The sequence below is a fragment of the Sturnira hondurensis genome, unplaced genomic scaffold, assembly GCF_014824575.4.
Source record: "Sturnira hondurensis isolate 20B ecotype Veracruz unplaced genomic scaffold, ASM1482457v3 Scaffold0017284, whole genome shotgun sequence".
In the NCBI taxonomy this organism is placed as follows: domain Eukaryota; kingdom Metazoa; phylum Chordata; class Mammalia; order Chiroptera; family Phyllostomidae; genus Sturnira; species Sturnira hondurensis.
Window position 1 is genome coordinate 119078 of NW_028089915.1, and position 144179 is coordinate 263256.

At 45.4% G+C, this 144179-nt stretch overlaps 1 protein-coding gene across 1 annotated transcript; it reads left to right on the plus strand.

Annotated features, from left to right (window-relative positions):
* The first annotated feature begins 33127 nt into the window (after positions 1-33127).
* On the plus strand, positions 33128-102709 carry NECTIN1 (nectin cell adhesion molecule 1). Its single transcript, XM_037067508.1, has 6 exons — positions 33128-34061; positions 86437-86787; positions 87278-87580; positions 87987-88104; positions 89570-89721; positions 98529-102709. The coding sequence occupies exons 1-6, from the start codon at positions 33992-33994 to the stop codon at positions 99074-99076; spliced, it is 1542 nt and encodes a 513-aa protein (XP_036923403.1). The 5' UTR covers positions 33128-33991; the 3' UTR covers positions 99077-102709.
* The last annotated feature ends 41470 nt before the right edge of the window (positions 102710-144179 follow it).

Sequence of the window (144179 nt, forward strand, 5' to 3'; positions counted from 1 at the left end):
AGTTTTTTTATGAAACATCAAATCACCCAGGTGACTTAGCCTCTCTAGAGCCCAGATTTGCTGCCTTGTGGCTTCTGGCTTTTCCCAAAACTAAAATCACCTTTCAAAGGGAAGAAATTTCAGACCGTTGATGAGATTAAGAAAAATAAGACGGGGCTGCTGATGGCAATTTGTAGAACTGTGTGAGGTCCCAAGGTGCCTACTTTGAAGGAGATTGAGATGTCATTGTCCTATGTACAATGTTTCTTGTATCTTGTGCCTTCTTCAATACCTATCTCTATTTTTCATATAACATGGATGGATACCTTCTGGACAGACTTCATGTGTATATAATATGTATATTATATATAATGGAATATTAATCAGTCATTAAAAAAGAATGAGACTCTTCTGCACTACTCGAAGGTACCTCCCTGCTCCCCAGCAACCTCACCAGATCTCTCTGTATCAGTACTAGCCATGTAAGAGAACTCAGTCTTAAATAAACAACTTGCCCTTGGTCACAAGCTCACAAAGGGTGGTGAGGTAGGTTAGAGCAAAACCGACTTCCCCCTGTGACTGGTGGAACATCCAGCTGATCTACTAAGAAGAAAGTGGAATAGACAATGGAATCCCAGCATATATGAAGGTTGGAGGCCTAAATTGTAGAGGACATTGAAAAACAGGTGGTGGGAGCTGTGGACACCAATATACATGCTGGAAGAGAGAATACACTAACAAAGAAATAAACAACAGATAATAAAGGCAGATGGTAGAGTAGTGAGTAGAAGCCACACTAACCTTTACCCAGGACCAATCTGGAATACAACTAAACCAAGGAGAAATTACCCAGAATAACTCAACAATAGCAAGACAGAAGCCTTTCAACCTCGGACAAAGAGAAGAACCATCTTCAACACAAGTTATCCAACCTGCACAACAGCAAGGTTGGATGCACGAAGTGGTGGGTGGAGTGACCTTCACTCAACCACCAAGAGGGAAGGAAATAACCAATATCAGAGCAGAATTAAATGATACAAAGAATGAAAGCACATCAAAAGAGACCTTACAGGCAAGACAGGGCTGGAAAGAAGTATTCCAAGTCATGAAATCCAAAGACCTACATCCAAGATTGCTCTACCCAGCAAAGCTTTCATTTAGAATGGAAGGGCAGATAAAGTACTTCTCAGATACAGTCAAATTCAAGGAGTTCATCATCACCAAGTCCTTATTATATGAAAAGTTAAAGGAACTTATCTAAGAAAAAGAAGATAAAATATGAACAGTGAAAGGACAGCGAACTCACAGTTATTAACAACCACACCTAAAACAAAAGTAAACTAAGTAAACAGCTAGATCAGGAGAGGAACCATAGAAATGGAGATCACATGGAGGGTTAGCAACAGGGAAGTGGGAGGAGGAGAAGGGGGGAGAAGGTACAGAAAGAAGTAGCATAGATGGTAGGTAGAAAATAGACAGGGGCAAAGCAAGAATACTATGGGAAATGTAGGAGCTAAAGAACTTATGAAACATGGGCATGAACTAAAGGGGGGAATGTGGGTGGGAGAGGGTGTGCAGGGTAGAGGGGAACGAAGGGGGGTAAATGGGACAACTGTAATGGCATAATCAATAAAATATATTTTTTTAAAAAGAAGAATGAAAGCACAATTCTAAGGATCAATGAATCCAGGAGCTGGTTCTTTGAAAAGATAAAAAAAATCGGTAAGCCTTTAAGCAGGCTCATCAAGAAAAGAAGAGAGAGGGCCCAAATAAACACAATCAGAAGCGAAAGAGGAGAGATTACAACTGACACCACAGAAATACAAAGGTTGTAAGAAATTACTATAAGAACTGTATGCCAAAAAAATTGAAAACCTAGGTAAAATGGACAAATTTCTAAAAAAATATAATCTTCCAAAACTCAAGGAAGAAGAAACAGAAAACCAGAACAGACCAATATCAGCTGAAGAAATTGAAGCAGTAATCAAAAAACTCCTGTCACACAAAAGCCCTGGACCAAGAGGCTTCACAGGAAAATTTCACAAAACATTCAAGGAACAGCTAACCCCTATCCTCTGCAGACTTTTTCAAAAAATTCAAGATGATGGAATACTCCAAAACTATTTTTATGAAGCCAGCATCATCCTAATCCCAAAACCAGGTAAAGATACAACAAAGAAAGAAAACTTCAGGCCAATATCACTAATGAACATAGACACTAAAATCAACAAAATATTGGCAAACCACAGCCAGCAATACATTAATAAGATCATACAACATGATCATGTGGGATTCATCACAGTGATGCAAGGATGGTACAATATTCACAAATCAATAAATGTAATACCTCACATAAACAAAAGGAAAGACAAAAATTACATGGTCACATCAATAATGCAGAAAAAACATTTGATAAGGTACAGCACCCATTTATGAAAAAAACACTCAGCAAAGTGGGTACCAAGGGAGCATTCCTTAACATAATAAAGGACATATATGAGAGACCTACAACCAGCATCATACTCAACAGGCAAAAACTGAAGTTTTCCCACTAAGATCAGGAACAAGACAAGGATGTCCGCTCTTACCACTCCTATTCACATAGTATTGGAAGTCCTAGACACAGCAACCAGAAAAGAAAAAAAAAAGAGGCATGCAAATTGGAAAGGAGGAAGCAAAACTGTCATTGTTTGCAGATGACATGACAGCGTACATAGAAAACTCTATATACTCCACCAAAAAACTATTCAACCTAATAAGTTAATTTAGCAAAGCACCAGGATACAAAGTCAATATTCAGAAATTGAAGGCACTTTTGTACACCAACAATAAAATATCAGAAACAGAAATCAGGAAAAAATTCCATTTGATACAGCAACAAGAAAAATAAAATACCTGGGAATAAACCTAACCAAAGAGGTTAAAGACCTGTATGCAGAAAACTACACAATACTGAAGAAAGAAATTAAGGAAGACACAAATAAATGGAAACATACACCATACTCCTGAACTGGAAGAATTAACATCATCAAAATGTCTATACTATTCAAAGCGATTTATAGTTTCAATGGAACCCCTATTAAAGTACCAATGACATATTTCACAGATATAGAACAAACACTTCAAAAATGATATGGAACCATAAATGACCTCAAAAAGCTGCAATAATTTTGAGAAAAAAGAACAAAGTAGGTGGGATTACCATACCTGATATCAAACTATATTACAAGGCCATGGTAATCAAAACAGTCTGGTACTGGCATAATACAGACACATAGATTAATGGAACAGAATAGAGAGCCCAAAAATCAACCCAAGTCTTTATGGTCAATTAATATTGGTCAAATAAGGCAGAAACATAAAATGGAATCAAAACAGTCTCTACAACAAATGGTATTGGGTGTTCTGGATAGTTATATGCAAAAAAAATGACTCTACTAGCAACTTACACCATACACAAAAATAAACTCAAGATGGATAAAAGGCTTAAACATAACTCATGATACCATAAAAGTCCTAGAGGAAAAGATAAACAGGAAAATATTAGATATTCCATGCAGCAATATTTTCACCAATATGTCCTCTAGATCTAGGGATATAAAAGAAAGAATAAACAAATGGGACCTCATCAAAATAAAAAGCTTCTGCACTTCTAAAATACAGTATTAAAATGGAGAAAGAACCAACTGTATGGGAAAATGTGTTTGCCAATGATACCTCAAAAGAGGATTTGATTTCCAAAATATATAAAGAACTCATATGACTCCACTACAGGGAGACAAAGAATCCAATTAAAAAATGAGATTCTTCTGAATCTGAACAGATTCTTCTCCAAGGAGGACACAAATACAGAGGCCACAGAGACATATGAAAAGATGTTCAGCATCACTAGCCATCAGAGAGAGGCAAATTAAATTAAAACCACAATGAGATACCCCTTCATAACAGTGAGAATGACCATCATAAACAAATTAACTAACCATAAGTGCTGGTGGGATTGTGGAGAAAAGGGAACCCTAGTACACTGTTGGTGGGAATGCAAACTGGTGAAGTCACTGTGTAAAACAGTATGGAATTTCTTCAAGAAACTAAAAATGGAATTACCTTTTTACCCAGCCATTTCACTGCTAGGTTTATACCCTAAGAATCCTGAAACACCAATTCAAAAGAACCTATGCACCTTTATGTTCATAGCAGGACTATTTACAATAGCCAAGTCCTGGAAGCACTCTAAGTGCCCTTCATAAATAAGTGGATCAATAAACTATGGTATATTTACACAATAAAATACTATGCAGCATAAAGAAATAGGAAGCTTCTACCCTTCCCAACAACATGGATGGAACTGGAAAGTATTATACTAAATGAAGTAATTCAGGCAGTGAAAGACTAATACCATATGATCTCACCTGAAAGTGGAACCTACTTAATAAAACAAACCAGCAAGCAAAATATAGCCAGAGACATTGATATCAACAATAAACTTACAGTAACCAGAAAGAAGGGGAGGAGGAAAATAATGTGGGAAAGAAGGGAAAGGAATGTAAATCAACATGAATGAGGGACCCATGGATGGAGCCACAGGGGGCTGAGATCGAGGGTGGGAGGTGGGCATGGGTAGGGCGGGGTAAAGTGTTGGTGAAAAAATGGAGACAACTGTATTCAAACATCAATAAAAAAAAGTTTAAAAAAACAGCCTGGTACTGGCATAAGAACAGGAACATAGAGCAATGGAATAGAGCAGAGAGATCAGAAATAAATCCAAGTCACTATGGTCAGTTAATATCTGACAAAGGGGACAAAAGCATAAATGCAGTCAAAATAGCCTCTTGAAGAAATGGTGTTGAAGGATCTGGACAACTACACGCAAAAAAAATGATATTGATCACCAACTTACACCATACACAAAAACAAACTCAAGGTGGATGAAAGACTCAAATATAAGTTGTGATACCATAAAAATCCTAGAGGAGAATATGAGCAGGAAAATCTCAGACATTCCACACAGCAATATCTTCACCGATATGTCCCCTAAAGCAAGGGGCATAAAGGAAAGTAAAAACAAATGGGATCTCATGAAAATAAAAAGCTTCTGCATGGCTAAAGAAAACAGCATTAAAATGAAAAGAAAACCAACTATATGAGGAAACATATTTGTCAATGATACCTCAGACAAGGGTTTGATATCCAAAATATATAAAGAACTCACACAACTCCACTCCAGGAAGGCAAACGACCCAATTCAAAAGTGGGCAAAAGAGTTGAACAGACACTTCTCCAAGGAGGACATAAATACAGAGGACATGGAGACATAAGAAAAAATGTTCAGTATCACTAGCTATCAGAGAGATGAAAATTAAAACCACAATGAGATATGACTTCACACCAGTCAGAATGGCCATCCTAAACAAATCAACAAACAACATGTGTTGGAGAGGATGTGGAGATAAGGGAACCCTAGTACACTGTTGTTGGGAAGACAGACTGGTACAACCACTATGGAAAACAGTATGGAATATCCTCAGAACACTAAAAATGGAACTTCTTTTGACCTGGAAATTCCACTGCTGGGATATAATATCCTAAGAACCCTGAAGTACCAATCCAAAAGAACCTATGCACTCCAATTTTCATAGTAGCACAATTTACTGTAGCCAAGTGCTGGAAGCAACCTAAGTACCTATCAGTAAATGAGTGGATCAAAAAACAATGGTACATTCACACAATGGAATACTATACAGCAGAGAGAAAGCAGGAGTTCATACCCTTTGCAACAGCATGAATGGAACTGGAGAGCATTATGCTAAGTGAAATAAGCCAGGCAGTGAGGGACAAATACCATATGATCTCACCTTGAAGTAGAACCTAATCAACAAAAGAAACAACAAGCAAAATATAACCAGAGACATTGAAATTAAGAACAAACTGACAGTAATGAGAAGGGAGGTGGAAGGGTATAATGGGGGAAAACTGGGGAAGGGCTTTCAGAAACAACTAGAAAGGACACATGGATAAAACCAAGGGGTTTTACACAATGGAATACTATACAGCAGAGAGAAAGAGGGAGTTCATACCCTTTGCAACAGCATGAATGGAACTGGAGAGTCCGCATGAGTCCCATGCAGTCAGGAGAGGGAGCTGGGGATGGCTGAGGTGGGGAGAGTGTGGGAGGGGAAATGCAGTCAACTGTACTTGAACAACATTAAAAGTAAATAAATACATAAATAAAAATTTAAAAAAGAATGAAATCTTGTCATTTGCAACAATATGGATGGACTCAGAGTGTATTGTTCTTAGTGAAATAATTCAGAGAGAAGAACAAACACCATATAATTTCACTTACATGTGAAATTTAAAAAACAACTGAACAAAGAAAACAGAAACAAACTCATTGATACAGAGAAAAAATTGATGATTGCCAGATAGAAGGGGTGCTGGGGTTATGGGTAAAACAGGTGAAGGAATTGTGAAGTACAAATTGGCAATTACAAAAACAGTTACAGGGATATAAAGCACACCATAGAGAATATAGTCAATAATATTATAATTGCTATGTATGGTGTCAAGAGTATTGGTAGACATCAAGATGATCATTTGATAAGTTACATAAGTGTCTCATACTATGGTGTATACCTGAAACTAGTGTAATATTGAATGTCAAATGTAATTTTAAAATTAAGGTTTTTAAATAAAAACTAAACTAAATTAAAATATTAGAAAAATAGGAAGATGGCGGCAGAGTAGGACAAAAAGGATTCCGCTTCCCCCCACGCATGGGAGAAAAACCTGGCCAATCTGTGGAGGAACACAGCAAATAGCCAATAGTGCCCCAGCATATTGGAAAATAGGAGTCCAGAAATTGTAGCGGACACTGAAAGACCAGAGAGTGAGGAGATGGCTGCAGGTCAATAAGGCCAGAGGAGCCAGCGCAGACTGTAGGCCACGGCTGCCGCCTCTGCAGGGCAGGGCGCCAGGGGCCAGGGCCCGGACTGCTGCGGTCTGCTGCATACTCTTTGGGAGCCAAGGGCTGACAGCAAGGTTCTCGGGAGAGAGCAGGGTTGTCAGCTCCCTCCCTACCCAGCCAAGAGCAGTTTGAAAAATACCAGGAGAGACCTGTTTGCTTGAAGTGTCAAAGAGAGGAATGGGCACAAGGAAACAAACAAGGGGGCCTCGATCATCCGTGCAGTCTGTGGTCGCGGGCTTGGGAGAATTGAGAGTCCCCCTTGCATTGCCCTTAGCATTGGGAAAGGTTCAAGCCCAAGCCTTTGGGACCAGGGATGCCTGGCCAGGAGCTCACGCCCGCACCCCAGCCCCCGGAGGTGACTGCCAGGGGAGGGAGGGGTGCTCTAAAGAAAGACCTGGATTCCCTCTGTGGGGCACTGGGCAGAGGCACTGGTCGGGATCTTGGGAAAGTGCTCATAAGACAGGCTGAGTACACCCAGAAGAGAGAAAGGCTACACAAATGGCTCCTCAGCCTGCTGCAGCCAGTGAGACCAGAAAAACCAGTTTGGCCAGCTGGAAACCAACTAGAGGTTTTTGGTTTTTTTACGTAATCTTTTATTTTTTTAACTTTATTCTTGTTGTATCTTTCAATACTTTTCTCTTTCCTTCTTTCTGTTTTATTCCTTCTTCATTTCTTGGCAAACTTAACCACTTATTCCACCCTTCTGCTACCTTTTTCTTTGTTTGTTTGTTTTTGTTTTTTTCATCCCCCCACAAGTGAGACAAAAAAACTTGGAACTGCGAAAAGACCAGAGTTGGACCCAAAGAAGTGGCATCCCAACAGTAGGGACAGAGAAACAAATTTCACTTTGCTATAGCAGAGAAACTACAAATTACTGCACATTTGTATTATTATTTCTTTCATTATTTTTCATTATTCTTATATCTTTTATTTTAATAGTATCTTTGTATTCCTCCTCTTTCTGTATAGACTTCTTTGCCTTGGCTGGTTATATTTTATCACTTTACAGGTTTCCCCTGTCCTCTCATTTATAGTGTATTGCCAATTTCCTGTCCTTTACTTCACCTGTGCTCCATCAACACACTGTTGAAGGTCCAATACTCCCTATTCTTGGTATCTCATAGATTGTCATATGATTGTTGCTCTAATATTATTGTAAATAATAGCTGTTCCATACTATTGTAAATATTGCACAACACCCCTCCCAGATCTTAGCCCACTTCATTGTTTCCTGAACTATAATACTGTAGTGGTTAACTCTATTCTTTCTCACACTATACCTATTTACCATCCTTTATTCTCACCTTACTTGAGAATCTGACCTTCCACAACCTCACTGCTTTCTAGATCCAACTCACAAACCTTCCCTCCCCAGCAAGAATCCTATCTTATTTCTATCCTTTCTAAAAAGTGGCTAGTTGGGTTGAAGATTATGGTTATCACTATATATACCCAAAGGATCTCCTATCTCTTCTCTACTGGATGCTACTGTAAATATCACAGAATACTCTCCAGCTGTCATAAATGATTTTGCCTTCCCCTCAAACTGATCATACACACACAAAAAAGAGTATGGGGAAGCAGTGAACACCAGGATACCCAAGGGAAGAGGAAACCCAACAACAAAGGAACCACCAACAGATAACAACAGAGGAAGGTGAAGGAGAGAGTAGAATCCACACAAACCTCAATCCAAGAACTATCTGGAAATACAACTAAACAGTGGAGAAACTACCCAGTGCAAACAACTGAACAAGAGCAAAAGAGAATCCTCAAAACCCTGTACAAACAGAAGAACTACCTTCAACACAACCTGCACTCACCAGCAAAACAAATCAAAATTGGTGGTGGACAGAGAGACCATCAGTTAACCAGCTGGTGAGAAGGACCCACAAAAGAAAGACCCCAAAACAACCAAAACCCAAAGACAAACTCAGAGCCAACGTAAAGAACAGCCTAAGACCAGTTCGCTGGGGAGACCAAGGAGACTACACCACTGAATCTCACAGGTATTATACTGTAGAAGTTCACACGATAAACCCAGGAAGCCAGAACAAATCAATATAGAAGCTGAAGCTAACAAGAAGAGTCTCACAAACAATGGGAAGACAAACAAACAATCCCCAAATGAAAGGAAAGGAGCAAGCCTCAGAAAGAATGCTAGATGAAACAGAGGCAAGTCAGCTATCAAATATTAAATTCAAAGCACTGGTTATCAGGAAGTTCAAAGAGCTCACAATGACCTACCAGAAACTACAAGGGAACTACAATGAACTCGCTACAAACTATATCAGCATAAAAAAGGAAATAGAAACTATCAGCAAGGGCCAAAAGAAAATGAAAAATACAATTTCTGAACTGAAGAACATAGTAGAAGAAATCAAAAGCAGGATCAATGAAGCAGGAGATCGCATAAGAGACTTGATGGACAAAGAAGAAAAAGACACCCAGAAAGAGCAAGGAAATGAAAAGAGGTTCAGAAAGAATGAAGATAAATTAAGAGAAATGCAAGAAATATGAAACATAATAATATCTGAATACTAAGGATACCAGAATAAGAAGAGGAAGACCAAGAAATTAAAAAATCTATTTGAAAATGTAATGATGAAAAACTTCCCTAATTTGATGAGAGAAAAAGTCACAAAAATTCAGGAAACACAGAGAGCCCCAATCAAGAGGAACCCAAAGAGGCCCACTTTAAGACACATCATCATTAAAATGGCAAAATTCCAAGACAAACAGAGAATCTTAAAGGCAGCAAGGAAGAAAAAAGGAAGTAACATACAAGGGAGCCCCAATAAGGTTAGCTGCTGACTTCTCAATGGAAATGCTCCAAGCAAGAAGAGAATGGCAAGAAATATTCCAAGAAATTAGAACTGGAGGCCTGCAACCAAGGCTACTTTACCCAGCAAGGCTCTCAATCAAGATAGAAGGCCAAATAAAGAGCTTCCAAGACAAAAGAAATCTAAAACAATACACCTCCACTAAACCAGCTCTGCAAAAAATACTAACAGGTCTGCTTTAAGGAAAGGAAGAAAAAGAGAAAGACAATGAGAAACACAGGTACAAAAATGGCAATGAAAAAATACCTATCAAGGTATTTTTTCCTTAAACATAAATAAATTAAATGCTCCATAAACATAACCTTAAACATAAATAAATTAAATGCTCCAATCAAAACACAGAGAATAGCCCTGGCTGGTGTAGCTCAGTGGATTGAGCGCGGGCCTGTGAACCACAAGATCACAGTTCAATTCCCAGTCAGGGCACATGCCTGGGTTGCGGGCCAGTTCCCAGCAGGGGACTCACGAAAGGCAACCATACATTGATGTTTCTCTCCTTCTCTCCTTCCCTTCCTCTCTAGAGATAAATAAATAAAATCTTTAAAAAAAAAAACACAGAGAATAGCTGAATGGATAAGAAAGCATGACCCATACATACGCTGCCTACACGAGACACACCTTAGAACAAAAGACTTACACAGTATTAAAAGTGAAGGGCTGGAAACAAATTTCCCAAGCAAATGGACGGGGGGAAAAAGGCTGGGGTAGCAATACTCATATTGAACAAAATAGACTTCAAAAAAAGGGCCACAAAATGAGACCCAGAAGGTCACTTCAGAATACTCAAGAGAAGAATCCACCAAGAAGACATAAACATTGTAAATATATATGCACCCAATATAGGAGCACGCAAATATATAAAGAAAATCTTAGAGGACTTCAAGAAAGATATTGACAGCAACACAATTATACTTAGGGATTATAACACCCCACTATTTCAAACAAAATATCAACAAAGATATTGGGGCATTGAACAAGGCACTAGATGGAATGGACTTAACTGATATATATATAGAGCCCTTCATCCCAAAGAAGATAAATACACATTCTTTTCAAATGCACATGGAACATTTTCAAAGATAGACCACATGATAGGACACAAAACAAGCCTCAACAAACTTAAGACAATTAAAATCATCCCAATCATTTTCTCCGGCCACAAGGGACTGAAACTAGAAACCAGTTCCAAGGGAAAAGACCCAAAACACTCAAAATCATGGAGATTGAATAGCATGCTATTAAATAACAAATGGGTCAAGAATGAAATTAGGGAAGAAATCAAAAAGAAAATTTGTTTCTGGAAACAAATGAAAATGAACTCATGACAACCCCAAATTATGGGGCACAGCAAAAGCAGTCCTGAGAGGGAAGTTCATAGCAATACAGGCTTACTGAAAGAAGATAGAAACATTTCAAACAAACAACCTAACCCAACACCTACAAGACTCGAGGAACAACAACAAAGACAGCCCAGAGCAAGTAGAAGGAAGGAAATAACCAAGATAAGAGCAGAATTAAATGACATAGAGATTAAAAGCACAATTCTAAAGATCAATGACCTGGCTGGTGTAGCTCAGTGGATTGAGCGCGGGCCTGCGCACCAGATGATCGCGGTTCGATTCCCAGTCAGGGCACATGCCTGGGTTGCAGTCTGGTTCCCTGCAGGCCAACTCCCAGCAGGGGACGCACGAAATGCAACCATACATTGATGTTTCTCTCCCTCTCTCCTTCCCCTCTAAAGATAAATAAATAAATAAATACAATATTTTAAAAAAAAAAAAAAGATCAATGAATCCAGGAGTTGGTTTCTTGAAAAAATAAACAAAATACACAAGGCTTTAGGTAGGCTCATCAAGAAAAGAAGAGAGAGGGCCCAAACAAACACAATCAGAAATGAAAGAGGAGAGATTACAACTGATACCACAAAAATAGAAGGGATTGTAAGAAGTTACTATGAAGAACTGTATGCCAAGAAATTTGAAAACTTAGGTGAGATGGACAAATTTCTAGAAAAATATAATCTCCCAAAACTCAGTGAAGAAGAAGTAGAAAGCCTGAATAGCCCAGTAACAGCAAATGGAATTGAAGCAGTAATCAAAAATCTCCTGTCACACAAAAGCCCTAAACAAGATGGTTTCACAGGAGAATTCTACAAGCATTTAAAGAAGAGCTAACCCCTATTCTTCAGAGACTATTCCAAAAAATCCAAAATGATGGAAGTCTCACAAACTCTTTTTATGAAGCCAGCATCATCCTAATCCCAAAACCAGATAAAGATACAACAAAGAAAAAAACTTCAGGCCAATATCGCTGATGAACATAGGCACTAAAATCATTAAAAAAAATTGGAAAATACACATCCAACAATACATTAAAAAGATCATACACCATGAGCAAGCGGGTTTCATCTCAGGGATGCAAGGATGGTTCAATATTCGCAAATCAGTAAATGTAATACATCAGATAAACAAAAGCAAAGACAAAAATCACATGATCATATCAATAGATGCAGAAAAAGCTTTTGATAAGGTACAACATCCATTCATGATAAAAAACACTCAGCAAAGTGGGAATAGAGGGAGAATTCCTCAACATAATAAAGGCCATATATGAGACACCTATAGCCAACATGATACTCAATGGGCAAAAACTAAAATCTTTTCCACTATAATCAGGAACAAGACAAGGTTGTCCATTTTCACCACTTCTATTCAATATAGTATTGGAACTTTTAGCCACAGCAATCAGGCAAGAAAAGGAAATAAAAGGCATCCAAATTGGAAAGGAGGAAACAAAACTGGCACTGTTTGCAGATGACATGATAGTGTACATGGAAAATCCTATAGACTCTCCAAAAAACTGCTCAACCTAATAAATTAATTTGGCAAAACAGCGGGATACAAAGTCAGTATCCAGAAATCAAAGGCATTTTTGTATACCAACAATGAAACAGCAGAAGCAGAAATCAAGAAAAAGATCCTATTTGATATAGCAAAAATAAAAATAAAATACCTAGGAATAAACCTAACCAAGGAGGTAAAAGACCTTTATGCAGAAAACTACACAACACTGAAGAAAGAAATCAAAGAAGACACAAAAATTGGAAACATATACCGTGTTCATGGATTGGAAGAACTAACATCATCAAAATGTCCATACTACCCAAAGCAATTTACAAATTCAATTCAATACCTATTAAAGTCCCAATGACATAATTCTCAGACATAGAACAAACACTTCAAAAATTTATATGGAACCATAAACGACCCCAAATACCACCTGCAATCTTGAGAAGAAAGAACAAAGTAGGAGGGATCACAATACCCAATACCAAATTGTATTACAAGGCCACTGTAATCAAAACAGCCTGGTACTGGCATAAAAACAGGCATATAGACCAATGGAACAGAACAGAGAGCCCAGAAATAAACCCAAGTCTCTCCAGTCAATTAATATTCGACAAAGGGGATAGTAACACAAAATGGAGTAAAGATGGCCTCTTCATCAAATGGTGTTGGGAGAACTGGACAGCTAGGTGCAAAAAAGATGAAACTTGAGCACCAACTTACACCATACACCAAAATAAATTCAAGGTGAATAAAAGACTTAAATATGAGCCATGACACCATTAAAGCCCTACAGGAGAACATTGGCAGGAAAATCTCAGATATTTCATGCAGCAACATTTTTACTGATATGTCCCCTAGAGCAAGGAATATAAAGGAAAGAATAAACAAATGGGATCTCATCAAAATTAAAAGCTTCTGCATGGCTGAAAAAAAAACAGTATTAAAATAGAAAGAGAACCAACTGTATGGGAAAATGTATTTGCCAATGATACCTCAGACAAGGGTCCAACCTCCAAAATATACAGAGAACTTACACAACTCCATTCTAAGAAGACAAGCAACCCAATTAAAAAGTGGGCAAAGGACTTGAACAGACACTTCTCCAAGGGGGACATGCAGAGGATCCAGAGACACATGAAAAGATGCTTAATATTGCTAGCTATCAGAGAGATGCAAATTAAAGCCACCATGAGATACCACCTTATCCCGGTTAGAATGGCCATCATAAAGAAAGCAACAAACAAAAAGTGTTGGAGAGCTTGTGGAAAAAAGGGGACCCTAATTCATTGTTGGTGGGATTGCAGACATGTACAACCACCATGGAAAACAGTATGGAATTTTCTCAGAAAACTAAAAATGGACCTGCCTTTTGACCCAGCAATTCCACTGCTAGGATTATATCCTAAGAATCCTAAAACACCAATCCAAAAGAACCTATGCACCCCAATGTTCATAGTAGCACAATTTACAATAGCCAAGAGTTGGAAGCAACCTACATGCCAATCAGTAAATGAATGGATCAAAAAACTATGGTACATTTATGCAATGAAATTCTCTGCAGCAGAAAGAAAGGAGCTCCTACCCTTTGCAACAGCATGGATGGAACTGGAAAGCATTATGCTGAGTGAAATAAGCCAGGCAGTGAAAGACCAATACCATATGATCTGACCTTTAACAGGAAGCTAAACAACAAAACAAAGCAAGCAAAATATAACCAAAAACACTGACATAGAGAACAGGCACACAATGACCAGAGGGGAGAGGGGAGAGAATTTCAGGGGAAAAGGGGAAGGATTTACAGGAACTAGTATAAAGGACACATGGACAACAAATAAAGGAAGTGGGAGCACGTGGGGGAGGGGCAGGCTGGGATGGGAGTAAAAGACAGAAAGTGTACTTGAACGACAATTAAATTTTTAAAAAATTTTAAATAAATGAATAATAAAGAAAAACGTAGAAAAAGTACATGCATATGTAATTTTATGTTCAAAATGAAAATTTATTGCTTTAAATATATATACAATATATTTTAATATATTGTATTAAATATCAAGTTTTTAAAATTATTTTATTGTTATTCAATTACAACCATCTACATTTACCCCCTACTACTCTCCCCTGACACCCCAGCCAAACCCAGTTACATCCCTTGCTTTCACCCCCAGCCTTGGTTTTGTCCATGTGTCCTTTATAGCTGTTTCTGAAAACCCTTGCCTCCATTGTCCCTTCCCACCACTTCTCTGATTACTGTCAGATTGTTCTTAATTTCAGTGTCTCTGGTTATATTTTGCTTGTTTGTTTGTTGTTGATTAGGTTCCTGTTAAAGGTGAGATCATATGGTATTTTTCCCTCACTGCCTGGCTTATTTCACTTAGCATAATGCTCTCCAGTTCCATTCATGCTGTTGCAAAGGGTAGGAACTCCTTTCTCTCTGCAGCATAGTATTCTATTGTGCAAATGTACCATCGTTTTTTGATCCACTCATTTACTGATGGGCACTTAGGTTGCTTCCAGCATTTGGCTATTTTTAATAGTGCTGCTACAAACATTGGGGTGCATAAGTCCTTTTGGATTAGTGTTTCAACATTCTTAGGATATTATATCCAAGCAATGACATTTCCAGGTCAGAAGGCAGTTACATTTTTAGTTTTCAAAGGAAATTCCATACTATTTTCCACAGTGGCTGCACCAGTCTGTCTTCCCACCAACAGTGTACTAGGGTTCCCTTTTTTCCAACATCCTCTCCAACACACGTTGTTTGTTGACTTGTCTATGATGGCCATTCTAACCGGGACAAGGTGGTATCTCATTGTGGTTTTAATTTGCATCTCTTTGATGGATAGTGATACTGAATATCCTTTCATATGTCTCCGTGCCCTCTGTATTTATGTCCTCCTTGTGTTCACTTCAGCAGCACATATACTAAAATTGTATGTCCTCCTTGGAGAAGTGCCTGTTCAACTCTTTTGCCCATTTTTGAATTGGGTTGTTTGCCTTCCTGGAGTGGAGTTGTGTAAGTTATTTATATATTTTGGAGATCAAACCCTTGTCTGAGGTATCATTGGCAAATATGTTTCCCCATATAGTTGGTTTTCTTTTCATCTTCATGCTGTTTTCTTTAGCTATGCAGAAGCTTTTTAATTTGAGAGGGTCTCATTTGTTTATTTTTTCCTTTATGCCCCTTGCTTTAGGGGACATATCAGTGAAGATACTGCTGCATGGAATGTCTAAGATATCCTACTGATGTTTTCCTGTAAGACTTTCATGGTATCACAACTTATATCTAAGTCTTACATCCACCTTGAGTTTGTTTTTGTGTATGGTGTAAGTTGGTGATCGAGTTTCATTTTTTGGCATGTAGCTGTCCAGATCTCCCAACACCATTTGTTGAAGAGGCTATTTTTAGTCCATTTTATGCTTCTTCCCACTTTGTCAAATACCAATTGACCATAGAGACTTGGGTTTATTTTGGGGCTCTCTGTTCTGTTCCATTGGTCTACGTATCTGTTGTTATGCCAGTACCAGGCTGTTTTGATTACCATGGCCTTGTAATACATCTTGATATCAGGTATTGTGATCCATCCTACTTTGTTCTTCTTTCTCAAAATTGCTGCAGCTATTTGGGGTCATTTATGGTTCCATATAAATTTCTGAAATGTTTGTTGTATATCTGTAAAATATGTTATTGGTACTTTAATATGGATTGCATTGAATCTATCAATTGCTTTGGGTCTTATGGACATTTTGATGATCAAGTTTTTTAAAACATTCAAATATGTTGTGATAGTAGAATAATGAATCTAAAAACATCCATGACTTAATCCCAGGACCTCTGAGTGTATTATGACATGGCAAAGTACTTTGTAGATGTGTCTAAAGTATGGCCCTTGAGATGGAGATATTATCCTGGATTATCTAGGTGGGCACAACCTAATCACATTAGTCCTTAAAAGCAGAGAACCTCTCTTGGCTGGGTTAGAGAGAGATGTGACCATAGAAGAAGATTCATAGATGCAATATTGCTGGCTTTGAAGATGGAAGAAGGGGCCACAGGCCAACAAACATAGGCCTCGGGAAGTTGTAAAATGACAGTAAATGGAATCATCTGTAGGATCACCAGAAAAGACTACAGCCCCTCCTACACCTTGATTTTTAACCAGTGAGACTTGTGTCAGAATTCTAACCTATGGAACTGTAAGATAATAAATTTATGTCGCTTTACACCACTAAGTTTTCAGTCATTTGTTACAGCACCAATAGGAAACTAATACATATGTGTAAACACTTAGAACACTAACTGGCACATAGTAAGAGCTCAATAAATGTTAGCTCTTTAATATAAATACTACCATTATCATTATCATCATTAGCAGTGTTATAATACTAGACAGAAGAGACAGAGACACTGTTGCTTCCATCCCAGGGCAGCTGCTCAGAGCCTATCTCTCTCTTTACTGGGTGTTGGATTCTTAGTGCAAGGAAGCTGGGAGTAGAGAATATGCTCAAAACAAAATGTCACTTGGCACAGGTACCCTGAAGGTGAGAGACATATGACCACCCTCCCTGCAGTCCTTTTGTTTTAAAGAACAAGAGTGGAAGCACCCTGGGCGGGCAAGATAGTCCTGCCTAGCCCAGGCAGGAGAGTATACCTATAGCTGTCATTGCAGAAATGACAGTTTCAAAGCTTAACTGTGCTCCGAACAAACTCTACATAACTGGGACTACTACAAAGACAGTGTCCAGGAAAAGCTAGGCTATTCCAAGAGTTTGGCATCCAAAACCTGTACCTGCTGTGCTCTATGCCATGGAGTCCATGGGAGTGAACAGAACCTGCAGGAGGAAGGACTTCGAGTTAGACAGAAGGGGAACTTTCTTTTGTGAGAAAGCACAGAATTCCAGGTAATGCGAGATTTACTGGTAAGATCCAAAAGAATGAAAAGGGGCACTTCTTCTGAACATTTCTGTGTTGGGGCAAGATGGGAGAGGGAGGTAAAATGCTCTCCAGAGGCCCAGTGTGTGATGAGCAATGCATCGCCTTCACTGAATAAGGCCCTCCCTCACACCCTCTCTTTCTCAGTTTCTCTCCTGACCAAGTGAAAGTTTAGCTTTGCCCCACAGAAACCTCCCAGCCCACCCACCTCTCCTTCCTCCCTTCCGGAAGCCCTTGTCCCATTTTCCTCTTTGGTGACTATCCATCTTCTCTGAATAGTAGGGGCACTAAGAAATCTGTTTCAATCTAGATGTTCTACTTCTCAAGAGCCAACAAGCCTGGGCCCAAATTAGCAGCCTTTCATAGTCCTCAGTTCTAAGGTAAACTCAGACTGAGCCCAGCATAGACACTAGACCTCCCCCATCTCAGGAGACAGGGGCCATATCCCTTCAGGCCTATGACAAAAGAGCTATTAGACTGTAAGAACAGGGTTCATGCCTGTTCACCATAGGGCCTGACATAGAGTAGGCCTCCAGAATCATTTGTTGAATAATGGAACACCCTCTAAAAGAGCCTGCAGCCTTCTCAGAGGGCCCAGGAAAAAAATGTAAGGCCTTCCCATCACCCTCTAAAGGGAGCTCAGCAGAAAGACCCACTCCAAAGAGATGGACTGCTTTGGGGTGCCTAGAGACCGGAATGAACTAGGCTGGAGGAACAGGGAGAACCATGGCTTCCTGGTGTAGCTTAACCTCAGCCCAAGGGCCCAGGAGTCTCCAACTATCAGCTCAGAACTGCCTCCCTCCCTCCATCCCCCACCCCAAACCTCCCTTTCTGAGGTTGAGCTCTGAGCTGATGTTCTTCCACTGCTCCCTGCTCCCAGCATTCTTGGGCAGTTCATGGATAGTGGAGCCTCTCCTTGGTCTGCCCTCCACCCCCCAAACTCCATCTCACTTACTGATAAAGAAACTCCCCTTATCACCACCCCTCATGTATGCATGAGGACCTTGCAGATCTGCTGCTGATCCAAATTAGAAAAAAAAATTCCTCTTTCTCAGGGTGCATGCCTGATGAGAAGAGCCTAAGCTGAATTTTAGCCCCATCCACCTTTTAGCCAAATGTCCTTGCACAGTGCACTGCCTGCCCACCTTCACACAGCAGCCCTATTTAACATACTTCAAGGAGTACACCCATTTAAGGGACCTGATAGATCAAAAAGCCTTAACTTCTCATTTTACAAGTGAGGAAGTAGAGAGACGCAAAATGGCAGGGTAATTTATCCAAAGTCACTCACCAATCTAGTGGCAGACCCAGAGCCAAAGATCCAGATGTCCTGACTCCCAATCTAGTGCTTGTTCCCTCATACTGCTCTACTCAAGCCTCACTCTTGAGAAGAAAAGACAAAGCCAGGAAAGCAGGAGAACTCCTGAAAGCAGTACCTAGGGAAGTCTTCTTGCACTGATTAGAAGTGATAACCTCATCCCAAACTCTGTCTAGACGTAAAATTGAACATAATACTATTTGAACCTAGTATTGCCTAATGTTTGGCTATTGTGGTACAGAAATACAGATCTTCCCCATTTACTTCCCACCTACCAACCAGCACAGGCCAGCACATCTGTCTTGGCCTAGAAACTCCCAGAGCTTCTTGCTTCAGATCCCCTGAATCCACAAATACTGGGAAGATGACTTTTAATTCAGATGAAGATGAAGCAATGGTGACAGGGGAGGAGGGGAGAAAGAGAAGAAGGAAGGGAAGGGAAAGAGCAGGAAAAGAAAAAAGAGGGAAATTTCTGGCATATTAATTTTTTGTCCAGGAATCCCAGTTGCCAATAACACCACTGAGTTCTGCTTCCCAGAACAGGTGGTGAAGACACACCTAAACACACTCTTACTCTACCACTCTCTGGATTGTGGCCTGCAATGCAATGTACTGACTATGCTCAGGCAGGCTTATACCTTCTGATTTTGAATCCTGGCTTTGTCACTTTGGGTTGTGAAATTTTAGACAAGTGCCATGACTTCTTTGTGTTTCAGTTTCCTCCTTGCTACAACAAACATGACTTCATAGAGTTTTTGAAGATTATGAGAATGAATATAGCGATACTCAGTAACCATTGGCTATGATTACATTGGGATACTATTTCTTCACACCTTGTCTTGGCCTTATTTTCCTGCAGTGAGGACAGAAGGGGCACTGTCCAGGCTGCCCAACATAGTCTTCAAATTATTCCAATTGTCAGAGCTGAGATGAACTGCCTTGAGAAGTAGTGAGCTCACTCTCACCAGGAGCAAACAAGCAGAATCCAGATGAGCATTTGGCATGGATGTGGCAGAAGCAGACGGGAGTGAGGGATCTCTTCCAAAGTCCCTTCTAGCCCTGCAAGACTCTGAATATGTAAATAAACCCACATCTCTCAGCACCCACATGGGCAGAGCTTTGCCCACAAATGGGGATACAGATACAAAGGCACACTCTCAACACTGGCTTTAGGGATCAGGGAGGTGTTTTAAACTAGGTAAGCCAGCAGTCCCATCCCCTAGCACCCAGGCAAGTCCTGTGTACACAAAGGCATCCAGGTGGCAAGCAGGATCTTTGAGGCAGGCACTGAGCAGGATTTCAAGTAACCTGCTTCCTACCGCTCCCAGTTGTCTTTTTATGGACACCAACTGCCAGTCCCTGCCAATTTAGTACACTCTAACTCTAAGACAGAGTTAGGGCAGAGATCAGAACTGAGGCAAGGTAGTAGAGTGTTGGTTTTATCTCTGATATAGGTGGACTGCTGGGAAACCTGGGGTAGTTCTGGTAGTCCTGGCCTCTGAAGGGTCAGGGGGACCAGAGAGGTAAGGACTTCCTATAACAGAAATCATGAAGCAGGAATTCATAGAAGGTTCAAAATTACCACCTCTAGCCAAAGGTCAAATCCAGTTTCAGCTCCACCTCCAGGAGTAAGATAAGAAGAGATTCAGGAAATACTGGCTGCCAAAACCATTCCTGATCCTGCCTCCTCCAACCTCCCACAGCACCACCCCCACTTCTAGTAGGCATTCTATAGAAAGGACCTGGCACTGTTAAACCAGAGCCACAGCATATTCAAACCTTCTCATCAGCCCAAGATGCATCACCACACATTATTTCTCTTTGCAGCAGCTGTGACAGCAGCTCTACCTTCCTAACAATACTGGCTTCACCTGGTATTAAAAAGGGCCTCTAAGTGCTACCAGCATCTTTGCTGGGAGAGACCAGCAAAGATGGTCTATCACCAGGAGGTAGGGGGAGGTAAGCCAGCCTAGGATGAACCATTTTCTGCAGATTCACTCAAAAATGGATGCAAGAATTAGTCAGAGGTGGGGAACAAAGAGCCTCACAGAGATAGAACTTTCCCCAGGAACATACATCCAGCCCCATGCCGCATGGGGGTGCTGGGTGCTGCAGGAGGAAGGGGGTGTGTATGTCTGTCTGCTTATCCCCTACCACAACCTGGCCTCTTCCAAATCATTCCCTGTCCATTTTGGAGACTGAGGAGGGTCATGAAACAACAGAAAGTGTGGAGGAGAGGGATGGGAAGCCACTTCGTGAGTATTTGCCGCTGTTTAGCCAAGGGGCCTAGGGCTCCCCAGAACCCAGATGCAATATGCTCTCCTGGAGGTAGCATACTCTCCACACTCTCTAAACATAAAGGATGAGGCCAACAGAGGCAGTGGCTGGAGCCTCCCCAGACTCTGTGATGAGGGGCAGTCCTATACTCTATACTCTATACTCTAGGGAACACAGGGACATAAGGGCCCCTGGCCCCACATCCACAAAATGGTGCTGAGCAGCTGTGCACCTCCCACCAGCAGCAGCCCCAATAGCATGGAGGCTCCTAAGGTACCTGGAAGTGAGCTTGTGTGACAGGTGCCTAGTCAAGGACTCACAGGATGGGGGAGGGAAATAGGAGCAGCATTCTCTCCTTCATTTAATTCATGTCCACTGAATTCCGAAGGTCTCAGCACTCAGTTGCATGTCCTTCTCTTGACAGACTAAATACCTTCCTAGTCAAGAAGCCCCCATTCAGAGAACAAAAGATACAGGCAGAAAGAGCTAATCCAAGGTAATCTATACAAAGGCCAAGTGAGAGATACAGCCAGTGCTCTGAGCTCAGGAACAACGCAAAATAAGATACTACAGAACTCTGAGCTGGATTATTTTAGCCATTCTGCTCTGGATAAATCAGATGGGTGAGACTCATCATTCCTTCCAGTACCAGTAACAGGACTAGGCCCTGAGCATACAACTGTGACCAAGTAACACAGTCCGTGCCCTCAGAGTACTTATAGCCTACTGAGGGAGGAAGACATCAGGCAAATAACTACACAAACAATTAACTATAGCTCGCATAAGTGCATGGGTATGTAAAGATTTAGGGAGGAAGTTTGCACATGTACTTGTGGTCACCTGCTCCAGTCCTAACCAGGGTTGAAAATGGGGAAGTTAATGTTGTGGAGAACATGAGCCCACATCCTCTTAGTCCAAAGTAGACCTAAGAAACTGTTGCTATGATCCAAAGCATAATCAAGTTTAGGGTGACTTGTTCCTCCAAGTAAAACAGGAAAAGAACCAACATCTACAGAGTGCTTAGTTCTACGTGCCAGGCACGGTTGATGTCTTCTCAATCTTTACTTCACTGTGAAGTGTATGTTGAGCCCACTTCACAGAAGAGGAGACTGAGTCTCAGGGAGGTAAAGATATAGGCCCCAGGTGCCAAGAGACTTCAGGCAAAGCTTGGATTGAAACCCATACCTGCCTGAGTCTAAACCCCTCTCTCTTCTGCTATAACATACTGCCTCTGGTGCCATATTTAGATGTCCTGCTGGGGGACCAAGCAGGGAGCCTAAGAGAAGAGAGAAATTGAAAGAGAAAAGAGTAAGGTAGGCTAGGAAGCACCAGACTGGCTCTCACCAGCTTTCTTTCACCACTACCAGCCCTTTCTCAGCATCTCCTGAACAAACCACCACATGCTTAACATTCTGCTCAGTTTTTGCTCTGCTCCAACTCCAAATGTTTATCAACACCTGCTGTAATGTAATCATCTCCTGGGAAAATACACACCAGGTAATGGATGCTGACAAAAGTATCAAACAGATATCCCCTCCCTCCCACCCTCCCACCAAGCCAGCACACCCAGGAAGCACTTCTTGCCCTGCTACCCCTCCAGTCCTACAGTGAAGACCTCCTCAGGCAGCTGAGACAGTGGCCTGGCAGTGTGCCAAGCATGGTTCAGAGGGTGAAGGGTGCTTCCCACATTTCATCTCATCAGATCCTCACAGCAGCACTGTAAAGCTGGCCTTACTGTCTCCATTTTGCAGATGCAGAAACTACAGCATACAGTGATGATAAAACCAGAGTGAAACACCAGCAGCATTCAGAAGCATAGGAAAAGATGATCTCTCTGCCTATTCTTTCACCGTCAGGTCATCTTCTACTCTACAGGGCACAGGCTTTTGAAGGAAGCTGTGTCATCCTCTTTCAAAGTTGTTGGATCTGAGGCCTAAGACCCAGGCCTCCATGGACTTGGCAGGCCTGATAAAAGGGGGCTGGCAGCCTGTTCCCTATTTCGGCCAGAGCCAATTAGGGGACAGGATGCTCAATAGGTCCTGAAAGCTCAGCACTGAGCAGAAAAGGAGGCTTCACTGTGGTGGGAGGGGAAAGACGGGGTATGAGGGAGGGAGCACTTCCCTTGTCCTATTCTCTCCCCTTCTAGAACCAGACCTTAAAGCCAGCCCAGACAGAGGGGAAAGAGAGTGCAGGCAGCTGGGGAGAGAGCCAGATGGGACAGGATCACCCCACCCCCCACCAAGACCTCCAGGCTCTCCCAGGATCACCTCCAGTGGTCATGCAATCCTAAAGGAAATCAGAATTTGCTTTTCCCTCCAATCAAGTCAGTTGTTACTGCTGATGACAGTTGTAAATGAGACTTTATGACATTTCTACCAATGTTGGTATCCCTTTATCAGCCTCTAATCCCCACTTGTCAGCCAAGGTTTACTCTAGGAAATTTTTTTAACTTAAATTATTTTATTGTTATTCAATTACAGTTGTCCTTATTTTCTCCCCACCTCCTCCATATTCTCCTCCCTCCCTTGCTTCCTCCCTCCCCCTTGGTTTTGTCCAGGTGTCCTTTATAGTAGTTCCTGAAAACCCTTCTTCCCACTGTCCCTGCTTTCCATTGTGAGAGCTATAAGTTGTCAAACAGGCACAGGCCATGGGATATTCACATGGGGAGGTCAGATACGGGTTCTAGGCCACCTCCCAGATGGCATACTTAACCTCTTCAGTAGTATCTGCTCTACTTACCTACCTTACTGGAATGCTATGAGGATCAAATGGGTTTTAGTCCTGAAAGCCCTTTGAAAAATATAAAGCAATCCCCCAACCTGGATTCACTATTATTATTACTGTTGTGATTATGTGTAGATAAAACTGGGAGAGCCAATTGTGACATTCTCTGTGTTTACGAGAGTGAGTTTGTTAGAGTACACGAAAGTACACATATAGTTTCATGGAAAGACAGAGTTTTTGTGTTTGCACCTGCCTTCAAAGGAGCATATGGGTCGATGTATATGAATCTATATTGGTACATGGACACCCATTTGAGCATTTTAATATAGTACCAGATTAAAAATAATAATATAATAATCTATGTGCCTGGCAATTTGCTAAACACTTAAATATAAGGGTATGGGACCACTTGGGTGAACAGGCATCTAATAGAGTGTGTACTCATTCATCTCATGCAGGTAGCAGGGAATCTCTCCGTGTGCTTGCTTGAGTTTCAATGAAAGTGTGGACATAAATGTCAGTGAATCTGTGTGGACCTATGTACATGTGTACAGATGTATGTAAATGGGTGTATACCCACCTCCCTGTACCTAAACCAGTTGGTGTAATTGTTCATTATTTATCAGCTGCCTGGGATGCCCTGAGTTCATTGTCATGCAGCCATGAAGCCCACACACACATTGTGGTAATAGAAGCATACTTGGAAGCATGGGGAAAGGAGTGCCACTCTGCTCTCTATAGCCACAGTCTGTTCCAGGCAGCAAGGCCCCTGCCAGGGGAAAGTTCGGATTGACTATAATTAGCTTGAAGCCACAGAAGTGCTCAGCAATGAGCCAGGCTGAGGGACCCTGGGAGCAGGTCAGACAGAGCTGGCACCTTCAGGTCCAGAGGACATGGCCATAATCGGCTAAACCTGGTACCAGACCCAGGAATACCATCTTAGCACAGTAGGGGTTGGGGCTGTTGAGTGTCCAGGTGTGAAACATCCAGGCCTCCTCAGTGCCCCTAGAATTATGTCCAAATGCCCTAACAGCATGTAAGGCCCTCGTAACCTGGGCACAAACCACCCCAGCCCCTCTCTCCCTCTGCTCATGCACTGTACCAGACAGACTTACTCAGTTTTTGATACATCCAGTTCCCTGGGCCTTTTCATTGCTTTTCCTTCTGCCTGATTTCTCTACATGACATCCTGGATAGCCAGTCCTCATCCCTCGGGGCTCATCTCATCTCTGCAGGAATGCCACCCTGACCCTTCCTCACCTTCTAGATTAGAAGGGTCCTCACACACAGGAAGTTCCTACTGACAACTAGATTTCCCTTTATCTCACTTGCTGATAGGTCCTTTCTTCCCTATTAGACTTTGGCACTAGGAAAGAAGGGAGCATGTCTCAGTAATTCATGGCTTTATTCCAATGACTGGCATGGTATCTGGTCAAATATTTGTTGAACTATTGCTAAAAGCCTGTTATGTGAGAGTGGTTAAGCTCTCCATATCTAAATCATGATGTGCATCTGAACAGGCTCTTCATCTCTCAGGTCTCAAGACTGGAGAGAACACCCCTTCCCCTACCTGCCTCTCCTCTGTACCACCCCACCAATGGTAATCATTACCCCTAACAGGTGTAAAGATGGTAGAGTTCACAAAGTACTTTTATAAACATCCTGGAAGTCATCAACACTATTTCACAAATGAGAAAACTGAGGCATAGAGAGGTTAAAGTGGCTCATTAATAGAGCGACCAATTCATTCTGGTTGGCCGGAACATTACCAGTTTCAGTGTGAAGGTCCTATGTCCTGGGAAGCCCCTCAGATCCAGGCAAAAATGGGACAGTTGGTCAACTTTCTTGTCCACAGTTAGTAATGGCAGATCCAAGACAAAATTCTTGGACTCCTGACTTCACATCACATACCCTCTACTTGCTCAACTTCCTGCTGAGGTTCCTCAAAATTCAGTGACCTGCCTGGGCACTGTATTCTTTGTATGTCATTTCCAGGCCACTTGACACCCTCCTGGAACATGTCTCCTCACAAACAAGTGCCCAAGAATTGCTGGGCATTCATATTAATCTAAATTAAATGTAATTCAGAAGCTGATTTCTGGAAGAAAATCACCTTACATAATATGGAAAAATTAAATCTATTATTACAGTAATCTCACAATGATATTGAAATAAATTTAAAAATAAAAAACTTTACCCACAAATTATTTTCATTTATCCATGTTGCCTTCATTTTATAGGTGCATTTTTTTACAGAATTGTAATGCAATGTATATACATCATGATTGTTTCCTTTCTACTTCACATTATAGAAATTTGGTTTTCATTTGCCTCATTCTGGATCCTCCACATCACTAAAATCCCTCATTAGCCTGGATCACAGGGGTTTGGGTTCAGGGCTACCTGCTTCCTGAAGGACTCTCTTTTCAGGCCCCAGCTTGGCTCCCACAGGTTGCCATGTAAACCCTGTCTTAGTGCATGTGTGCTGTTTGCAGGGCAGAGGGACATAGTGCCATCAGATTCTAAAAAGACCTGAAGCCCAAAGAAGACCCATAACCCCCTAGAGAAGGATATACAAGCTCATCTCTATGCTCCCAGGGCTGCCTTCTCTATTGGGTTTGGGCTGACCCAGAAATTCTGTTCTCCCTTACAACAAATTCCATTTCTCAGCTCCCATATGGCTCTCAAAAAAAAAAAAAAAATCAGGTTCCTTTATGTGGTAGTCCATCCTGATAATCATTTTGACCACAACACCCCCTCATCCTGGATCTAAAGGCACCATCAAAAGGAAGAGAATGTGGGAGGGAGGTTGAGTGTCTTCTTCCTCTTTCTAAGACCCTTCCCCTTTTTCCTCTTTATACACTGGGCATGATCCAGGCTAAAGCCGTACCCAGCCTTATCCTATCTGCTCAGCTAAGCTTCCTGGTCCATGCAGGGTTCCTCACTGAAAATGAAAACCTCTTCTTAATACCATTATTGAGTTTTAAGTATAGCCACCCCAAGTCAGTAAGGAATATGGCCTCCAGTTACGTCCAGAATGCCTTAGGATTTTGGACGTGGTGATTCACAGGGATGTACTGAAGGCCTCCTGACCAGAGCCAGGGCATAGACAAATCTTCCAAACTCCCTCCTTGCTGGAAAATTGGGTGTTCAAGATGGAACTGGGGCCTTTCTATTATTGCTCAGAGCTCCAGCTTCCAAAGTCTGACAGATCCCTGGCATACCGTGGCTGCCTGTTTGTCATCATGGTACCACTCTGAAGTGGTAGACCATTGGACCTGAGAGGCAGCTGTGTTCCGCTGCACCATTGTTCTCAACAGCAATGGCAGCCATGGCAATAGGGAGGCTCTGCAGTGATCTCTGTAAGAATAACAATTAAATGTTGTATAGCACTGTGGGATACAGAGGCATCATCATAATCACCACAGCTACCAGAGTGGTGACAACAGTAATTAGATGCTGTGGTCTCACAGTTACCCCCAAAAGCACTGCCAGGGGTGAGGTTGGCCTGTGAGGTTAGAGAAGGGAACACCCATGCCATGCCAGTGGGCCCTCTCTGGGGAAGGCTAGGGCCTTGATCATATTCCCTCCATAAGATTTCTCCTCTTCTCTCCTTGCCCTCAGCTTCAACTGACCCTAGATTGGGGACACAGGAGTGAGTGACCCCATTCAGCATACCACTCTAATATATGTTCAAGTTTATCTTCTCCTAGCAATGGATATCAGGGGGTTGTGGCATCTTGGGGACTTCTTAATAGGATTGCCCTCACATCAAAGTGAGCTTTATTAGCCAATTACTGAATGACAGTGAGGGGCCTGCAATATGGCCTGGAAGGGAAGTCATTATCATATTGACTTTGGGCTTTCTCCAACCTTAATAGCTGCCTCTCTGAAAGTGCCTTTGGAAGCTAAAGGGAAGCTTTGAAGATTTCAGGTTTCCTGGGGATGGCACCTCCCACAGGGCTGATCTCCGTCTGGTCACTGCCCCCAACCATGGAGTAGATGAGAAAGCTGGGTCCAAGTGCCTATACTTCAAATGGGATGCCATTCCTGTAGTCATCCAGTCTTGGAGCCAAAAAGGAATGTGGAATTCATCAGTTCAACTCTCCATGCCAGGGCAAGAATCCCATCTACAGCATTCCTAATAAATGGATCTTGGCCTCAGTCTGTAAAGGGATAGGGAGTTCATTCCATTGCTCTTTCCCTAAATATTCTTCCCTAGAATAAATTACAATCTACTTCCCTACCACATATGCCCACTAATCCTGATTCTTCTCTGTGAAGGCATATAGACTACACTCGTTCCTTTTCCCTTCGAGTTTTGGAAGATTACTAAGTACATTTCTTTTTTTACCTCTTTTGGTTTTCCCATTATGAGATCTGAAGCCACCTTCTCTCTATAGGTAACCTCAACTCCTACTTTATTGCAATGACCTTATTATTAACTTCCCTGCTTTCTACTCCAATACTTCTATCTTCACTGTTCTCTTCATCTTCCCTCCAGGTTCAAAGAAGGCTGAGTCCTCTCCTTTATGAGGCTAAGCCCTGCCCTCCCCTGGTTTCACCATCAAGGCCTCCTCCAAGGCCTGATTCATGAGGTACACATTGTTACTTCCTATACTGTTTCTCCAGTCTTCTCTGTCTACCACCACCTTTCTCTCTGCTTATAAGATACTCAGTAGCTTTTGATTTCCCATCAAAAAAGAGAAAATAAGCTCCTTGGTATATGTTATGTTAATCCTCTCCAAGCTTCTGATCCATTTTGCTCATTCTGTCCACCACCAAACTTCTCAAAAGTAGGGCAAACACTGTTCACATTCCATTTACTCTTTGTCTCACTTTGATCTGTGTTCTGCCCCTGCCCAACCACCAACACCATCCTCTCAAAGGTCATTAGTGCTTTTGCCACTGTTTCCAAAGACCCCTTCTGATCCCCACCTGTGTTCTATGGTTTCAGACACTGTTGGCAACTTCCTCCTCCATTAAATTCACTTCTCACTTGGCTCCCATGACCATATTCTCTCCTTGCTTCCCCCTTTTCCCCACTGACCAATCCTCATCTGTCAGTCCTACTTACATTATTGACAGATTCACCTGAAAACATAGCTCTGACAGCTCCCAATAAGTGCATCTTGGTTCAGAAATCTTCAATGGCTCACCACCACCTGTAGAAAAAAATCATGGAATTATAAAATGATGAAACTATGTGCAATAAACAATATATAATGTAATAACATATCAGGGGGGTTCAAACATTTTTAAGCAGCACAACCCATTAACAAGAATTTTTTCTCAGCAACCCAATGTTTAAAGAGCATGAAAACAACATGCTCTTTAAACATGGATCTTATGAAAGTGGGGTGTGGGGAACCCAGGAATTTCTAGGGCTTTCACAATACTGTTGAAAAATCACTGAATAAATTAAATTCCTCAGTCTGCAGACAAGAAAACAAGCCAGAAGAGAGGGAAAGTGATTGGTAGAAAGCAGCACAAAATGTTAGGCAGTAAATCAACACATTTTCATTAAGTGCCTACCAAGTTCCAGGCACACTGTAGGTGCTAGGGATAAAGCACAAACCAGACTAATGTGGTCTTACCCTGGACGGGCTGACAGCCCAGTAGGGAATTAACCAAGTGTTATAAACAACTACTGAAGTGATTATAAATATGCAAAGAGCTGTGAGAGCATGTAGGAAGAGACTCACATGGTCTGAAGAGCAGAGTGGGCCACCCTGGGGAAATCACACATGTAACCTGAGCACTAAAGAATAGATAAGTAACTTGTCAAAAAAAAAAAAGAAGAAGAAGAGCACTGGTGCAGATGGAACAGCTCAAGTGAAGATCAAAGAGATGAGTTTGATGGCTGGAATCTCAGGAAAGCCCAGCAGCTCCTACTCAAAGCCCTGGAGCTGCGTGAGACAGATTGCAGAAGCAAAAGCCCCACAGGCCTTGTGAATACTTGACGCCAGCCTCAGGAGCTGGCAGGCCAAGGAAGGGTTCTCAGGTGATCTGATCGTTGAATTAGAAGACTAAGTTCAATGTGGAACGGAATTATGGGTTGGATTCTGGAACATTAAACAGACATTAGTGGAAAAATGAGAAATCTGAATAAGTTCTATAGTTCAATAGTGTTATATAGCATGCTAATTTCTTAGATTTCACAAATGTACAGTGGTTTATAAGCAGTTAACATTAGGCAAAGCTAGATGAAGGACATATGGAAACTCTGTATCCTCTTTGCAACTATTCTGCAAATCCAAAACTATTTCAAAATAAAGAGTTTTAAATATATATATTATTCTGTCATTATGGCAGAGAGAAGCAAAACTGGATATGGAGAGAACAATAAGAAATAATAATGACTAATTCCTAAAAGGTTTTTCCTGTTCACTGGCCATTATTCCAAGCACTTAATTTAATCCTGACAACTCCATGAGGTAGATGCTATTATTTCCCCTCATTACACAGATGAGGAACCTAAGCACAGAGAGGTTAAGCCATTTGCCTAAGGATAACACAACTACTGAGCAAAAGAACTTGGGTTTAAAGATTTGAATCCAAGCACTGTAGCTCCAGAGTCCTGGGGACTTAACCATTATATTTTATTCCTTCCCTTCATTGTGCACAAGTTATACTGCCAGAGGATATCACAAGGTTCAGGTAGAAATTATGTGTGCATGGCCTAGGGTGATAACAGTAGAAATAGCGCAATTATCACTAAGCTTAAGATATATATTAGAAGCAGAATCAACACCATTACATTCTCAATTGGAATATCACGGTTGAAGAGAGGGAAGAAGCAAGAATGACTCCTGGATTTCCAACTTAAGAGTAAGGACCAGAACCTAGTCTCCTGACAGGTGGTCCTTGCTTCTTCCTGCCTCTGAAGGGAACCCTCTAGATGGTTCACAATCTGTCTGTCCCTCTCTCTTACACATCCCCAGAATGCAAAACAAACTGGACCACTTGCTGTTCCCACATAGACCCTGACCTCTCTTATCTCCATGTCCTTATACAAGTTGTTTCCTTCACCAAAGTTCTCTCCATCTCCCTTGGTTCAAATCTGATTCACACCCCAGGGCTCATTAAAATGTTGTCTCTTCCAGAAGCCTTTCCCGCTGTCCACAATGAGAAGCATTCACTCTCTCCTTTAGAGACCACTATATTTTGGCTCACTTTGGCAGCAACCTCCCATCCTTCAATATAGTTATTTGAGGAGGGTATTGGCTGTTGCTCACTATTGTTTTCTCAGCACCTAGCACAGCACATACTTAAAAAAGACACCTGTTTACTTTCTGAGTAAATGCACTACACACACACACACACACACACACACCCCACCTGGCACCCATGTTGGGGTGCTCTGCATGTTTTAGGGGCTTATTTTTAAGATGTTGAGTGGGTGATCAGGTGATCTCATTTACTTGCCTCCATGTTCTCCACCCAACCCATCCCAGGCAGTTATGCCAACAACCAGATGCACCCTCTCTGGAAGCAGAAGATCAAAGAAATCTTACCCAAAGATGGAGAGGTGCGAGAGCATGAGCAGGAAATGAAGGGGCCTTGGTGTACCTGAAACTGCCCTCTCAAACGCATCCATTCAACTTTTACAACATGCCAAGCAGACCACAACAATGAACACAATTCAGCCCCAGCCCTTAATGTACTTAAAGGCCAGTGAGGAGGTACCTGGCTACCAGACTGAGCTACCACAAATCATGATTAGGCATTCATTCCCCAGTGTAAAACCCTCCCCTCCTGGTGGCTGTCTGGAATTCATGTACACTAGGATTTTCTTTTCTCCAAGTCAGGCTCAGGCTGCAACCAAGCATTCTGAGGCCCTACTCATTCAGCTCTTGTGGGCCTTCCTTTTTTCATGCTTACTGAGCTACCTTGAATCCAGTCTCTTTACTGCCTTCCCCCTTTAGTACATGCCTGTCTGATAGGTGACTGACTCAGTCCCTGTGGAGACCCCACCACCACCTCCCCACTGGTCAGTCTTCTCCTCTATCCTCCATCTAGACTGAGTGCCTCAAGGACAATGATGATATCTCTGTATGTCCAAGCCTGGCACAGTAATTGGCAACAAGAATGCATGGTTAGATTTGTTGAAGGTAAATACATGAGTGCGGGAGTGTTCCTGTGACTGCAGAATTAAACCACTTCAGCCAGAAACCAAGAGAATAATGGGAAAGTGTTGTGCCCTGCTTGCCCACCCTCCTACTCCTCCTACTCTCTGGAAGTAGAATTTACATTTTGTGAGGAAGAGCCATTTCCCCTCTGCTCCTGCTGGCTGGGCAAAGGGCAGCAATGGGGAAACGCAGCATACTCTGGCCAGGTGTCTGGCTAGGGCTAGGTTCTGCTTAGATGTCTGTCTGCCTGACTCCTCCTGGGGGAGAGGATGGGGATAGGAGGTCCAGAGGGAAAGAGGAGAGGGTAGGCTTCAAACTGCCCAGGACCTCTAGGGCCTGCCGCCTTAGCAAGAAGCCAAGCCATCAACACCGGGATGTGGTGGTTGGTGAAGGGGGTGAGGCACAGAGTGCCTACCTTGACGAGGACACTGATGGGATGGACCACTTTCTCAGGAATCCCACAAATCACTCAAAACAAGCGTCATCAAAGGGAAAAGAGCTCTCCCTTTAACACTGTATTTGGGGAGGGGAGGGGTTCAGTTTTTAGGAAAATGAACCATTTAAGGGAGCGGAAATTAGAAAAGACCAGAAACCTCAGTGGTACATCTCACCCACTACCACCCCCCCCACCCCCACCCCCCACCCCCACCCACCCCCACCCCCACCCCCACCCCCCCCACCCCCGCCCCATCGCTGGCTTCTCCAGAAGGTTCCTTGTATAGCTGCCTCTCCATGTGGCATCCAGATGATGGAGAGAAGGAGGTCTGGCCCTGGGTTCTAATCCAATCCTATCACTCTTTGCCCTTGTACTCCTAGGGGAGTCGCCTTAACCTTTTGGGGGACTTTGTTTCCCCATCTCTAAAATGGGGCGAGGATTGGAGCGGAGGTCCTGTGGAAGCCCTTTCAGCTAGGACTTTAATAGATCCAGTATGACGACAGACTGCGCGCGTTTGTCCTTCCTCGGGTCTTACTTAGCTCCACCCCCACCAAGCAGCTCCTTTCCCGACGCCGGCCGCTAGGGGTCACTGCCTCCCTTTTCAGCGACTGTAGTGAGGCTGGTTGTCCCACTCTCTCCCGGGCTGAAAAGCAACGGAAGGGGCAACTCCCGAGCCACTGAGCCTGAATGGGAGACCACAGCCCTCCCTAGGGATTCGTCTCTACCTGAAGCCGGATGGTTCTTGCGGTCCGGTGAAGGCCAGGCTAGGCGTGGGCTGCCAGGCAGAGCCGGGAGGGGGTTAACACTAACTCCTCCCCTCCCCCTGACATCACTGGACGAGCGAGGGAGAGGCTGGCTCTAGGCGAGTGAGAGAAAGAGCGAGAGGAGGGATCGTGGCTTCACTCAGTGCCCAGGCAGCTCCACATTGCTGGTCGCCGTAGCCCAGCTAAGCGGCGGTGGCGGCGGGGACACGCGGCTCACCCTCACCCGGCTGGCTCTCCTTACGCAGAGTCGTACAGCCCGAGCCGCCCCAGCAGCTGGTCACCGGGCCTCGAGCCTACTGCCTGGGCCCCGAGCCCACCACGCGCCAGCCCGCTGCTTTGGCTCGTCCACCCCCCACCTCTCCCCCTCGGAGGACTGCGAGCCATGGACGCCTGCAAGTTGATGGGGAGCGCAAGGGTGTGAGCGCGCCGGGGCCGGGAGCCCCGCGCAGCTGGGCAGTCGGGCTTCTTGGTGGGTGGGTCCCTCGCTCCAGACCGCTCTGTGTGGAAGAAGAGAGAGGGAAACGGCGCGAGAGGAGAACAGAGGAAGAAAGGGGGCACGACTCGTGCAACTTGCGATGGACATCTGCTGAGTCTCTGAGCCGCCTGGATTGCGGTGCTGAGCCCACCCCGCCCACCCCGCGCCGCGGCTTACGTGGGTCCACGAGCGAGCGCCTGCGGGCAGGGGTCTGTCTTCGTCTTCCGCCTGGTTTCTGGAACACGAGGAGCCCTTTCATCGAGGCCCTTCTCGCCGGATCTCCGGCCCCCAATAGCTCGGATGGGGCTAGCGGGTTCCGCTGGACGCTGGTGGGGACTCGCTCTCGGCTTGACTACATTCCTCCTCCCTGGTAAGCGCATTCCACCTCTGCCTTTTTATTTTTCCCCATCCTGGGGCGAGAGCTGGATGGCAGGCACATCTGGGTTGTAGGGAGCGAAAGAAACCTTGACCCAGAAAAGTTGGGTCAAGACTTAGGTAAGGTGCTGGGAGGGGGTGACGCACGGCAGAGAAAGAAGCCAAATAGCTTGCCTTGCAGGGATGCAGTCGAATGTAAATCTGTATGTAGCAAGAGAGAACACCTTCTCCCCTCAGTCCCCCCCAACACACACACAAACACACACAGACTATATATATATATAATGTGTGTATTGGGGGGACTTCAGTATATATATATATATATATATATATATATATATATATATATATATATTTGATAACCAGCTCTCCACTGGAGAAACAGTTTGGAAACACTGCTTGTTATGTAAATACAAAGTAATCACAGTCTGGGAAGGGGGCGAACAACAGCCCCTGGGGAGAGGGCGTCAGTCTCCGAGCTGGTGGGCTGTAGGTTTGGAGGGTGACTGGGGTGCTTTGTTTCTTTCTCAGGCCCCTTTGCCAGGCTGTTGGGTGCTCGGGTCCCTCCGGCACCAAGTCGCACCACACCTCAGTGTAAAGCCCGCTACTGCGGCACAGGCAGATCGTTGCTCACCTGCGCTTCCCTTCCGGGATGGTGAGGCCGGGCCAGCGAGTCAACTCAACCTCCCAGCCTTGGAGGGGCGGAGCTTCTCCTCGGAACTCCGCCGCCCGTTTGGGGGCTCTCCCCACCCCCACCCACCCCCACCCCGCCGAGGATACGCCACGGGCTTCGTGCCAGCCTGGTGGCTGCATGACCCACTTTCCGGAGGTTGCCCTTTCTTAACGGGCTGGTGGCCGAGGAGTTAATCGGCCGCTGGACCCTGGGGTGGCCTTTGGTGGCCCCTCTGACCAATAGGATGGGAGCGGAGGCGGGGACCAGTCCCAGCATTTAGTGCTGGAGAATGGACTGGAAAATGTGTTTAGGAGGCAAATACTACGGAGTCCCCTTGCCTGGATTTAACCCTTTGTGTCCCTGAAGCAGGCTCTCTTGGTAGCTGGCGACACCATTTCGAGTCCGAGACTGCGGGGTGGGGGGCGGGGGGGTGGTCCTCCAGTACGAAACCTGAAACCACCCCCCACCCCCCACCCCCACCGCTCTAGGTAGATGCTGGTTTTAGGGGCAGCGTTGAGGCTTGGCTGGAGCACATGGCCGTGGTCTTAAGGTGGCAGAGTAAAGAAAGGGTAGGAGTACAGAGAGACTAGCTCCGCATGGAGCAAGAATATGAGATGGTGGGCACCGCTGGCAGTGACCAGGATGAGGTTCCAACGGTGCAGCAGACTCGCTGGGTAGTTTGTTTCCAGGGGCCATCTTGGCTGCCGAGTTTCGGGGCTGGAAGGCAGGAACCTGGCCTCATCACATCCATACCCATCTGCTGCCAGCTCACAGCCCGAGCCTTGAATATCTCACTCAAGGCATGGCCAATGGTTTCGAAAACACTTTGTGGAGGCTGGCACCAGGGTCCCCCACTCCTGCAGCCTGTAGGTGCTGCCCTGCTAGTTATGTGGAAGAGGGAAAATTTTCAGGGCACGGGTGTCACCGTCCATTTCAAAGCAGCTTCCCTTCTCAGTCTGGGTGGTCTCACACTGGGTTCCTTGGGGAGTCGGCAGCAAATTCTTCTGAGGACCGGGGTTTGGGCTTCTGGAAAACCTTCAGTTACATATTGCCCACGCCTGGGACCCAGCTAAGGAAGAGCTTTCCTGGAGTTCTAGTTGGTCTGGCACACTAGGGGTTAACCTAATCTTGGGTCAGATGAAGGGATAGAAAGATATGGGGGAGGGGGAATAATTCAGACCCATTCTCTCCCTTTGATTATTTCTTCACCTAGCTTTGGGGTGCTTAGTGGTTAATTCCTGCTTTTCGGGCCTGGATGCCTCCCCTGCTCCACTTTTCTCTGGAGGCAGAGAGGTGTCACCTGGGTCAAGTATGGACACTCTCCCCACCAAAAATCCAGGTGGAGGGGGAGGGATACAGGGAAATAACCACAGCCAGAAAAGCACTTAATAAGAGCTCACTGATTGATTATAATTGTTATGACTGGGTAGCTCAGTGGCTGCCAAAGTTGCTGGACTCACCATGCTCCAGCACCCAGTGCCTGTGCCCTTGGTGACTCTGAAGGGAGGACCCTTGGATACGGTATTGCCTATCTGACATTTGGAGAGATAGGCTGGTTGGCCCGGAAGTTGCTCCCCACAGCCCCCCTCTCCGCCACTCCCAGGCTTCCTCCTGATTGCCTGCTGCTGCTTCTCTCAGGGGACTTGCCAGCCTGATGCTCTTTTCTGGGTTCCCCTGAGCATGAAGGGGTGAGGAGAGGGGCCCACAGAGGGGGTGGGGGTCAGGGAACCTCTAGTGTGTGTGATGGCCCCCTGACTTCAGAATACTCCCAATCTGGCTATTGAAGTGTAAACACAGAAGTGTGTTTTCAGCAACATAGACTTTACCAGGCAGGGTGATTGGAAGCCCCATAGAACTTGAGATGACAACCTCCCTTTAGTTAGCTCAGAGGAGAGAGCCAGGGAGGCATAGGGGCTATGTCCCAAAAAGGGACAGGAAGAGCCCAGGGAGAAGGTAGAGAACCTGCCCAAGAAGCAAGTGCAGAGCTGGTGTCCCACCTATACCACACTGCCCCTAATTGGCTTCCTCAAACCTTTGTCTGGAAAGAAAACACACACCCCAGATGTCACGCGCACCCTCAGAAGACCTGTCTGGCCACAGCACAACAATTCTTTGCACCTGTGCAGAGCTTGCTGTTATGTTGGCTTCCTTTGAAACAAGAAGTGTCAGGGTTGTTGGCTTATTTTCCTCTCTCCCCATTTCTCACAGTGGTGTACTTGGCCACTGTCTGACCCAGAACTCAGTTGTATGCTGCCAGGATGGTCTCACAGGCCAGAACCCTTGTGCTGATGGCTAAGCCAGTGGGCCAGGCTAGGGGGCAGAGGGTAAACCCCAGTTGCTGTGTTTATGATACTGCCATTGTTTAGCAGCTGACTAATGTTCATTGTTCATCACAAACAAAACACCCAAGGGAGGTGTGACTGTACCTTCAAATTTTCCTGATTGTTTCTTTCCTAGTTAATCTGGTAAATTGAATAGCTCCTACTGAGAAAGGGACAAAGAGGGCATCTGTATGTTCACCTGTTTTTCCAATTTTTTTTTTTACTTTGAATGTTAGCCAGTTTGCCAGGGTAGAATGTACATTATTAGCCAGCTGTAGGGCTTAGGCTATAACATTTCTGACAGTCTATGTATAGTCGCACATTCAGTATAGAGTGGGTACAAGAACATATGTGCAAAGCTTTGTGTGCTTGAGTTAGTTCTCTACACCTCATTGTGCATGTGCAGGCCCATGGGCACTAGGACAAGGAGGTATAAGCACTGGTATCTATTGGTCACTGTAGCCATACATCAAATGTATATTCTCATATAAATGATTTCCTGTGTCTTTCCAGCTAGGATTTTGTGAGCAACTCTGAGCCTTAATAATGTCTGCAGTTATGTCAGTGTCAGTGAGAATGATTTTGAGAGGAGACTTAGGATGTGCCCTTAGCCAGCTTCTTCTAACACAGGCTTCCAGGTCCTTAAGGAGTGGCAAGCCTGCACACTACTTTCTTATTGTGCTCTGCCTACAGCTTTAGATTGGGCCTCTGCATCCTTGCAGGAGATGCTTATCTAGAGAGACTTTTCCCTTCTTGTCAGCTTCCCCAGTAAACAGCTCTAGTGGAACCTGGTGTTAACTGGGACCTGGGTTGCCCTGAGAATTCTCAGGATCCCTGAATGGCTGGGAGGGACCTCAGGAGATAGGTTTTCAGCTACTAAATTAGCACCTTTGCTTCCTGCGTGGATACTTGGAGAAAAGCGTCATCTGAAGGGAAATGTGGCATACTCTGGGCATTCAAAAAGGAGTATAAATGTGGGCTTTGGTCTTCCGTGAACAGCCCTGTAGAATCATATGTGTTTCCAGGTGGGCAACATACATGTGCCTGAAAGCATCCCTGGTCCATGCAGCAGAAAGTGGCAGTCCCTTCATTGGAAAGGGAAGTGGGAATGAGGGCCAAGGAGAAGGAAAGAGAGCTGTCCTGGGAGCCCATCTCGGTGTGTTTATCCGCCATGATGCCCCTCCTCTTCACAGAGACCAGGTCTGCAAAAGCCAGCAGCAGATGTGCTGGCTTGGGCAGGGGTAACTTAAGATCTGAGCAAGGATAAGCTTTCAAAGGAAAGGCCCTGAGCTGAAGATAACACTCCTTAGTCCAGTTAACCCTTTAAACTCCAGATTCTATTGTGCTATTTGAAGTTAGGAGATGGAGAAAGGGAAGAAATAGGAGAAAACACATCTTGCCTAATATCCAAACACTGACCTATTCCACAAGGAAAGATGAACTCTGCAGCAGGAGAGACCAAAGAATGATACAAAGAAAGACTTCTTGACAGCACAGCAGACTGGAGGCTCTTCAGGGAAATGGATAATTCCGAGGTTTATCCTGAGGTGAAGAAAGAAGCAATAGGTATATGTTCTCAGGGACCTATGGCATCTGTGCCTTCATAGTGTTCCAGGGCAGAGCAGCAGTGGTTATATGCCCTAGTTAAAAGAGAGCAGCAGATAACGTGGTTCCCTCCCTACAACCTGGAGATTATCCTATTTGGCTGCCCTGTATAATGAATTCTAGGTTTGAATCCCAGAGCTACCAATTGCTAGCTGAGTGGACTTGGTTAAGTCACTTTGTGGGCCTCAATATTCCCATCTGTAAAATGGGTTTCTGTTAATACTGATTTCAAAAGAAGTTTGTGAAGGCTAGATCAACAATATGTATGAAACACACTTAGCACATCACAAGGCATGTGATAAATGTTCAGTAAGTAATAGCTACTCCTACTCCCTGTGCCTTTCCTCTGAGTGGTCCTGGTCTCCTCTTCAGCTCCCTATCCACTACTACCTCACTTCCTGTGTCTCCAACCAGGAGCTGCTTTGAGCAGTGTGCCCCTGCCCCTATCTGGAAATTATGGTAGAGGCTGTGGTAGCCCTGAGGGGTTGGGGTGGCCTGGCTGGCTACAGGCACCCTACTCTGGGGGTTGGGTGCTGTACGAGCATCAGGGGCTGTACAGCCCTTGCTCTATATTTCACCAAGGGCTCTCCCCAGCACCTACCTTTCTCCCAGCTTTGGCACAGCTGGGCACCATTGCCCATCTGGAGCACTTGCTATGGCAGCAGCCTGGGGCTGTCAAAGAGGGCTTTGGACCAGCCCCTGCCTTCCCTCAAACTCATACATTTGGGGATAGGATGGGCAACAGGACCCTCTCTCCAGCAGTTCATGGTACCATCTCATTCAGTGAGATTGTACAGCCACATGGGTTGAGAATCCTCCCATATTCACCTCCTGCTCACTGGCAGAAAGGCCTCCCAATTTCTCCTGTTACAGATTGAATCCCTTTGCCAATAATAAACGTGTTGTGGCACTTATTACAGCTCCTACTTTCTTTCAGTTGAACCTCTGAGTAACTCCAAGTGAATGGTATTAGTTCTTCCATTTCACAGAGTAAAGTGAGATAGCTTTGGTAATTTGCTGACCATCTCACACCACTGTAGCCATACTAGATGCCAGGTCTTCTCACTCCAAATTTAGTAGATAAAGAAATGAAATGAGCTGGGTAGACAGATACAGAAGAGGTTGAGTGGGGCCTTGATAGAACATGACTAGTGAGATGGGCATTTGCTTCACCAGCCACCACCACTCTCCCTCTACAACAAGACAGGGCAGGGCAGCTACTTGGGGAAGTCAGGGGTCAGTTGAGGACATTGGTTGAAGAGTGATCCAACTAGAGCTGACCATGGAGCCTAGGTCCCAGGTTGGCAGAATACAAGACATCCAACAGACTGGCAGGGGGGCCAAGAGGGAGGGTATCCTTCAGGAAGCTTAAGCATCATCCCTAGGGATCTCCTGAGACAAAGGCAGGGCCCCTGAAATGTGAGCACACAGCCCCAGGGCACAGGCAGGCATAGGACCAAGGGTATGGGCCTAGACTTGGGGAAAAGAACAGTGCTCTAAAAGCTGTGGACTAGATGGAGCAACAAAGAGGGGAAGGGGATGAGATTTAGTAGGCAGAGTAAACTCCCGTTTCTGGGCTACCTCCCATCCCCCTCTGTTCTATGCAGACCCCAGTTTTATTTCCAGTTTGTGAGGAGTCTCATTACCAAGCCACAGACAATAAAACCCACCCTGCCACTGGCCCAGATCTCATTAGAGAACATTAGTTCCTCTGGCTGGTGGCTCCACTGGGACATAGCACAGGCATGGCCCAGGCAGCAAAATAGGCCAGTGGCCATGGTCACAAGAATGTCTATCCAATTGGGAGTTTGAGTTTGATCTATGGGCTTAAATGGAGTTTCCCTTCCTCACTTCAACCCCTCTCCCTAATCCTGGAATTCAAGCTTCTAGAGCTGGAAATATGGGCTCCTCTGTCCACTTGGATCCTCAGTTCTGCTCCCTGCCTGAGGGAGACCAGGGCACTGCTCCCTCCAGGGCTATTCATAGGAGGGTACCTCCTATGAAAAGAGCCTGCTGAGAAGCTCAGCAAGTCACCATTCCATGGAGGAGAATCTTTGGGCTTGGGAGACAGCATACCCACCCACACCCATAGGTCTGGAGACACTGAGAGACATGTCCTAGCATCTGAGATGGAGTCTAGCATCCTCACAATGGCCTTGGCCTCGATTTTGGCTCATCTTTCTGTTCAGAAGGTCAAGAGGTACATACCTGGGGACCTCATGGTGGAAACATTGCCCCTCTGCTTCAGATACAATTTCACTAGCTGAAAGTCTTGGCAGGGGCTTCCTGGTCCCACCCCCTTCCTGAAAGTATAATGATTTGCCCACAATCACTGTGATGGAGCCTTGGGTTCCATCATGGGGTTCCTTTTACCAAAGACCAAACTGTTCTTTCTTAGCAGATTCCAATGCCTATTGACAACCAGGGTCTCCTCTCTGCCTGTATCCTCCCTTCTCTGCTTTACTTCCCCTGCAATCCTATATACCTGCTGGTCACCAGAATACCACTAGGGCTCAGTGGACATCAACAGGAAAAAGAAGGCAAGAGCAAAGGAAAGCTTGCCCCTTCTCAGTACCTCAGTCTTGGGGAGGAAAGTAAGTGCTTCTCCCAAATAACTGGTTCTTACGTGCACATGGGCTGACTTGGTCTGCTCCCGTGGAGGGGGTCACACAGGCCAGCCCATGAGTCAAATGAGTCATTCCACCAAATCAGCCAGCAGAAATGGGAGTGTCAACCTGCAGACAGGAGTCTAGCCCTGCTCTGGAGAAAAGGGGAATGGAGAGACCAGGACTGGCCCCTGTGAGGGCACTGTCTACAGCTTGTCTGGAGTGTAAGCCCCAAGTGGTCTGGATAGGCTGCCTCCATGGGCTCCCATTATCTGGCCCCCAGTCAGCACCCCAGGCACCCCCTCCATCACTCCTAGTGTCTTATGAGCAAATGCTGCCAGCAGCTGAGACAAAGGAAGTAGAGAAGATACCTCTGAGCCAAACCAGCCTTGCTGCCACTTGATGTGACTGCACTGCAGGAGGGACTGGGAGCAACATCCTTATACATCAGGCTGTTGCAGCAGCCCCTGGCTCACTTCTCTCCTTGACCCCTGGCTCTCTGGTTCCAGTCTACCCACACTGCGTCTTGAATGAATGTATACTCACAGGCTTAGACATATTTGTTGGCTGCTCCACCCTGGCTCATCTCCCACTGCCCTTCCCAACATAGTCAGACCCACAGCCACACACCTCTCTATTCATGCCCCGTGCTTTCCCACCACAGTGCCTTTGCACATGTCATTCCCCCCAAAGTTCTCTCTTATTTTCTCATATCTAAATAGTGAGGTCAAAAGTCACTTCTGTCATGAAGTCTTTATGAACCCCGAGCTGGGAATAACTCTTCTCATCTCAAAGCCCCCACACCAGCACTTCATGTATGCCACCCAGTGGCAATACAATTCTGCATCTCGATTTATAGTTATGGGAATTTGTCCTCTCCGTAAGACAGCGCTCCAAAACAACGGGGTCTATTACAGACAGGGCTTGGTATCCCTAGGGCCTAATGCAGCATCAGCCTATCATAGGCTGGTAATATATGCTAGACAGCTACATGGTTGCTTATTAGCAAACTTTTATCAAGAGCTTTTGGACACTCAGACACTGTTGTAAATACCTTACATATAATAACTTACTTAATCTTCCCAACAACTGATATGGAAGGTATTTCTGTTCTCCCCATTTTTGCATATGGTAAATGAGGCCCAGGAAGAGGTTAGGTTACCTTGCCCAGGGTAATACAGCTAGTAAGTGCCAGGATTCAGATCTGGGAAGTCAGGCTCAGTGTCCATGATCATACCACTTGGCTAAGCTGCCTCTTCTCTGGGTGAGTGGGTAGGAGATGGAGGAAAGCAGCTTACTAAGCCTGGAGTAATACAAAACCTTGCTTCCAGAATGCCCACCACCCCTACATAGTGCTACCCCTGCATAGCACCTTATCTCTTACCATCTTTCTCCCTTTGATGCTGCAGAAATAACCTGGTGCACCCCTGGAGTTTTTGGGGAGTTATTAGTGCTTATCATCAGAGTCTCAATGGTCATTACTGCTGTGTCCTGTGAATACCTTAGAAGTACTACAAGTACCATCATTACATTCCTAGTGTATCCTGCCAGTGTCACTTTTGTGTCTTGGGAGTATGAGTGTGGCTTGCTAGAAGAAAACATCTTGATATTATCATTATTTTATCTCCTGAGCCTTTGGACATCACTGATGCCATTTGGGAGCCTCCTACCGTGATTCACTGTGAGACTAGAGGTGGGTATAATAGCTTCTTTCAAAGAATCTGCCTGGAACATTGAAGATGCTCCCAGGCTGACCTCAAATCCTGGATGGGCCCATAGCTCAGCAAGATGATCCTATGCCAGGGCCTGTCCTAAGCTTCTGGAAGGTTTTGGTCTCTCTCGCCCTCACCCAGAATCCCAAAAGATGGCAAGGGAGGGGTTCGTACCTGGGAATAGGAGCACTACCTGGGAAGAGGGGACTTAGGATGTTCACTTGTGCTTGCTGCTTTGATCTTATAATGAAAGGACTGTTGTTGCCTCTGCCCCAGGCGGGTTCAGGAATGGGGTGGGTGGTAGGAGGAGGCAGAGACAACAGCACCCTTGCAGCTAGGGTAGAGAACTGTCCCAGGAAAGAGGATCATGGGAGCAGAAAAATTAAAACTGTTCCTAGTGTTGTGGTTTAAGACTAATAGTACACTCCAGCTAACCCTGCAGATCATCATGTGAACTCAGACCTCACAAACTCCATTCCTTAATTAGTAAAGTAACTCAGTTGCAAAAGTCATCTGACATGTTTCACTGCCAAAGAGAAATTTGTCCTAGACCCTGTGCTGTTCTCTATTATCCATGCCCCATTAGCTTGAATTACAGAGCAGCCTCTGTGGCCCAGACACGGGTCAGAGCTATGGGTTCGGTTCCTGGGACTGGAATGTGACCTGTACCCAGGAACTGCTTAGAAGCAATAGGAGGAAGAAGGGCTTAACACCCACCAGACCTCCATCTAAACTTAAGGATTGTCCTTTTCAGTAGACAGGGACCAGCTTTGCCCAGAGCCTGCCTGCCCTAGGATGGTGCTATTGAGCTAAGTCATTTTCATGTACCTCTTCTCTATGCTCAGAACCAGGCTTCCTTTGAGGGTTTTGAGTCAATGGCAGAGGTTTCTGCCGCAGCTTCTGGGTAAAAATTGGAGTGGAGGCAGGGACAGGCTTTTTCCCCAGTGTAAATATGTAAAATCAGAGCCAAGCAGCTGCACTGCACTGAATGATCTTTTTATGATTGCCTATCTCCCTCACCCGCAAACTGACCTGATCTCATTGGCCTAGATTGCTGCCTGTCTCAAAATGATGGATGGACCTACTCCCTCTTCCCAGGCAGGATCACCAGCCCTGTTGCCAAGACACCTTCCTATTCAGCCCCTTTCCAGATTTATTGCCTGTGTTTATGGTACCCAACAATAATCAGTGCCGAGCACCCTGATTATCCCCACTCAGTTGATGAATGGGCTTTTGGAGAACTTACTCAGCAGCCCCGTGCTCCCCTGTGCCTGTCCCTGCCAGGCCCCAGCACCCCTCCCACCCTTGACCTCTCCCAGGAGTCAAATAATGGGCCTCCAAGGTCAGTAGTGAAGGGGCTGCTGATAGAATAGGGGAGGCAGTGACAGTTCTTGGCACCCACTTCCCAGCAGTGTTTCAGAGATAGCTGGGAAAGGCCTCTATGGCTCCCTGTTCCCTCCAGGGATTCTGCAGCAGGGGGCAGACAGTGCCATCTGAAGCTTCTCTGGAGACCAGCCCCCAGGGAATGGCCCAATTCTCCTCTCCTTCTTCCATCACTCCATTATTCTCATCCCTTGGTACTTGTGTATAGTTTGTGTGGTATTGATAATTTGTGCCAGTTTATGCATTCTTTACAAGTGTTTTTATATGCTGTGTGTATGTGAGACAGGGTTATGGTTTATGTGTGCACATGAGGTGCATGCTGTGTGTGTGCCTAGGGTCACATGTTCTGTAGGGGGGACACCTGTACCTGATTGGAGTCTGATTGTCATCTTCTCCCCCTATGGAGGCAAAGGGTTCTCACCCAGCTCCATGGAGTTGGGGGAGAGGCAGACAAAGATAATGACTGTCTGAGGCAGAGTCTGCACTGCCCTGCAGCAGCCAGTTAGAGTGTGGAGAGGTCAATCTTAGATAGTTGTTTTGTCTATAACATCACAAATAACTGGTTTGGCAATTTTTCCCCCAGAAAATTGACTGAAACCACTGGGCTTTTTTGGAGACAGTGGTCTCCACCTGTTATTACTAACATGTACCTCTGTATATATCTGTGTATTATTTTTTCTAAACTTGAATTCTCTTCACTGTAAAGTGGAGACTCGATCATGGGAAGGTTTCAAATAAGTAAATAACACAAGTGATTAGCACAGTGCTTGGTATGAGCAAGTCTTCACACTACTTGGTTGTTACTAGTATCGTGCACCCAGGGAGCCTTCATCTAGAGGAAAGTTGGTTCCCTGGGGCTGGAAAGCAAGGCTCAGGAGCGCTCCCTGCAGTTCCTGATCCAGCATGCTACGTGGGAGTTCGAGAGGGGGGTCCCTCAGCTGGGCTCCTGTGACTTCTGCAGGGTGATCAACTCGGAAAAGGGAGATTAGGGGCTCAAGCCATGGGCTCCTGGAAAACCACCCCGGTGCCCAGAGGGTCACCTGGGAAGGTGCCTGGTGGCCCTTTGGAGCCATCCTGTGCTCCCTTCTTAAAGGGTAGTTGGAAGTATAAGTTACATGCCCTCGATCAAGAACCCCAGATTGCAGCTGCCCTAAGTGTCCGGTGGCAGCCCTTGGGGGAAGCCCAATTCTCTAGTGTGGCATGGTGGGAGAGGAGCAGACAGTTTCATTCCTGGACTCACTTGACAGTGTGTGCCTTCTGTGCTCCTGGCACTGAGTGGAAAGCAGGGGCTGGGCAGTAAGCGTAACATCCCTGCTCTTCCTGGAACTTCCAGTCCAACATCAGTCCTCTGATCTCACATACAGCATTTTACCCGAATAAAATAAAATGGGGATCTCACATCCCCATTTTACCCAAAGATGCCACCCTTAATCCCCACCAGGCAGTGGCCTGGCTGGGAGATGGAGAGAAGGAGCTGGAGCCATAAGCCTGTCACTTTTCCTAAGTCCTCCATGCTTTGACACTAAGTGTCAGGTGTGGCTAGGCAGGGGGCTGAGTTCTCCTTCACCCTTAAAAGTGGGTTAAACATCCGAATCCACTTATTCCCCTCCCGGTGGGGCCCTCAGCTGAGAGTACCTCCCCGCCTTACAGGGAAAGGTAAGAGAGGATATAGAAAGTAAGTCAGAGAATCCTAGAGTCTCAGCATTGGTAGGATAGTCAAATAATGTACCACCCATTCACTTCATAAAACCCCTTTTGATCATCCAGCCTCAGCATTCATAACCCCAGTGAGGGAGAATTCACCACCCTACCAGGAAGAGTACAATTCTGACTGCTTCAAATTCTTTCTTGCACAGAGCTGAAATCTATCTCCCTGAAACTCCAACCTGTTTCTATGCCCTTGGAATCATGTGGAGCAAGATTTTGCACATGATGTCTTTAAAGATGGCCTTGAGTTCCCAGGGTCTTCTCTTCCATTAGCTCATTCAAGCAAGTCTGACACACCTAACCATCTCAGGTGCTCTCCTCAGAACCAAATTGACTAGATCCCAGTCACAGATATGCTGCTCCAACAGGGCTAACTGGCCCAGGGATTTGATATAGGATTTCCTCATCCCCCTAACTGCCCAAGGATCCAAGAAGATGCATAGTGAGTTGGCTGCCTTCACACTTCCCCACTTCATCTCACTCCTTCCCAACCCTGTTTTCCTTGGATTAACAATAATTTGCAGTGAAAGACTCATTTGCCTCCTGTAGAATTAAGGAATTAAATTGGTGTGGACAGAGAGAGAGGTCAAAGAGAGAAAGAGCATATTGCCTAGATTCAGGGCATAGAAAAGACAGTGGGGATAGTGGGGTGGGGTGGAGCCTGAGAAGCATGACCTCTTGCAGTCACATTACCCTGGAGGCAACCGTGGCAGCCCCCTAATTCTCTAATCAAACTGCCTAATCTAAACTGCCCCAGTGTGGATGGGTGGGGGCCAGCTGGAATGGAATGGATGTGACCATCTAGTGGGAAGTCATATGGGTGATCTTGCATCCTCTCCTGTCACCCATCAGTACTTCATGACGTGATGTAGCAGCCCTGTGGCATGTCACAGCATTGGGTAAGGGAACCAGGGCCTGCAGGAGAGTGAGGCACCCCTTGCCTGACATTGGTACAAATTCTGTGGTTGGAAGTCTGCCACCCACAGGCAGTTCATTACTGTCCCGACACTAATAACTCCTAGACAGAACCCTGAGGTTGCTTTGCTTCTTTGGTGATACTGGTTTAGCCACGGATTTCTGTGGCCAGTGTTTAAATGTGTCTTTCACCTGTGGAGAGTCTTGACTTACTTTTATCCTAAGGGTAACCAAGAAACCTCCTTCCTGAACTCCAAAGAGGAGGCTACTCAGGATCTGCCCCCCAACAAAGTTCCTTCAGTCAACTCGGCTCCAGCACTCCTGCCCCAAAGTCCAGGAAGCTTGACTTGGAGCCTGTTCTCCCATATCCCCCAGACTTGCTGCTCCTTGCCACCCTCCCTGGCATCAGACCTCTCCCAAGCAGGGGATTCAGGGCCCAGTAGGATGGCATACTCTCATGCTTCCTCTTCCCTCCTCCAGGTACCTCCAGCCTCCCCTAGCCAAACCATGAGGCTGAGCAGGGAGATATCCCTAGGATTGCCTGCAGATCACACAGACCAAACAAGCATGAAGACATGCCCCAAATAATAGTTTAAGTCACTGTTATCCCATTCTCTCCTGATACCCTAAAGGTCTGGGAGTAGGGGTTGATACTCCAGAACAGCAGCCGCAGAGAAGGGAAGGAAAGGAGGTAGGGAAGGGGAGGGGAGGAAACTGGGAGATAAGAGCAAGGCCGGGCTGGAGGTAGTCTGCAGGGAGGCAGGCAGACTGGGAGACAGGGTGGGGGTGAGGAGTTCTAGAGGTGCTTGGGATTCAACAGTGATGAAAGATGAAGCCAGAAATTGGCCCCTCAAGTTCAGGAGTCTAGCTGGTTAATAATTGGTGACTCTGGTTAATACATCATTGGTGTTTTTTCCCTCAATTTTATCTTTCCCACCTCCAACCCTAGATATACTTCTAGGCTATTCCCAAGGCCTTGAAAAGGAGTCCCCACTTCCATTCCTCCCCTGGTCTACCCCCTCCTTCTTCCCATCTCCCATCTGCTTTCTGGCCTCCAAAGACATCCTGCTATTTAATCTCTAAGAGAGATTAGAGACCCGTTTTCTCTAGCATCCTCCCATAGACTCTTTGGATGACCCTAGATATTTTTTGCAGCAAGGGCAGGCCCTACAACCACCCCAAAGGGTGACTACTCTAAAGGGCATCTCTAGTTATTCTCCTCGTCAGTGCCATCAGCCCCATTGACTCACTTGACTGGCCAGATGGGCTCCTGGACTAATCCTGTAGGTAATCCTTTAGATGAGGTTAGTCAGTTAACAGTGTTCTTTGAGCATCATGTGCCAGGTACTGTGTGTAAAGAAAAAGCACTTTAAGCAACGCAAATTGAGGTTAAAGGCTTTATTCAAAGGCTGTTGTATCTGAGGAGGCACCTGAAGACCAGGTAGCCCTGTCATGTATCAAAGCAGAATTGGAGGTTTAGAGTGAGCCACATGTCCTTGAGGTTTGGCCTTCTGGTGGCATTGTCATCTCAAACTACTAGACAGCTTCCTATTGGAGGATGCCCAGGTTTCCGTGCCTCTTTCTCAGGGTCCTTGGTGCAATCCCATCCTGGTATTTGTCTGCATAGTTCTTTCTAGGGCTGTTTTTATAGGTCATGGGGTCAGGGCAGGGGGGTGTAGTAAAGAAAGGGCAAAAGGAAAAGAAGGCAAGAATTGAAGCAAGGGACACAGGAACCTCTCCTGCCTGTTTTAATCCTCTGCACGAACTGGGGCTAGGAGTCAGGTAGTGTTGTCTTATACTCAAGTCAGGTATCATCACTGTTCTCTGGGGTGGTGCACAGGACTGTGAAAGATACTCACTCACACCTGGGGGCATCCCTGGGGGAGTGACTTTGATACTGAGACCTGGAGGCTAAGTAGGAGTGGCCGGCAGATGCTACAGAGGAGAGTGACCACAGCAGCCTGAGGGAGGCCAGAAATGGGCACACATGGAAGAAGACTAACATCTCCTGGAGTGTCTTCTGGATAGGGGAGAGGGAACCTACGGATGTGGTAGAGACAGGGAGGATTTGGGACTTAAGAAAACAGTTGCCCAATCTGTTCTGTCCAACTCCAGCCAGGCCGGCTGTCCAACTCCAGCCAGGCCAACTCCTGCACCCCAGGCCAGCTTCTCTGACCGCCAACTGGATACTGTGGCCTTATGCCATGTATGCAGCCCAGAACCACCTCATTCTTTTCCTAGATCATGGCCCATGATGGACTCTTCCCTTTTTGTGCTCAGAACCCCAGTTCTGCCATTCTCTGGAGCTGTGCCTCCTCTCCTTTACCCTCCATATCTGATTTATTGCCTGTTTTTATTGGTTCGTTTCTGCAGGACCCCTCCTCAGTGCTACTACCACCCCACTCTGAGATATCCCGGAGCCTCTCCCTCTCCCTCTCCCTGTGTAGCCTGCATACTGTCAGAGCAAGAAGATTACATGTCATGCTCCTGCTCTGTCAGAGCCCTTGTGAGCTCCCCAATGCTGCACACTTAAGTACAGACCCATGATCTAGGCCAGCACTATTGATTTGGGGCCAGGCAGTTCTTTGCTATGTGGGCTATCCTGTGCATTGGAGAATGTTTAGTGGCATCCATGGCCTCTACTCACTAAATATTAGTGACATCCTTTCCCTCCCTCCACCATGTGACAATAAAAAAATCTTTACACATTGCTTAATGTCCCCCCGGGGTAGGGAGTAGCAGGATAAAGTCACCCCCAATTGAGAACCACTGGTCTAGTTTCTTGCTGTGGCCAGACCTACTTCTCCAAAAATATCTCCTGCTGCTAGGTTCCAGCCAAAGTTAGCTTCCAGCTCTTCCACTCCTGCCCCTGTGCCTTGGCTCCTGCTTCTGGCTGAGCCCAGAGCCGCATTATATCTACCTGTGAAATAAATAGTTCCCAAATAGCTCCCTCCCCTGAGGCCATCCTCCCTGTCTCCTAGTACTTTCTCTCCTCTCTTTACCCTAGACCCTGAGCACTTTGAAATATAGGACTCAACCTTAAAATCTCTGCAAGCTTTAGTTCAGTGCCTTGTACAGAGTAGGTGCTCCATAAGTCCACAGTAAACTGTTGGGAGTTGGCTGGCTGGCTTCCCCTCCTTCTCAACCCCAGTGAGTTATGAGGTTTTCTTCTTCTGCATACCTTTCTGTTGTCTTGGCACTTTGTTTAAACCCCATAGCCAAGATGGGAAAACTTCTCATCGTTCCCTCTCTCCTGACACATCCCATACCCATTCGTTTTGTTTGCAGCAAACAAAAGCATCTTTTTCCATTTATTTATTTTTTTAACTGAGGGGATTTTTTAAATTTTATTTATTTATCTTTAGAGGGGAAGGGATAGATACAAGGAGAGAAATATCAATTTATGGTTGCCTCTCGTGCATCCCCTGCTGAGAACTGGCCCACAACCCGGGCATGTGTCCTGACTGGGAATCGAGGGGCAATCGTGTGTTTCGCAGACCCGCGCTCAATCCACTGAGCTACACCAGCCAGGGCTCTCTTTCCATTTAGTCAGCATTTACTAAGTACCTCTGTGTGTCGAGCCCTGGGGACTAGGGGCTCTGTGGTTATGTGTCTGAAGTTGTGCATCAATGTGTAGCTTTGCAGGCAGGTGTATACTGTCACATTTCTAGGTGTGGGTATTAGTGTTTGAGTCACAAATTAGGCCACCTATACCCGAGGTTGTTCTGGAGTCTTCTCTTCCACTAACTACTCTGTACTCCAAAGTTCGCTTACACTGGGCTTGTCCCCTCTACACGCTATCTCTCACCTTTCATTTTACCAGGCCTCTGCTTTTGCTGTCCTCTTTGCTTGGAGAGCCCTACCACACTGCCAGGCAAACTCCCACTCAGCCTTCAAGGCCCTTCCTTCTCTTATCTCCAAATTCATCATTTTCTCCCAATATTGTCATGACTCCCTGCCTTATTGTTAGTTAATTTATCCTGTGTCCTTGAGCCCATAGCCTTATCACTTGTGTGTGTGTGTGCACACCTATAATTCCTACTTTCAGGCACTTGATAGATTCATTTTTGTTTATTAAGTAAAATGAATTAAGTTACTATATATTCCAAAGCATTTTCTTTGTATTGTTCTAACAGTGTGTCTATGCTGAATAACCTTTGTTCACATGATCCCATGTGTTTCTGTGCATGTAAACATGCACATACATATATGTATCTACATATACAGAACTATTTGCACACCTGTGCTTTGGTGTGAAAATATGCATGCAGGTATCTCTGTTTCAGTGTTTCTATAAATCTACATGTGTGCACCACACCTTCAAGAATTGAAGAGGTGAGGGTAGGGGTAACTACCCCCAAGGCAGCTTTCTCCATCTACCTGAGGTCCCTCACCCTCCCAGAAAATCTTCTGACCTAGCCCCTGCTCTGCTGGAAATGACCAAAGGCTTCCTCTCCACTGTGGGGTAGGCTAGGGTGGGTAGGTGTGGTTGTGGGGGGGGGGGGCAGAGTCCTCTGTGGCCTAGTCATATCACACCCCCTTTCTGATCCATCTCTGCTCTGTTTAATTGGAATTTGGCTAGTGCGGACCATCTGTTCTATTCCAGCCTGTTTCCATGACAACCAACTGGCTTGAGACTGAGGTTTATAGTGAGAGAAGTAGCCTGGGGCATGCTGGGAAAAAATCTTTGAAGTCCTTCCCTCAAACCTGCTTTGCCTCACCTTCTCTTCTCTGCCCTGTCCTTACCACTAAACCCAGAGTAAAAATAAAGTGAATTGCCTGCCAGGGAATCAGGAGCCCCATAGTATCACTCTCCAATCCCAACCCCAACCCTGCTCTTGTCACCACACAGACTGGGGAGCTAACCCTGCCCTTCTGCTCATACCTAAGACTGATGGGGAACCTTGGGGCATGAAAGCCTGTAATTTGTGCCTGGCCTCAGCCACACCTGCCTCCACACCACTTCCTCACTCCATCCAAGCACCTCAAAATCTCCTCTAACCAGGGCTCTCTCTCACACACGCTGTACTTTACAATATCAGAAATTTTAACCCACTGTGATGGCTGATATATTGCCCTCTCTCAGCCTATGTCTAGGGAAATCCAGTCCTCATAGATTTTCCAGGTGATAGGGCTTAGAGAGTAGGGTATTTGCTTTCCTCCCCTTGAATGAATCCTCTTTTACACCCGCACATGAAGGACTCTTTTGGAGCCCCTTGTCTCAGGACTCTCCTCCCCTTGCCACCCGCCCCCAGTGAATAGAATGGGCCCTGACAAGTGTCAATGGATGGTCCCTGGATTCCCTGTTGTCTTCCTCCATCCCTGGCTCAGGACTGATTCTATTGGGGTGGGGAGCACTGAAAAGATCCTGGGACCCCCACTTCGATCAAGCTCCCTCCTGACCTCACATGCTCTGAAAGGCCCTGACACATTTGGTTGTGAGCAAGGATTTTCTCTCCTATTTCTGGACAGACTGTTCTGTTTGCATGGTGTTATTTTCTGCCCTAATTTCCCCATCTATCGCAAAGCCTCTTCCATGACTGCTCTGTTATCAGGGGACCTGCCTGTCTTCAAAAATAAGAGGTACTGCTTGTCAGATGTCCTGTCTGTCACTCTGGTCTTAGGCATAATGTTCCACCACACACACCTCTTGGATATAGGGGCAGGAGGAAGCCTGCCCGAGATGGGAGTCTCAGGACATCTCCACTGCTCCCCATCCCAACAGAATCAGTCCTGGGTGGGGAGGAAGGAAGACCATAGTCTGGGACCTCAGATGGCCATAGCTTGGAGCAGCTGTGCTAAGCAGGGTACCCCCGCACATTTAATTATTTGGTTTCTTTGAGGAATGCTACAGCTTTGCAGAGGTCTCCCAGTGGACTGTTTGCTTCCATTAAAGGTAGAGTCTAGCTCCCCACTATCAGTCTTACTTCATTTTTATATTGAAATATAATTCACATGCCATAAAATTCACCCTTTTAAAGTGTACAATGTAGTGGGTTTTAGTATATTCACAAAATTGTGCAGCCAACAGTTTCCTAATATAGAACAATTTAATTACCCCCAAAAGAAACCATGTACCCATGTACCCATTTTCAGTCACTCCCCATTTTTTCTCCTCCCACCCCTGGCAACCACTAATCTGCTTCTGTGTCTATGTCTTTGCCTATCTGGGCATTTCACATAAATGGGCTCATACACTTTGTGGTCTTCTGTGACTGGAGTCTTTTACTTAACATTCCATGTCACTGTTCTTTCCTTCTCACTAACCTGCTTAAAGAGCATCAGTGGCACCCAGTTACTACAGGGCGAGGTGCAGACCCTTGTCTAATACAAAGCCTTTTTAGGCTGGTTGGTACCCACATCCTTTGCCATTTACCTCTTCACCAAAAAACCAATGCTGTAGCCACATCCATGCTTTTCAATACAGTCTTTTCTTGTGCACCTGAAACCTGTATAATTTTGTTAACCAGAGTCACCCCGATACATTAAATAAAAAGAAAAAAAGACTTCTTCCTATTCCCTGTTCTTCCTCTGATGGATTCCTGCTTATTCTGCAAGACCTATTTAAAAATCTCACTCTTCTGTAATTCTTCCATCACTCTCAGAATCACCCCTTCTTCTGAACTCCCATTGCTTGTGGTTCATACTCTAAAAAAACACACGCACACACAACACTTATCACTCAGTAATTATTTGGTTTCTTGTATGGGTCCCCTACTAGACTGAGCTTCTGGAGAAAAAGAAAAATGCATTCTTCTTTCTTACTCCTATACCTTCTACCTCTTGCCACTCCCACCATCACCTCTACCCAGATGAAGCTAGCACAGTGTTTGGCACATAGTATGCACTCAGTAATGCTCTAGACAAAAATGAGGAATAGAAGCACCAAAGCCAGTGGATTTCATCTGGGAGATGTGACCTTGAAGAAGGACCTAGAAGGAGGGGTGGGGCTTGGGCAACCTGGCATAGTAGAGGTTAAATGGGAATGGCTGAGTCTGGGAGCTGCCTAATGGATGCTAAGAAAAGAGAAAAGTTGGGGAGGGATTGTTCCTTCAGCTTTTGTGGAACACCTAGGTAGTCACTGGTATGAGAGATGGGATAGAAGGTTTGGCAAAGTAAGTGGGAACAGAATGTGGCATGGGCAGTAAAAGACAGAGCGGGGGGTGACCCTTAGCCAGAAAAGGAGTGTAGTGAACACAGAAGATGATGATGCTCCCCAAAGCATGTGAAAGCTAGTACCTAAAATATCCTGGAGGAGAGAACCCAGCGTGGAAGAGGGAGAGGACAGTATGAGGCTTAGGCTGTTAGGATGAGCAGGAGCCCATTGTAAGGGTGGTAGCCTTTACACCTGTGTCTGATGAAAACATTTACATCTTTCAAAGGTCATTTAGGGAGGGACTAACCGTCCCTGACCATACCAGCCAGCAGGGGTGTCAGTGGCCGTGCTGTCCTTGTCAGATGGAAACTACTAGAAGGCAAACAATGAATTCTAAAATTGTCCCCTTCCTTACCCAACCCCATGGGGAAGAATTGAGGGACACGGGTGGCTTTGGGTTCCCTGCCACTTACTTGCTTTGTGCTGTGGACTATCTACTTTACCTTTGGCCCTCAGTTTCTCCTCTTATGAGTATTGATCAGATGAGTATAAAAGCAGGATTATACCTATTCTAAAGGTTTTCATGAGGATTAAATGAGATAGGGCAAACAAATGTTCCAAATGGTCTGTGTGAACATTTATTTTCACATGTGCTATCAGCACAAATTAACTGAGTGAAGGAAGTCTAGTTAGAAGGCATCATTGAGGTCCCTTCTTTTTTCTTGTCTTTTCTCATTTCCTAGAGATCAGAAACCCTGCTGGGGATCATTCCATGATGTTTATCTGAAATAAGCTTGAAAGCAATCAGTACTGTATTTTATGGGGGATAAGGGACAAATTTAGCTTCTACTCTTACTTGCAGGGAACAATGTGTAGAGAAAAGATATGGTGGTGCATGGTTGGCGATATCTTCCTGGACACCCAGCAGTTCTGAAGCAGAAGAAAGTCTCTATCCTTCCTGCTACTAGTGGGTGGGCGAGGTGCTGGGCCTGGGACTGAGGTGAGGCAGTCAGTCTTCTCCACATGGAGTCACCAGAGCTGCTGGCCCTCCCCACACTGGGATCCAGTTCCTAAGGAGGGTGCCAAGAAGACCTTCTGCCTCTGCAGAAAGAAAGTCATCTAATTGCTTTTTAATCTAGGGATGTCAGTTGCTGGTATTGGTACTGAATTGTAAGGGAAGATAATATCTTTCCCTTTGAGTGAAAAGTTATTTGATCTCTGTGTGTTAGAGGAAAGCCAGTGTCCAGGGAAGAGGTGGGACAGAAGGGAAAGGTAGGAAAAAGCAGCCAGGCCCTGCCTCCCAGCCTGCCAAGGGGAGGCATGAAGAGAACTTTATTTCTTTTAATGACAATTATAAATAAAGGGGAACAACCATCTTTCTCATCTTGACTCAAGGCCATTGTTTTATGCAGGGCTTCTACCTCACCCCTGCACTTCCCAGCCTCCCTTTCAAGCCCAAGATGGGGAAGATAGCTTGTCTCCTGGGAGAGGGAATAGGCTGCCAGCTGTCCCACCTGGAGAGTTAGGGGAGGTGGAGAGGTGGGCTCCTGAGTCCTAGATATACCACCCATCCCACCTACCTCTGCCCTGTTTCTGGTCTTGGCTCTCATTGTTACAGCCTCTTAACTAGCCTCCTGCCCCCACCGCTACAGTGTATTCTCAGCAGTCTTAGTAGTCAATGTGTTCCTCTTCTGTTCACACTCTATAGTGGCTCCAATCTTGCTCAAGGGAGAAGCCCAGGCCTCCATAATCTGGCCCCTGCATCTCTCCCCTCCAGCTATACCAGCCACACTCCTACCTTATGTCCTGGGCACCTCTTACTCCTTCTGCAAGAAATGTTCTCCCAGATAGCCGCATGGTTGACATTTGGTTCCTGGCTCAAATGTCCTTTCTTTCAATATGGTCTTCCGGGCCACCCTTGATCTAAAAGCAATTAGTCTCCTATATACACACAGCCTCCTTCAATTCTGCTTGCCACAGCCTGTTCTATCACTGACAGTGCCCCTCTTTCTACAAGCATTACAGCATCTACAGAGCACTCTCACCTTGTCCTCCTAGCAACCTCCAAGGTCAAGGTGATTATCTCTGTTTTACATTTAAGGAAAGTTCAGGCAGGCTCAGGACTTGCTAGAGAATTCCACATGGGAGTGGCAGACTCTTAGCCAGAGCTGTCCACATTTTCCATACAAGCCCCTGCTGGGCTGTAAGTAGAATGTCCAAGCCCCCTTTTAGTTTCAGGTTTGATACCCTGGCCCAGGATGCATACTCCTGCCTTATCTTGGGAGCTGCTTTCCACCCACAGCCAAGGCCAGTCTGGGTCTTGCCCATGTTCCTGCTCATCTGGGTCCCCTACCTCCTGAGCATGCACATAGACACACTTGATCTGTGCCTTCATCTGTATCTGTCCACCTGGCTGGAAAGAGCCTCCTGGTAGTACCAGGGTGTTCTCAATCACCCCCATGGCCTGCCTTTACCCCAAGGAGAGTCAGACCTTCTCTGAGCTCTCACAACACTTAGCTATAAATGGGAAAGTGAAAGCTAGAAAGCCTAAGGGGCCTCTTACTATGTTCAGGGTTGCCCTCTGTCCCCAGAAGCCCTTCTCTTGCAGTTCTGGGCTGTCTCCCCCTCAAGAAACACTGGGGTAGTCAGAGGGAGGAAGGAGACAGCTCTGCCCTTAGGTGCACTTGCCTGAATGTGATGACTGCCACAGTGTGGCAGCTGTATGGCCATGGGCAAACCCCCAGGAACTTTCCTTTCACCCCAAATCAATGTTTCTGTATACTAAAGCAGGGTCCCGGAGTGGGAAGATAGTGAGCCTCCCTGGAGAAGGCTTCCTAGAGGAACAGTGACTGGTCTTAGAGAAGAGGCATGGAGTGGACAGTATTGGAGAGCCAAGCCCACATTAAATTAACCTGGCAGTGAGGTACCTTGCATTTACACCATCCTTTTGAAACTTCACATTAAGGATTGAATAGGATAGTTACTTTAACAATAATCCAGGATGATGCGAATCAAATATGAGAGTCAGATAGGAAGCAGGTTTGCTACTGTGGGCCAAGTGAGCTTTGGGGAAAGATTGTCAGCCTTTGAGGAAGGCGCTCTACCTCAGCTACTTGCTGACCAACTTACCCTTGGCACTCTCTGGCCTCAGTGTCCTGTCTGCACACAAGAGGGTTGGATTAGTTGTTCCTATGCTGTCTCTTCTGGCCCATCCTGGTACACAGTGGATATGTACAGGACCAATGACTGTGCTCCACCCTAGTGGAGTGGCAAGTCCAAGGCACTCAGGGACCAAGAAGGGCACAAGAAAATGAGGTGCTAGGATTTCCCACATCCAGCTGGTTTCTGAGCTCTGGAGATCTCTGAGCACCCTTGCTGTAAAACATTTCTTTGTCCCTTTGGCACCCTTTGGCATGAAACCTTTTCTGACTACCTTTGGGCCTCCAGTATGTGGGATGCAATGAAATCAGGAGGGGAAACTTGTGGTTGGAACTGGCCCCTCAAACTTGCCTGGGCCCCAGACTCTTTCCACTGAAACAGATAAGCTTTGAGACACCCTGGCCTCCCAGTTATGCAGGCATCAATGAATTCTTAAGTGATGGATCGCCTGCATGCAGGCCCTGGCATGGTGCTAGGGCCCAGTTTGGCTCTAGCCCATGGTGCTAGAGCAGGCAGTTGCCATTCATGTTCTCATGGACCTTGCAGTCTAGTGGGGGATAGACATCAAACAAGTTAGTTTGGGCCAAAGGAGATGGCCTGGTGGGAACATGCAGCAATAAGGCTGAACCCAGTCTAGGGCCCCTGAAAGATAAGGGGGCACTGGAGGGAGAAGAAAAAGAAAAGAGAAGAGTGCATAGGCAGGCTCTGCATCAACAGAAGGCACGGTTGCTGTTACGGGTTGAGAAGGCATGGTGGCCAGCAGCACCCCAAGCTAATGTTTACTGAGCACTTCTACTACTCCAGGTTCTGCTCTTAGTGCTTTGCTTATAGAAATTCACTTAGTCTTCCCAACAATCCACAAGGAAGTTGCTACTACCACTTCATTTTTATATGTGAGGAAACAAGTACTAAAAGTCAGAGGTCACACAGCTAGCCAATAACAGAACTGGGATTTGGACCCAGGAGCCTGGAGCCAAAGCCTCCCTGTTAAACAACTAGAGAGAATGTAGGCTTCAGCAAATGCCCCTGAGAAGGTAGGACCAGGAGAGGGGCAAGTGACAGGGCCAGGCCCAGCCCAGCCAAAATCAAAAGTGAAGCTACACTATCTTCCAGCAGCAGAGTTGGTGTGGCAGTACACAGATACCTCTCCCGCCATCTCTGGTTCAGCCTGGATGGCATCTGGTGGTGGCTGACCCTTTCCTAGGATCTGTATCAAAAGGCCTGGGGAATTGCCCTTGCTCTTCAGCAAAAGGGATCAAGGTTAAACAGCAGGAAGAATTTCCCAGCTGTCATGACCATACACTATTAAAACAGGCAGCCAAGGGAGGTAGAGAAAGTCAGTGCATTGGTTGCTCAGGGCCACAGAAGAGGTGAATGGAGGCAGGTTAAGGTTACAGGGGTGTCCAACCTTTTGGCATCTCTGGGCCACACTGGAAGAAGAGTTGACTAGGGACACACATTAAAAACATTGTGACACATATCACAAAAAAAAAATCTTAAAATGTTTTAAGTAAATTTACGATTTTGTGTTGGGCCACATTCACAGCCATCCTGGGCGGTATGAGGCCTGCAGGCTGCAGATTGAATACCCCTGGTAGGATGACCCTTCCTGCTGGGTTGCAGCTGGGCACTGAAAGTGAGATAATATCAGACAAGTAGAAGGCACTGCCCCATAGAAAGAAGAGACTATTACCCATCCCCACATTGGTTCCACCCTCTTCCTGGGACCCTATCTGCTCCAGCCTGACATCAGACTTCATTAAATTGTGTTTTCCCAGAGCTGGGCAGACTTGTGACAGAATGACTTAACACCAGCTTGCTATAACTGTTGCCCTGGAGCCAGTAGTCATACAGGGAGATAATTGGGAGTGGTTTGACAGCTTAATGTCTGGGGTTGGCTTCCAGAAGCAGTGGCAGGGTGGGTTGGGTGCAGGTAGGTAGTCAGCAAGGAAAAGATACATTGGTATGGGCTGAACCTGTCTTCAGACTGACCCACCACTACCACCTTTCCCTTCCATTTCCCTAGCCACAGCTTGTTGGGCAGGGAGGAAAAGCACTGGGAAGGAAATTAGATCTAGAGAATAAATTAGGCTCTCTCTATTAATTTGTCAGAATTAATTAACATCTCCCCCAGATTGATCTCCTGTTCAGATATGCCCCTGGGCAAGAAGGGAGAAATCTGGAAAAAGCCAGACTTTGGGCTTTGGGGTCTCATTCTAGGGACTGCAAGCCAGAGGGACCCCACAAAGTCTTGTTGTGCACTTACTGAGTTGCCAAGTCCCATTATGGATGACATACCTTGGCATGGAGCCCCAGAAAATCTTTAGCACCAGCTCTCAGCTTTTTCATCTCAGAGTTTCCACCACTCCATCAGTGAAACCAAGGTATTGCCTGCCTCATCCAGGGGTGTTGGGAGAATGTGAAGCAACCAGTTACCTGCTTAGTGCAAAGGCAGCTCTTTGGGACTTTACTTTGGGAGATGGAACTTAAGTAAAGCACTGGAGAGGTCTTAAGAGTTCCTTCATATTCACAAGGTCATTTTGGTTTGACCCTAATAATACTCTCAGGAGGTGTTAAAAAGCAGTCATTGATATTCCCATTTCACAGTGTCAAAAAGGAAGCACAGAGTAATCAAATCCATACTGGGATCACACAAAGAATCAATATAGAGGCAAGATCAGAACTTGACTGGGCAAGTGCTCTGCTCCCTGGCCTGGGTCTATCCCACCCTTCCGCCATCCATCCATGGGCTCTGCAGAGACCTGACTCACTGCCAGAGTCTCACTTACTAACAGATACCTCACTGGGTGTGAGTTCAGATCTCAAGCCGAGAAGCCTCTCCCAGCTACCAAAGTCTGGGCACTTCTGCAGACAGCCACTTGACTTGGGCAAGAGCCTGGATTCCTTGGCTAGTGTTGGTACTTTCCCTTCTGCACACCCCCACACCTCCACCCCTGTCCCAGAACAGGGCGAATACTTGCCATTTCAGAGACTCACCAGCTCTGAGAAATGCCTTTCCACGGCAGGCACAAGACAAGCCCTTGAGAATCAGCCACACCTTATTTGTAAGTCTCAAAGGGTTGCAAAATCCAGTGTGTTCTCTGTTCTGCTGTGACATGATAGCATCTCAGAGAGTCCAATTCTGCCCACTAGCAGCTCCCAGACCCCTGGGAGCATCTGGAGGCATACACTCCTGACCCCAGTAGCATCTCCCTGATGCCTGAGAGCTCATTATCTTCTGCACCTGCAGCCTGTTGGGGGCTGGCTACAGAGCAGCAATTCCCAAACTGGCCAAGTTGGAGGGAACCTGCAGGAAGTATCAATTGACCAGGTTCTGTATCTTAAATGAGGACACCAAGGCCTAGAAAGATAAAGTCACATGCTTATTTTACTGATTAATGGCAGTACCAGGATTAGAACCTGGGTTTCCCAGGCCCCTTTCATGAAGCAGGTGTTGGTGCTTGGTAAATTTATCATAACAAAATGAATTTGTCATATCCAGGACCATCAGAGCCAAGAACAGGCTGAGGGACTGTGGCAGCCAGAGATTGTAACGTCCTGGGAGGGTGGGACATTTTTTCAGTGGGGCCAAACCACAGGCCCCCATCCAGGGGCTAGGTCATTCCCTCCACCCCCTCCAGGCCTCTAGGCAAAGCACTCAGGAGGGGCCTCACCCCCACCCCACAGGGCATACAGTCCTGTTCATACCTTTAGATCATGAACCAGAAGCAATGGGTACCTCTTCTCCAGTATCACAGTTCTCTTTTCTCAGCTTGTCTCATTCAATGCCCCCACAAGTCTGCCAGTGCATGTGTGATGGTAGTTAAAATTCCCACTGTACAGAGAGGAACAGAGACCCAGACAGGCTTTAGGTTTTCCCATCTTGTTGGGCCTGAAAAGCAGTCTCCTTATTCCAGGGACCTTGGAGAGGAGTGGTAAACCAGTGAGCAGATCTGGGTTTTCATTCTGGCTCCACCATTAACTGACTATGGCAGTCCCCAGTAGTGCTGGGCCTCAGTTTCCTCAGCTGTTTCCTAATGGCTGCTCTGGAAGGTCATGCTGAGGACTTAGGAGGTAGGTGAGCTAATGCCCAGTGAGTCCACCCAGGGACTTTCAAAAGCCCCTACCCCAAGTTTTTGCAACTTCCCATCACACAGTTGTGGGTGATGAGGGAGAAGGGAGAGGTGTTAGAATAGGGCCTCCCAGCCATCCTGTGACCCATAGGTTCAGCCACACCTGTCCTCCTGAAGTGCCAGAGTGCGGGGGTGTGACAAGCAGCTAGGATGGGGGCCTCTGCTCTTCAGGACTCAGGGCTGGGCACTGACAGAACTAGATGTGGCTGGTCTGGTGTGGCAGGGAGAAGGATGCAGAGAGAGGGAGGAGCCATAGTTGGCATCTTCTGATGGCTGTGGGAAGGAGTCCAGAGTTCCTATGAGTACACTTAGAACTTTCTTAGACTCTCAGAACTGGGGAAGGAGGTTGGTAGAAGTCCCTCAGCTCACATCAAACCTGTGGCACCTCTGGGTCTTTTTTCTGCATCTCCTGGGCTCACATTTTGAATACGGGTCTGTGCTTGTACATGCCCAGGAGGCCAGCTGGTGGAGACCCTCCACAGGGAACACAGCCCAAGACTTGGTGAAGTTCTGCTTGGTCCCCAGTGCACTTGCCAAGGACTCCATGACTAAGGCAGGGAAAAAGGGTGCTGATGTGTGTTTCGGGGGTAGGCTGTCGGTGACAATCAGACTATCTGAAACATATTTTGGAGCCTTGAGGCTACCCATCTTTCTGCATGAGGGCACAAGGCAGCTTCTAGAATCCAGACAAATGGTAACCTTGGCATTTGGGGAGAGCCTAGAACCCACTTTGATGTAAAGGAAAGGGACTGTTCCAGCCTTAAAGGATGTTCTCAGCTTATTGGCTCTGTTCATGACCTCTAAACACCCACATAACAGCTGCTACCTCCTAAGCAATTACCCTATGTCACACTAACCATAGACATACATTATTTTATCAAATCCTTATAGGCATTTTGTGATTAAAAAAAAAACACAAAAACCTAAGTCCAAACAGATGAGGTTCTCTGGGACTCACTGCCCATGAATGGGTGGAACTGCTCAGCCCAGGTCTTTCTGCCACCCAAGTTCCCTTCCTACCCATTCTGTTCTCCCTTTAAGAGGAAGACTTTTCTGATCTCTAGCTCTGGTACCTGACCCTACAGACCTAAGCATGCCACAGCATAGAGTGTTCTTCCATTGCAACAAGAAGAATTGAAGGCATACATCAGGAAGAACTTCTCTGGCAGTGAAGGGTATAGAACATTTTAGCAATTTCACAGGGAAAATGATAGAATCTCCTATTACAAAGACCTTGAAAGAAGGGGAATAGATTTATGTAGTCATCTGGTTGGAGGTATTTAGAATGAAACCTTGCTAGAGACAGAGGGTAGTATATGACAGTCTCTCTCTCTCTCTCTCTCTCTCTCTCTCTCTCAAACCTCTGTTTGGGCAGCTTAGAAGCTCAGATCCTCAACTCTGCCTGGGAATGACTGTCCTCTGCTGCTGCTACCTGGCTCAAAGGATCAAACATAGGTGTTGCCTTTCCAAGGGCGTGCTTCCTTGTGCAAGTGCACTTGGGAGCCCTTGCCAACTGGTGCCCGAGGCAGCGTGTCAGGCAGGACAGGGCCTGAGCAGGCGTGGTTTTCCAGCTACTTGTTTGGGCACCAGTTGGCTCCACAGTAAGAGCTCCGTCACTCCAAAACCCGTCTTTGCTTCCTTTCCCTTTTCTGCTTCCAGAACAGGGCTGGGAGGACATCTGAACTAGACAGGTCACTAAGAACTTCAGCTTCTAATGCTCACCCTATCCTCTGGGGAAATCTATCCTATTTACTTCAGCAAATCTGCAGGCAACCTATGAATGTCAGCCAGAGAGTTAGGCACTGTCTGCTTAGAGAGCTAGAAGCTGGTCTTAGGAGAGGTTCAAATTAAGCAGACAGAAAAACAGAAGGTGGCCTCATTTTGAAAGTGAGTACAGTGCACAAAAGCCAGAATACTGAAACTCAAGTTCTGGACCCACCACTTTTTAGCTATGCAACTTGGCAAATTTCTCAGCCACTGAACCTCAGTTTCCTCCTCTCCAAAATGGAAATATCAATACTTGCTCCAAAGAATGGTAACAAAAATGATACAAATCCTAAATGGGAGATACATCCCAGTGCCTGTTAAATAGGAGCTGTTTAATCAATGTTGATGGAAATAAAATAACTTGCTGTTAGAATTCTAGGAGGCACAAAGCACAAATGCTATCCACCAGTATTTGTTTTTAGGGATGAGGGAGCCTAAAAGGGAGGGTCTGAGCCTTGTAAGAATTCAGGGGCACACTCAATCTGTGTAATCACTTTGAAGATAAATTGTTGTGAAATGCTAACCATTCTGATGGTTCCAGGACTAGATAAAGGCACACAGTAGGGCAGATTGTTTAAAATATCATGCATATTTTAATTGCTTGAGTTCACATCTCATGAAAGAAAAAAATAATAAAGCACAAGCCCTAGTCATCCATGCCCCCCACACCTTTTTTCTGCCATGAGTCAACAACCTGTTCTGACCAGTGTTTCTTGGGTTCAAAGCATCTCCCTGTCTTAATCCACATCCTGACCTCCCTAACCCTCACATCTACTCTGCTCAAGGGGGCTTGGGCACTGCACCTCCCCAGGCCAGTCTCTGACCACCATGGACAGAACTCAAAGTTGTCATACCTGATGGGAAGCAAGGAGGGATTTGGAATATGGGAGATACAGGCAGCTACCTCCCCACCCCAAACACACACACACCTCTGCCTGCCAGGCCTCCTGTTGATTGTAGCTCATTCTCAGGGTGAAGTGCTGCTGCTGTCTAACTATTATCAAGACTCAGCAAGGCTCTGCTTCAGACAATAGAGGCTAGATGTTGCTTCCCACCTTGCCTCTATCTGTAGCCAGCACCCCTAATTCCCAGCCCTATCTGAGCATGTAACCAGGGAGGCAGGGGCCTTAGGTCAAAGATTCCTTGAGCCGACACTGCTTTATTCCAACCCTGGGAACCCACCCTCTTTCTCTGATCCTGCCAGCCACAGTCCCTATGTCCTCTGAGGTGGGACAGACCTCCCAGCTCCTAGCCTGTTTCTTTCTGTCCTCCCCTTCACTCTCCACCTCCAGCCCTGACTCACTTCCCACTCAAGCTGTTCTTTGGGACATGTCAGGACAGGACACCTGGATTCTGGTCCTGCAGGCTCTGGTCTTTCTGCTCACAGTGGGGATGGGACAGGTGAGAGTATTTGCTCTGACCTGCTTCTTTAGGCTTCCCTCCCTCCATCCCACAGGGCAAGCAGAGGTGAACTCCAGAACACGCCTCCTAATTATACCCACAAGGGGCCAACCCTGAGGCTGCTGAGGCCAAGTGAGGGGCAATGGGGCCGGGCGGGGGGGGGGGGGGGTTGCTGTCCGTTTCCTCTTGATCTAGGCAATTCTGAGTCTCTAAGCACTGGGCTGGAGGCACCAACCTACCCTCAAAAGACTCCTACCCAGAAGGCTTCACTCAGCCAGGGTCTGTTTCTGCCCCACTCTCTTTCTCATCCTTTTGGGACCAGGAAAGTAATAGAAGGTCAAGAGACTCGGATTCTCTCCTTGGCTTTTTTCTTAATTTATTGTATTACCTCGCGTAAGTCACCCTTCTTGATCTCAACTTCAACATCTGCCAAATGGGTGGCACCTTCCTCTAAATCAGGGGTGTCAAACTCGTTTTCACTGGGGGCCACATCAGCCTCATGGTTGCCTTCAAAGGGCCGAAATAATTTTAGGACTGGATAGCTATAACTACTCCTTAACAGTTAAGGAGTTGAAATTACATTCAGATCTTTGCAGACAATTGCAAGGCTGATATGGCCCCCAGTGAAAATGAGTTTGACACCCCTGCAGATCATTCCAGGACAAATGGGACTGGAAGAACAATGATGGATTAGCCCTGGCAGACTGAACTAGATAACAAAGGAAGAGGGTCTCCCACCTCCCACTGTGGGGCTTGGAATCAGATGCATGTCCTACACAGGGGGCCTCTCAGCCTTGTTCTTGTAGAGAGATCATCCCCTTTTACAAATAATCTTGGCATTCTCCAGGGAGTCTGTTCTCCCTTTGATCATGAACTTCCTAAGAAGTCTTGATTAAAAATGTCAGTGAATGAAGAAGTCAACAGAGTCCCATGTTCTTTAGTCTGTTCTCTGAGACTTGACTATCTAGTCTAGCTCCAGGTTCATTGAGCAAATATGAATCAAGGTCCCTCCATGTGCCATGTGCTGGGACTTCAGAGATAACATGTCACCTGGCAGAGCCCAGCACTATGTGCTCGCGGAGAATTGGTGCTGTGAGAACTGAGCACAGAACTGGTGGCAGTCTGGGACCTGGATATTGAATATGGATAAGAGTTATCCACAGAAGCTGCTGTGGAGGATGGGGACATGGGAGGGACAGAAGAAGCTGGGACAAACCGTGAAGGCTAATTAGTCGCTTAGATTTACCTCAAGGCCATAGAGAGCTTATGTGACAAGATCTGCTTTGTAGTCTAACCCCCTTATTAGTAGTGTGGCTTGGACAAACAACTTTACCGTCTGAGCTTCAGTTTCCCAACACTAACTGCAGGACCTCTCTTGGAGGATTTTTATGAGAATGAAATGAGATCCAGTGCCTAACAGTACCACTTAGATTGTAAGTGTGCTCATTATAGGTATGCTATTTTTGGTGGTACCAGTGCCAGCGTACCAGAAAAGAAGTCATGGGGGCCTAAACTCTGAGTTGATCTGCAATGAGGATCAGAAGATCAAGGAAGCTATATTCTAGAAATTCAGAGGAAGAAGAGTCAAATGGATATAATGAGGTGACTGATGTGATTGGACCTTGGGCAGGATGGAAGTGAGGGAGCAACTGTACAGAGAAGAGTTCATTGTGGGGTTTGGCAGCTGAACACATGAATTTTGGACCCTCGACATGGAAGCATCATCAAGGCAATTCGGGAATGTGGACCCACCCTAGAGGAGACCAGATATTCACCCCCAGGCAGCCAGTCCTCTCTCTCCATTTTATCTGATATTTATTCCCCCAGTCTTCTTTCCCAAAAGAGTTCAAGGGGCAGGTAACTTGTCTACCTTCACCCTCCTCCCTGTCACTTCAGAAGAAGACTGATGGGTTTGAGCCAAGCAGGAAAACTATAGGAGATATTTGAGAGATGCCTCATCTAGCCCATGCAGTATGGATCACAGGAGAGAAATCCACATTAGAGGGAGTGCAGAGGTGGTAGCCTTCTGCTACCTGCCCGCCACCCTTTCTTTCTATACCTGGCTGCTTCCCGGCTTGATGAGCTATGCCTGAGAACCTTTCCCAGGGGCTCTCATGTCCATTATTGAGTCAACACCAGGCTAAAGTCATAGGATCCCACCTCTGTTCTTCCAGGGTCCAGCTCTGCCAGCTACTCCTTCCAGATTCCCACCAACTTCATGGCAGCCTTGGACGTGTTGCTTTTCTCTGCACCTCCTTCTCCTCACCTGTGACTCGGATGGCTGAAAGGTTTTCTCAGCCTGGCCTTCCTCCCACCTGAAGCTATTCCCGAGTTTCATTGTGCATTCTCTGTCCCTTTGACTTTCCTATCTATTTATACATAAAATTCACTCACAACATTTCAGTTTTCCAATAGAATCATTAATTACCCCAGTAATTAAACCCAATTAGCATTTGTAGGAGCCTTTCTGAGCAAGGAGCCATTAGCCAGGGTGAAAATATGAGTGGGAGCCAGGGAAAGGAAACTCCAGTTCCCAGCATTTACAATGAAAGCAGACAGCACTGCAAAGCCAAGGGCCCCAATTAAAGCTGGAGGCCTCACTCATTAAATGTGACCTGGTATCCCAGCAGCCTCTGGTGAGAAGCCTGCTGGCAAAGCAGGTGTGTCAGAGCACCCCGTTCACCTTGGGAGCAGGGCCAGGCCAAAGTACCCTCTCTAGACCTCTAGGTCTTATTCTGCAAGGTAGGTGAAGAGTCTGTGCAGATTTTTCATTAGCCCCTGCTGCCTGCTTCCTGGGCTTCAGGGCAGCTAATAACCCACCTTGGGTTGGGAGGGGCTGGGCTGGGGGTAGGGAGCGTGGTGCATACCAGGTAAGAGAGGCAGTATGAAAAACGAGAAGGAAAAGAATAACAAAACCTCACATTCTAGGGCTTTAGGAAAGGACAGAGTTTGACAGTGACTCCCCTCTCTGGGCCTGAGGCTGAGGGGATTCCCCTCTTGGGATTCTTGTAAAGATTGAGATACATGTAAATGCCTGATACAACATAGGTGCTCAATCAATGGTAGCCCTCATTAGCCCTTTGAAGTTTCCATAAGTGTCTAGGCATACCTGCTCCATCCAGCCCCATAACCCCAGGGGGAAGGTGTGAGCACCAGAATTTTACAGGTGAAGTCCCAGGGGCAAAATGGGGAATATACACAGCCAGAATGGCAGTTTGGGCTGGAAATCAAGTTTCCTAATGCCTGGATCAGGAGGGCAGGGGAGCAAGGGAAAAATGTGTTTGGAGTGCCCAGTAATGTCCTCTTGGCCCAGGACTGCCCTAGCCCAACTGCTCGTGTAGTCCTGCAGGAGTGGGATGGGGATCTCAGCCTCACTCAGAGCCAGGATGTAAGGCAGAGTAGGGTTTGGTCTACCCTCCTACAAAGGACCCTTCCCAGCTCTATCACCATGGCTGCCAACAGGCAAGGTTCCATGTATGGTTTGCACCCTCACCACGATTCTGGGGCCCGGTGGGTATGTGCCAGCCACTCATCTCCCCAGGAGGAGTAGAGGGAAGCCATGGCCAGCTGGTGTAATTGTGAAGAGTGTAGCCTCTGGAGTCAGGCTGCCCCGTGTCTAGTCAGTTTCATATACTGAGTGACCTCAAGCAGGTTGCTTGACCTCTCTTTCCTCATCTCCAAGATAGAGAGAGTAATGGTACTGGAGCTTTTGGAGTTGTGAGGATTAACTGAATTAATATATGTAAACATTCAGACCTGGGCCTAGCACAGGTAAGTTCTTGTCATCCCTTAGGGGCCAGCAGGAAACATCATCCTTCCTTACTTTCTTCCTTAGTAAGGGAGAGGGGCGTGTGAGGGCCCCGTTTCTGCTGCTAAGAGAATCAGCCCTATCCTGGAGTGGTTGAAAGAAGCAGACAACATACTTTCCACACTTGGAAGAATATGGAGGTCAGCTCTTCTCCCTGCCCCTTCCCCCATACCCATATCCCTGCTACTGGCCACTCCTGGGCTTTCAGAGGCCACTCTGGTCAGTGTGGTAGGCAGGGCAAGGAGGACACAGGAATGGGATTGAAAGAAATGGAATGAAAGGGTGGGAAGCAGGTGGCCCCAGAGATTCGGCTACATCCCTGCAGCTGGGCACTGTTCCCTGCTGCCTACGTGCTTGCTGTTTCTGCAAGGCAGAGCAAGAAGCAGGTCCTGGCATGCCAGGCCCTATCCCAGTGACTCCTGAAATCCCAACAAGTTCAAACTAGAAGCAGGCCTGGGCGAGGCTCCTGATAGATTCATGTTGGGGGGAGGGATAATGGGGAGGAAGGTGCAGGGAGGTTGGGAAAGACCCCACACTGGAAACTCGGACACTGCCAGTGACAAGGGAAACTTGGAGAGAGGGGGCAGGGCTGGGGAAGTGACCGGGGCTTAAGGTTTTCATCTCCTACCTCTTGGGTCCTCTCAACCCACATGCTTCTGCCTGGTGGGGCAGAAAGAGGACAGACCGTGACAATGGCATGGACTTGCTTCTGTCAGCGTTTTGCCAATAAGGTGATGATCTCAGTGCTGCTGAGAAAGGGAGAGGAGGAGAAGGGAGGGAACAGGAAGGGAAGATAACAGCTAGTTGCTGGGAGCACAGCAAAGCCAGGCAGGAGGTGTCTCAGGAGACCCTAGAACCATGGAGGTCACTCTATATAAGATACCCTCTCACTCTTCCTCACCCCAGCAAATGAGGGGTCTGATTTCAGCCCATTTTACAGATGATAAGGCTGGGTTTCAGAAAGGTTGTGGGACTTGTTTCTGGGTCCTACCACTAGTAAGCACTGAAGCTAAAATTAGCATCAAAACAGACTAGAATGCTTGTGACCTCTCATACCCTGTTCAGCCTCCTGGGTGCTAGAGGAAGAGCTAGCCCAAGGAGGGCTTTCCAGAGACTGGATATGTTCACAAGGCCCTGCTATGGGGTGAGATTGGGAGGGAGCAGGAGAACATGGGTAGCCTATTGCTCTCCGTAAGTCCCCACCCCACAGGGTGACCTTCAAGGTCAGCCATCCTCTCCCTGTAACACAGTATGAGGCCCCTTTGAAGACCCCACCTCCTCTGACCATCCCAAGGGGGAGGACTATTAGGCAGAAAGAAAACTGTTAGCTATGACTGCCTTCCATCTGGGTGCCACCAAGTCGAAGCTGAGTTCAGACTTGGCATTGAGATTAGAGCTGAAATGATAACCACACGTGGACCTTTAACCTAGTGGTTAAAACCAGGAAGACATTAGCCCTAGGATTAGGGTCATAATCAAGATCTTGTGGTCAAGGTTGGCACTGACATTGAGACTAGGCTAGGGTTATTATTGGGGTTTACACTGGTGGTTCGGGAGGATGCTTTTCAGGGTTAACACTGAGGTGTGTCCAGAAAGGTTGAGGAGTTTGTGGGATCTAGCACCTGTTGCTTATATTTGGAAGAGAAATGTTTATTTTTCACTTAGGCCTTGAATTGGGCAGAGAATTCATGGGTGGGGGTGGTAGGCAAACCAAAGAAAGTTGGATGTGGGGGTGTATAAGGTGGTGGGTTCTGAATGTGTTGGAAGGACCGTTGAAAGTCCAGGAGCAGAGCTCATAGGGTTGCAAGGAAGGCTTTTGGGGGATGGAATAGCCCTAAACCAGGAGCCACGGAAAGAAACGAAGGCTGAACTGCTGGATTCTGGGACCAGGTTGTGGCAACTAAGACATTTCAGGAGATGCTTAACCAAAAAAAGGCTGTGTATCAACTGCTCCCTTTCCCAGCACCTCATGGGTCCAGAGCCAGAGGAGGCCCCCTCTACAGGCCATAGAGCACCCTATTGCGCTGCCTATGGCCAGATCTGGTTCAGTTCTTGCACCATGTGAATGTTCAATGACAGGTTCGGGAAAGATCCAGCCCTTCCAGCCCTGCCTGGGAATCATATATCTAATTCAACCTTGGGCTGCAATTTGACTATAGTGTCACTTATTGGGTCCAAAACAGTGAGTCCTCTCCAGAACCATAACAGTGGTTTTGGTGCCTACAGCAGGCACCTTCTCCTTCTTAAGCTGCTTTAAAAGCAGGAAGAAGGAAGGAGATTGATTACCTTAGGCCCTAATCACTGACCCCACTTCTCTGTCCGAGTCCAGGGTAACCACTGTGCTGTGGTCCTAAAGCATTTTCACAGAGGTCACTGAATTTCAGCACTTGGGACTGGTGAGACCAAGTCCTCCCTGGAGGGTGGGGTTAAAAGGCAGTCTCTGCCACCCCATTTCAGTACCCCTCCAGAGACTTTCAATACCACACTAGCAGTGCTGCAGTCAAGCATTCGGGCCTGTCACTTTGTTGAACTATGTGGGCCTGGTGTCCTGAGCTGAAGAGTTGCCTTCTCTTCATTGTCTCATCCACAGCAGTGCCCCAGCCCACACCCTGAAGCCCACAGGGTCCCTCCTGGTCCAGCCCTAGAGTCACTTCTGGCAGGAAGAATTCTGACCAGCAGGCCTTGTATAGGAGGAGCCCCCAGGTAAAGGAGGCTGAGGATTAGACAGAGGTGCTAGGAGCAACAAATACCAGTCTAGGGTGGGACAGGAGCAAAGACTGATGACCTAGGGTTCAAATGCTACAGGGAGGGGCTTGTGTATGAGGCCGGAACCTGCAGTCTGCCACCTGCATTAAAAGGATATCAAAGAGAACTAGGCCTGGGGTGAGAAGAGCAAATGCAAAACTTAATGGCTTTAATATGAAAGAATTTGCCACTAATTAAGCACAAACACTCCACTAATGCAGAGAACACACATTGTGGCTTTCACTTAACCAGGAACCAAATGAGGTGAAAATCCTTTCAAAATGATAGCAGTTTACCAGCCAAAGGAAGATGCTGTCTGAGCTCATTTCTAGTCTTAGCAACACAGCCCCCTCATCTTCACAGCTTCCTGCCTCCCTGTCCGAGCATTCCAGCCACGTTTCTACTTCGTGTCTCCCTTTCTGTGATTCTTCCCCTATTTCCCTTTCCCCATGCTCTGCTTTCTCTGAGGACATGCATGCCCCTCCATAAACCACATAAATAGCAGTCAGTCCAAACTCCCCAGGTCCTCCTGTCTTCTCCATTTACACGCCTCACTGCCCCTCTTTCTGCAGAACAGACACTCCAGACAGGAAGGCCTGCACCTCTGACCTGAACCCACCTCTAAACTCTCTTCCCCTTCACAGTGCACCCCAGCCTCACTCCCCACTGCCCTCCTGTACCCAGCTTGCTCAGGTCTGCCCCCCACATCCATTATGTACTCCAGCACCCTGCCTGAGCTTCATCACCTTTCTCTAGGCCAAGGGTCATAACTGGAGAAACTTTTGCACCCCTGGAGAACATTGGGTAATATCAAGAAACATTTTTGGTTGTCACAACTGAGGAAGGGTACTATTGCTCTGGAGTAGGCAGAGGCCAGCAATGCTGCCACACATCCCACGAGAATGCATAGGACAGCCCAACAAGGGTTATCCAGCCTGTGTAGCTCAGTGGATTGAGCACAGGCCTGTGAACCAAAGGGTTGCCAGTTTGATTCCCAGTCAGGGCACATGCCTGGGTTGCAGTCCAGGTCCCCTGTCAAGGATGCATGAAAGGCAACCACACATTGATGTCTCTCTCCCTTTCTTTCTCCTTTCCTTCCATTCTCTCTAAAATAAATAATAAAATATTTTCTAAAAAGAATTATTCAGCCCAGATATCAAAAGTGCCAAGTTAGAGGACCTCTGTTCTGGGAAAGTGGCCTTGAAACATACCAGGGACTTGTTCAAGATCACAGAGTGCTGATTGAGCCAGGATGGAGACCAGCTTATCTCATTCCTAGGCGCTTCTTTCCCCATGATTATAATAATAATAATACAGCCACTTGTGTAGCATAACTATGTGCCAAGCACTATGCTGAGCTTATATGAATTATCTCATTTAATCCTCATACTAACTATAATTGACCCCATATTGTACATAAGAAAACTGAGGCACAGAGAGATTGTTGAAGCTTGCTCAGTTACTCAGCTAATAAGTAGCAGGTACAAGCCCTGGTCTATCTGAATTGAATTCAGTGCTCATGGATGAATTATTTTATTCATCACCACCATATTCCTCTTAACCCCTTCTGCATTAGCTTTCCACCCAACCCTTTCCTGTTAGAATGAGCTTTTTCTGAAGCAGGTACCATATACCCACCTGACCACCCTCCTTTCCTGCACAGGCTCAACCTCCTTACCCCTGCTGTCATGCAGGCAGCTGGCTGGAACTGGCTGGGCACTGGGGTGGTTCAACAGGCCCCTCCTGATAAGAGGTAGATAGATCAGACAAACCTCCACTTCCAAACAGGTGGTGAACATCAGCACAGAACACACAGAGCTGGGGAGGCCTAGGGAACTCTTCCTCTGCTTTCTCTGCAGCCCCCACCCAGCCTCTCCCGCCACCACACAGGCCTTCCAAAGAGGGTGCTTCCTACAGTCTCCAAAATGTGTCATTAAAAGCACACCCTTGCTGACTGGAATCCAGGCTTCCGTGTGTGTCTATGTGAGAAGGTATCATCTGCTGCTGCTGGGGTGGAGAGGGGTGGCATCAGCTACAGAGATGGGACCTATACAAACTCTGGCCTTAGAGCGAGGTCATTCCAGGTCTTTTGGCCTCAAATGTCTAGGCCAGAAGAGACCCAGGCTGTGTTAGGAGAGGTATGGAGCTGGGAAGCATGCAGGCTTCTCAGGGCTAAGACCTTGGGAGCAGAGCCTCAGAGCTACAACTTGCTTGAGTGAAAACATTTTTCATCTTATGGTCTGGAGCAAGGAAGGAGGTGGGGCTGGGTGCTAGAAACTAGGGCAGAGGAGCAAGGAAAAGAATCAAGAAGTGGGATGTGATCATAGCATATGGGCGGTGGTGGGGTGGGGCAGGCAAGAAGTCAGGCAAACATACACCTTTTTGTGGTATAGCTTCCTGGTTTCAATCAAGATTCAGGCCCTGGCCTGCTTCCCTCCCATGCAGATGCAAGGCCTCACCTTCTGTCTCTGTCATCCTCCCCTACCTACCATGCTGTGCTGTGTCTTCCTATATAGGCCACACCTCTTGGCCAATATGCAATTTCTAGGAAGCTGCAGTCAGACCTGAGAAATGGTTAACCCCGGCCTGGGACCTCAGTTGGCTTACATTCTTCTCCACCAACTCCTTAGGGCCCCTGTATGCTTACTACATGCCAGGTACTGGGCTAAAGTCCTAGCTTTTCCCTTCAGTGGGAAAAATGCTATGACAAAAGTATGGGATCCTCAGGATGCAGGAACACCTAACTCATGGGAGGAGGGTAAAGTTCCAGGAAAGTCAAAAATTGAGGCTAAGGTCATTCAAGACAGATGAAGAAGACTGGGGACAGGTGATAGGGATGTGTTTTTAGCACACGGAGTTATGGCATTGCCCCGTGTGTCAGGAGAGAGCAAGGAGAGGAGGTGGCTGGAGGCTGGGATATCCCAGATGAGGACCAGAGCCCAAAAGGACTTTGAACTTGATCCTGAGGGCTACAGGGAGCCATGGAAGAATATTGAATAGAGAATGATTTCTATTTTATAGAGTGGAGAATGGGTTAGAGCAGGGAACCTAGATGCAGGCTCCATGTACATTTGGCATTATACTATAGTAGTCTAGGTAAGAGATGACTGTGGCCTGCACCAGGGGCATAGGGAGGAGGGGACAGTGTTGGAGGAATGAGATGGTGGGGGATAGGGTCAAAGGAAAGAGACTGGATTGACTTAACTGGGGTAGAGTCCCAGCCCAGGAATGTTGAGAAAATAGGGAAGTGAGACTGCTAGAGGGAAGGATGCTGAGTTGTTTGCTGGGAAGGGGCTTAAGAGAAGTCTAGATTGGGGCCCCTGGAGATGGAGAACAAAGATGAATTCAAAAGCATTTAGGAGCAACCATCATCTGCACTTGGTGATTGTGTGGCTGTGGAAGAGCCCTGTGTACCCCATTTATGCTATTGTGCAGCCTGGACTTTCCTAGCATTCTACTTAATCCAGGAGGTCTTCTTGAGGTTGCTGGACAGTATACAGAGGTAGAGCAGCCACTTGGTAGAGAAGTTGTAGAAGCTGATCCAGGGAATATACGGAGCCAGAGCAGAGAGAGCTAGACTGTTGACATCCAAAGTATAGTTCCCCAGGGTCATGGGTCCAACACTTTCATTTTACAGAAAAGGGAACTGAGGCCAACCAGGGAAATTTTTCCATGCCTAAGGCTGTAAAGAAGAAAATGACCAAGCAGTGGGGACCAGAGCTCACCTATTCCTATGTTCAGTAGGTACCCTCCTTTCCCATGACCCTGCCAGAGGAAAGGTGGCAGGCTCAGGTCGAGCAGCCCAGAGAAGTACACTACACCTGAAGGCTAGAAATGGAAAGGGGCAGAGCCAAGTGGCTTCCTTCAAGGCTTGTGAGGTAGAGTTGAGCTGCTCAGGATCAGCCTTGTTCTGGGCCTCGGTGATGGGGTAGCCAGCATGAAACAGGCCTGTAGGGAAGTAGTCCAGGTTGTCCCTGGCCACTTCCTCCTCAGTGAGAGAAGGCAAAACCCAGCCTCCCGGATTCACCACTGTCCCCCAACCTGTCCTGCCAGGTTTCAGAGAGGGATGGGACTTGCCAGAGCAGCCCCCACTGCCACCATCACCCTGGGGCTTCTGTGCTGCCAGGGAGCAGGGCTGGCCCAGCCTGTCTGGAAGATGCTGGACTCCCACTCCGACTCTTTCTTGGGACTTTTCCCAGGCTGCCACACCCAGTCCTCTCCCACACACTGCACTTATGTGCCTAAGGCACCAGGCGCCAGTCCCATAGCCCATCATTAACCAGCTCCATGTGGGGATTTGGAAGTGGGGGTGTCAGCCAAGAGGAAAACATCGGCAGTTTCTGTGACCCCAAGTGAGGGGCAGAGGTGCCTGGATTTGGACAATAGCAATTAATCCCTGACTTTAGATTTGTGGGATGTTATCACCTCTGCTGGTAAGGTGGAGTGGAAGAGATTCAAGGCTCCAGGACACCCGGAGTCATATAGCAGTCATCCAGAGAGTATCCCAGGGTGCACTCCGACCAGACAAAGCCCTGGACTGCGGGAACCAAAGGGAGCAGTCCTGCTGGGCTAGCAGTGGCACAGGGCAGGGGCACAAAGCCCAGACTTGGCCCTCATGTCCCAGCCCCATTGTGGGGCAAGAACTGGGTCAGCTGCTGCCTGTTTCTTCACTCTGTCCTGGATCACCTTGCATGCCATCCTGGGTGCAAAGTGGAAGCTAGAGATGTAACCTGGTCACTAGGGGAGCTCCCTGATAATGAGGAGAATGTTTAGGGTGTAGAGATGAGAGAGGACAAATTCAAAGGACTTTAGTTAGAGCCCTTCTTAGAACTCATGTGGGTCTTGCTGGGAGAACAGTTGGATTCCAATGACACTGATTGGCAAAACCTTCCCAGAGGAGGGGACCCTAGAAAGGTTATTCCTTCCTGGTCTCACCCTTTTCCTCGCTGGCCAGTTCTAGGAGTTGACATTTGTGAAGAAGCTGCACTGGAAGGAGGAACCTTTAAATCATTGTGTTTTCAGCTGGAGGGCCCCCCAACTGATGAGTCATTTGCACTTACCACTTAATTGGTTTCTCACTTGGTATCCTCTTCCCTTCCACCAGTTTACAGGGGTGGGAGGTGAGGAGTTGGTGGGCATGTAGCATCCTTGGAAAGCCCTAGAGGTGGATGCCATGCCAAAGGATTTTGGTTTCAGAGAGGCCCTTGTTGGGGAGCCCAGTGCCATGTCCTCCATGCACTTGCACTTTTCTCCAGGCCAGGCCTGCCACTGCTGCCCACTCAACTGAGGGCACCCAGGCAGAGTCTCAGGAAAGGAGTGAGGGGCAGAAGAAGTAATCCATGCCAGAAATCCCTGAGTCCCCCCATTCCATCCACCCACACAGGCCCTGTCTCAGCCTGCTTGGCCAGGAAGAAGGGTCTGAGGTTTCAAAGGGCAGAAAGAGAAACCACTCAAAGTGACTATGGGAAATATAGCGCCGCCCCCCACACTTTGGGCTGCACCCCACTGCGTGGGAACCCCATGGCCCAAGCCTGGGATTAGTTCCACACTGGGCAGGGCAGGCAGGCAGGGCCCTGGGGAGCAGGTTTGTTGGCCACAACTGAGGAGCCTTTGTGTTTTATTGCTGAGCTCAGGCTTTTGCAGGTCCATGATGTCTCAGGGGGCCAGCCCAATGCCTACCCTGTTGGCTCAGCACTTCGGGGAAGCTGTGAAAGCAACTCAAATTGCCACACCTGTCTTCTAGTGGGGAAACTGAGGTCCTGCACACAGGCCCCCAGGGTCTGAGTCCCAGATTCTGGAGCTCATAGGATGATTAAGGAGAATAAAGACAATGCTCAAGGTTAGGAAATAAAAAGACTCATTCTTTGATATCCCCAGAATGCAAGAACCCCTCTGCCAAAGGCACAGGTTCCCATGGATCTTTCCACCCTTCTTTCCCCACCTCTCTGGCTCCTTCCTGCTATGAATATAGCAGCCTCTTACAGTTATTCCCCCAACGTGAGCTCTCAAAAATCCCTGTTTCTGCCCCACCACCTGATACCCAATCATTGGAATTTAGCTAGAGCTCTATCCCTGGCCCAAAGGCACTGGCTGCAGTATTGTAACTAGTATCTGTGACTTTTCTTCAAAGGAATGATAGAGGCACTGAAATTACATTCCAGTAGAGATACCACCCAGAATGAAGTCCTGGGGTGTTAGATTGAGAAGCTGAATCAGTTTTTATTGCAGGGTGGGAAGAACACTGGGCTGGGTGCTATCATTGTATGTCCCTGAGCAAGTGACCCAACCCCTCTGGACCCTGGTCTCTAAAATGATGGATTGTGTGGTCCACTGTGCTCCAATAGGCTGCATTTTAGTTGTCTCATTCTCACATCTGGGATAGCCTCTGCTCCTCATGTAAGAGGGAGCCTGTGGGCAAGGAGACATGGTACTCTCTGTGGACCAGCCCTGACTGCTTGGAGAACCAGAGAGAGTCAGCAGGGTCCTTGCCACTGTCTGGACCCTGCCAGTGTCAGCTTGACATGATCTTCTCAACTTAAAGCCAAGCCGGCTCCTTCCCTCCCCCAACAGGGCTTGCAGTCTGTTGGGAGACAGAGGGTAACACAACAGGAAACACTGGACACACATGCCAAGAAACAAAAAGTGACAGAGCACAGATTCATGTTATATGTGGTTGGGGTATAAATATAGATGACAGCTAAGTAGGAAGGAATGAGAGTCAGGAAGGGCTTCCATGAAGAGGGGCACCCAATATAGTGCCTAGTACTGGGTAGGTACTCAATAAATGTTGGTTGAATGAAGTTCGAGGAAGAGAAGCCTACTGTACTGCTTTGTAGAGGATAAATGATTGTGATGCTGGTGATGGTGATGATGACAGGAACTAACATTGAGCATTACATTTTTGCTAAGTGCTGCTTCTCTAAGTTTCACATATACTCAGTCATTTACTCCTTACAACAATTTTATGGGGTATGTGTTGTTATAATCTCCATTTTATAGATATCCACCCTCAGTGCAAACTGAGGCACAAAAAATTAAGTCAGTTTGCCCAAGGTTTCACAGCTCACAAATGGCAGATGTAGAATGCAAAGTCACATTATTTGGTTCTTCACAACCCCACCATACTGCCTGAAAGGAATAGTGGCTGAACAGCCCTTCAGAAGGTAGGGGGAGATTTGGCATCAGTTTTCTGGTTGTCAGAGCCAGAATGGCTGGTAGAGAGGCTTGGACCACCACAGAGAGGGGCTATAATGGTGGTGACAATGGTGATCATCATTAGTCGTCAGTTTCTGAGGGGCCTTCTTCAATTTCCACCCCTTCTCCCAGGCTTCCAGATGAGGTTTACTGGCCACATCTTTCTGCATAGCAGAGGGCTCTGTTTCTGGATTCCTGCCCCCATCAGCCCTTTCTCTCCCTTATCAGTGGTGAACCCTGTTCCCTCATTGACTAGCATTCTGACCATGCTTGTGATAATCAACAGGGGTCTGCTTCCCTCTCTGAAAGCCTCCCAATCTTCCCATTGTAAAAAACAAGGGACATTCTCTTTGACCCTGCATCACCAGACCAAGACAGGAAGCTCCAAGCCAGAAACTTGGGTTCTGGGTTCCTAAGTATGAAGCGTAGAAGAATGAGTAAGGGTAGAAGGCTGCAGACCTTGTCAGTCTTCTCAGCCTCTTCCAGTTCCAGAACTCTTGGTCCCCACCCTTATGCCAGTGATCCCAATGCCTATACTCCAAGAGCTTTCTTATGCCCAACCCCAGGGTCATATCCCCAGGCCCTGCCAACTAACAGTGGCTGTGGGTACAGAGATCAACACCAAAATGAGTGCCTGCTCATTTTGGCACTCATTGCCTGCTCATAGAGGTCCTCCCACCCCACTGTGTCCTACCTCCACATCACTGGGGCAAATGGCCAGGAGAACCCATTTTGTATGCAGTAAGCAAGCATACCAGGCACTTTCCTCACTGCCCCACCATGGGGTCATTTCTAGGAGAGCTATGTCAGAGAGAAGCCTTCCTCTAAAACAGACATGGGGGTGGGGAGGCATTAATGGATGAGATGTGATCTCTGGGATGCCTGAGCCCATTTCAGTGCCCTCCCTACCCCATGGCCAGGCTGCTATCAGCCATCTCCTGGCACTCACAGCTCTGTAGGGTGAGGTTACTGCTGAAGTTCCACAAATGAATGTCAGCCTGTGTGCCAGACACTGTACCCTGCCTGTCCCCACACTTGCAGGGAAAGGAGAGGAGATGGTTTCACAGAAGACTGGGTGGTCCTGTCCTGCTGCAGGCCCTACCATGCCCTGATACCAACCTCCATATGGCTAATGGTACCCACAGGTCCCCCACACCTCCCAATCTGCACCCATGACCCAAGCCCTCCCAACTGTCTTTTCCTGTTCTTGGCTTTGTGTTGTGAAAGTTCCCCAATTATACCCACATTGTATCAGCTTCTGGGCAAGCTTGGTAAGTGGAGGCTAAGAGCTGGATATAGGGAGAACCCACTGCTGGCAGGGCCTAGGGCTTAGCTGTTTGTCACCTGACCAGTCAGCTAGAGTTGTAGGCTGTCTGTCCCACTGACCTCACTGTAAGACTGTATCTGGGATGGGGCCACAGCTGAACTGGGCTGCAGTTCAGGGAATCGCAGTTAGGGCCACTGAGATTTGAGAGTTAATACTGCTTCATCATGGAGGAGGAAAATGGAGCTCAGAGGAGGACATGCATGGCCGAGGCCCCTTGGTTAGCTCAAGACAGATGGGCTAGAACCCAGACCTCCTCACTTCCTGGTGGGTGCTCCTCCCTCATACTCTCACCAGCCTGCAGTGCATCTGCTCAGGTACATGTCAAACCCCACAACACAGCCAGTGGACAGCTGTAGGGTGGGAATATGGGTACCCCAGGAAGCCCTGGAAGAGCTGTATAGATGTGAGGAAGCATGGAGAAGGGGAAGCATCAGGGAATCTTTCAGAGCATTGCAAAGGCCCAGCTTGGAGGGACTAAAGAGATATTTATTCAGCAGGCATTTCATGAGTACCTGCAGTATGCCAAGCACAGGACATACCACAGTGACCTAGAGAGAGCTCACCTGTACCCTCTTAAGGGGTGGACTGAGCGGCAGCCTGCTTCACTGACCATGAGCTTTGGAGACCTCAAATGTGCCCTGCTCCCATGTCTCCACCATGCAGAGGCACGGGTGGGCTTCAGGTTCCTACTCTTGAACCCCAGACTCCTTTGGGTAGCCACATCATTCCTTTGCCTCTGGGTCAGTACAGAGAATGGCATTGATATTATTGATGGCACTCAATTGAGCCATGAATTGACTGAGTGAAGTAAGGACGATAGGACATGATGTGTACAAATGGCAAGAGAGAGCTGAAGCTACCCTTTAGAGGAGATAGCTCCCCCAAACGAAGGGGGCTAAGCCAAGTATATAGGGTTGAGGAAGTTCGAACAAAAGCCATTCTAAATGGGATGAAACAACTGGTGGAGAGACCATAGCAATATATTTATTCAATTCCACTGATCATACCTTCCTCCTTGCAAATCTCTGCTCTAACTGCTTCGATTGTGATATGCGAATATTTTTTTCAAATAGTTTTTTTATTTAATTCTTGTTCAAGTACAGTTTTCTCTCTTTTACTCCCATCCAAGCCCACCCTCCCAGTGCTCGTCACCTCCCTCCCATTTCCACCCCCTTAGTTGTTCTCCATGTGTCCTTTATACTAGTTCCTATAAATCCTTCCCCTTTTCCCCTGAAATTCCCTCCCCTCTCCCATGTAGTCACTGTCCCCCTGTTCTCAGTGTCTTTGTTTTTATTTTGCTTGCTTGTTCTTTTTCTTGCTAGCTTCCTGTTAAAGGTGAGATCATATGGTATTTGTCTTTCACCACCTGGCTTATTTCATTTAGCATAATGCTTTCCAGTTCCATCCATGATGTTGCAAAGGGTAGTAGCTCCTTCTTTCTTTCTGCTGCATAGAATTCCATTCTGATATGTACCATAATTTTTTGATCCATTCATTTACCGACAGGCACCTAGATTGCTTCCAGCTCTTGGCTATTGTAAATTGTGCTGCTATGAACTTTGGGGTACAGAGGTTCTTTTGGATTGGTGTTTTAGAGTTCTTGGGATATAATCCTAGCAGTGGAATTATGGGGTCAAAAGGCAGGTCCATTTTTAGTTTTCTTAGAAAATTCCATACTGTTTTCCACAGTGGTTGTACCAGTCTGCAATCCCACCAACAATGGGTTAGGGTCCCCTCTTCTCCAGAACCTCTCCAACACTTGTTGTTTGTTGCTTTGTTTATGATGGCCATTCTAACTGGTGTAAGGTGGTATCTCATTGTGGTTTTAATTTGCATCTCTCTGATAGCTAGTGATATTGAGCATCTTTTCATGTGTCTCTGGATCCTCTGCATGTCCTCCCCAGAGAAATGTCTGTTCAAGTCCTTTGCCCATTTTTTAATTGGGTTGCTTGTCTTCTTAGAGTGGAGTCGTGTAAGTTCTTTGTATATTTTGGAGATTAAACCCTTGTCTGAGGTATCATTGGCAAATATGTTTTCCCATACAATTGGTTCTCTTTCTATTTTAATACTGTTTAATTTAGCCATGCAAAAGCTTTTAATTTTGATGAGATCCCATTTGTTTATTCTTTCCTTTATGTCCCCTGCTCTAGGGGACATATCAGTAAAAAAGTTGCTGCGTGAAATATCTGAGATTTTCTTGCCAATGTTCTCCTCTAGGACTTTAATGGTGTCTCAGCTTATATTTAAGTCTTTTATCCACCCTGAATTTATTTTGGTGTATGGGGTAAGTTGGTGCTCGAGTTTCATTTTTTCACATGCAGCTGTCCAGTTCTCCCAACACCATTTGTTGAAGAGGCTATTATTACTCCATTTTAGGTGGCTGCCCCCTTTGTCAAATATTAATTGGCTATAAAGATTTGGGTTTATTTCTGGGCTCTCTGTTCTATTCCATTGGTCTATGTGCCTGTTTTTATGCCAGTACCAGGCTGTTTTGATTACAGTGGCCTTGTAATACAGTTTGATATCAGGTATTGTGATCCCTCCTACTTTGTTCTTCTTTCTCAAAATTGCAGCTGCTCTTTGGGGTTGTTTATGGTTCCATATGAATTTTTGAAGTGTTTGTTCTATGTCTGTGAAATATGCCATGGGTACTTTAATAGGTTACTGCATTGAATCTGTAAATTAGTTTGCATAGTATGGACATTTTGATGATGTTAATTCTTCCAATCCATGAACATGGTATATGTTTCCATTTGTTTGTATCTTCCTTTATTTCTTTCTTCAGTGTTGTATAGTTTTCTGCATATAGGTATTTTACCTCCTTGGTTAGGTTTACTCCTAGGTATTTTATTTTTCTTTTTGCTGTATCTAATGGGATTTTTTTCTTGATTTCTGCTTCTGCTGTTTCATTGTTGGTATACAAAAATGCCTTTGATTTCTGGATACTGACTTTGTATCCTGCTGTTTTGCCAAATTCATTTATTAGGTTGAGCAGCTTTGGGGTAGAGTCTATAGGATTTTCCATGTACACTATCATGTCATCTGCAAACAGTGACAGTTTTGTTTCCTCCTTTCTAATTTGAGTGCCTTTTATTTACTTTTTTTGTCTGATTGCTGTGGCTAAGACTTCCAATACTATATTGAATAAAAGTGGTGAAAATGGACAACTTTGTCTTGTTCCTTATTGTAGTAGAAAAAATTTAAGTTTTTGCCTATTGAATATGATGTTGGCTGTAGGTCTTTCATATATAGCCTTTATTATATTGAGGAATGCTCTCTCTATTCCCACTTTGCTGAGTGTTTTTATCATAAATGGGTGTTGTACCTTATCAAAAGCTTTCCCCAAGTCTATTGATATGATTATGTGCTTTGTCTTTGCTTTTGTTTATATGGTGTGTTACATTTACTGATTTGTGGATATTGAACCATCCTTGCATCCCTGAGATGAATCCCACTTGGTCATGGTGTATGATCTTTTTAATGTATTGTGGGATGCGGTTTGCCAATATTTTGTTGAGGATTTTAGCATCTATATTCATCAGCGGTGCTGGCCTGAAGTTTTCTTTCTTTGTTGTATTTTTATCTGGTTTTGGAATTAGGGTGATGCTGGCTTCATAAAAAGAGTTGGGGAGTATTCCATCATTTTGGATTTTTTGGAATAGCCTGTGAAGAATAGGAATTATCTCTTCCTTAAATGCTTTGTAGAATTCTCCTGTGAAACCATCTGGTCCGGGGCTTTTATGCTTCGGGAGATTTTTGATTACTGCTTCAATTTTATTTGCTGTTATTGGTCTATTCAGGCTTTCTGCTTCTTATTCATTGAGTTTTGGGAGATTATATTTTTCTAAAATTTGTTCATTTCACCCAAGTTTTCAAATTTCTTGGCATACAGTTCTTCATGGTAATTTCTTACAATCCTTTGTATTTCTGTGGTGTCAGTTGTAATCTGTCCTCTTTTATTTCTGATTCTGTTTATTTGGGTTCTCTCTCTTTTTTTCTTGATGAGCCTGCTTAAAGGCTTGTCTATTTTTGTTTATCTTTTTAAAAAACCAGCTCCTGGATTCTTTGACCCTTAGAATTGTGCTTTTAGTCTCTATGTCATTTAATTCTGCTCTGATATAGGTTATTTCCTTCCTTCTACTTGCTTTGGGCTGTCTTTGTTGTTTCTCAAGTTCTTGAAGGCATAGGGTTAGGCTGTTTGTTTGAAATGTTTCTATCTTCCTTAGGTAGGCCTGTATTGCTATGAACTTTTCCTCTCAGGACTGCCTTTGCTCTGTCCCATAAGTTTTGGGTTGTTGCGAGTTTATTTTCATTTGTTTCCAGAAACTTTTTGCTTTCTTCCCTAATTTCATTCTTGACCCATTCATTGTTTAATAGCATGGCATTCAATCTCCATGATTTTGAATGTTTTGGGACTTTTCTCTTGGGGTTGGTTTCTAGTTTCAGTCTCTTGTGATCGGAGTAAATGCTTGGGATAATTTCAATTTTTTTTAATTTGTTGAGCCTTGTTTTGTGACCTATCATGTGGTCTATCTTTGCAAATGTTCCCTGAGCATTTGAAAATAATGTGTATTTAGCTTCTTTAGGATGGCGGGCTCTATATATATCAGTTAAGTCCATTTCATCTAGGATGTTGTTCAATTCCACAATATCTTTGTTGATATTTTGTTTGGAAGATCTGTCCATTTTTGACAGTGGGGTGTTAAAATCCCCTACTATAATTGTGTTGCTCTCATTATCTGTCCTGAAGTCCTCTAAGATTTTCTTTATATATTTGGGTGCTCCTATGTTGGGTACATATATATTTTCAATGTCTTCTTACAATGTTTATGTGGATTCTTCCCTTGAGTATTGTGAAGTGACGTTCTGGGTCTCTTTTTATGGCCCTTTGTTTGAAGTCTATTTTGTCTGATATGAGTATTGCTACCCTGGCTTTTTTTTCCAGGCCATTTGCTTGGAAAATTTGTTTCCAGCCTTTCACTTTTAGTCTGTGTAGGTCCTTTGTCCTGAGGTGGGTCTCTTGTAGGCAGCGAATGTGGTGTCATGCTTTCTTATCCATTCAGCTATTCTATGTCTTTGATTGGAGTATGTAATCTATTTACATTTAAGGTTATTATTGATAGGTTCTTATTCATTGTGATTTTTATACCTGTGCTTCTCATTGTCTCTCTCTTTTACTTCCTTTCCTTAAAGCAGCCCTTGTAGTATTTCTTGCAGAGCTGGATTGGTGGAGGTGTATTCTTTTAGACTTCTTTTGTCTTGGAAGCTCTTTATTTGTCCTTCTATCTTGATTGAGAGCCTTGCTGGATAAAGTAGCCTTGGTTGTAGGCCTCTGGTTCTCATTACTTGGAATATTTCTTACCATTCTCTTCTTGCTTGGAGTGTTTCCATTGAGAAGTCAGCAGCTAACCTTATTTGGGCTCCCTTGTATTTTATTTTCTTTTTCTCCCTTGTTGCCTTTAAGATTATCTCTTTGTCTTGATATTTTGCCATTTTAATGATGATGTGTCTTAAAGTGGGCCTCTTGGGTTCCTCTTTAATGGGACTCTGTGTTTCCTAGATTTGTGTGACTTTTCTCTCATCAAATTAGGGAAGTTTTTCCATCATTACTCTTTCATGTAGGTTTTCTATATTTTGTTCTTTATCTTCTCCTTCTGCTATTCCTATTATTTGGATATTATTACATGTAAATGTTTTTAAAACAAATATTTACTGAGCATGTACTTTGTGCCAGATGCTGGGCTGGGCACTGAGGATACAGAGATGTAAAAAACCCAGACCCTGCTCTGGACCAGACTGAACCGGTGGAGGAGTCAGATGTTAACCTCCAAATTCCAAGGCAGGAAGAACTGTGATGGAGGTGGTTGGGTTAATACAGCTGGGAGGATCAGGGAAGCTTCCAAGAGTAGATGGCCTGAGTAGATTATGCACCAGTAGAGAAAGAGGTGGAGGAAGGGAAGGGCCTTCTAGGGCACTGCATGAGTAAGATTCAGGAAGTAGTACATCTCTAGGCTTTGTGCTCCTTGGTGGCTGGAGCTAACTTTCTCATTAATATGATTCAAGTGCTGATAAATGGGAGGATGGCAGGAGGGAAACATAGAAACCTGGCATTTTCTCAGTATAGTGTCTACTTCTTTCTTTCTGGTTGGATAAGAGAGACCAAGCCAATGTACCCCATGACACAGGACTTAGCTGTGAGGGAGAAGAGAGCAGCAGTGGCACAGTGACAGCCACTGTGAGCCCTTGTTCTGCCCCAGTGTTTTCTGCCTCCTGATACACTTTCTCATCCATCATATAATTTGGTTCTCCTAGCAACCCTGTGAGGTATGGCCCACTGGATTTATCTGCCCCATTTGTCAGAAGAGGGAACAAAACCCAGGAAAGGGAAATAGCTGGGTGGTTCCTCTGCTGGGGCTGTGCTCAAAAGCCGCACAATTCCCCCCTCATTAAAAATGAAGTAGACACATACTTACTGCCATGCAGCAACACTGATGGTATACCACCAGGTAAAAGGTAGCATATGGAATAATATGTAGAGTATGGTTCAGATTTTGTGTAAAAAATAATTAATTAAATAGGGAGTTGTGTAGATTCAGATATAAAAGTAAAGATTATCAGTGACATTTCTGAGTGGTGGGGTCATGGGTTGTTGTAATTTTCTTCTAGTATTTTTCAGTGTTTTTACTGCAAGCAGTTATTCTTTTTATAACCAGAATAAAAAGAACAATAACTGCTAGAAAATACAAGACCAGTACCCAGGGAGTTTGGGTGGGAACTTTTGCCTGTTGCTGACCCTTCCTGCCATCTCTCTTGACCAGGTGCCCACACCCAGGTGGTCCAAGTGAATGATTCCATGTATGGTTTCATCGGCACAGATGTGGTGCTGTACTGCAGCTTTGCCAACCCACTGCCTGGTGTGAAGATTACCCAAGTCACATGGCAGAAGGCCACCAATGGCTCCAAGCAGAACGTGGCCATCTACAACCCAGCCATGGGTGTCTCTGTGCTGGCTCCCTATCGTGAGCGTGTGGAGTTCCTGCGGCCCTCCTTCACTGATGGCACCATCCGCCTCTCCCGCTTGGAGCTGGAGGATGAGGGTGTATACATCTGCGAGTTTGCCACCTTCCCTGCGGGCAATCGAGAGAGCCAGCTTAATCTCACTGTGATGGGTAAGCTGGCCCAACCCCTCCCTCCCCACTTGTGCAGAGACCTGTGGCCTGGGGGTTTGGCCATCCTCAGTGTGTGTTTCAGTGACCTCAGACATTCTCCTTCTGTTGGCATGCTCCCAAAGATCCAGAATGGCACCTCTAGTCCCTCTGGACAGGCTCTCTCACAGTACATTAGGGACTGGGTTCAGGACCTTACCTGTGCACAGAGCTGAGGATCAGTATTCAGGTTGTAGCTCCACTATGGGGCAATCCATGGATGGGGAGGCATGCTGAAGCATCAGACATCATAGTAAAGAAAAGGGTTGCTTGAGTTTTTTACCTTGATTGTGACAAGACTCCAAGAAGTCCTGTACTTGCTAAAAGGGGATGCAAATAGTAGAGCAGGAGGTTAGACATTACAAAGTTCCTATGAGAAAGGGCAGCTGACAGGCTGTAGAGTCAGTCCCATGAATCTCTTTGGTGTCCCATGGCTCTTTCTGGTGTCCCACAGCCAAACCCACCAACTGGATAGAGGGTACCCAGGCAGTACTTCGAGCCAAGAAGGGGTATGATGATAAGGTCCTGGTGGCTACCTGCACCTCAGCCAATGGGAAGCCAGCCAGTGTGTTGTCCTGGGAAACACGGTTGAAGGGTGAGGCGGAGTACCAGGAGATCCGGAATCCCAATGGCACAGTGACTGTCATCAGCCGCTATCGCCTGGTGCCCAACCGGGAAGCCCACCAGCAGTCCCTGGCCTGCATAGTCAACTACCACATGGACCGCTTCCGGGAAAGCATCACCGTCAACGTGCAGTGTAAGCAGGGGCCAGGTGTAGGCGGGTGGACTTCCTGGGCTGGACACCACTGTCCCTCCCCTTGGCCCTACCCTTACCCCTCCTCTTTTCTCTTTTGCTTCTTATCTCCTGTCACACTCCCATCCCATTTCTTCCCTTACCCTATCCTTTCTTCTCCCCTCATTTTCTTCCTCCTTCCTTTCTCTTTCTGGGGGTGCTTTGTCCTCCCCTCCTCTCTTCCCCATCATCTCTGTTGCTCATCCTTTCTCTCCTTTCTTGTTCCACTTGCTGCTTCTGTGATCTTCACCATCCCTCTGTGGCTGTTTCCACGTCACTTCCAATTTTAACCCTTTGCTGTGTGAGATTCCCTTGCCCCCAAATCCTGCTCTCCTGACATTCTTATCAAACATCACCCTTTGCCCCACAGACGAGCCTGAGGTGACCATCGAGGGATTTGATGGGAACTGGTACCTGCAGCGGATGGATGTGAAGCTCACCTGCAAAGCTGATGCTAACCCCCCAGCCACTGAGTACCACTGGACCACGTAAGTACTGTGAGGCTGACTGGTTCTTGCAAGGTATATTGCTATCACAGAGATGCCTACCCACCCAACCTCCAGGAGCCTTAGGCAGGGAGGAAATTGGGGTCTAGATTTGGGTTTCTCAATCAAAAGGGGAGGAGCCATGAGAGACCCCATACACGCATATACCCACATGTTTGACAGAGTCAGGGTCAGTGGGACAACCCATTTTGCCAAAGGGAATTTACCTTCTGATCTATCTTTCTTCTGCTCCCTAATAATTTTGTCGTTTTTGGTTGGTGATTCAATCTGAGTCACTGCCTCCCCAGCCGCCAGAATTTATTTTTATCAAGGTGTCCCCAGGAAAGCTAACTTTCTGAAGCATTCCAGATCTTTCTTTGTTCCTATTTCTTCTCACCAACACCCCCAGATTCTCAGGGAGGAGGCAGCAGTCAGCCCAGAATACCTATGTTCATACAGCTCTCATTCTACATCCCATGATCCCATTCTTGGCTTCACAGTCTTTAAGCCTGGCCCTTGAAGGGTTCTGTATCCTCTCCAGTCAGTGCTTATGGTTGAGCCAAAGTTTGTCCCAAAGAAGGGCTGGATAGAACACATAGAGAGACAGCGGTGTAGGTGAAGCCAAGAAGAAGATTGGCATGGATGGTCAGATGACAGCTGTCTGGATTATAGATATAATAATGTGCCCACTTTTCCAGGAAGTAGAGGGCACAGGATACTCTGGCTATTACCCTCTACTTTCTGGAATCAAAAGTGCTTCTGAAAGTGTGAATGGGCAGGGCCTGCTTACCAATTTCAGCTCTTTGGACTAAGGACCCACTAAGTCCCACAGAAGAATTGCTTTGTGGCATTGGGGATCAGGAGGAAGGAAGAAAATTCCCTGTGTTCTGGAAATTCCCAGGATGCTCCCAACATGAAAAAGGCCTGTGACATGCCCAGTAAGGACATAAGATAGTGAAATGGAACAACTCCTAAGCATGGGTCACATCTCATTACCTGAGTAGCTTGTTAAAATACAGATTCCCAGGCTATGGCCCCAGTGGTCCAGCTTCAGTCAGTCTGGAGTTAGAACTCTGACATCTGTGTTATTAACCAGCTACCCAAGAAACCAAGCATCAGCAATCAGGAATCGCAAGTATTAGAAAGGGTACTGTGCCAGTAGTCCAAAGATCTAGGAGAAGCTCCAGTTCTGCCACCTACTACCTTGTTTCCTTGACCTTGAACCTCAGGTTCCCCATGTGTTATCTACCTGTTCTATTTGCATTTCAGTGCTATGATGATTCAAGTGTGAAATGCTAAATGATATAAAACTGCCAAGGGCAAGAAAATATTGTTATTGTTACTGCTTTTACTCCTTCTAAGACAGACCTTACCTATTAACTCAGAAGAAGGGCAGCTGGTGGGCTTGGAGCCAGATGGGTGCTACAGGAGAGACATAATCCTTTGCCTTTTTTCCCAATCTCTACAGGCTGAATGGCTCTCTCCCCAAGGGTGTGGAGGCCCAGAACAGAACCCTCTTCTTCAGAGGACCTATCAACTATAGCCTGACAGGGACCTACATCTGTGAGGCCACCAACCCCATTGGTACCCGCTCAGGCCAGGTAGAGGTCAATATCACAGGTAGGAAGCTGTGTCTTTCCCTGCCTCTCCCTGCCCACTGCTCCCTCCGCAGCCATCATCCCCCATCTTTGGGATGTTTTGTTGCAGGAAATTTTTGTCTCCTTTTCCTGCTTCTCTTCTTCCTTGAACTCTGGCCATTGGTCTAGCTTTGCCTTTGTCTTTCCTCTGTTTAAGGTTGTGTGTGAGACAGTCAGTGTAACCCCCAATCAGGGAGAGGAAGTAAGTGCTGCTTACAGCAATGCTTTTGGTAGTGGGGATGTTAAGAGGCTGCTACCACATGATGCTAGATTGGTGGGCATGGTTTTGCAGGTGGATGTCATCTCCTCCAAGCTCTGCTTCTGCAGTTCAGGAAACCATGAGCTGGAAAAGGAGACTTGCCTCAGTAGAGATACTGGAGGGATAGCCCAAAGCCATAGTGGTTTGTGTGCCCTGCCACTGAGTTTCTCTTTTCCCTGCATTTTTCTCCCTGTCAATGCAGATGAAGAGGTTCAGCCACCTGACCTTTCAGGGCAAAGGGAGAACATAGGCTAGGATGTTCTGGAGGAGACTTCACACAGAATAAGAAAGGAGCATGGGCTCTGATATCAGGCAGGCGGGACTCTGGACAAGCCTCATCTATTAAAATAGGGATGTTATGAGGTGCCTTGAAGGGTCAAAATTATACATAATATAGGCCAAGTTCTTAGCACAGACCCATCTGCCAATAAATGGCCAATGCTCTATGATTATCTTGATCTCTGTCATTATTAAGAGAAAGATCAAAACAAGCCAATAGCAGGATAAATTGTCATGACAACTTCGCAACCAGAAGAGCGAGTATCTTTAACATTATGTCTAAGCTAGGTGCAGGGTGAGAAAGTAAACAGAAAGTGACATCATGCTGGTACTGAGATGATAAAAGTGATATCAGAGGGTAAGTTTCATGTACAGGAAGTTAGGCTAGGCTCAGGACAGTAAGTGGAGCAGAGGTTACTGGGCTCCAATCACAGGGCTTGGGCAAACTCTGAGGCCTCATTTGTGGGTATATTCAAGGCATAGCTGCAGAAGGAGCAGCCAAAGCTGTCCAGGGGCTACACTTAGCTAGCTTCAAGGCAGTTCTGTCACCTCTCTGGGCAGTGGGAGGTTAGAGAGCCACTTGTCACTTGCTCTTTTCTTCAACTCTCTGCCCTTGGCCTTCAGGCTGCTTAAGGGAGAGAAAGTGTTAGAGGTGGAATCTGGGGAAAGCTGAGGCAGCCCTTCCCCCAGGCTAGGGTTTAGTGTTCCCAAAGGTTGGCAAGGAAGGGAGGACCAGAGTCATATACTTCTTCCTTCCTAGAGAGAATTTGAGCAAAACTCAGTAAGAGCTTCATAGGTGCCTGAGCTCTGGCCCTGGGTCTAAGGGGGAAGACAAGGAGAAGTAGTGATGAGGGAGCATGACCACCCCAGAGAGAGGCTTGTCCTATGAGGCATAGTGCAGATTTGGCCTGAATATGTTCACATACTGACTCTTCCTGGCTATGTGACCTTGAATAAGTCCTTCACCTCTCTGAGCCTCTGCTTTCTAGTCTGTAATATGGAAATAGTCAGGTTTTTATGGTCATATCAAATCCATATTCTCCTGCCTGACACATGGCAGGTAATCCCTTCATGGGGATACCTCTCGCCCAGGTGGACTACCCATACTACCAGTGCATACTGCATCCCCCTCCACCTCCAGACTCTCCAGGGAAAGTACTGATTAGAAAATCAGAGGAGGAAGCCAAGAAACCCAAGAGCAATGTCCTTTCATTGACCTTAATCCCTGGCATGAGTGAACCAGCCAGAGGCCAAAGGCCGTGCTAGGCTTATGGGGCTTATGGTGCTGCTCAGCCCCAGAGACAGGGCTGGGAAGTAAGGTCAAGCTTCCCTTTTCCAAAAGTGCAGGAAGATACAGGATGACTGTGAGTACAGACTACTCATCAGGAAGTCACACCAGATCTAGAAGCAGGGAGGAAGGCAAGGGTGCATTTCTCAGGCCCTGGCTACAGAGAAGAGAGGAAAGGAAGAAAAAGACTGGTTGTGGGGGTGGTCATCTTCATGGGAATCAGGCCTAGGCAGACTTTGGGCAGGTGGTCAGGCCTTATGGGCAGGTAGGCCAGGGATTCCCAGGGCATACAACGTGCCCTCCTGTGCTCCCTGGAGGTATAGAGTGGGACAAGGTTGATAATTAAAGACACACACATGGGTGGTGAGAAGGGCCTTGCATAAGTGGACTCTGTTGGCAGCACAGTTTGGCAGGAGCCATGGAAGAATGATATGCACTGAATCGCTGGTGGGCCCAGGAGCTGTTTAGCTGGCCATCCTAAGAGAAGGTCTGACAGCCCCAACAGAAGGACTCAGCCAGGCAGCCCAAACCTTTTCAGAGCTGTTTATTCTTGTGCACAGGGGCAATCTCCAAGCAGCAGCCAACCCTACCAGCCTTCACTCTGCATTGACTAGTGCCTATCACATTCTCTGAGGGCCCATCCTGAGGGACACAACTATGCCTTGTGCGCTCAGTTCTCACTAGTCTAGAAGGAATGCATGAGTGAGGCAGATAAGTGGAAATTTAAATTTTCATTCTGTCCACCCATTCAGGCAATAGCTTTGCCCTGGGCACCTATGGGGAGGAAAATGAAGAGTAGTTGGGGCAGAGACAGAGAAGGTGTGCAGAGGAGGATGTGTCGCAGATACAGTGTGCACGGGTCATATATGTCACTGGCTGCTGCACCACCTACACAGACACACTTTGGCCCAGGCCTCTCAAGGTCCCAGATCCTAGAAAAGGTGTTACTTGAGTTGTTCCTACTTCAAGGATGAATGAGTGGGCAGTGGTGGAGAGTGGGAGTTCCCAGGCAGGGGAAGTGTGTGGGAGAAAATTGAAGGAGAGGGACTTTCTGTTTGTTGCCCCAGGTGAGCCTCTGAAGGGCTTGTGCAGAGAAGCAGTGTGCCAGGGCAGGCGGTTCACACTGAGCATTTGGGAGGCTTTGTGGATGGTATGCAGGGACTAGTTAGGGACTGTAGAGTGAGGTTTTTCCTAGTGGGAAACAAGAGGCCTGGTCTATGGCCATTGGGATGAAAGCAAAGGAGACAAACACCAGAATTTCTACAGGGCCTGGGGCTCTCCTACTGAGGAGCAATTTCATGGGGTTGGCCAAATTGTCACAAAACAAACTAGTGAGCTCCCCTCCACTTTCCCTGTGGGAGTAATGCTGAAAATGGGGAGGGGTGCTCAGGGTATGGTTTTGACTAGACAAGAAGAGGTCAAATTAGGCAGTGTCTATGTCCCTGGGACCTGAGATGTTAGGGGGAGAGTGTCCAAGTCACTCACAGAGCCAGGCAGGGAGGTCACTTGGATGTAGGGTGTTTATCCCAATTCGCATTTCCAGTGAAGGTAAGAGAGTATACCCATTAGGCAAGGGGGACTTCAGAACAAGGGTTGGTGGTGCTTCATGGTCCATCTAGAAGGCAGGGGGTGTATGAGCCTGCAAGTGTGCATGCCTGTCCTGAGTATGGGCACATGCCTCAGAGCAAATTAATGTGCACCCCCAGGGAGGCACATGGTCATCTGCATGCTGAGGGTGCACATGGGAGCCTGTGGCTATGCAGTGGGTACATGTGTCTTTCTCCAGGCTGGGAAACAGCAGTGCACTGGGGAGTCTGTGAGGAGGCAGCAGCACCTGTACCTTGGGAGAACATGATTCTCCTCTAGGTTGATGAGGCCCTGTCTGCTAGTCTGACAGATACACAGCTGCTGCAGCTGCAAGAAGAAGAGAGGGGCTTCTCACCCTCCCCACAGCCCGCTGCACTGCATACCACCAGATGTAATTCTCACAGCTTCCTAGCCTAGTCTTCTGATGTCTGCCTACAGTGCTCTTAAAAGCAAGTCCAAACATTTCTTTCTGAAGAAAGCCTCCAGAAAGACTTCTCCAGATCCTAGATCCAGATGGTAAACTCTAACCCTTCACTCTACCTCAAATCCATCCAAAGCCCCCACAACTATCCACCTACCTCAGGAATGCAGTCCCCACTGCCCCAGAGGGGAGATTGCAAGCCTTCAGGAATTGGGGCCAAGCTGCCCCTTTATAAGATGATACAAGGGATGCAGGTGGAACCCTGCCAGCAAGCACAAGTGAGCCCACTGCTCAACTCTTTTCTTCCCTCCCAGCTGCAGCTATTGAGGCTGTGCTCCTGGCACAAAGACAACAGCTACCGGCTGAATGTGACATCTGGAGGGACAGAGCAGGAGGGAGTAGGTTCTCCATTCCACACCAAACAGCCTTTTCTACTTATGAATTAATTGGATCCCTATATCTACTACTTTCTCCTGCACTCTCACTAAGCATCTTCACTCTCAAGTCTGCAATGATGGAAGGTCATCTTAAGCCATTCTTCTTCCTCTACGTGGACCTGGTTCTAAAGCAACCAAAGCAATAAGGGTTCCCTTTGGTCCAAAAATCTCCCTAGCTATCCTAGGTAGAGTAAACCTCTCATTAGGACTAGAAAGAAAAAAGTTAAACAGAAGGGCCTAGAATGGGAAAGAGACCTAGTATCATCCGTCCCCAAGCTACCACTCTCCTCCTCCTGTTACCTGCTCCAATGAAATGAGGTCTCCATACATGCATTTATTTGAGTATCTCAAAATATTTGCTCTTCCTAGAGCAAGCCTCACCTGTGTGCTATAACCTTGCCTTTAAACAATTTATCCAACTAATTCTTGAACTCCAGCCACGTGCCAGTCAATGTAGATGCGTGGGAATACATCATTGAGCCAAAAAAGTCCCAATCCCCATGGAGCTTACATTTTAGCACAGGAGGACAGACAACAAGCAATAAATAAAATACATTTGAAGAATTGTGTAGTCATTTTGAAGGTGATATGGAGAAAAGAAGAGCCTCATAAAAGAGTCCCAAGTGTTGGGGGTGGGGGCTCACAAGCTGCAACTTTAAGTAGTATAGTCAGGGAGGGCCTCAATGAGAATTGGACACTTGTTCGAAGCCCTGAAGAAGGGGAGAGAGTAAGCATGGAACACCTGTGGGAGGAGCCTTACAGGGTTGCAGAGCAACGACTGCAAAGGTCCTGAAAGTACCTGGGGTGGAAAAGAGCAAGAGATGAAGTCAGAGGTGGAAGGCAGAGGCACAGATTATGTGGAGCATTTAAGCTCCCCAGATTTAACAGGATCTCTATGGCTGTTGTGTTTGTTTTTCAAATAGTCTATAGAGGAAGTGAGTGGAATCAGGATAGACAGGTGGCAAAACAAGAGATAGTGGTGTCTTGCATCTGGGTGATGGTGATGGTAAGAGGTAGTCAGGTTCTAGATTTACTTTGAATGCAAGTGTACAGACTAGTTTGGGACACCAGCCACTCTCATGAAATAGATAATACTGTAAACTCTACCATATTATTATTAATAGGGTTCAATAAATTCAACCTAATCTAGTAAAATGTAGGAGAACTTTATTTTTTCATTGGGTCTCTGTCATCACAGAAAGCATGAAAATAAATTTAGTGGAATTCACATTATTACAATTGTAACACACTGAATTGAGTTAATCACAATTATCTTGAGGATTCACTCCCTCCACCTTTCTCATGCATTCCTGCAGAAGAGGAGAACCTTAGCCATTTGAACATTGGCAAAAGGACTGGAGCCAATCCTGGCTGATTTACATTTATCACAAGATGTATTATCACAGGCTCTACTATAATTTGTCAGTGTATGATTAATGGAATAGACTTAACTATTGTTTATACCAGAATGAGAGGTGTAGACCATTAATACAAAAACTTGTAGAGAGAAAAGGTAAGTGTGAACTAGAGAAGAGAAGACTGCACAGAGAGGGGCTTGGGGACTGGAATAGGCAGAGGGTAAGCAGGAGTGCTCTTGGCAGAATGGACAGCAAGGGCAGAGTGTTGGCCAAGCCCAAGATCAAGTTGCACAATAGAAGCTTTGAAGACCAGACTAGCCTGTGTGACACGTAGTAAGGAAGTCATTACTAGTCTTGAAAAAGGGAATGGTAGTGACTTCACAATGGAAAATAAGCCTGGTGATTGTGCATGGAATGGCTAGAGGGGCAGAGACCAAATAAAAGTGGGAGATTCAGGAATATACAACACCTGGCATAAAGTGTAAGATATTGAATAGCAAGAGTGAAAGAGAAATGAGGTTCTAAGATAGAAGAGTAAACAAATGGTGTTGATTGGAGAGGGTTTGGAGGTAAGATGGTGAACCAGGTGGACACAGATGGGTTGGGATGGTGGAGAGAAGTCCACATGAAGATATGCTAAAGAAGAGTTTCCAAAGAATGTACCCACATGCTAGTCCGGAGAGTGGCCCTTCAGTCTGGAAGGGTGGGGTTCATGTTCCAGTAGGTTAGGGAACACTGCATCCTGCATGTTACTATTAGAGTTCACTGTGTGTGTAAAAAGATGAAGGGCTCTGATGCTTTGTCTAAACCAACATTTCCCTAAGTGTTTCACCCTCGTATTTTTGCTGATGTCTAAGCCAGTGATTTGAGGCTCCATGGGCTACAGTTTGGGCAATATCTTCTGAGAGTACTTTGGAGATAAAGTCCCAGAGTTTGAAAAGCAAGCATGGTAAAGGTAACTCATGACCCTGGACCAGGTCTGTCACTAGGAAATAAAGCAGATGGTAAGGGCTGAAGGTCCACTGATGGAATCTTCAGCCAGGTGGCTTGAGCAGAGCATAGGTCCAGCGATGCAGCCAGAGACAGACAATCAGAGAGGAAAACCAAGATCTAGGAATTCTTATATTATAAGGCAAGGGAAACTTTTCTAACTCCAGTCCCCAGGATCTCTTCTTTTGCATTCCTGAGGCACTCTCTCTGCCAATGCCCTGGACATCTGTGTACAGCTCTGTCTCTAAGAATGTCCTTTGATTCCCCAGCTAGGTTGTTAGTTTCTTGTATCTTGTTACTACTAACAAAGTAGATACTCAGTACTTGTTTGCTGATTGGGTGGGTGGGTGGATAGATAGATGGATGGATGAGAGGATAGGAGGGTGGATGGAGCAAGTGAAGAAAGGAGAGAACACTCCCATATGGGGTGAGAACTGAAGAGGTAACTAACAGGCAGGTGGAAAGTACAGAAGAGGCCAACTGCCTCTTGGGTTCCCCTTGTGGAGGTAGCTCCCACTTCATGGGGCACAGGGCTGCAGCCCCTTTAAAGGCAGTAAACAGATGAGACCTGGTAAACCAGAGGAATCTTTATGTTCTCAGGGAGACTGCTCTGGAAGTAGGCAGTGAGGACAAATATTCAATAAATATTTATTGGGTAGCCACTTGGGGTGCTGCACTGAGGACATAGTAGTAACAAGTAGTTGAACTTCTCTCTGCCAACTCCTGCATGTGAAGAAGCCAGGAACACATACAGAGAAGCATCTAGGTAGCCCTAGTTCAGCAGTGTGCCTGAACAAATAGCCTCCTCTTCTTTAGCCCCAGTGTTTTCATTAGCCCTTCCAGCCTGAACTCCTGGAAGGCCTTTACTTTTCTATTCTGGAATCTCTGCCCTGCTCCGTACCTGCTACAGGTAACACTGCACTCTCACACACATGGGCTGGCCCACCTTTGGGAGAAAGGAATGTCAAATAGGAGGAGCAGGATTCCCATGGACTGAGTGAGGCTGAATCAGGGAATGGTGAGCTGGCAGAAACCAATTCTCAGAGGCTGAATGATGTCCAAATCAACCCTTTAGTGTGGCCTGAAGAAAGGAGGGGTGAGAGCATGGGCACTGAGCCTCCAAGTTTGCCCTGGACCTGCCCACCAGCTCCTCCTGACCTAGGCTAGCTGTGGTCTCTGGTGCCACCTTGTGGTGATGGTGACACCCACCTCCCTCAGCCTCTTCTAGGCCCATGGGTTTGCCCCACTGACAAAGTCACCCACTCAGCCTCTCTTCCCTTTCTCCCATTTCTTTTCTCTTCATCTTTCCTTCATTTTGTTTCCACTCTTTCCTCAGTATGGACATATTTGTATAGACATACTCATCACATCAGCATAGGCATACAGGCTCGCTGTGAGCAGAGGGGTGTGTGCCTGTGTATGTGCCCTCTGAGTATGTCATCTTTACTGTATACTCCTTTGCTCTCACGCCCCATTTCTACACATCCATTCTCATCATCTTATGCTAATTAACCTTAGGCTAGTTATATGCCTAGCTTCCACCTTGCCCTGTGAGGCCTGGCCACAACCAACAACCACAGCCTTGGTTTCTGGCACTCATGGGCATCTGTGGGGTCAGCACTTGGGAACCTGTCCTTTTTCTTGTACCCTGGGAGCACATGAAATCAGTGGCACCCAGTGACCAGCAGGTGTTGGACAGAGGGGCAGTACTGACATTCGCACAGGCATGTCATGCAAGAGAACCGACATTGCATCATTGGTTGATGGCCTTGGGTGTTATTTTTCCTCTCTAACCCTCTGCTCCCTGTGTGTTAAATGGAAATTAATAGTACACCTACTTCACAGGGTGTCATGGTAGTGACTGCATCTAGAGAACACTGGGCTGGCACTTGTGCCTCCCTGAACTTCTAGTGAGGATAATCTGAGCTCGCAGCACATCCAAGGAGAAAGTTAGCGTGGAGGCTCTGTGGCTGCCCAACTCTCTCTGCCTCTCTTCTCTCACTCCAGCTACCAACACTCCTGCTCAATAAGCTCCTGGAGGGGAGGATTGTCGAAGAACTAGAGCTGCCCTTGGTCTCACCTCATAGCCTTTCCCTCTCCTACCTTCCTCACTCACTCCCTTCCACTGAGCAGACACTGACACTTTCCCTCCGCCTCTTTTCTTCCCCCAGAATTCCCCTACACCCCATCTCCTCCTGATCATGGGCGACAGGCCAGGCCAGTACCCACCGCCATCATTGGGGGCGTGGCAGGGAGCATCCTGCTGGTACTTATCGTGGTTGGCGGGATTGTGATGGCCCTGCGCCGGCGCCGTCACACCTTCAAGGGTGACTACAGCACAAAGAAGCATGTGTATGGCAATGGCTACAGCAAGGCGGGCATCCCCCAGCACCACCCGCCCATGGCCCAGAACCTGCAGTACCCTGATGACTCAGATGATGAGAAGAAGGCCGGCCCACTAGGAGGGAGCAGCTATGAGGAGGAAGAGGAGGAGGAGGGTGGTGGAGGGGGTGAACGCAAGGTGGGAGGCACTCATCCCAAATACGACGAGGATGCCAAGCGGCCCTACTTTACAGTGGATGAGGCAGAAGCCCATCAGGACAACTATGGGGACCGGACTCTGGGCTACCAATACGACCCTGAGCAGCTGGACTTGGCCGAGAACATGGTTTCTCAGAATGATGGGTCATTTATTTCCAAGAAGGAATGGTACGTGTAGTCCCCTCTCCAGAGCCTCTGTCTTCACCCCTTCTCCCCAGCCCCTACCTACACACCCCCTGCCTTTCTCCCACCCACCCCTCACTGCCAAATCCTCCACAAACTGACAAGAGACTCACCCAACTACCCCAAGCCAGCTCCTTCCTCCCAGGGAGCCAGGGAGTCCAGGGCAAATACCACCTGCTTTGTTTTGATTTCCTCCCTGTCCCCTGTTCTCCCCATGGTGTCATGCTCACTGTGGCTTTGATGTTTCTGTACCTTTCCTCCCCAACTGCAGCCTACTGCCCTTTGTGCAAGATGCCAATTCTCATCTTGTGTACCTAGGCATCTGTCCCTCCAGGGTTTGTGGAGTCAGCCCTCCCATGTCCCAACACTGGAATTTCTTGTGTTCTCTCTACTGGGGGCAGGAGGCTGCAGGGCCTCCCAGAGGAAAAGCCTTACTCCCAGATGCTGCTCCTTTGCTCCCAGGAAGAGGAAACTCAACACCCCCTACATGAGCTGACACAGCTGGGAGTTTGAACCCCAGTCTAGATAGAAGTTTCACCCAAGAGGTAGGGTGTGAGGTGTGGCTTCTCTGAAGCACCCAGGGTTGTCTGGGTAAATCAGGTTGAATAGAGTTGAGGTCCCCCTAGGGCCTAAAGCAGTGTGTTTTTCTTGTGAGGTTGGGTTTTTTGCCCTCCTTATCCTACAGAGAATAATGTCCTCCGTGACCCTCTTCTTTACCCAGTGGCTCCCCACAGAGTGGGATTCCAAGGTGTGTTCTGGCCCACACTTCCCACACAGCTCTACTGACACATACACATACCCACATACACACCACTCATGTCTACTTCTGTGCACCCCCAAAGGTACATAACTTACCCAGGCTGGACACTGACCAAGGCTTGCCCTTCTCTGCTCCATTTCTTTCCCATTTCCCCCTGACAGTGGAGAGCTTCGGAAGCCTTCAGGACAGCTGAGACTAGGCCCCCAATGACTCCACCTAGGATCTCAGGCTGACCCTAAACTGCTTCTTACAGCATGGAATTTTCTCAGATTTTTCTTATCTATTCAATGCTAGCCACTCTTGATTCTCCTGGGGAGTCAGGGCTGGGATCCCAGAAGGAAATGCCTCCTGGAGTTAGAGGTGAGCAAGTACCCAGGTGGAGGGCATAGGGAGGAAGCCCTGTGATAGAAGTTCTGTAAATACAGTCACAGACTCTGAAGGGTGTAGGTAGCATCTCACCCACGAAGGCCAGAAAGTACTAGAGGAGTAGGGGAGCCAGGGATGCTGAGTAAGAAGCTCCTATTTGTTCCTGCTCAGCTATCCCTGGTCTTTGTTCTGAGTGAGGGGCACCTTGGAGAAGCTTTCCCTTTGAGTTGTAGATTTCCCCCTTGAATGGGCTTCTGAGTTCCTGTCAGTCACCCAAGACTCAGTCTTCTCATCTCTAAAATGGAGGAAGTCCCTTCCCAGCCCTCTCAGTTCCCTTAGCTCAAAGTGCCTCAGTTCCTCCGTCTGTACACTCATTGCCCCCTATATCCGACTCCTGGTACTCTAGATAAGAAAGAAAGACCCTGGGATGGGAGAGGCAGGTTCATGCCTGCCCATTAGGATTCTGGTTAAATCAGCCCAGGATGTCAGCAGCTCTATAGGATGGCAGCTGCTGGAGGCATGGGACAGACCACTCTGTTCACCTTGGACACTAGCCAGCTCTGCCATAATCTTCCTAGGAAAGCTCCCAGCTCCATCCTCTACCCCATTTCTTCCTGGTGCTGCTGTTGTGTCCCTAGCCAGCTCTATATCTGTCCTGGCAACCCTGGGCCCACCATGTGGGCCACCCTCTCCTGGCCCCCACTGACCTAGCCCCAGCCCAGGCCACCCAGTAGCCACGTAGCAGAATTCTGAAGCCATGCCAGCCCTGGGGCCGTTCTCCCCTCTTGGCATTGAGGGTACTAGATAGAATGGAGTCAGGGGAGAAAATTCTGGGGTCTTACTAGCCACAGGGCAGAGGAGGGGTGGAGGAAATGGGCTGCTTCTCCCAGCAGTATTATTGTCCCCCAAAAGGCAAAGGACCTTTTCCATGTCATATCACTGCCCATCCCACCTCATGCCACTCTGACTCCTGTGCCTGGTTTCCTTGCCCAAAGGCAGGAAGGAATCCCAGGGGCCTGCCTGGTAAAGTCATTCTCTGTCCCCTTGAAACCATAATACTGAAAGGATTCCTCCTGTGTTGACCTAACCCTGCACTGCCAACCCCTGTTTCTTACTTTATGATGGACTTAGTAGGCCCCCAGGCCGGGCCAAAGCACTGAGTCCCCCTTAAGACACCTCCAAACCCTCCACCCAAACAAAGCACAAATTGTTATGCCTATGCCACATGCATTGGCCTCATGGGAGTTCCTGCCTAGCCTAGAACCCAACTGCAGCATTACCAGCAGGGAAACTGCTCCCTGAGGCCAAGAGTAGACTTGAGGCAGGGGTCAGCACTTGGGCTGGAGAGATGGAATTTTCTGTGCCCCAAGTTGGTGGGCATGTGAGCATTGCTGCTGGGCCCACAGACACTTCCCTTAGCCTCTGGCAAAGGGAAGGTGTGGCCCATCAAAAAGAAGAGGATGTTCTTCTCCTCTGTGATACCAGCATGAGCTAAGCTTCTGCCCTTGCTGGAAATGAAATAAACTTGGTATTCATTGTGCCAGGAGCTCCCCAGCTGTCATCCTGCCTCTTCTTGCCCTCCCTGTTCTTGCCCAGCCCCTGATCCATCTGTATTTATATTTCCTTAAGATTTTGATGTTCTAATGTTTAATAGAACCTTCTGAGTCCCTTCTATCAGAAAAATCTGAAAGGTGGCAACACAGGAATGCACGTGCAGACACCTGAGGCCCAGCCCACGAGCACGTGGGGCATATAGACCTTAGCACAGGCAGAGGCACACACTCACACACTCAGGCATGGCAGGGGAATTAACTGGTCCTACTGAAGTCCTTGAGGAAAGACAGTGATTTCCCAGTGTTCAGGCCATAAGACAGACTTACAGGAGTTGTGTCTCTTGGACATGTGCCCCTCTGCCAACCCCCTCCTGTGTTCCCAAATCACTGGTGCAATAATTCTGCCATCCTTCAAGCAGAGGAACCAGGGATTGTGTTAGGTGAGTGGGGCAGCTCACCTGGGAGGAGAGTGCTCCCAGGTCTCCTGGGGGCCAGAGTCCTCTAAAGTCTGACTGCCACCAGTAACCCTCTCCTGGTGAGCAGCCGGTAGGTCTCTCCCAGGCCCCACACATCCAGAGGGTAATGTGCTCTGCCCACAGATGTCTGGGAAGGAGGCCTATACTGCTGCCACCCAAGTGTAAGGCCAGAGGAACCCTACCCATTGGTGCTGCTGCTCTTTCCACTACTGCTGTGAGGAATGGGATTCTTGGCCGAAAAAAAAAAGGGTTTTCTTTTTTGTATAAATGAAAACAAAATCCAGGAAAAGCTGCCACATTCCCCTGAGTGAGTGAGGCGCACACTTTGCTTCAGTTTCTTTGTCCCCATTTTCATCTTTGGTCCTGGGGATGGCCCAGGAGAGAGAGTCTCCTGGTTCTGACCCACGGGTGTTTGCATCACCCTCTTCTACTTGTATTAAAAAAAAAAAGTAATGGGTTGAAAAATATACTGAGGGGGAAAATGTACTTTTTTAAATAATAAATGTTTAAAACAGTGCTGGCTGCCTTGTGTCACTTCTTTTATCTCCCTTGAGTGGCTGTGCCCTTCCTCTCAGCAGCCATAGGAATGGGGACAGGGCAGAGCTCCAGACCTGCCCAGCACCGCAGTGAAGGGAAGGGAGCCTCCACCCCATGTTCAGGCTCCATGGTTCTGGGACAGTAATGCAAACCCCTTCGGGAATCCTAGCTCACCATCTTGCCAGAGCCCCAAGGGCAAATGTGCTGGTCCAGCCTTTGTCCTCACCTGCAGCTCCCAGTTGCTATTGAACCATCTTTCAGGAAAAGACTTTGGAAAGCAGCATTCAGAGGACTTGGCCGCTGCAGGCGTAGGCAGGGAGGCCTTTAAGGATGCCTGACCTGAGAGGTTGGCGACTGGAATCCTCTACCCTCCTGACCTAAAGCTGCAGAGATCCCACTGAGGCCCTCTCATTTCCCTTTCTCTCTCTACTCCCTCACTCCCCACTGTCCTGCTTTTTCCTCCTGTGGATGTTTGCATAAGGAAGCAAGCAGTGTTACACCTATTGTGTTAGATTCCTTGAGACAGGTAAGAGATAGGAGCTTATCCTTTCATCTGTTTTGAGGATACTGCCGGGCCCCATCCCCTGCAGCTCTAAGAACCAGCTTCCATCTCTCCAAGGCACTGGTTGCAGGGAAGTTCTTGCAGTTCCTTAGTTACCTACCCCTCCTCATCCCTGCATCATCTGTTCCCCATCTCCTGTGCTGGAATGCGGGACAAATCAATCCTGGGATGGGAGTGGCAGGGGCCTCAGTGATGGCCTGCTCCCAGCCACTCCAGCTGCTTCATTTCCTTTCACTGAAATTCACAACATACAACCTTGAGAAAAGGGAGTGGGGATGTTGGAAGCCAAGGTATCTGCCTAGCAGACAACCCTTCTGGTCCAATCTGGGGCAATACCACAACCTCTACACCTGGGATTGGGACAGGATATAGAGCCCAGGGCAGGTGAAATCAGGCATGAAGAAGCCAGCAGCTGTTGGCAGCTGGCTGGGCGCCTCACTGGAAGGCCAAATCCAGCACCCTAGATTGTGTTTAGCTGTTGATACTTGAATTGAAATGCAAATTGGTTAAGTGATTACTTTCTCAGCTTTCTAGGCTGCCCCCTTAAGTTAATTTTTAATTTGTACAGGCAATAAGTGCTAATTACATTATTAATGTATTGGAAGAGAGCGGTGGACACAATGTCCTAATTGGCATTTAACTAGAACATTCCAGAAAATTAACTAAGACTTTCTCCTGCAATGGAAGGAGGGCAAGCCAATTAGTCCCAGGCACAGCCTCTCTGGGCTGGTAAATTCAGACCTGGTTCCTTCCCCCAGAATACTAGGAGTCCAGAGCACACTTAGCTTCTTGAGCGAAGCATGGGAAGAACTTTCTGCTAGTTAGGCTCCTCCCACTCAAATCTCAACCCTTGTCCCCAGCCCCCCACCCAACCAACAACAGAGCAGACAACCAAATGCTGGATGGCCTGGGCACAAAACCCACCTGGGGTGTGCCCACCATCACCCTACCTCAGCTGTGGACCCAGGACTAAGATGTTTGGGTGGTTAGAGCTCTTCTCTCTATCCCTCCATAGCAATGGAGGCTCCTCTCCCATCCTCCTTACCTTACCCTATCTGGTTGCACATGGTTAAGAGAATGAGCTTGATGAATTGAGGGATATATTTATTCACTTATGCATTCATTCATTCAATTGGTCACCCTGGGCCAGATGCTGCGTGATATTTTGTCAATCTCACCCAGAGTCCCTACTTTTAAAGAGTTCTGATACTCCAGGAGCCTCAAATTCCAAAACAGCCAGTGCAGTGCTGGGTGTGGGCTGAAGCAGAGCTGTGCATGAAACACTGTGGTAGCACAGAACAGGAATGGTTACTTTTGTTTGGAAAGGTCTGAGAAGTTTGATGGATGAGGTAACATTTCCTCTGGGCTTAGAAGGATGTATACAAGTTCTTCAGACCATGGATAAGTTAAGAGTATTCCGGGCCAATTGAGAATTTAGTATCTTATATTAGTTCTTTTTTAATTACTATGTTGGAATACAGTTATCTCCATTTTCCTGCCACCACTTTCCCCCCACCCCACCCATCCTCACCTACAGCCGTCCATCCTGCCCCCTTTACTTAGTCCATGGGTTCTTTGTACATGTTCCTTAACAGCTCCTTTCCCTTCTTTCCACCGTTACCTCCCTCCCCCTGCAGTGGAAGGAGGTTTGGAAGGAGTGACTCAGGTTACTGTCAGTTTGTTCTTTATTTCAATGTCTCTGGTTAGATTTTATTTGTTTATTTGTTCTGTTCATTAGGTTCTACTTATAGGTAATATCATATGGTATTTGTCTTTGATTGCCTGGCTTATTTCACTTAGCATAATGTTCTCCAGTTTCATCCATGCTGTAGTAAAAGGTAGGAGTTCCTTCATTCTTTCTGCTGCATAGTTTTCCATTGTGTAAATGTGCCACAGTTTTTTTGCCCACTCATTTACTGATGGGCAGCTAGGTTGCTCCCAGCACTTGGCTATTGTAAATTGCGCTGCTATGAACAAAGGGGTGCATAGGTTCTTTGGAATTAGTGTTTCAGGATTCTTAGGGTTTAATCCCAGTGGAATTGCTGGGTCAAAAAGCAGTTCCATTTTTATTTTATATTTTATTTTTAAATGATTTATTTATTTATTTTTAGAGAGAGGGAAAGGGAAGGAGAGAGGAAGAGAAATATCAGTGTGTGGTTGCCTCTTGCGCAACCCCTACTAGGGACCTGGCCTGAAACCCAGATGTGTACCCTGACGGAGAATTGAACCAGTGACCCTCTGGTTCCCAGCCTGCACTCAATCCACTGAGCTACACCAGCCAGGGCAGCAGTTCCATCTTTAGTTTTCTGAGGGAATTCCATACTATTTTCCACAGTGGCTGCACCAGTCTGCACTCCCACCAACAACATACTAGGGTTATTTTTCCTCTGCAACCTTGCCAGCATTTATTGTTTGTTGATTTGTTTGTGATGACCATTCTGACCATTGTGAAGTGATGTCTCATTGTGGTTTTCATTTGTGTCTCTCTGATAGCTAGTGTTACTGAGCATCCTTTCATATATCTCTGGGCCCTCTGTTTGTCCTCCTTGAAGAAGGTCCTTTGGTCTTCTGTTCAGGTGTCTGTTCAGGTCCTTTGGCCATCTTTCAGTTGGGTTGTTTGTCTTCCTGGAGTGAAGTCGTATGAGTTCTTTATATGTTTTAGAGATCAAACCCTTCTCTGAGGTATCATTGGCAAATATATTTTTCCATACACTTGGTTTCATTTTCATTTTGCTGATTTTTTAGCAGTGCAGAAGCTTTTTATTCTGATGAAGTCCCATTTGTTTGTTCTTTCCTTTATATCACTTGCCCTATTGATGAAATAAGGTTGTGTGGAATATCTGATATTCCTGCCTATGTTCTCCTCTAGGATTTTGTGGTGCCACGACTTATATATTTAAATCTTTTATCCACCTTGAGTTTATTTTTGTGTTTGGTTGTCAAGTTTCATTTTTTGCATGTAGCTGTCCAGATCTCTCAACACCATTTGTTGAAGAGGCTGTTTTGACTGCATTTTATGCTTCTGCCCACTGTGTTGAACATCATTGACCATAGAGACTTGGGTTTATTTCTGGGCTTTCTATTCTGTTCCATTGATCTATGTGTCTGTTCATATGCCAGTACCAGACTGTTTTGATTACTGTGGACTTGTAATATAGTTTGATGTCATGTACTGTGATCCCTCCCACTTTGTTCTTCTTTCTCAAAATTGCTGCAGCTATTCAGTGTCATTTATGGTTGCATATAAATTTTTGAAATGTTCTATGTCTGTGAAATATGTCATTGGTATTTTAATAGGGATTGCATTTTTCTATAAGTTGCTTTGGGTAGTACAGACATTTTGATAATGTTAGTTATTCCAATCCATTAACATGGTATATGCTTCTATTTGTTGGTGTCTTCCTTAATTTTTTTCTTCAACGTTGTGTAGTTTTCTGAGTACAGGTCTTTTACCTCCTTGGTTAGCTATTTTTCTTGCTGCTATAGCAAATGTGATTATTTCCTGATTTGTGTTTCTGGTATTTCATTGTTGGTGTACAAAAATGCCTTCGATTTCCGAATATTGACTTTGTATCCTGATGTTTTGCTAAATTCACTTATTAGGTTGAGTAGTATTTTGGTGGAGTCTATAGGGTTTTCTATGTACACTAGCATGTCAACTGCAAACAATGATGGTTTTGCTTCCTCCTTTCCAATTTACATGCATTTTATTTCTTTTTCTTGTTTGATCACAGTGGCTAGGACTTTCAATACTTTCTTGAATAGAAGTAGTGAAAGCAGACATTCTTGTCTTGTTCCTGACGTTAGTGGGAAGACTTTTTAGTTTTTCTCTGCTGAGTATGATGTTGGCTATACGTTTCTCATATGGGGTCTTTATTATGTTAGAGAACGCTCCCTCTACTCCCACTACACTGAGTGTTTTTATCATAAATGGATGCTGTACCTTATCAACTGCTTATTTTGCATCTACTGATATAATTACATGATTTTAGACTTTCATTTTGTTTATGTGAGGTTTTACATTTATTAATTTACAAATAGTGTACCATGCTTGCATCACTGGGATGAATCCTATTGATCATGGTGTATGATCTTTTTGAGGTCCTGCTGGATGCAGTTTCTCAATATTTTGTTGAGGACTTTAGCATCAATTTTCATCAGTGATATTGGCCTCAAGTTTTCTTTTTTATTATTATTATTCATTTATTTTTATTTTTTTATTTAATTATTCTTCGAGTACGCTTTCCTATCTTTTACTCCCATCCCAGCCCCCCCTCCCCATGCTCCCTACCTCCCTCCCATTTCCACCCCCCTTAGTTGTTCTCCATGTGTCCTTTATACTAGTTCCTCTAAATCCTTCCCCCCTTTCCCCTGAAATTCCCTCCTCTCTCCCCTCTGATCGCTGACCCCCTGATCTCCATTTCAGGGTCTTTGGTTATTATATTTTGCTTGCTTCTTTGTTTTGTTCTTTAGCTTACTGTTAAAGGTGAGATCATATGGTATTTGTCTTTCAACACCTGGCTTATTTCACTCAGCATAATGCTTTCCAGTTCCATCCATGCTGTTGGAAAGAGTAGGAGCTCCTTATTTCTCTCTCCTGCATGGAATTCCATTCTGTGTATGTATCATAATTTTTTTAACCATTCATTTCCTGACAGGCACCTAGGTTGCTTCCAGCTCTTGGCTATTGTAAATTGTGCTTCTATGAACATTGGGGTGCATAGGTTCTTTTGAATTGGTGTTTTACGGTTCTTAAGATATAATCCCAGCAGTGGAATTGCTGGGACAAAAGGCAGGTCCATTTTTAGATTTCTGAGGAAATTCCATACTCTTTTTTATAATTGTTGTACCAGTCTGTAATCCCACCAACAGTAAATTAGGGTCACGATCTCCCCACAACCTCTCCAACATTTGTTGCTTTGTTTATGATAGCCATTCTGACCAGTGTGAATGGCATCTCATTGTGGTTTTAATTAGCATCTCTCTGATACCTAGCAATATTGAGCATCTTTTCATGTGTGTCTAGATCCTCTGTATGTCTTCCTTGAAGAAGTGTCTGTTCAAGTTCTTTTCCCACTTTTTTTTACCATAAGACATTGCATTTAATATTTTTGATTACATATTTGAGTTACTAGTATCTTTATATTTTTCTCAGGAGTGGAAAAAACATTTTTTAATTTAATTCTTATTCAAGTAGTTTTCTGTTTTATATTCCCACCCCTGCACCCCCAATGCTCCCCACCTCCCTCCCATTTCCACCCCCCACCTTAATTATTGTCCGTGTGTCCTTTATACTTATTCATGTGAGTCCATCCCCTTTTCCCCTATGATTCTCTCCCCTCTGGACCCTGTCAGCCTGTTCCGTATTTGAATGTCATTGGTCATATTTTGCTTGCTTGTTTTGTTGTTTAGATTCCTGTTAATGGTGAGATCATATGGTATTTGTCTTTCACTGCCTGGCTTATTTCACACAACATAATGCTCTCCAGTTCCATCCATGATGTTGCAAAAGGTAGGAGCTCCTTCTTCCATTCTGCAGCATAGAATTCCATTGTCTAAATGTACCATAACTTTTTGATCCAGTCATTTACCAATGGGCATCTAGGTTGCTTCCAACTCTTGGGTATCGTAAATTGTGCTGCTATGAACATTGGGGTGCATAGGTTCTTTTGGATTGGTGTTTCGGGGTTCTTAGGATGTACTCCTAATAGTGCAATTGCTGGGTCAAAATTTTTAGTTTTCTTAGAAAATTCTATAATGTTTTCCATAGTGGTTGTACCAGTCTGCAGTCCCACCAACAGTGAACTAGGGTCCCCTTTTCCCTACAACCTCTCCAGCACTTGTTTGTTTCTTTAATTATGATAGCCATTCTGACTGGGGTAAGGTGGTATCTCATTGTGGTTTTAATTTGCATCTCTCTGATAGTAAGCGATATCGAGCATCTTTTCATGTGTCTCTGGACCCTCTGTATGTCCTCCTTGAAGAAATGCCTGTTCAAGTCCTTTGCCCATTTTTTAATTGGGTTGCTCACCTTCTTTGAGTGGAGTGAGTTCTTTGTATATTTTGGAGACCGAACCTTTCTCTGAGGTATCATTGGCAAATGTTTTCCCAAGCTGTTGCTTCTCTTTTTATCTTGATAGTGTTTTCCTTAGACATACAGAAGCTTTCAATTTTGATGAGATCCATTTGCTTATTCTTTCCTTTATGTCTCTTGCTCTAGTGGATGAATCAGTTAAAATCTTGCTGTGTGGAATATCTGAGATTTTCCTGCCAATGTTCTCCTCTAGGGCTTTAATGGTTTCACAGCTTATATTTAAGTCTGTTATCCACCTTGAGTTTATTTTAATGTATGATGTAAGTTGGTGCTCGAGTTTCATTTTTTTGTATGTAGCTGTCCAGTTCTCCCAACACCATTTGTTGAAAAGGCTGTCTTTACTCCTTTTTATGTTACTGCCCCCTTTGTCAAATATTAGTTGACTTTAGAGAGCTGGGTTTATTTCTGGGCTCTCTGTTCTATTCCATTGGTCTATGTGCCTGTTTTTATGACAGTACCAGGCTGTTTTGATTACAATGGCCTTGTAATACAGTTTGATATCAGGTATTGTGATCCCTCCTACTTTGTTCTTCTTTCTCAAAATTGCAGCTGCTATTTGGGGTTGTTTATGGTTCCATATGAATTTTTGAAGTATTTGTTCTATGTCTATGAAATATGTCATTGGGACTTTAATAGGTATTGCATTGAATCTGTAAATTGCTTTGGGTAGTATGGACATTTTGATGATATTAATTCTTCCAATCCATGAACAGAGTATATGTTGCCATTTGTTTGTGTCCTCCTTGATTTCTGTCTTCAGTGTTGTGTAGTTTTCTGCGTACAGGTCTTTAACATCCTTGGTTAGGTTTGTTCCTAGGTATTTTATTTTTGTTTTTGCTATATCGAATAGGATTTTTTCCTGATTTCTGCTTCTTCTCATTGTTGGTATACAAAAATGCCTTTGATTTCTGGATATTGACTTTGTAACCCTCTGTTTTGCCAAATTCATTTATTAACTTGAGCAGCTTTGGGGTAGAGTCTATAGGATTTTCCATGTACACTGTCATGTCATCTGCAAACAGTGACAGTTTTGTTTCCTCCTTTCCGATTTGGATGCCTTTTATTTCCTTTTCTTGTCTGATCGCTGTGGCTAGAACTTCTAATACTATATTGAATAGAAGTGGTGAAAGTGGACAACCTTGTCTTGTTCCTGATTTTAGGGGAAAAGATTTTAGTGTTTGCCCATTGAGTATGATGTTGGCTGTAGGTCTTTCATATATGGCCTTTATTATATTGAGGAATGTTCCCTCTATTCCCATTTATCTGAGTACCTTTATCATAAATGGGTGTTGTACCTTATCAAAAGCTTTTGCCACATATGTTGATATGATCATGTAGTTTTTGTCTTTGCTTTTGTTTATGTGATATATTACATTTACTGATTTACGAATATTGAACCATCCTTACATCCCTGGGATGAATCCCACTTGGTCGTGGTGTATGATCTTTTTGATGTATTGTTGGATGCAATTTGCCAATATATTATAGAGGATTTTAGCATCTATGTTCATCAGCGATATTGGCCTGAAGTTTTCTTTCCTTGTTGTGTCTCTATCTGGCTTTTGAATTAGGATGATGCTGCCTTCATAAAAAGAGGTGGACAGTTTTCCATCCTTTTGCATTTTTTGAAATAGTCTGTGAAGAATAGGGATTAGCTCTTCCTTAAAAGCTTTATAGAATTCTCCTGTGAAACCATCTGGTCCAGGGCTTTTGTGTGATGGGAGTTTTTTGATTACTTCTTCAATTTCATTTGCTGTTATTGCCCTCTTCAGGTTTTCTGCTTCTTTTTCATTGAGTTTTGGGAGATTACATTTATCTAGAAATTTGTCCATTTCACCTAGGTTTTCAAATTTCTTGGCATACAGTTCTTCATAGTAATTCCTTACAATCCCTTCTATTTCTGTGGTATCATTTGTAATCTCTCCTCTTTCATTTCTTATTTTGTTTATTTATGTCCTCTCTCTTCTTTTCTTGATGAGCCTACTTAAAGGCTTGTCTATTTTGTTTATCTTATCAAAAAACCAGCTACTGGATTCATTGATCCTTAGAATTGTGCTTTTAGTCTCTGTCATTTAATTCTGCTCTGATCTTGGTTATTTCCTTCCTTGTACTTGCTCTGGGCTGTGTTTGTTGTTGTTCTTCGAGTTCTTGCAGGCGTCGGGTTAGGTTGTTTGTTCGAAATGTTTCTTCTATCTTATTCTGGTAAGCCTGTATTGCTATGAACTTCCCTCTTAGGACTGCCTTCACTGTGTCCCATAAGTTTTGGGTTGTGAGTTCATTTTCATTTGTTTCCAGAAGCTTTTTGCTTTGTTCCCTAATTTCAATCTTGACTCATTCGTTGTTTAATAGCATACCATTCTGTCTCCATGCTTTTGGGTGTTTTGGGTGTTTTCCTGTGGGGTTGGTTTCCAATTTCAGTCTCTTGTGATCAGAGAAAATGCTTGGTATGATTTCTATTTTCCTGAAATTGTTGAGACTCGTTTTGTGTCCTATCATGCGGTCTATCTTTGAAAATGTTCCATGTGCATTTGAGAAGAATGTGTACTTAGCTTCTTTAGGATGAAGGGCTCTATATATGTCAATTAGGTCCATTTCATCTAGGGTGTCATTTAATGCTGCAATATCTTTGTTGATATTTTGTTTGGAAGATCTGTCCATTTTTGACAGTGGGGTGTTAAAATTCCCTGCTATAATTGTGTTGCTGTCAATATCTTTCTTGAGGTCCTCTAGGATTTTCTTTATATATTTGGGTTCTCCTATGTTGGGTGCATATATATTTACAATGTTAATGTCTTCTTGGTGGATTCTTCCTTTGAGCAATATGAAGTGACCTTCTCGGTCTCTCTTTATGGCCCTTTTTTTGAAGTCCATTTTGTCTGATACTAGAATTGCTACCCCGGCTTTTTTTTTCTTGTACATTTGCTTTGAAAATTTGTTTTCAGCCTTTCACTTTTAGTCTGTGATGGTCTTTTGACCTGAGGTGGGTCTCCTTTAGGCAGCATATGTGTGGGTCATGCTTTCTTATCCATTCAGCTATTCTATGTCTTTTGATTGGAGCATTTCATCCATTTACATTTAAGGTTATTATTGATAGGTACTTATTCCTTGCCATTTTTGTACCTTTGTTCCTCTCTTTCTCTCTCTTTTCCTTCCTTTCCTTAAAGCAGTCCTTTTAGCATCTCTTGCAGAGCTGGTTTGGTGGAGATGTATTCTTTTAGACTTCTTTTGTCTTGGAAGCTCTTTATTTGTCCTTCTATCTTGATTGAGAGCCTTGCTGGGTAAAGTAGCCTTGGTTGAAGGCCTCTGTTTCTCATTGCTTGGAATATTTCCTGCCATTCTCTTCTTGCTTGGAATGTTTCCATTGAGAAGTCAGTAGCCAACCTTATTGGGACCCCCTTGTATGTTATTTCCTTTTTCTCCCTTGTTGCCTTTAGGATTCTCTGTTTGTCTTGGAGTTTTGCCATTTTAATGATGATGTGTCTTGCAGTAGGCCTCTTTGGGTTCCACCTGCTTGGGACTCTCTGCATTTCCTGAATTAATGTAACTTCATCTCTCCTCAACTTAGGAAAATTTTCCATTATTATTCTTTCAAGTAGGTTTTCTGTCCCTTGTTCTTCTCTTTCTGGTATTCCTATTATTTGGATATTATTACGTTTCATATTGTCTTGCATTTCTCTTAATCCCTCTTCATTCTTTCTAAGCCTCTTTTTCTTTTCTTGCTCTTTCTGTGAGTTTTTTTCTATTTTGTCCTTCAGCTCACTGATCCAATCTTCTGCTTCATCAATTCTGCTTTTCATTCCTTCTACTGTGTTCTTCAGTTCCGAAATTGTACTCTTCATTTTTTCTTGTCTCTGCTGATATTTCTATTCCCTTTTTCATATTGATATAGTTTGTGGTGAGTTCGTTGTAGCTCCCCTGTAGTTTCTGGTAGCTCATTGTGAGCTCTTTGAATTTCCTGATAACCAGTGCTTTGGATTCAATATCTGATAGTTGACTTGCATCTATTTCATCTAACATTCTCTCTGAGGCTTCCTCCTTTTCTTTCATTTGGAGATTGTTTCATTGTCTTTCCTGTTTGTGAGACTCTTCTTGTTAGCCTCAGCTTCTTAAAATGATATATTCTGACTCCGTGGGTTTATGGTGTGAACTTATGTGGTGGAATGCCCGTGAAATCAGTAGTGCAGTCTCCTTCAGTTATCCTGGTATTGTCCACCTCCACCTACTCCTTTCTGTCTGTGTTTGTGATCAGTTGGATTGGGAGACAAAATTGTTTATGACAGCGAGAGAGTATTTTATGATATTTACAGTCACAGCTGATAGAGAATAGATAGAAGATCTGTAGGCTATATATAGTATTAACTGTAATCTTCAACCCAGCTTGCCACTCTTATGAGAGGATGGACACAAGATAAGTCTCTTGTTAGAGAGGCAAGGCTAGTGAGTTGGATCTAGAAAGCAGTGAGCTTGTGGTCAGTCAGATTCAGGGGTAAGGTGAGAGAGTAAAGGCTAGTAAATAGTGTAGTGTATGAGCAAATAGAGTTAATTCCTCTAGTAATAGAATTCGGGAAACTGTGAAGTGGACTAAGATCCAGCAGATCTGTTGTGAAGTATTTATAGTTGTATAGAACAGTTATTACTTACAATAATATTAGAGCAACAATCATATGACAGACTCTATGTGATCTGTCTGAATAGGGGGCATAGAACTTTTGGTAGTATGCTAAATGAACACAAGTGACATGAAGTTGTATAGAAGTTGTATTCTATACACTGTGGGAGAGAGAACGGGGGAAACCTGTCAAATGATACAATATAACCAGCCAAGGCAAAGAAGCCTATACAGAAAGAGGAGGAATACAAAGATACTATTAAAATATAAAAGAAGTGAGAATAATGAAACAAATAATATAGTATAAATATGCAGCAACTTGTGGCTTCTCTGCTATAGCAAAGTGAAATTTGTCTTTCTGACTCTACTGTTGAGACACCCCTTCTTTGGGTCCAGCTCTGGTCTTTTCGCAGTTCCAAGTTGTTTGTGTCGCGTCTGGATCCTCCATGACCATCATGATGGTTTCTGGTCCCTTATTTTCATATATGCAGGGGAACTGCTGGCTGCCTGCGCTGCTCCTCCGCAGATCAGCCAGGCAGCCAGCAAATCAGCCAGGCAGCCAGATCTCCTCTGCAGATCTCCAATGTGTACAAGGAAATGGAATCCGCTCCGTCCTACTATGTCGCTATCTTCCCTGAAGTTTTCTTTCTTTGTTGTGTCTTTATCTGGTTTTGGGATTAGGTTAATGCTGGCTTAATAAAAATAGTTTGGTAGTTTTCCATCTTCACGTGTTTTTTAGAAATAGTCTGTGAAAGATAGGGGTTAGCTTCTCGTTAAATGTTTTATAAAATTCTCCTGTGAAACTGTCCATTCCAGGGCTTTTGTGCGACAGGAGTGCTTTGATTGCTGCTGAAATTTCACCAGCAGTTATTGATCTCTTTAGGCTTTCTGCTTCTTGATTCAGTTTTGGAAGATTATGTTTTTCTAGAAATTTGTCCAGTTTACCCATGATTTCAAATTTCTTGGAGTATAGTTCTTCATTGTAATTTCTTACAATCCTTTGTATTTCTGTGGTATTAGTTGTAATCTCTCCTCCTTCATTTCTGCTTGTGTTTATTTGGGTCCTCTCTCTTCTTGATGAGCCTACTTAAAGGCTTGTCTATTTTGTTTATCTTTCAAAGAACCAGCTCCTAAATTTAGTGATCCTTTGAATTGCTTTTTTTAGTCTCTATGTCTTTTAATTCTGCTCTGACCTTGATTATATCCTTCTACTGTCTCTGGCCTTTGTTTGTTGTTGTTCCCCCAGTTATTGTAGGTGTAGGGTTAGGTTGTTTATTTGAAATGTTTGTCTTTTTCGGGCAGCCCGAATCACTATGAAGTTTCCTCTCAAGACTGCGTTCACTGTCCCATAGATTGTGGACTGTTTTGTGTTCATTTTCATTTGTTTCCAAAACTTTTTGTTTTCTTCCTTGATCTCATTCTTAACCCATTCGTTGTTTAATAGTATGCCATTCCATCTCCATGAGTTTCAATATTTTTGAATTTTTCCTTGAAGTTACCTTCTAGTTTCAAGCCCTTGGGGTCCAAGAAAAGGCTTGATATGATTTCAGTTTTTTTTTATTGAGGCTTTTTTTGTGTCCTATCATGTGGTCGATCTTTGAAAATGTTTCATGTACATTTGAAAATAATGTCTATTTTGCTCCTTTAGAATGATACTATATATATATCAGTTAAGTCCATTTGATCTAATGCATTGTTCAGTCCCACAATATATGTGTTGATATTTTATTTAAAAGATCTATTAATTTTTGACAGTGGGATGTTAAATCCCCTGCTATAATTGTGTTACTGTCTATATCTTTTTTGAACTCCTCCAAGATTTTTCTTATGTATTTCAGTTCTCCTATGTTGGGTGCGTACCTTATTTTTCAGGCTATAAGATGCACCCCCGCCCCGCCCAAAATTTGGGAGAAGTAATGGTTGTTAATGCTGCTGTTGAGTTCTGTTTACATTTACATTGGTGAAATATTATGTTATTTATGTTATTAAATATTTTAACAGATTTTTTGCTTCAAATTTTTTCCGTAGTTTCCTTCTCTAAAACCTAGATGTGTCTTATGGATAGAAAAATATGGTATGTTTTCACAATATTTATGTATTCTTGATGGATTCTTCCCTTAAGTACTATGAAGTGTCCTTCTGTGTCTCTTTTTATGTCCTTTCTTTTCAAGTCTATTTTGTTTGGTATGAGTATTGCTACCCTGACTTTTCTTTCTTATCCATTTACTTGTAATTTTTTTTCCAACTCTTCACTTTCAGACTCTGTAGGTCTTTTATTGTGAGGTGGGTCTCTTGTAGGCAGCATACGTACAGGATATGTTTTCTCATCCATTCAGCTTCCCTACATCTTTTGATTGGAACATTTAATTCATTTATATGTAATATTGTTATTGATAGGTACTTATTCCCTCTTTGTACCTGTGTTATTGTCTCTCAGTCTTTTTATACCTCTTAAAGCAGTTCCTTTAGCATATATCTTGCAATGCTGGTTTGGTATAAGTGTATTATTTTAGGCTTCCTTTGTCTGGGAAGCTCCTTATTTCATCTTCCATGTTAATTAAGAGCCTTGCTTGAGAGAGTAATCTTGGTTGCAGGCCTTTGTTTTTCATTATTTGCAATATTTCTTGCCATTCCCTTCTGGCATGCAACATGTCTGTTGAGAATTCAGCAACTAGCCTTATTGGGGCTCCCTGGTATGTTAGTAGCTGTTTCTCCCTTGCTGCCTTTAAGATTCTGTCTTTGTCTTGAATTTTGCTGTTATAATTTTGATATGTCTTGGAGTGGGCCTCTTTGGGCTTCTCTTGATTGGGACCCTCTCTGCTTCCTGGACTTGTGTAACTTTGTCTCTCATTGAATTAGGGATGCTTTCCATCATTACTTTTTCAAACAGGTTTTCAGTTCCTCGCTCCTCTTCTCCTTCTGGTACCCCTAGTGTACTGATGTTATTATGTGTCATGTTGTCTTACATTTCTCTTAACCTCTCTTCATTCTGTTTGAGTATTTTTCCTTTTCTTGCTCTGTAAGTTTTTTTCTACTTTGTCTTCCAGCTCACTGATTCAATCCTCTGAAACATCTAGCCTGGTTTTGATCCTTCTGCTGTGTCCTTAAATTCAGAAATTTATTTTTCATTTCCCATTGGCCCTTGTTGATTGTAGCTATGCTCTTTTTTATGCTGTTATAATTTGCAGTAAATTCCTTTTCGTTTCCCTGTAGTTTTTGGTAACTCGCACTGAGCTCCATGAGCTTTCTTTTAACCACTGTCTTGAACTCAGTGTCTCATAGTTGACTTGCCTCTATTTCATTTACTTCTGTTCCTAAGGATTTCTCCTTTCATTTCAGTTGGAGGTTGTATCTTTGTCTTCCCATTATTTGTGAGACTCTTCTTTGCTTCTGCTTCTTCAATGCACCAGTTTTGACTTCCTGACTTTGTGGTGTGAACTTCTATAGCAGGAGGCCTGTGAGATTCAGTGGTACACTCTCCTTGATCACCTAATCTTGTTGCTCTTGAGATGCCCTTTATGCCATTTATGCTGGTCTTTTGAATGTAATTCGGTTTTGATTATTGTTGTGTCTTTCTTTGGTGGGTCCTTCCCTCTAACTGGTTGACTGAGGGTTGCTCACCCACCACATCTTATGTGTTGTGAAGTGCTGCCAGAAAAAAACCACAAAGCCCAGGAAACAAACCCACACCTGGAAAGACAACTCCCTCCCCAACAATCCCACTACCAACAGTAAATGAACCAGTATTAGTAAGAGTGTAAAGAGATTAAGACTATTATAAGAAAGTAGAGCAGATATGAGATGACCTACTGAAAGAAAAATAATTTTGAGAGGGTCCAGGGAGGAGCACTAATAATAGTTGGGAGCGGACCAATGTAAAGAGAGAATGTAAATTTTAAATTATGAATTAAAAAGGGAATGAAGAACGTCAAATGGAGAATGAGAAGTGAAGCACATAAGATTAGGTTTAAACAAAAATTAAAATAATATAAATTAAAATGAGAAACAGAAAGAAAAAAGAAGGAAAAATAGTAAATAATTAATAAAAATATAGGAGCCAAATCAGAGAGAAAGATCTACCACAGTACTATCAACAACATATAAGCTAAAATTAATATAGGTTATATGAGAATAAGAGGGAAAAACAAAAGCTTAAGATACATCTAGGGGAATGGCAAGAGATTTTGGTATGATAGAAAGAGAGGGAACATTAAACATGAGGAGCAAAAAGCAGGCTAGGAGAGGGAAAAATTAAAATTTGAGATGTAAGAAAAAAGACGAAAAGAAGAATAAAGAAAGAGAAAAGGGCAGAATGAAAGAGAAATAGGAGAAGCACACACACAAAAAAAAAAAACCAGGCTGGACTTCCAGCCAAGATGGAGGTGTAGGTAGACACACTGTGCCTCCTTGTACAACCTAAAGAAGGACAACAACATTTTAAAAACAAAAAATAACCAGAACTGACAGAAAATCTAACTGTATGGAAGTCCAACAACCAAGGAGTTAAAGAATAAACATTCATCTGGATTGGTAGGAGGGGCAGAGACAGGCAGCTGGGTAGAGAGGATTATTGGAAATGCAGCAGCTGGAGGACCGGAGCAGGCAAGGTGGCAGCTGGCCGACTGGGCAGTCCCACATTAGCATGCAGATAACTGGAAGGATCAACTAGGGAGTGAGATATACTGCACAATCCAGGGTTCCAGTACGGGGAAATAAAGCCTCAAAATCTCTGACTGAAAACACCTGTGGGGGTTGAGGTGGCAGGGGGAGAAACTCCCAGCCTCACAGGCAAGTTCGTTGGAGAGAACCACAGGGTCATATAATGTACACAAACCCACTTATTCGGGAATCAGCACCAGAAAGGCTCAATTTGATTGTGGGTAGCTGAGGAAGTGACTGAAAGCTGGCAGAGAGTGGAGCAAGTGGCACTGTTCCCTCTCAAACCCCTCCCCATATACAGTGTCACAACGCAGAGATGTGGGTTGCCCTCCCCTGGTGAACTCCTGAGGTTCCACCCTTTACTATGTAACACGCCCACCCAGACAAAATATAAGTTGCCCAAATGAAAAAACAGTTCAAAGCTCCAGAAAAAAAATACAACTAAGTGACAAAAAGATAGCCAACCTATCAGATGCACAGTTCAAAATATTGGTTATCAAAATGCTCCAGGAACTCACTGGTTAACTTCAGCATAAAAGAGACCCAGGCAATACTGAAGGATTCATTGTGTAAAATGAATAAAAATCTATAGGGAACCAACAGTGGCAGAAGGATACAAGGACGCTAGTCAACAGTTTGAAGCAGAAGGAAGAAAAGAACATTCAAACAGAACAGAATGAAGAAACAAGAATTCAAAAAATGAAGAGAGGCTTAGGAACCTTGAGGACATCTATAACTGTTCCAACACCCAAATCATAAGAGTGCCAAAATGAGAAGAGAAAAAACCAAGAAATTCAAAACTTATTTGGAAAAATAATGAAGGAAAACTCCCCCAACCTGGCAAAGAAAGTAGACTTTCAGGAAGTGCAGGAAGCTCAGAGTCCCAAAGAAGGTGGACCAAAGGAGGAACATACCAAGGCACATCATAATTACATTAGCCAAGATTAAAATGAAGAAGAGAATTCTAGCAGCAAGAGATAAGGCAATAGTCCCATACAAAGGAGTTCCCATTAGACTGTCAGCGGATTTCTCAAAAGAGACCTCACAGGCAAGAGAGGGCTGGAAAGAAGTATTCCAAGTCATGAAATCCAAAGACCTATAGCCAAGATTGCTCTATCTAGCAAAGCTTTCATTTAAAATGGAAGGGCAGATAAAGTACTTCTCAGATAAGGTCAAATTCAAGGAGTTCATCATCACCAAGCCCTTATTATATGAAATGTTAAAGGAACTTATCTAAGAAAAAGAAGATAAAAATATGAACAGTGAAAGGACAGCAAACTCACACTTATTAACAACCACACCTAAAACAAATGCAAACTAAGAGGACAATTAGATCAGGAGTGGAACTGTAGAAATGAAGGTCACATGGAGGGTTAGCAACAGGGGAGTGGCAGGAGGAGAAGGGTGGAGAAGTTACAGAGAATAAGTAGCATAGACGGTAGGTAGAAAATAGATAGGGGAAGGGCAAGATTCTATATTTCCCAATAGTATGGGAAATATAGAATCTAAAGAACTTGAGACATGTGGACATAAACTAAGGGGGGGAATGGTGGAGGAGGGTGTGTGCAGGGTAGAGGGGAATGAAGGGGGGAAATAGGACAACTGTAATGGCATAATCAATAAAACATATTTTTTTTAAAAGCTATGAAGGAAAGAAAATATCACAAATCTTGGAGAAGACTACAGTGGATTTTGTCTCAGTAGCCTATTTACCACTATTTTTTTCCTTCTGGATCCACTTCTAGTGATGTCAGATGGTGACTTTATCTGACCTTAGGCAGCCTGTTTGAGATTTCCAGCAATTTACTGTCAGTGGCTGTGTCCTTCAGCTGTTAATCTAGTCACTCTGCACTCAGCAGTCAGGTTCAAGCACCAAAGGATGGGCAGTACCCCTTCTGGTGTTGGGGCTATTTTTTCTCATCAGGCTGCTACCACTCTGAGGGGAGTGGTCTACCTGAGCACAATGGCTGCTGCGGTATGGGGGATGACTAACCACTGGGATACCAGAATCTACTCTCTCAGTTCTCTCCCCAAAGCTTCCTTCCCCAGTCTCTCCTCAGGTATCTCCAGCTCTCTCTGCCCCCGCCTTTTCCAGAGCCCATGGTAAGTGGCTGCAAATGAAAATTTGTGTGTTGGCCCTTTGAACGGCTTTTTGTGTCTCTAGTCATCAATCTCTGGCAGAGAGCAACCCTGCACTTTTCACCATTGGTTGTTATCTGTGTACTTTTTGGGCTCTGGTACTCTAGGCTGGGAATCCTAACTTATGGTTTAGACCCCATTGTTCTCACGGGGATCCAACTGGCTGCTTAATTATCTATCCGGCACTGCTGCCTGTGAGCACCCAGCCAGCCATCTGGAGCCTCCACTACACTCCTCACTAGACAGGTTGGCTGAAGCTGAATCTTCTGTCTGTCCGAGGTAATGAGGCTTCTCTCTTGCCATTGCTCAATTGTTTGTTTCAGGTGGTTTCTCCACAACTGAGTTGTAATTCCAGATTGGTCCTGGGAGGTTAGTGTGACTTCCACTCACTCCTCCACTATTTCCTACCTCTCTTATATTACTTGTTTTAAAAGAGATATTCCTAGTCCAGCATGCTCATTTGGCATATGAACTAAAGCCTAGAGAGTAAACTAAGGTTTGGCAACCAGACAATCAGAAAGCGTGTTCTAATCATGCTCAAGGGCAGGACCATGTCCTGAGAGCAGTAGGAGGGGCAGGAATCTAGGGGGAATGGGTGGCACCAGCCCAATTCTGGGGAATACTATATGTGACACAAGTTTCAGTCCAACTGCATAACAGTGCAAACCCTGTGGGCAAAACTGATCTTGTCAGAGCCACAGTCAGGACTGGGTGTGGGGGGAAGATTTCCTTGAAAAGGTGCATTTCTTACACCAACTTCAATATGTGTTCTTTTCCACATAGCCAGGCATTTAGGTTAGTTTTAACACTACCTGAAGATAACATCAGATACCACAGGTAAGGGCTCAATCTCACAAAAGTGCCCCCACTTCAGATGCCAGCCCCAAATTCAGCTACTTCTGACTATAAATCAGAGGTCCCCACAACACCCTCTTTGTGTTTGGTTAGTTTGCTAGAGTGCCTCACAGAATTTAGGTAACCAGTTTACTCACTAGATTACTTGTTTATTATTAAAAGATATTACTCAGGTACAGCCAAATGGAAGAGAGGCATAGGGGAAGATAAGTGGAAAGGGATGCAGGGCTTCCATGCATTTTCTAAGCATACCACCCTCGCAGCACCTGTATGTGTTCACCCAACGAAGAAGCTCTCCGAACTCTGTCTTTTTCGGTTTATATGGGGATTTCATTATATAGATATGACTGATTAAATAATTGGATTCAGTCTCCAGTCCCTTTCACATTCCTGAATGTTAGACGTGGGGCTGAAAGTTTCAACCTTCTAATCGCATGATTGACTCCCCAAAGGTGCTTCCAGAAGTCACCTCATTTACATAAACTCAGGTACGTGTGAAAAGGACTTCTTATGACTATCAAGACTCTTTTTACTGCATCTTATTGCTTAGCAAATTCAGGTTTTATGAACTCTGTGTCAGGATCCAGGACAAGGACCAAACACATACTTTCTACAGGATCTGGCACAAATAATACCCCCTTTTTATTACTAAATCATAAGCATAGTAATTGAATGTGATAGCCATATCACACTCAAGCATACCATATGACATTTTAAGTGAAATGTTCAAATTAAAGCTATAAATTATTACACCCATATTATTACCCTACCAACCACACTCAAGCAGCAGTTCCTTCTGCTGGACCCTGTATTGTAAATCACATATCATGGGTGGTATCTGTGATGGCTTTGAAGAATGGAAGACAGGTAGGATGGAGGAGAAAAGGCCTCTGAAAGCTGGAGAGACCCTACTCCTGGAACTACCGCTGTCCCCACAGCTGGACACGTCTGGGGAGCAGTCCTCAGGACCCACCTTAGTACTAGGTTTTGTGTCCTCCAAACCCTATTTTCTCCCCTGGTTTACAGGCTCCGTGGCAGATCCAGGCCAATTCCCACTCCCCATCTCCACAAACAACTACCAGAGGGGAAACTGCAGGCACCACCGTCTTCCCTCCCTTCCCTATGCCAACAACTCTTTCTTCTGCATATGTAGAATACACACACATGGAGTCCATTATCTGAGGCGTCATGTAAGCTGGCCCCCTCTGGCCCTGTTAGTACACAAGCTTATCTTGAGCCCCTCCCTAGGAAGTGCACTGGAACAGTCTTGCTTCTGGGTATCATCAACACACAGCACAAGCATTCTTGAATACCAATACCAAAATATTGATTATTTTTTCATTACTTTGTCATTATTCTTACATCTTTTATTTTAATAGTATTTCTGTATCCCCCCTCTTTTTGTATAGTCTTCTTCTCGTTGGCTAGATATATTGTATCACTTGACAGGTTTTCCCTGTTCCCTCAATCATAGTGTATTGCTAATTTACTGTCCTTTACTTCCCCTCGCCCAGCTAGCACACTATTGAAGGTCCAACATTCCCTAATCTTGGTATATCATACATTCTGTCATATGATTGTTGCTCTAATATTATTGTAAATAATAGCTATTACATATTATTGTAAATACTACACAACACCATCCCCAAGATCTTAGCCCACTTCATTGTTGCCTGAACTATAATACTGTAGTGATTAACTCTATTCCCTCTCACACTACACTTATTTACCATCCTTTATTCGCACCTTAACTCAGAATCTGACCTCCCTCAACCTCACTCTTTCTAGATCCAAATCACAAACCTTCCCTCCCCAACAAAATCCTTATCTTCCTTCCACCCTTTCTAAAAGGTGGCTAGTTGGGTTGAAGATTACAGTTATCTCTGTACATAGCCAGGGTATCACCTATCTCTTCTCTACCAGCTGTTACTGTAAATATCACAGAATACTCACCTGCTCTCATAAACCACTTTGCCTCCCCCTCCAACTGATCATTAAAAAAAAAAAAAAAGTAGGTGGAAGCAGAGAACACCAGAATAATCGAAGGAGTCTGCACCACTGAATTTCACAGGCATTCCACCACATAAGTTCACACCACAAACCAAAGATATCAGAACAGATCAATTTAAGAAGCTGAGGCTAACAAGAAGAGGCTCACAAACAATGGGAAGACAAAAAACAACCCCAAATGAAAAGAAAGAAGGAAGACGCAGAAAGAATGTTACATGAAACAGAGACAAGTCAACTATCAGATATTGAATTCAAAGCAGTAGTTATCAGGAAGTTCAAAGAGCTCACAATGAGCACCAGAAACTACAGGGGAACTACAATGAACTCACCGCAAAATGTATCAACATGAAAAAAGGAATAAAAACTATCAGCAAGGGACAAGAGGAAATGAAGAATACAGTTTCCAAATTGAAGAACACAGTAAAAGGTATCAAAAGTAGGATCAATGAAGCAGAACATCGGATCGGTGAGTTAGAGGATGAAGTAGAAAAAAACTCACAGAAGAAGCAAGAAAAGAAAAAGAGGCTCAGAAAGAATGAAGAGGGATTAAGAGAAATGCAATACATTATGAAACATAATAATATCTGAATAATAGGGATACCAGAGAAGAAGAAGAACAAGGGATATAAAACCTATTTAAAAAAATAATGATGGAAAATTTCCCTATTTTTGATGAGAGAAAACTCACACAAATCCAGGAATCACAGAAAGTCTCAATCAGAAGAACCCACAGAGGCCCACTTCATGACATATCATCATTAAAATGGCAAAATTCCAAGACAAACAGAGAATCTTAAAGGCAGCAAGGGAGAAAAAGGAAGTAACATACAAGGGAGCCCCAATAAGGTTAGCTGCTGACTTCTCAATGGAAACGCTCCAAGCAAGAAGAGAATGGCAAGAAATATTCAAAGTAGTGAGAATGAGAGGCCTCCAATCAAGGCTACTTTACCCAGCAAGGCTCTCAATCAAGATAGAAGGCCAAACAAAGAGCTTCCAAGACAAAAGAAGTCTAAAACAATACACCTCCACCAAACCAGCTCTGCAAGAAATAATAAAAGGTCTGCTTTAAGGAAAGGAAGAAAAAGAGAGAGACAATGAGAAACACAGGTACAAAAATGGCAATGAAAAACTACCTATCAAGAATAACCTTAAATATAAATAAATTAAATGCTCAAATCAACAGACAGAGAATAGCTGAATGGATAAGAAAGCATGACCCATACATATGCTGCCTACACGAGACACACGTCAGGACAAACGACTTTCACAGACTAAAAGTGAACAGCTGGAAACAAATTTTCTAATAAAACAGACAAGAAAAAAAAAGCCAGGCTGGCAATACTCATATCAGACAAAATAGACTTCAATAAAAGGGCCATAAAGAGAGACCCAGAAGGTCACCTCACAATACTCAAGGGAAGAATCCACGAAGAAGACATTAACATTGTAAATACATATACACCCAACATAGGAGCACCCAAATATATACAGAAAATCATAGAGGATTTCAAGAAAGATATTGACAGGAACAAATTTATAGTAGGGGATTTTAATATGCCACTGTCAAAAATGGACAGATCTTCCAAACAAAATATCAACAAAGATATTGTGGCATTGAACAATGCCCAAGATAAAATGGACTTAACTGATATATATAGAGCCCTTCATCCCAAAGAAGCTAAATACACATTCTTTTCAAATGCACATGGTACATTTTCAAGGATAGGCCATATGACAGGACACAAAATGAGCCTCAACAAATTCAAGAAAATTGAAATCATACCAAGCATTTTTTCTGACCACAAGGGACTGAAATTAAAAACCAACCCCAAAGAAAAAACCCAAAACACCCAAAATCATGGTAGCTGAATGGTATGCTATTAAACAACGAATGGGTCAAGAGTGAAATAAGGGAAGAAAGAAAAAACTTTCTGGAAACAAATGAAAATGAACTCACAACAACCCAAAACGTATGGGACATGGGGAAGGCAGTCCTGAGAGGGAAGTTCATACCAATACAGTCTTACCCAAAGAAGATAGAAACATTTCAAACAAAAAACCTAACCCAACGCCTGCAAGAACTCGAAGAACAACAACAAACACAGCCCAGAGCAAGTACAAGGAAGGAAATAACCAAGATCAGAGCAGAATTAAATGATAGAGACTAAAACCACAATTCTAAGGATCAATGAATCCAGTCGCTGGTTTTTTGATAAGATAAACAAAATAGACAAGCCTTTAAGTAGGCTCATCAAGAAAAGAAGAAAGAGGACATAAATAAACACAATAAGAAATGAAAGAGGAGAAATTACAACTGATAACACAGAAATACAACGGATTGTAAGAGATTACTATGAAGAACTGTATGCCAAGAAATTTGAAAACCTAGGTGAAATGGACAAATTTCTAGATAAATAGAATCTTCCAAAACTCAATGAAGAAGAAGTAGAAAGAAAGGCTGAACAGACCAATAACAGCAGATGAAATTGAAGCAGTAATCAAAAAACTCCCATCACACAAAAGCCCTGGACCAGATGGTTTCACAGGAGAATTCCACAAAGCTTTTAAGGAAGAGCTAATCCCTATTCTTCACAGACTATTTCAAAAAATCCAAAAGGAGGGAAAACTGCCCAACTCTTTTTATGAAGACAGCGTCATCCTAATTCCAAAGCCAGATAGAGACACAACAAAGAAAGAAAACTTCAGGTCAATATTGCTGATGAACATAGGTGCTAAAATCCTCAACAAAATATTGGCAAGTTGCATCCAACAATACATCAAAAAGATCATACACCACGATCAAGTGGGATTCATTCCAGGGATGTAGGGATGGTTCAATATCCACAAAACAGTAAATATAATACATCACATAAACAAAGGGAAAGACAAAAACCACATGATCATATCAACATATGTGGAAAAAGCTTTTGATAAGGTACAACACCCATTTATGATAAAGGCACTCAGCAAAGTGGGAATAGAGGGAGCATTCCTCAACATAATAAAGGCCATATATGAAAGACCTACAGCCAACATCATACTCAATGGGCAAAAAATAAATCTTTTCCACTAAGATCAGGAACAAGACAAGGTTGTCCACTTTCACCACTTCTATTCAATATAGTATTGGAAGTCTTAGCCTCAGCAATCAGACAAGAAAATGAAACAAAAGGCATTCAAATAAGAAAGGAGGAAACAAAACTGTCACTTTTTGCAGATGACATGATAGTGTATATGGAAAATTGTATAGACTCTACCCAAAAACTACTTGACCTAATAAATGAATTTGGCAAAACAGGGGGATACCAAGTCAATACTCAGAAATCAAAGGCATTTCTATATACTAACAATGAATCAGCAGAAGCATAAATCAAGAAAAAAATCCCATTCAATATAGCAAAAACAAAAATAAAATATCTGGGAATAAACCTAACCAAGGAGGTAAAAGACCTGTATGCAGAAAACTACACAACACTGAAGAAAGAAATCAAGGAGGACACAAACAAGTGGAAACAAATACTGTGTTCATGGATTGGAAGAATTAACATCATCAAAACGTTCATACTACCCAAAGTAATTTACAGACTCAATGCAATACCTATTAAAGTATCAATGGCATATTTCACAAACATAGAACAAACCCTTCAAAAATTTATATGGAACCATGAAAGACCCCAAATAGCAGCCGCAATTTTGAGAAAGAAGAACAAAGTAGGAGGGATCACAATACCTGATATCAAACTGAATTACAAGGCCACTGTAATCAAAACAGCCTGGTACTGGCATAAAAACAGGCACATAGACCAATGGAACAGAACAGAGAGCCCAGAATTAAACCTAACTCTCTACAATCAATTATTATTTGACAAAGAATGTAGTGACATAAAATGGAGTTAAAATAGACTCTTTAACAAAGGGTGCTGGAAGAACTAGACAATTACGTGCAAAAAAATGAAACTTGAGCACTGACTTACCCCATACACCAAAATAAATTCACGGTGGATAAAAGACTTAAATATAAGCTGAGACACCATTAAAGTCCTACAGGAGAACACTGGCAGAAAAATCTGATATTTCACGCAGCAACATTTTTACTGATATGTCTCCTAGATCAAGGGACATAAAGGAAAGGATAAACAAATGAGATCTCATCAAAATTAAAAGCTTCTGCATGGCTAAAGGAAACAGTATTAAAATAGAAAGAGAACCAACTGTATGGGAAAATGTATTTGCCAATGATACGTCAGACAAGGGTTTAATCTTCAAAATATACAAAGAACTTACACGACCCCAATCTAAGAAGGCAAGTAACCCAATTAAAAAGTGGGCAAAGGACTTGGACAGACACTTCTCCAAGGGGGACATACAGAGGATTTAGAGACACATGAAAAGATGCTCAATGTCACTAGCTATCAGCAAGATGCAAATTAAAACTACAATGAGATACCAGTTTATAGTGGTCAGAATGGCCATCATAAACAAAGCCGCAAGCCACAAGTGCTCGAGAGGTTGTGTAGCAAAGGGTACCCTAGTTCACTGTTGGTGCGATTACAAACTGGTAGAACCACTATGGAAAACAGTATGGACTTTTCTAAGATAACCAGAAAAGAATCTGGCTTTTGACCCAGCAATTTCACTGCTAGGATTATATTCTAAGAACCGTGAAACACCAATCCAAAAGAACCTATGCACCCCAATGTTCACAGCAGCACAATTTACAATAGCCAATCGTTGGAAGCAACCTAGATGCCCATCATTAAACAAATGGATCAAAAAGCTATGGTACATTTACACAATGGAATTCTATGCAGCAGAAAGAAAGAAGGAGCTACTACTACCTTTTCCAACAGCATGGATGGTACTGGAAAGCATTATGCTGGGTGAAATAAGCCAGGTGGTGAAGGACAAATACCGTATTATCTCACCTTTAACAGGAACCTAAACAACAAAACAAGCAAGCAAGCAAAATATGACAAAAGGCACTGAAATTCAGAACAGGCTGCCAGGGACCAGAAGGGAGTGGGGAGAGAATTTCAGGGGAAAAGGGGAAGGATTCACAGAAACTAATATAAAGGACACATGGAGAACAATTAAGAGGGGTGGAAATGGGAGGGAGGTGGGGCGCATGGGGTGGGGGGGCTGGGATGGGAGTGGGGAACAGAAAACTGTACTTGAACAATAATTAAGTTAAAGATTATTTTAAAATATTCTCAATACCTGTAGACTTTGGGTATTCATATTATATAAATAGAGGTTGATTGTAACAAATGTACCACTCTGGTGTAGAATTTTGGTAGTAGAAGAGGCTATACATACACATGGTGTAGGGAGTATGTAGGAACTATCTATATCTTGCACTCAACTTTGCTGTGAACCTTTGCTGCTTTACAAAATAGTATTTTTTAAGTCCAGTTAATTCAGCTACTCTTGGGGGGAAAAAACATATTATGCCTCCCTCTCATTCTGGGAGCCAGGGATGAAATACCCTTCCCTAGAACTGAAACTGGTCTAACCAGGGAATGAGAATATGAGATGTGGAGAAATAAGGGGTTATCTGCTTGTCTTCCCTGAACCTGACGTACATCCTCTTTCACTGTGAGCACAGCTAACCCAGCTGACCTCACGGTAGTGACATGGAACACAGAGGGATTCCATCATGTGGTTAAATTTTGAGGGCAGGGCTTGGATGGGTGGAGAAAGGAATGAATGGATGAGTCTTTTTCATGTATGCTACTGTTACCAAACAGAGGTCCGGGGTGGGGGGCAGTACCTGCCCTACTGAGGGTTGCCAAAAACTGCTACAGAAAACAGAGGCCCCTCCCAAGGAGGGTATACTAATATCTACCGGGCTCTTCTGTCCACCACCAATTGGAAAGACATCTCTCTCTCAATGCCAGAGATTTGTGAAAAGGAAACAAAATGTTTATTTAATGCTATTCAGGCCTAATGCCTTCATTAAAATATCAAAGCCTTTAAGGGTATACACCTACACATACACACACAGCACTCCCTTCTCCCACTGTCCCAACTCTGGGTACTGTAAATTAGGAAAAGAGCACACGTCCATTTTTCCAGGCTGCTGGTATCGTCAGCTGTGTTGACCATCCAAGGCAGGATCTCCAGTTAATCCAAAGTCATGCTGCACCTTCCACTGGCAAGAATTCTTTGTACCAAGTTCCAGTCAAAGTCTCTCCTGCTTTCCAGGCCACTCCGCCAAAGGGAGCATCCCAAAGCCATGTGGGCCTCTTTTACCAAAGCTGCAGGGGTCTGCACTCCACCAAAAGCACGCCTTTCTTCTTCACCTGGCCGCAGGGATCTCCATTCTGGCAAAGCTGCGTGGTCTTCCCTTTTCACCTGGGAAAGAGGGGGTCTGCACTCTGCAAAAACCACATGGCTCTCTCTTTCATGACTGCAAGAGGGGGTCCTAACTCTGTTGAAACCGTGTGGCTCCCTGCCCTCACCTGGGCAAGAGGGGGTCCTCACTCTGCTAAAGCCACATGGCTCTCCCTCCAATGGCCGCTGTGTCTGCCTTCTTCCAAAATAGCGTGGCTCTCCCTTTTCACCTGGGCAAGTATGGCCCCATGTCCTAGAGCCAATCCATTCCAAGCTCTCACGCAGGCACTGTCTCAGAGGATCAGCCCCGCCCCTTACATCCTGGGTAGAAGCCACTCCCTGGCTCAAAACTTGGCCACAGCTATTTACCATATCTATGAAACCAGTTAAAGGTTATAGATATGTTAAATGACCATTCCAGAGGTTAGCTTCAAAACTGTTGTTATGCAGAACAGCCCTCAATGGCCCTGCTCTATTTGTCCCTTCCCCCAACTGACACCCTGGGGGGTGGGGAGTGAGGACACCTTAATAATATTTCCTGGATCCCCTGAGCTCTGGACCCCATTCCAAATCCTTTTTCTACACCCCCCTCCCCTCCCTGCACCCTGTATCACTACCTCTAAGCAAATCTCTCTCACCCTGTAGTTGGGCTATTTTTTCCCTAAAAATAGTGATGATTTTCAAGTATCTATGCTATATTTTATCATAATGATCAGGGTCAGCATTTCAGCCTGTTGTGGTCCTTTTAGATGGATCTATTAATTTAGTTCACAGCAGGCATTTATTAAAAACCTGGTAAAGGGAAAGAGGCAAGGTTTTGGACTCCAACTGACTTTGATTCAATCCCTGGTTCTACCACTTATAAGCTGTGTAGACCTGAGGCAAGTTGCTTGCTTCCCTTGAGCATGATTTCTCAATCCTAGGCTTCTGGGATGAATAAAGATTGTGGTATATAGAGAAAGTTATTTGTAAAACAAATAATGGTGACACCTACCACAGAAAGTTGCTGTAGGAATTAAAGTAGAATCATCCTTTTGTAAAGTACTTAACACAATGCCTGGAACTGAGTGTGTGTTCAGTTCAAGTTAAGCTAGGATAATAATATTGTCTTTTACTGTTATTTTCATCACTGTCTATCTGCCCTAAGGAGCAAACTGCAGCAGCAAAACGGTACCTGCTATGGAAATGACATCAGGTATTAGAACACTTGCCAAGTCCCAAGTAGGGTCCCAGCTCTGTGCCTTTCGGGTCAAGTAGTAACCACCATCCCCCTAGCTTCTGTCCCCTGATTTGCATCATTCCACACAAGCGTAGAAGAGCTGGAATGTGTCTGTCAAGGGCAAGAGCACTGGGCTACCCCCATGTTGGGGGATTGAGCCAGCTTTGGGAACCTGAGGCCATATGACTGAAGAGTGAAGGCTTCCAAGTACAACCCAGTTTCATCTGCAAAAATGCCCTAGTGTTACCAAACAGGGTCCGGGGGGGGGGGGGGGGGAAAAAGTTGGCCCACCCCGGGGTGCCAAAAACGGCCACAAAAAACAGGGGCCTCCCCCAAGGACGATACACTAATATCTATTGGGCTCTTCTGTCCGCCGCCAATTGGAAAGACATCTCTCAATGCCAGAGATTTGTGAAAAGGAAACAAAATGTTTATTTAATGCTATTCAGGCCTAATGCCTTCCTTAAAATATTAAAGTCTTTAAGGGTATACAACTACACACACCCACACACAGCGCTCCCTTCTCCCACTGTCCCAACTCCGGGTACCGTAAATCAGGAAAAGAGCACACATCCGTTTTTCAGGTCGCTGGCACTGTGGGCTGTGTCGTCTGTCTAGGCAGGATCTCCAACTAATCCAAAGTCATGCAGCACCTTCCACTGGCAAGAGTTCTTTGTACCAAGTTCCAGTCAAAGTCTCTCCTGCTTTCCAGGCCACTCGGCCAAAGGGAGGACCCCAAAGCCGCACTCCACCAAAAGCCTGCGTCTTTCTTCTTCACCTAGCCGCAGGGATCTCCATTCTGGGAAAGCTGCGTGGTTTTCCCTTTCACCTGGCCAAGAGGGGGTTCCTCACTCTGCTAAAGCCACATGCCTCTCACACAGGCACTATCTCTGAGCATCAGCCTCCAGTTCCCGCCTGGGTAGCAGCCACTCACTTCTCCCTGGCCCAAAACTTGGCCACAGCTATTTAACATATCTATGAAACCAGTTAAAGGTTATAGATATGTTAAAAGACCATTCCAGAGGTTAGCTGCAAAACTGTTGCTATGCAAAACAGCTCTCAATGGCCCTGCTCCATTTGTCCCTTCCCCCAACTGACACTTGGGGGTGTGGGGTGAGGACATCTTAATATTTCCTCCAAAATTCCTGTACACTTTGAGTTCTGGACACCATTCCAGATCTTTTCTGGTCCCCCCCCTTGGCTGCACCCTGTATCACTAGGACCTGCCAGAGGTGGAAAGCAAGAGGGGTCATAACTTTTATTTGTTTTACTTTTTTGTTGTTGTTGTTTTTAAGATACAACTTTTTTATTATATTTTTGCCATGACCATTTATTCTCTTTATATTCTCTCCCTCTTCCACCCACTCCCACTTGCCCCCCAACCCCTGCAGTCACCACACTGTTGTCCATGTCCCTGAGTCTTTTTTCTTTTTTTGCTCAGTCCCTCCACACCACTCCCAACCTGAGGCTGTCAGCCTGCTCTCTATCTATGAGTCAGTCTATTTCCAGGATATTGTGTAAGATTTTAGTAGTTTGTTATTTTTAACTAAAAAAATATCAAAGAATACAGACAATAAGGTGTACAAACATTCAAGGTACAGCTCTCTCTCTCTCTATATATATATATACATATATATATATGTGTGTGTGTGTGTGTGTGTGTATATATATATATATATATATATATATATATATATATACATACCCATGTCCTCAGCCCCAGATCATGGCACAGAGGCTCACTCACATTCCATCCAGGTAATACCTCATTCTGGAACTTTATGTAAATGGAATCATACAAAGTATTCACATAAATAGAATCATACAGTGTGTGTGTGTGTTTGCCTTCATTCACTCAATATATCTGAGATGTAGAATATGCCACAGTGTAGTCTTCTATTCTGGCATCAATGAAATGTATAGTTTCTGGTTTGGGGCAATTATTAATAAAGTTGCTACAGACATTCTTGTATGTAATTTTGGGGCACATAGTATTTATTTCTGTATAGTATACACCCAAGATAGAATTAGGATTAGTAGATGCAACCAGTTTTCCTAAGTGGCTGTGCCAATGTATGCCTCCACCAGGAGTGCGTGAGAGTTCTGGTTACTCCACCTCTGTGCCCATATTTGATATCACCTGTTCTTTGAGTTTCAGCCATTCTGGAAAGGGCATTATGGCATCTCATAATCAACACTCCCCTGATGACTAAGTCTGTCGAGCACTTTTTCATAAAACTGTCAGATATTTGAGGTTTTCTAAGGGTCCTTGGCTAGAAAGGAAGAGACGGAAGGAAGGAAGGAAGGAAGGAAGGAAGGAAGGAAGGAAGGAAGGAAGGAAGGAAGGAAGGAAGGAAGGAGAAAGAAGAAATAAAAAGTTTGAAAACTCGTTGTCATGTGTGGGGGCAACTTCTCTCATGAATCCCCCCATGTGCCACGGGTGAGAATGAATCATGACCGGTACATGACGGATCTGCTTGGGGAGGAGAAGTGAGCTGTGGCCAGTTTCTCAGGGGAGATAAAGGCCAGCAGCGGCCAGTTTCTCCGAAGAGAAAAGGCCTTGAGTACCTTCCTTCATAGCCTTCTATTGGGTTGTAATACACAGGAATACAAGGCGGTAAGGATCAAACAGTAGATAACATTTCAAAGATACCTGAGGGCTTCAGAGTCTGAGTCAGTGTCAGGAAGAGAGTTGCAGAACCTTTGGGAGACATACTTATTTCCTCTCCGACCCTTATCATATGAATGAAAGCACTCTTAAGCAGAGCAGATTTTACAGGTTTATCAGCAAGTCTTTGTGATGCCAAATGTTTCTCCAGGACATGCTCTAGCAAGGCAAGGAGCTGCACCTCTCCCCAACAGATATTCAGGCTTAAGGGGATTAGAGCCAGGAAGCACTTCTCCCAGAGAACATGGGGACTCAGGCTTTGACAAAGGGAGGGGGCGGGGGTGAGAGTCCATTGCTCTTTGTTGCAGCCCCCCCCCCCCAGTCCTTCCATGAAAGCCTCCCAAGTGATGGAGTCTGGCTTAGGTTGCCCCCCGCTGTGAGGGGTCTTACCTGTCATTGACTTCTGACCAAGCTTTGGGAGCAGGGAGAGGAAACTGAGGCAGCGTTTGCTACCAGAGACAAGCTTTGTCTCCTGTGGCTTGCATTCCAGAGGTCATCCCTCACCCTTAGCCACAAGGGGTACAGATACAATTCCTAAAACCAGGCAGAGCAGTCTACAACAGTCATGCATTCCCTGTAGGAGGAGTTAGTGTCCAGCCAGTCATCTGTGGTCTTCCGAAAACAGGTCCCTGTCCTGGGTGCCAAGGAGGCACTAGGTGGGTGCAGGGACAGGATGGGTAGAGCCAGAGGAGGGGGAGGATGGTATGTGCTCTGGAGGAGGCCCAGAGGAACAGGAAAGAAGAGGTGGCAATCAAAAAACAGGAATTCTAACACAAAACATTGAGTAATGCCCTGTGCCTGCAATGAAGGACTGAGATAGCGCAATGACCACACTGGGTGAGTTTAACTGGGAAACCTTTCCCATCTCCCCAGATTGATTCCTCAGCGATGCAGATTTTCAGGGGTTTCACCAGAACAGCAAGGGACAGTGAGCCACACCCAGATGGGGTTTTCACTAATGACTGTAATGGGTTGGAGGGGAATGGCTGGTTGTCAGGGCTGGACCACAGGTAAGCAGGTAACATGATTAAAAGAAGTCTGCCCTGGGAGTGAGGAGGCTGGGTACTGCGTATGCTCTGTCACTTCTTACCCAGGGACCTTGAGCAAGGCCCTTAGCCCTTTTGATTCCAGATGAGCCTTCTGGGAGAGGCAACCTGGAGGCTTGTCCTGTGCTATTACCAGAGACAAAGTGGGGCTGTTTAGCAGGTCCCTGGAGCTCCTCCCCCTCAGCCCTGACAGTGATAAAGCACCATGCTTCATTCCATGACCTCGATCTACTACAGTTGATCCTGAGACCAGGTGACTGTGGTGATAGTGGCCAGGGGCAGCTTCCAGAAGAGTCTGGCTTGCTGTAGCCATGGGAGTGTTGCATAAGGGTGGGCAGCAGACAGCCAGGCTGTTCTTACCCCCTTACTGGTCAGAAGACCCCACACTGCTCTCCTCTGCAGAGAAGTGAAGGATCTACCCTGCTAACAGAGCAAAGATCCAAGCCCCTACATGAGCTAAGCAAAGAAGGGGTCCCAACTAGGGAAACTGATGGGAGTGAGCTCCCCATGTCTCTTCTGGCAGCTCCCTTAATGAGTGCTGGGGTTGGGGGAGGCCAGATTCCACCCCCCACCCCAAGAAAAGATGGTAACAGCTATCTTTCTCCAGGATTTTCCTTTGGAGAAGTTCATCTTAGGCAGATTTGGGGTTTTGATCAATGAAAGGTATAGACCCCTTATATGCAGCTCTTTCAGGAGATACCCCAGCTCACATGGGAACTGGGGCACCCAGCTGGTGGGTACTCTGTATAAAGAGCACATGGGGCCTCCCTGATTACAAAGGTTTGCCCTCCAACATCTGTTGCCTACTCAGGTATTTTCTGCCATTACGTCCCAGAGATAAGGTTATCCCTTCCAAAGTCTGGACCCTTAGTTGTCACACCCTGTGCCCTATTCTTTTGTTCCTACAGGACAATATATGCAGATTCCAAGCAAGCCATTCATCTGCCCATTTCAGAGTTGCAGACCATTAGGCTCTCAAAGATCATTTGCCCCAACCCTAAAAGTGGAAAAACAGTCCCAAAAAGGCTAACAACAGCAAAAACTTCTTACATTTATACAATGTTTGAAAATTATAAAGTGACCCAGCATCTTTCAATAATAGGTAAGACTTACAATATCATTCACTACATGCCAGGCACTGTTCACAAAGTACTTTACAATATTAAATCTTCACCTCAGTCCTGGGATATAGGAATTATTATTACCATTATCCCAAGACACAAGGCCCATGTCTCCTCACCCTTCTAAATATGTCCAGGCCCTGAAGTCCTCCAGAATTCTTGAGGCTTCTGCACCTTAACCCCAGTCCATCAGAGCTCATCCATGACCTACAACAACATACCCCACTTTAGAACTAGAGTTATTCCTGAGGGGGTGGATTTGCTCCTTCTACTTTGTCAAGGCCCAGAGAAATGCCATTGAATTCAATTGCATTTTAACATAAGCATTTTCATATCCCCTCTCACTTCAATAACTCCAGACCTGCTGGGGTTATTCTCAATATATACTTGATATGGGGGAATTTCTACAGGGTGGGGCCATGATTTGGAGCCCAGCAAAGACAAACATCAACACCCATCATCCCCAAGGAGACAGACAGCCCCTCAGCTTCTGGCCTTTGCTTTAGGAATTCTAGCCTTTTCAGTTCCCTCCCCTGCCAAGCCCCAAGAGTCTGTCTTGCTAATAGGTCCCTGTAGGAAGGTGATATTTCCACTCAATCTGCTGAGGGCCCATTAACTCCAGAATCCCCTTTGCCACTTCCTAAGTACCCTACAAGTGTGGGCCAACCTGGAAGAGACAAATTGGTGGGATGCTCTCCACTCAGTATTCAGTAAGAAAGGAACTGCAGATTCTCTAAGTTGAGGAAGCTCTGCCCCAGGGAGTGCAGAATATGAATCCCAACAAGTGTGGTTACTACCTCTAGGTGATTTTGGAAAAGCCACTTCTATCTTGTGTCTCAGTTTTCTCATCTGTAAAACAGTTATATTAACCCACACTCTGCCTGTGTCCTGGGATTATAACAAAGACTGAGAAAACAAATGAAACCCCTTTGTCAACCGTGAAGTTCTATGTCAGTGTAAAGGATCATCTTTATGTAATGACCTTTCAAACTCACTCCCCACCAAGAATACTTTAAGGCCCTGCTAGAACACTTCCAGTGACAGGAAACTCACTTCCTTCCAGGGAAGCCCAAGCTTCCTGCTGGCAATGCTGACCTTCAGAGATTTCTAGCAAGTCTGTGGCTGGATGGTGAATTATATTAGGAGAGAGACCAAATTCTCTGTGAACTCAGCCACTCTTGTGTTTTTATGTCTTCTGCTCTTAGTTGCCTAACAATGTTCCTCTTGAAAAATGCTCATCTTGTCCCAGGTAAAATAAAGTAGAAGAATGACTTGTCGCTGTGGGTGGTAACTGTTGTGGCAAGAAGTTCAGGCTGGCAGGGGCAAACTTCTGGGGTGGTAACAAGGGAATTTAGAATCCCTCAAACCCAGAGCCTGTTGAGGCAGGACCAGGAAAGAGCAGGAAAAAGCTCTAAGGGCAGCCCATCCTCAGACCATTCCTTACCACAAATGGCAAACACAAAGCCCAAGGGCCAAACCTGGCCCTCCGCCTTGTTTTTTCTGGTCTGGCCCCTTGTTTCTACCCAGCTCAGTGCCGAGCTCTACCTTAACTGTTAAGGAGTAGTTACATTTATACAGTCCTAAAATTACATTCAGCCCTTTGAAGGCAACTGGGAGGCTAATGTGGCCCCCGGTGAAAATGAGTTTGACACCCCTGCCTTAAACCATGCAGTGGACATCCCAAGGTATGTAGCATGGGTGAGGGTTTCCTTGGCCACCCCCAGACTAGGAGAGAATGAAGAGCCCCCAGATAGGGAAAAAGGTGGCTCAGGGGGCAGGCTGTTTCTGAGATTTGGGATAATGTGTATGTAGGGTGGGGATAGGGGCACTTAGGCTGCTCCTTCCTCTTTCCACCCAAGGAGCTCCAAAACATGCCTTGCGAAGGCAGCTGGCTCTTGAATCCACTGGCTATTGCAGCCTTCTATTCAACTCCCAGATGCCTAGGGACTGACCCAGCTGGCCTTGACCTCACCTCTTTCTACTTCAAGTGTAGTGCTGATACCTCCATGCCATAGTGAGGGAGAGTCAGACTTAACTGCTTTAATACTGTGGTCATTCTACCTTCATACCCTCCAGCCTTGCAGCCCAGTCCCAGGAAGGCAGGCCATGGTTGCAAGACCCCCTACTAGGCCAAAAGAGAGAGGAGGCTCCCCCATGGCCACCTAAACCCACTGGAATTCCTAGGGGATAACAGAGGCTCCAACAGTACAGAGACTCTATGGAGTGCCCAACAACTGAGAGTGGAAAGGTGGCTGTAAAGACCTGGCTGAGACTTCAGGCAACACTGACCCCAATCCAGTGAGGTTTGGTTTCTATGCCCAGTTCTCCTGCTGGGTGCTGGACAGTGTCTCCAGGGACAGCAGTGTGTGTGTGTGTGTGTGTGTGTGTGTGTGTGTGTGTGTGTTGGGGCAGGGGGATGTTGGAAGGAGGATCTTATTGTGTTGAGAGAATCTGGAGCTACACACATGCTGGGGGCACTGCCTCTACCACCCAGACAAAGGAAAAATTTTCCCCTACACCAACACCGTACTTCAATGTCAAGATACTGGTAATAATGGTACTAATAATAGTGCTAATGTTAGAATACTACCACTGCTGCTATTGTGATTTATAGAGGCCACTCTGTGCCAGACACTCTAGGAGAAAACTGGGACTCAGAACAGTTACAGTCACACTGCTAGAATGGAGAATCGAAGTCATTCTTTTTCCCACTGCACATACGTCTGCTCAGATGTAGTTCTTTCCTCCTTCAAAGCAGCCCTTTATGAAACGAGAAAGATAGGAGAGAGTTAAGAGTTGGCAGGGCAAGGAAACAGGGAATGCCCAGCCCACAGTGGGTAAAAGATAAATGATTACCCTGTGCCACCCTCCCAGCTTTCTCCACCTGGCTGGGCAATATCCTTGCTCATTTCTCTTTCTCAGAGATGGCTAGGGCCAGGTTCCTGCCTGGCAGGTCCTCAACAATGAGGTCATCCCTCTCCCCTCAGGAATGTGCATGAAATCTCCTTAACTCCCACCAGCTGGGCCTGATCTAGGAGGAGATGGAGCACAAACTCTATGGTAAGGGGGTAGGGGTAAGCCAGGCTTCATCATGTTCCTTCTCCCTCCTAATGGCAACTCAGGGTTTAAAGGGTTAGGTGGGAGGGGCTGGAAAGCCTAGGGACATTGAGAGAGCATTCCAGATGGTGGACTACTATGTGCAAATTGGAGAGTGACTGCCCTTAACCTTCCCCAAGCAGTGTCACAGTCACACACACACACACACACATACACACACACACACACACATGCCCTGACCCTGGTCCTCACGCCTGTGTACGCCTAGACAAGCTGGGATTTATTTGTGGATCACAACCAGCAAGGATGTAGGGAAAGCTGAGGACAGGGATGAGATAGGCCAGTGGGCAGGATTGGAGCAGGGTCCCAGCCCTACAGCCTAGGATTTGCCCAGGGAGCAGACATCGCCCTGCCCTACTAGAACCAATACTTATTAAACGCTAACTAGGCACAGGCACTGTGCTAAGGGCTCTAACAGGCATTACCTCATTTACACCTAACAACAAACAGCCTTGTTGTTATTCCCATTTTACAAATTAAGACACTTAGGCCCAGAGGGTTTGAGTGACTTGAAAGATTATACAGGTAAGTAAGTGGCAAATTCAAGAGTGAGCTGCCCTATCTTCCTCTGAAAATAAACTGGGAAATGCAGGCAGTAGGGAGCAAGAAAATGGATCCAGATGGGATCCACATCAAAGCCACTCAGAGCTCTGCATTGAAGATCTTGGTGTCTGGGTTCCTATCTCACGTCCACCATCAGTGAGTTGTGTGACTCCCAGTTGAGCATTCATACACTTCTCTGAGCCTCCAGTTACCCATCTGTCAACAGAGCAAACAGGTGGAAGCATCAAATGAGGTAATTTAAGTAGAAGTACATGTAAGATATAATTAATATTATATTAATTTGGCCACAGATAGAATTTGGCCTAGAGTGCTGGCTTGGGTAAAGAAACCAAGCTTCTAGGGAGGGAAGAAGCACCAAATCACCAGCACCATTAGTTTGGTTTTATTAAGTAACTAATAACAAAAATAGCGACCATTTAGTACATGTTAATTATATGCCAGTCACTGTGTTAAGCATTTATTCTTAATTTTTGTCTGATCCCAACAAATGAAATGGAAGTCAGGGGCAAGGGAGAAAATAGGGCAGGTTACAGAGCCCAGAGCCTCCAGCCCCCATCCAGGTCTGAAGGGACTACGAAGTGACCTCCACCTGAATTTAGAACCAGAGCGATTTCTGTAGCCAAAGAGAAAAGGCTTTTTGCATTAATACTAATATACCATAGCAGATACAAGGCTTATGTGCAATCCAGCCCAGGACTGAGGGACTGACCAGGAGCCCACCCCAGAGAAGAGACAGGCTGATGAAATCCCAGCAGCTTTAGTGCCTAGAGTCAGACCTCCTAGTCCTGTAGCCCAAAGGAAAGAGAGGGAAGTGGCCTAGCAGAGTCTGAGCCATGCAGCCAAGTAGTCTCTGGCTGGCTGCATCCAACTGACGAAAGAGCTGAGTGAATCCTCCAGTTCTATGTTCTGGGTAGGCTCCCTCACCACCCTGGGTCAGAGGAAAGTGCCTGAAAGGCACTCCAGTATGGACTGAGCTGAAGAAAAGAGGGTTAAGTTCACCCTTGGGCTAGCAGAGAAGAGATTGCCACACCCCTAAATGTGATGGTGCTGCAGCCACTCCTCTGGGAGTCATGGAAACAAAAAATTAAAATGACGGATAATAAAGAGCTGGAGCAAGCCTGAACACACAATCAGACTCTCACAGGAAGGAATGTGGGCCTGGCTGGGAGCTCATATAGGACCTTGGAGGGCAGGCTGCGGCTTAGTCCTGATGCTGAGGCCACAGAACTGCAGGGACACACCACTGTTGGCCCCCAAGCATAGAAGACTGTGCCAGTGGCCCTGCTGCCCTTCACTATCTGAAGCTCCAGCCTCAGGGCTACTCTGGCCTTTGCAGTAAGAAGCTCTCTGTCACTTGTGGATCATGGTCCTGGGTTCTCACAGCTGGACTTAAATGTAAAAGATTAAAATGGATTTTCAGAGCCCTGCTTCTATCTAGAACTTGAAGATGAAAGGTACCCAGTGAGACTGCTGGACTCTGCTTTCAGAACTTCTGGAGAGAGGAGAGTTGACACAGAGTGCCCAAACTTAAATCCTTGCTCCCTGCCTCTTGCCAGCAGGAAGGAGCCACTGCTGCACACCTGGCCTGGAGAATCTAAACCACTGAGTCAGGTCGGTCTGCTACTTACCCTTAACCCCAGATTCCTGCTCTGTCTATCCCCCTTGTATCCCCACTCTTCAGCCATATCTAATACTTGTAATTTCCCTCATGTACCCCACATTTTACACACACATCCCTGCAGCACTCCTCATTCTACCTACAACGTTCTTCACCCTTTATTCTCCTGGTGAACTCCTATTGTGCTTTCAAAACCCTGATCAGGAGGCCCCACTTCTGTGAAGCCATTAATCACCAGAGCTAATTACTCTCTTTTCTATACTCATCCTGGCCCTTGGACAGACTACTCTTAAGGCATGAGTCACAAAATAGGTACTTATTTGTGTAGTTGTCTGACTCCCCTATTAGCCAGGGGGCAAAACCCTCAGCACCTGACACAGTTCTGACACATAGTAGGTGTTTGGGATGGTTATTGAATTGAATTAGGGAAGGGAGCATGCTGTGAGCAGGAGGTCTGGACTAACTTTCCACCACTGAGCATAGCTGGGTTTAGGACCATGGAGGTCTGGCAAAGACAGGGGTTGGACGGAAGAGCAAACTGGATTTGGTGGATACCTGGGTGGAATCCACAGCTCCTCCCACTTGCTACCTTGGGGCCTCCATGCAGTGGACAAGTCTGGTTCCAGGAAATACCAAGAAGCCCCTGACTGTGCCTAGCCTACAGCCCTCCTACCCCCAGGACTGGAACCCAAGCCTGTATTTACCTCCTAACTAGGGATTTAACTTTCTGAGTCTTTAGAAGGGGAAAACCAGGTGTGTTCTCACCATGTGACAAGTGAGAGCCCTGAGGCTAGGAGGAAATTGGTAAAAGGCCATCCTTGGGGTGAGTCTGAGCTAAGATAGATGCAGAGAGGCTCTGCCTAGACAGAGGAGCTCCTGCAGAGAGGCCAGGCCCTCCTGACAGTAAGGAAAAGAAGGACTTCAGAAATTGACCTGAATCCAATTCCAGCTGTGGCATTTCAGGCTGTGGGACAACTGGCTTTACCTCTCTAAGCCTTCTCAGTAGAATAAGACCAACAAGAGCAAGCCCAATCCAGCAGCCAGCCTGGCTCACAAGAGGCACTAACATGAGGCTCACCCCCTCACACACAGATTTCTAGCTTTCCCAGCCCTGGCCAAACCCTAAAGCCTATGGAGCTGGAGCTGGGGAAATAGATTTGTCCTGGTGTAACCAGAGAACATTTGGAGGCCCAATGCCAGAGCACCAACTGGGGCCTGCCCTAGGCCCCTTCTCACAGCTGTCAAGGAGAGGCTCAGAGACAAAACAAGGATGAGGTGGGCATAGGTAGGGATGAGTCTGGGGAGGGTGAGGGGGGATGGTGGCTCCATGTTGTATGAGAGACCAGACCTAAGAACACCCTGCAGACTGATCAAAAAACTTCACATAGATGCAAGTTCCAGTTCCCACTGTGCCACTCACCGACACAATCAGCAAGTGCTCTGGCAAGCTGGGGGAGGCATGGACCACTTACTCCAGAGTGAGCAAAGCCCAGGTTTGAAGGGCCTCAGAGCCTCAGAGCTCAGACACTTCTCTGAGGGCTACAAGTTTCTCTTGGAAGATTTTAAGCAGGAATATGATCTAGTCAGATTTGTTTTTAGAAAAATCACTTAGGTTCAAGGTTGGAGAGCTGCCTGGAAGGGACAAGACTGGGGCAGGGAGGCTAGTTAGTCTGTTGCAGCAGTTCAGGTGATGCTGGTGGCTTGGACCAGGGTGGTGGCACTAGAGACAGGAAGGAGCAGCCATACCTGAGAACTGTCCAGGAGGAGGAAGTGAGGAGAAAGGAAAACAGTGCAGCTCAAAGGCAAGGCTATATGTTGCCTAGTGCCAGAACAGTGTCTAGACATAGTAGGTGCTCAGTAAATGCGTACTAAACTGAAGGAGAAGCAAAGGTGGAAGACTGTAGGAGCTGAAGCAGGAAGGGTTGAGGATAAAGAAGAGTATGAAAAGGAGGTTATAGTGGGTGCTAACATGCCAAGGCTTAGAGAGAATGGACAAAGTTTGTTTAACTGATCCCCATATCCCAACCCAAAAGGTCTGTGAAAGGAGAGGAGATAAGGTGCTGGTGGAGCATCAACAGTCCAAGGAGGAGTCTAGGATTCCTAAGTCCCAATGATACACACACACAACTCAGCCTTGGAGCTCATGATTCTCATACCAGCGCAGCCCTCCCCACAGACACTATCTTCCCAACAGGGCCACAGCCCACCAGTTGTGGATGGATGGATATTGGGGCCACAGCTTTTACAGAATGCTGCTTCTGATGCTCATAGAGGGCCTTCAGACTCTCCAGGAACTGGATACCTCCTTCAGAGCCTAGGAATGGAGCAGAGATATGGGCAGGTGCTTTCAATCCTGCTTTAGGAAAATCAGTTCCATGATGTTTATTGCAAACTGCAATTTAGCATCTCTATCCAGGTGCTCTCTGTGTTGAATTACATATAACATGGTATCAGGAGGAAGATGAGAAGGGAGTAAATATGATTTGCTCCTTAGTCTTCTCCCTGCTGGGTATTGCAAAGGTCAGAGGTGAGAAATGGAGCACAGCACAGGGAAGAAAGGGAAAGGCCAGAAACTGTCTGTGACATCACACACCAAACCTAAGCCAGCACGGTCAGCCAGAAAGCAACACATGCCCCTGGCCACAAGCTCAGGTCCAGTGTCTCATGGTGTTCTCGTCTTCAGGGACAGCCAGATGCTTCAGCTCAGACTGAGAAATCATTCAGTAAACCTTCACAAACCTCAACAAACCTTCACCAACCTCAACAAACCCAGGTTCTTATCTTTCTGAGGC

Excerpts from the sequence above, each read along its gene's own strand:
- NECTIN1 (XM_037067508.1), top strand. The coding sequence starts at position 33,992 with ATGGGGCTAGCGGGTTCCGCTGGACGCTGGTGGGGACTCGCTCTCGGC. Across the intron at positions 86,788-87,277 it reads GCTTAATCTCACTGTGATGG|CCAAACCCACCAACTGGATA; the intron begins GTAAGCTGGCCC and ends GGTGTCCCACAG. Across the intron at positions 88,105-89,569 it reads ACTGAGTACCACTGGACCAC|GCTGAATGGCTCTCTCCCCA; the intron begins GTAAGTACTGTG and ends CAATCTCTACAG.